General features: G+C 42.8%; 3 protein-coding genes across 3 annotated transcripts; all 3 read right to left on the bottom strand.

The window, feature by feature from the left end:
* Positions 1 to 4197: 4197 nt before the first annotated feature.
* Positions 4198 to 16836, bottom strand: QPCTL (glutaminyl-peptide cyclotransferase like). Its single transcript, XM_063431784.1, has 7 exons — positions 16613 to 16836; positions 14156 to 14296; positions 10839 to 11126; positions 6136 to 6291; positions 5417 to 5516; positions 5199 to 5315; positions 4198 to 5080 (listed from the first exon to the last, which is right to left on the bottom strand). Exons 1-7 carry the CDS (start codon positions 16805 to 16807, stop codon positions 4935 to 4937), a joined length of 1143 nt encoding a protein of 380 aa, XP_063287854.1. The 5' UTR covers positions 16808 to 16836; the 3' UTR covers positions 4198 to 4934.
* Positions 16837 to 29240: 12404 nt separating this feature from the next.
* On the bottom strand, positions 29241 to 32930 carry FBXO46 (F-box protein 46). Its single transcript, XM_063433323.1, has 2 exons — positions 32608 to 32930; positions 29241 to 30719 (listed from the first exon to the last, which is right to left on the bottom strand). The coding sequence occupies exon 2, from the start codon at positions 30655 to 30657 to the stop codon at positions 29302 to 29304; it is 1356 nt and encodes a 451-aa protein (XP_063289393.1). The 5' UTR covers positions 30658 to 30719; positions 32608 to 32930; the 3' UTR covers positions 29241 to 29301.
* A 4284-nt stretch (positions 32931 to 37214) lies between these two features.
* Positions 37215 to 75245, bottom strand: GIPR (gastric inhibitory polypeptide receptor). Its single transcript, XM_063433321.1, has 14 exons — positions 75179 to 75245; positions 72073 to 72138; positions 55477 to 55573; positions 54588 to 54695; positions 53478 to 53602; positions 51265 to 51368; positions 50028 to 50181; positions 48953 to 49112; positions 45844 to 45904; positions 45176 to 45245; positions 42215 to 42303; positions 40949 to 41087; positions 37876 to 37917; positions 37215 to 37468 (listed from the first exon to the last, which is right to left on the bottom strand). Exons 2-14 carry the CDS (start codon positions 72112 to 72114, stop codon positions 37316 to 37318), a joined length of 1344 nt encoding a protein of 447 aa, XP_063289391.1. The 5' UTR covers positions 72115 to 72138; positions 75179 to 75245; the 3' UTR covers positions 37215 to 37315.
* Between the last annotated feature and the right edge of the window lie 38480 nt (positions 75246 to 113725).

The following is a 113725-nucleotide window of genomic DNA, read 5'->3' as shown; positions in this document are numbered from 1 at the left end:
CCTTCATTGGAGAGGATAGGAGACCTTTGGGGTCCCACGCTAATAAGTTTGATAATTATTTTACTGAAAAAATAGGATAAATTAAATATTCCTATTATATTAAGAAGAAAGATAATTTTACTGCCAAAATGCATATTCCATAAATCCTTTGGTCCAGTCAAACTAATCAAATGAGGAATTGGGAGGTTAAAAACTCCCCGAGACACTCACATGGCAGGATGGATGTTGGACTCTCTGCACCACCGTGGGTAAGGATTACACCCTTCCTGGACAAAGAATTCCAAATCACGCAGTGGGGGGGCCGGGCCGGGCCGCCGAGCCGACTGGAAGCAGATCAACATGGCTCCGGGCCCGAGGCCCCAATAACGGCACTAAATCCGCACATACACGGTTCTGGAGTCAAATACTCAGATATGCTGCAATGGAGAATCACTTCAGCTCCAATCTAATACCAGACAAAGGCCAACAACATGTCGGAAGCACCGAAGCTGAGGCACCCGGCCTACTTGCCTTCACAAGCTGGGACATCGACAGCATATGACCCAGACTCAGCAGCCGGCAACAAACCCGGAGAGGGATGTATGCCAGCAACATTAGCCTCAGTAAAGGGCCACTAGGATGAGAGAAGCAGCCCCGCTCCCCCCCACTCGTGGGGGTAATCCTGGCCACATGGGGACAACGCACACCGAGTCGGAAGCCTTCGACCTGGGTCTACACCGATCCCCTACACTGGCAATGGCTGCCAAAATGAGACCCGCCCGACAACAGGACCGAGGAGACGCAGACCAGTACGCTGAGGGACACTTCGGCACATACCTTTAATCCCGAGGTGGATGGGACCACGGGCGGACTCCCTGGACTGCTCACGAGCCGACATCATTGCTGCCTGACCTCAGGATGAGGTGGGCACCCGGAGGAGATTGTCCCCACTGCTGCGAGCCCGGCGGGTTTGGGCGGCGCGTGCCTCCGGCGGACCGGTGGCTATGGGTCCGGGCGCCCACTGTCCTGAAGAAGTGGCCGGTAGTGGGTGAGACATTCAGGGCACCCCATGTACCCGCAGGGGTATCAGGGGATATGGGGAGGTGCAGGGGACGCAGGGCCGGCGAACTCTTGGGTGGGGGGCCGCAGGAGCCCATGCTGTCCCCGAGTGCCCACTGATCCATGGTGCTTACGGGGGGTGGCCTGGGCGGAACTGGGGGACCGGCCGGGGGCCGAACAGCCGGGGAGGCCTTGCAACACTGAGTGCCCCTCGGCCTATATGGAAAAACCCAATGCCTTGCAAACCTAGTGGGACTCGACCCTTCATGCGAGTTCACTGGGCTCACAGGCCTGACACTCAAGACACCACTTAAGGAATAAGAAAGGTCCGAACCTGACACTACTCTCATTTAGCCTGCCAGGATACACAGACATGCGAGGCCACGAGGCCTCTAGCTCTGGACACAATGCTGCACACTCTGCAGTAAAAGTTGCTAATTGCTGTATATATGTTCGTTATAAATTTGCAAGGTACCACTGATAGATGAGCACTCGACCTTGCAGCAATACAGCTGACGGCTCTTATTAAAATGCAAACTAAAGTTTAATATACAGTTAATGTTTTTCTATACGCTGTCATACTAAGAACATATAGATTATTGTTAGTGTTACTAATACGCGTTCGAAGATTGTTGTCAATTAACCAGTCTATATCATTTTTGCGCAGCTGGTAGCATTCACCTGCTTAGCCGTAGGGTATTCAATAAAAGGCACATAAATACAACACCCTCTGCCATAACACATGCCATATTGCCATATATAGCTTCACCGGGAGACAGGCAGCCACATGCCACTCGCACCCCCAGTGATTAGGGGTCAAGCTCCGTTCAAAGCACCTAGCGCATGCACCTGGCTCGAGAAGAGCCCGCTTAATGCTCACAGACCCGAACATAACTGCGACTCAATAAGATATATGCGCTCCCTTTTAGTCGCGCATTTAAGCAAGTACTTCTTGACCATCTTACACTTAGCACCTGCATATAACGTGCACAACTTTCTAATCATAATTAAGCTTCCCTTTTATCAGTTCTATTGATCTAGTTTTTTAGGATTTATCTAAAGCAAAAACAAATCTCGCAAAGTTTATGTACACTTAATTAACTTAAATGCATGTTTATTTTACTAAGTATAAGGCTACCCATGCAGAAAGCGCCATTGCACGCATAGTTAGACATAGGTATGGCTCAGATGACTAAACAGCCTGCATAATGCGTTAATATGCCTGTTGAATGCCCTTGATATATCTAACCTCGCAAAGTCTATGTACATCCAATTTACTTTATTGCTAGTTTCTTCTGACTGATATGCCTCTGCGCAGGCAACCATAATGTTATTTCTAGCAATTCATAAAATGTCTGCCTACGCTTTTTTTGCGACTCTAAATTTCGCAAAGTTTATGTACACTTAATTTACTTAAATGCATGTTTATTTAACTAAGTATAAGACTACCCATGCGGATGGCGCCATCGCACGCACAGTTAGACATATGTATGGCTCAGACGACTAAACAGCCTGCATAATGCGTTAATATGCCGATTGAATGCCCTTGGTGTATCAAATCTCGCAAAGTCTATAAGTACATCCAATTTTCTATATTGCTTGTTTGTTCTGACATATATGCCTCTGCGCAGGCAACCATATGTTATTTTTACCGACTCATAAAATGTCTGCCTACGCTTTATTGCGACTAATAAACATATTAAAAAAAAAAAAAAAAACTAACTCCCCAATAATGGAAGAAAAAAAATGCGCCTTCTAATAGTCCAAAATAAAATGTTTATGAGTAATTAAAATAATTATAGAACTAAATGCTGCCTTAAAATAGAAATATCCTCAGTATTCCTACAAATATAATTATATACAGGGTATGAAAAAGGGCAAGAGTCTAGAGTGCATTAAAAATAAAGGCTTTATTAAGATTACCATAACAGACTAATCTGTATATACAAAAGCTGAAAACATCAAAGTAAAAAATAGTGGGTAAATAGAATATCCGGTAAGCTCAATAAGGATGTCACTCTTTGGTATGCTCTCTGGTATAAAAACTAAAATAAAACAAATAGTCAATATATACAAAAATGTTTGTATGGATATAAAGAAAAGTAAAAGGAAAAAAACATGTGTCCAGATGCTGGAGTGCACTCCTGCTGAGTCCGGTAATGAAGGGGTTAATGGACGTGTAGCAATCTCTTGCATTGGTAAATCCTGCAAGGGGATTGCAGATTCCTTCAATAGATCGTGATAAAAAAGTATATATAACGGTGAAGTAAAAAAAATTTTTTAAAAACATTTATAACACGTGCAAAAGCCAGTACAGTGTCCTTGGTGAATAGGACGTGGTGTACTCGGCTCAAACAGCTTTGTAGGAGTCACAAGCTGGAGCCTGATAATCCGTGGGTGCTCTCGGTCTCTGAACTGGTTCGATGTTTCAGGACACTGCACTGGCTTTGTACGTGATATTTGTTTTGGTTTTTTTTACTTCAACGTTATATACACTTTTAAAGACTTTATTTTTAATGCACTCTAGACTCTTGCGCTTTTTCATACCCTGTATAAAACTAATCAAATGGACTGGATAATTTGGTAGGTTTGACGCTGCCAAATTTAACACAAAGTCCATCTGTGAGCTGCAGATCTAAACTCTCATTGAGGTTAACTATAAAGGTTAGACAAATGGTGAATCGCTTGAGTTATATCCATGCTACTGTGAAATTTGACACAGTAGTCAAAGCCGGGAGTTTAGTTTTGCAGTAATTCTTGTACACTGTCTCAAATATGTAGAGTGCACAGTAGGTATCATTTAAATGATCCTTCTGCTATTAGAAAACAAAAACATTTCAGGAAAAGTGACAAACGTTTAGTCAATCTCACTGCCTATACTTTGTATGGATACTGTACATATTTTTTTTTTTAATAAGTTTTGTTCAATAAAAAAAAAACAAAAAAAAAACACGGGTGCTATTACAATTATGTTCTATTAGAGTACTACTAATGAGCGACAAACGCTGCAAACACATTAGGCCCATCGCCATAGGAAAGCACTGCTGCAATGCTTTCCGGTTGGGATTTAGCTGACCCTGGATGTCCTCATGTAGTGTGTGAGGACGTCTCGTGTGTCAGTTAGGCAAACGAAAGTCGCCTAACAAGCAAGAAGTGCCACTAGAGGTAAAGGCAGTAAGTTCTGCACGGTAATCATTGCAGTTTCTCTAAAACAGCACTCATTTCCGTTGCAGGCCTAAGTGTGACTGGGACACTGCACCCAGACCACTTAAATAAACTGAAGTGGTCTAAGTGCCTATAGTGTCCCTTCAAGTAGCCCTTGTAAAATGTAAAACTGTATGTATTTTGTGTGTGCGCGCGCTGTTTCCTGCGGTTCTGGTTAGAACACTAGACCGCCACCTGTATATGCCTGGGTTTCTGGCTGCTAGCAATGCATAAACATCTGCATCACACTAACGGTCACCCCCCTCAGCTGGAGATATCAGGATGTTCAATTGGGGTGTCTCTGTACTCTTCAAAGGATTTGTATATACTTTTTATTTATTACCCTGTGCTCTGTGGGTATTTTCAGGTGATTAAATAAAACATTAAGGCAGCATTATCTACAATGGAATCCCATCAGACGTTTTGGTTTGGTTTTATACATGATGTGTACCATGTTTTTAATTTCATGTATTATTTTATTCACAGTGTTCTTCTGCTCCATTTAAGAACAGTTGTTAGGGGTTTCCATGATTTCAGAATATAAATTTGTATAGCTCTATGGGAGACCGGTGTCTATAAGACATGGACAGTCAACGTCAAGTAGTCTGTAAACACATCCTGTTTAATTTGCTGAAGAATACTTTGAATACCCCAGCAGTTCGTTTCCAGGACAGTTTTGTGGGCCGTCAAGGTCATAGTGAGAGTGTTTCACTGAGAAAGGCAACAAATATTCGACACAAGTTGATGACAGTCGGGCGGTGAAGATTTTCTTCTGTGTCGTCATGAGTGTGCCAAACGGCTGGGAATGGAGTGGAGATCACATGAAGTACAGGGACACCTGAGAAGAGCAGACAAGAATATACGAGCATTAGGTGAGACACCATAGGTTTACAACAGTATGTACTACACAGTTTAACTTAGCGTTATGAGGAGAGATAGACAGTGGGTGTTCAGACCTTGCTTCACAAATGGAATGTGATCATCCTCTACAGGACCATAATATATGTCATTCCTGAAGTAGGCGTTTTCAAATGGGTGGGACTTCAATAAACCAAGGCCATGTAGCCGCTTCTCTAAAAATGGAGAAACGTGAGAGAAAAAAAAATAGTGTGTGTTGTGGCAAAGAAGGGAAGACAATAAGTATTTATATTTTCACACAGAGCAAAGCACTCACCAAGAGCACGCAACCTCAGAAAGTGTCCATTTGTTTCAGAGTAGTGGCTTGTAAACACAGGGTCTGGAGCTCCAAGCAGATCCAGAAGAATGAACAGATTCTGGTGCGAAGGAGAAGAGAGAAGATGAAGTAATTGGCATATAAGAGAAGAAAGCAATTATGCTCACAGTTTTCTTATGACTAAAATCAGGAATTAGAGAGAATTCCAATACTGTCTCCTCGTTTTCTCCTATAAGAACACAAAGGAAGACATGCAAGAATAAATAGCTATGATGTATACTGTAAAATAAAAACTGAGTTAGTGCCTATATGTATATATTAATACTGTGCACCATCTATTTTTTCTCTCCTATAAATACAGATACTTATGCTCCTCTGTTTGCCAAGTCAAAAAAGCTGAATTCTTTATACATTTTACCCACAGGGAAAATGCATTGTTGTTCAATGTGGCACAAACGAAGGTCAGTTTGACAGACGTAGCATGGAATGTTCAGCACCTTTTTCATAAACATTTAATTTACCTTCTGGTACAGTCACAAGAAAAGTTTAAAAGTCTCTAAATGAAACGAAGTTTGTAAAAACACAACTTTCTATATTAGATTTCAGTTATAGCAGTTTTTGTTATTTTATTCAGAAAAGAAAATGATAAACAGCCTATATCTCATTTTTAGAACCCAAACTGACTCAAATAAAAATATGACAATGAATAATCTTCTTACAATGGCACTGAGCTGGGAGCCGCCTCCTCCTGGTATCTCAGCCTTTTTCAAGTGCTGGGCCAAATGCCGTGCCCCATACAACGAGTCTCTCGCTGTCCAATCAACAATAGCCTCTTCGCCATCCAGAAAGAAGAGCTGCAGTGTAAGTGATGAACCCTAATTGAAGAATATATATTAGGGGATCTAAACATGTTAAGGAATTACCTAAAGGATTAGGAGTGGATCTAAAACAGATTTAAAAAGCTTAATTTAGTAGTACAAATATTATATAGGTATATTCTAAATGGACCCATGGGTAAGGTAAACTGAAAAAATATTCATCAGGAGTTTGAAGACAACCAATCCTAAAATAATAATCTGGCATGAAATGTATGCACCAGACAAAAAGCAAAATACAATATTTTGTCAAATGTATGGTTAAAAAAAAAAAACAAAAAAAAAAAAAACACCCCATCAAAAAAGCACTGCTCGTACAGTCAAGAGCAATTAAAAAGGCATTCCATTTCCCAAGCCCAAAATAAATAAATATCTATCACTTTTTAGTAGATATACCTCCACTAAAAGCATACCTGTATCTAATTATACTTTTTTCATTGTGGGTATAGCTAAAAACAGCAGCAGTTCACTTGTCTGCCTCTGCAAGCCCTACCCTTCTCCCTTAGCCCAAACTTTCTGTGGCTGCCCAATCAAAGACTTTCCAATTGCAGCTCAATGAAATGCGTTTGCAAGGTAAAGGCCTGCGCCTCTTGAGTTTAGCTCCACTGAGCTAAACAAACCAGGAAGTAAACCTGTTGTCTGCTTGAAAGTTAGCGGGGGTTAACAAGGTTATTTTCGAAAAGTACCAATTTCTATTGAAATCTGAACTTTTTGAAAATGAAAACTAGAGGGCACACTGTTCACTCATAAAGCATTTTAACAAGCTAAAGTGCTTTAAGGATCCAGAATGTCCCTTTAAGCATTTAAAGGTATAATTAAAGGGATACTCCAGGACTGACTAACTAATCTCAGCAAATTCAAATAGTTCCCCCTTGGGAGGCTAGTGATCGTCATGATCGGCAAGAACGCCACGCTGCTCCCATAGAGCAGCATTTCATTGTAAACAGAGTTTGACTCGGTTCTCAAGGCAGAATCGCCTCTAGTGGCTGTCAGGAAGACAGCTGCTAGAGATTGCCTTAACCCGTCAATGTAAATATCGAAGTTTCTCTGTGTAGCGGTACTTACCCTCTCCAGGGGTCGGCCGGGGTCCTCTGTTCTCGCTGCGCGCGGTCCTGCTTCTGCACGAGCCGTGCGCGGCTCATCCGACGGCAAAATCAGGAAGGCGGGCAGTGACCGCGAGAAGCGGTCACGTGACCCGTCTGACTCTAAGAGTGCGCCGCGTGTCTCTGGCGCGCTCTTAAAGGGACAGTGGGAGCCGAAATTTGAAACGGTCTCCCATTGGCCCCTGTCATGCCACATTCCCCATACACTCACGTTTTGGGGGCGTGGATATGACAGGGGCCAATCAAAGTGAAATCTAGGGTATTTATACTCACCTGTTCCTTAGTACCTTGCCCTATCGTGGTTTCTGTTCAGTTCCCTTTAGTGCTTGTATCGTTAAGTTGTTTTTTTGGTGCTGGATCTCGGCTTTGTTCCTGACTTCACTTTCTCTTTATCCTTGCTTGTCTAGTCCGCCGGTTTGCTCTCCTGTGTACCAGTCCTTGGCTTGTTCTAGTTTACGCTGTCTCTCTGGCCCCTTGACCTCAGTTTGTTCTGGACTCTGTCTTTTCTTGAACTCGTCTAAGTCCGGCCACTCTAAGGTCCGGTAAGACGTATCTTGTTTCTTGCCTCTAGACTATCTGGACTATTCTTGCGTGTTGGGGTATATTACCGTGACACTCTGAAACTGCATTGTTGTACATTTCAAGGTTATAGGGACAGGGTGCCTAACTGTCCCTTTAAAGAGACCCTTTCTTATGTGTAATTCATAATGAAGATAGGAGTAGAGAAAAAAAAAACTAAATAAAATTAGTGATGCATGCTTTAAAATGACATGTAGTTAAAACCTCTGTGCAGTTTCTGATTTTATGAATGGAGCTACTCGGGCCTGCAATTCAGGCTCTCTCATAGAACTCTATGGGAGAGTCTTTACAAGTTACTTAGGTAGGTATTACAGAGGAGGTTTATAAGTCCTTTTAAAGAGAGAGTAAAACCAGACTGGTCAAAATGTTTGATTCATACACCAATCTGTGTGGAAGATGCAGAGGTAACAATTGGACTATTTCCTTTATATGGTGGTGCTATATCACCATACAGAAATTCTGGGCTAAGGTCCTACACACAAGGGTTCCTACAGACCCTTTAATTACACTCTTACAAATGCTACCTAATTGGCCACTAGCTCATAAAAATATACCATATCCTATCATACCTTTTAGCATATCCAAATAACGCGCCTACATTAATATTTCATACGTAACTCAACTACTAGATCGGTTATTTAATACTAGATTATAAAAGTAAATTATAGCCATAAATAAATCACACAGTGGGAATGTATAAGAACATATGGGATGTAAGAGAACAAGTCAAGTCGTATACAGGTAATGTGTTTACACTGGATCCCCTCCACCCCCTTTCCTTTTGGTGTTCCTTAAATTGGTTTACTTTTAAATGTTATGAAAACAAAACAACAAAAATTGTATATAAGAGAAAGTTAGGGGGCGGAGCCTGGGACTGAACCCGACCAGACGCCATCTCCGTCGGCTCTCGCCTATAACAAGGAAAAACGGCATAAAACTTCTCACCAATCCGCTCCACGTTTACGCCACGACCGCTAACCGACCCGGGGTGCAGAGAGGAACAGGCGGATGCCCTTCTTTCAGCCCCCAAAGACCGGGAAGGTCAAGCGCCAAACCAAGGCCTACCTCCAGCCGACCCTCCGCTCCCTGGAGACGTACCTTGAAGGCTACCGGGGATACAACGAACCGGGAGACGAGGAGGTGAGTGCTGCGGTACCCGCACACACGCCCGTGACGATGAAGCGCCGCACACAGAAGGGCCAGCAACACCCACCAGCAGAACAACCCGATATTGGGGAAATGCTGCAACGCCAGACACAACCCAAGATGGCCGCGGAGGAAGCCTCCTCCGCACTAATGCGGCCTATACAGCCAGCCCAAGCCTCAGCAACGCACAGCACTGAGCTTCCAGCCCTCAAAGCTGTAGGGGAACATAACCTGGCCACCAAACAAGACCTCCAACTCTGGAAGCATGAGATCCAAGAATTGATAGCCAAAGACATAGGCAACATAAAAACAGAGGTGCGCCAAAACACTGACAAAATAAGCGCAGTGGAGGAGACAGTAGCAACGACTAGGAGTGAGGTGACCCAGCTTAAAGAAGCAGTGTCCACATTGCAAGCAGCCCACCAAGCACTAGCGCTGCAGGTCGCCAACCAAGGTGATCGCCTGCGCCGCAACCACATAAAGCTCCGCGGAGTGCCCGCGACAATCACGCAGGCCGAACTCCCTCACTTCCTCAGGAGGCTCCTGTCCACAATCTTAACGCCAACAGCAGCCCGGAAAATCACGCTAGAAAGCTCATACCGACTACCAGCTGGACCCAACTCACCGCCTACAGAAGCACGAGACATCATCATATGCTGCACCACGACACAGGACAGAAGTGCCATAATGACGGCGGTGAAAGGCAAGACGCCCCTGGCGTTCGAGAACGCACATCTACTTTTCTTTCAAGACCTGACGAGAGCAACGCTGCAGTGGCGGAAAACAATGTATGACCTAACCAGCCGCCTGAGAACGGCAGGAATACAATACCGCTGGGGGGCACCCAGAGTTATAACGCTCACCCACAATGGCAACACATACAGAGTCACATCGGAGACTGAAATCCCTGCAATTTTAACTGCACTGGGACTCACAGACTTACCCAAGACTGGAGCCACGAACAACCCGTCTCAGATGGGAGACCCTGCCACGACGAGCTCGTTCACGCCCCGAACCCATGGAGGCACAACCACAGCGCCCTGACAGGGACTGCACAACGCAGCTGGGCACAGCTGGCACAGCACCTTGGGACTCAGAGATATACGGAGGGCGCTGACGTTATCCATGTTAGATGCCACCTATATCCTCGAGATGTTGTTTGTTTTTGTTGGGATTTTTCTTTACTGCCCATGTTGATACACGTTTTCATGCCGTAGAAAACATGGTAGGGTTCACCAGCCAACACGTAACACTCTCCACGTTAATCCCCCCCCCCACAAGCCCCCTTGGGTTAGGGGCACCCACTACCACGCAACAGAACACCTAGCTAACGCAAAATTTTACACAGCGCGGCGACCCTTAACCTCCACAAGAGCACACAGACGAAAGCTGCCTTCCCCACAACACACACCAAAAGTTATACGCAACCATGCAAGACCCCGGGAGGCACGAAACCGCCATGAGGCAACAAACCAATGCGAGCAACACCTAGAGCTAACAAAAGGGTAGCGCGCGCTAAAACCCGTACCAATAGTGTACCGCAACTTGTTAAAAAATTACAAAATGTGTGCTAACCAATGTGACGAGCTAAATAATCTGTCTTATATCATGTACCATGCTTAACCTCTGTCACTGCTTTTGAATTGTTGACAAGCACCTTTAAAATAAAGAATAAAAAAAAAAAAAAAAAAATAAGAGAAAGTTAGAGGACATGAGGACCTTATTTTTGAGTTGCGTAAGTCGAGTATCCAGTAGAGTCACTGCTTCCAGAATCAAAGAACATGGAACAGCGGAGTCTGTGGCCCCAACAAATGGACGCCCTCTTCTATCATGAGGAAACACTTTTGAATCCAAGTGACATGCTAGCACTATCCGTCGACGTGCAGAGGGATCGAGTGTTGCCATCACACTCCCAAATGACATGGATCCACGTGGGGTGAGTGCTTCAAACTGATCTACATCAACAGTCCACCCCGAAGATAAAGATTGCAAGTGACTAACAATGAACTGAGGAAAGAGAGAGTAAAATAAAATTAGAATGGCCAAATCTCCTTCTAAGGATATCACCCATTTACACTACCATTAACAGACCAGAATCCAAACTACAAAGCACAATAAGTCATCAGCAGTTTATGAAGGATATGGGTTTTCATTTGTACAATGTTCGCGCTGCACAGGACATAATGACTAAATAAATTAAATGTATCTTTTATAAACAAACTAGGGTCAGCTTATCAAGGATCTGGTCCTTCATATTGTCCTACAAAGGGGGATTCATTATTCAGTACTGTATATTGTACAAACCCATGTGAATGAAGGGGGCTGCCTGACACGCCTATCTTTAGGTCACATTGCCAGTCTGGGCGATTGAAAGACAATTATAGGACTGCAGCTTATTTCCAAGATGTACCTCCCAATATTTGAAATGTACAAAGAAGGACACTTTAAAGGGACACTATAGTCACCTGAACAACTTCAGCTTAATGAGGTTGTTCAGGTGAGTGCTACAGCTCCCTGCAGCCTTTTTCTTGTAAGCACTGTATTTTCTGAGAAAATGCAGTGTTTACATTGGAAGCTTGGAACACCTTTTGTTGCAGTCAATCAGACGGCCATCAGAGGGACTTCCGAGTTCAGAGGCCCTAAAAAAGCCTCATTCACGCATGGGTGAATACTTCAGACGGGCTATCAGCACACAAAGCACTGTGAACGCGCTTTGTGTGCTGAGGCTGTCAGCACTGCTGTGGGAGTGGCTTCAGCTGACAGACCAAACCCACAGGGACTCTTTCTGGCCACAATAGTGGTTGAAGGGGGGGGGGTGGGAGACCTACTCTCCTTCCCCCCCCCCCGGCCCTCACCCCTGTGCGGCGGGTGGGGGCCCTAAAATTAAAAATAAGGGGGGGGACCTACTGTCCCCCCCAGCCCCCACCCCTGTGCGGCGGGTGGGGGCCTGAAAAATAACAATAAGGGGGGGAAACTACTGTCCCCCCCGGCCCCCACCCCTGAGCGGCGGGTGGGAGCCCTAAAATTAACAATAAGGGGGGGGGGACCTACTGTCCCACCCCTGAACGGTGGGTGGGGGCCCTAAAATTAACAATAAGGGGGGGGACCTACTGTCCCCCCGGCCCCCACCCCTGAGCAGTGGGTGGGGGCCCTAAATACAAAGGGGGGGACCCTAGTTAACCCCACGCTGTGTAAAATGACACAGAGCACTGTGATTGGATGGCTTGAAATCCATCCAATCACAGTGCTCTGTGTCATTTTACACAGCGTGGGAAAATTCTTTGGAATTTTCCCACGCAGTGTAAAATGACAAAGAGCACTCTGATTGGCTTAAACCAGCCAATCAGAGTGTTCTTAACCTAATTGCAGGGCGTGACAAGGCTTCCCCGCGCTATAAGCCTTCCCCGCGCGGAGCCCTCCATGGGTGAACATGGATTTTTTTTTGCGCTCGGTTTTTTTTTAATTTTATTTTTTTATAATTGCGTCGGTTATTATGGCTTTTTATTTGGCCTTTTTTGGGGCTGAAGAAAGAAGATTTTAGAAGAAAGAAAACATCGAATGGTAAGTTGTTTTTATCTCATTTTTTTTGTTTACAGGTTTTTAGTTAAAGGTCCCCCCCTCATTATTTTTGGGGTGAGGGGGGTAGGTAGCGAGACAATTTTTTTTTTTTGGGGGGGGGAGGAAGGGTTAACTAGGGTCCCCCCCCTTTGTATTTAGGGCCCCCACCCACCGCTCAGGGGTGGGGGCCGGGGGGGGACAATAGGTCCCCCCCTTATTGTTAGTTTTAGGGCCCCCACCCACCGGCTCAGGGGTGGGGGCCGGGGGGGGGACAGTAGGTCCCCCCCCCTTATTTTTTGTTTTAGGCCCCCACCCACCGCTCAGGGATGCCGGGGGGGGGACAGTAGGTCCCCCCCCCTTATTGTTAGTTTTAGGGCCCCCACCCACCGGCTCAGGGGTGGGGGCGACAGTAGGTTCCCCCCCCTTATTGTTAATTTTAGGGCCCCCATCCACCGGCTCAGGGGTGGGGGCCAGGGGGGGGGGGGACAGTAGGTCCCCCCCTTATGTTTAACAATATGTGTGTTTGTATGCAAACACTATATATAGAGAAATCTCTATATATAGTGTTTGCATGCAAAGTTTGGAGTAGGAGGGGGGCGGGTATAGAAAGCGAGCTGAGCTGTCAGTCAGACAGCTCAGCTCGCGAACGCGCACATGCGCGGTAAAGCGCTGAGTTTCTTCATAGGGCGGCTGTCAATGCCGCTCTATGAAGAACGCGATTGGTGCAGCGCGAAGCCGCGCATGCGCACCACATCGCGATGACGCTTCTCTATGAGAAGCGTCCTATTGGGCCCCGCGATTTCGTCATTTTGACGAAAAAGGGGGCGCGGCATGGCTGGGAGCTCGGCGCTGGAACGGAGGTAAGTTTTTAATATAAAAAAACCTCGAAAATTATTTTTTTTTGCAGAAAGTACATATAAAAGCAAGAAGGAAGGCTGGGGGACCTGTCTTTCTTGCTTTTATATGTTGACTATAGAGTCCCTTTAATTCTTGTGGTCTGAGTTGGGGTGTGGCCAGGGGCACGGCAGTTCTGAGAAATTTTAGGGGGTTTCCTAAAACCAATTTATTCAATTAAAATGGAATGAAGAACAATGTATCTTATTTGCACAGACTAATTTCTAAACATAATTACTATAGTTTAAAGGCACCTCAGTGATCTTCATTGCTGTGGAACTCTGTTAAATAAAAAGAGACATAAGGATAGAAAAGAGAAACAGAGCGATTTGGGCCAAATAAATTGGGACTGTCCTTCCTGAAATTGGGACACTTGAAAGGTATGGTAAGAGACAGCATGCTCTGCCAGGGAAGGCAAGTACATGACAGACAGAAAAACATGTGGCACTCCAGCAACTGTGACCTACAACACCCATCATATATTTGTATGGCCAGACTAACTGGAGTGCTGGAGGGTGTTTATATCTTTCTCTGGCTCTCTGTTGCAGTATATTCTTGCAATAGGCATGAGCCAAGGTACTTACCTCTCTGACCTGCTTGTTTCCTGCACTTCCTGGCTGTCTCTCAATCAGCATTGGCTTCAAGAAGGTTGTCCACAGGCGGTCTACATTTACCTCAGAAACTAGTTGTCTAATGTATGTGGTGGAGAGTTTCTTGGTGACAATCTGTCATAAGGAAAAAAAGTCACTTAGAGAGGTCTCAAGCAATCTACCCAAGCACACAGACCTGCAGCCTAGGCTACAGGGCAACCAAGAAGACATGTAGATGGAAAGAGTGACAAACGGGCAGATAGTATGATAGCTAGGCAAGCAGACACACCAACAGAATGGGTGACAGACAGTATGATAGCTAGGCAAGCAGACAAGCCAACAGAAAGCAGGAACTCAGAACAAATCATCATCCAGGTGTTAATCACTCAGTATGTGAGTTCTCCTGTATAAGTCAGTTTCAGTCAATGTAGAATCAGCCAGTAAATCTCTTTCAGTCAGTCCTAGTATGGCTATCTCTCTTAATGTCAATCTACACAGCCAGTCAAAGTAGTGTAATAGTCTCTCAGTCAGCCTATGTGCAGTCTCTATAATAGTATAATAGTGTCTCTCAGTCAGTGTCTCTCCCAATGCAGTCAGTCAGTGCTGTTAGTCTGTCTCAGTCCGTATGTCAGTCAATTATATCAGTCAGACTTTTTCTTTTCTTTTTTTGAGATTTAAAAGATTTTATTGTAAGTAAAAGTCATAATACCAGAACAAGATTTCAATTCATACAGGCTCAATTGTGATACAGTTTAACATTAGATGAAGAGTAGACTAGTACTTCACAGAGAGGATAGTACATCTGGTAAGCAGTAAGGTAACTTCCATTCGCTATTTGGAACTAGTTTTAGATGTGTTCCATGTCATATGTGGCGCCCGGGTGAGCCGGGGACCATCCACCCTTGGGTGTGTGGTGGGGATATTGTGTAGAGTTGGGTTCAACTGGTGGTCTTAGTCCACTATTGGCAACGTGTGTTGGATCACTGATATGGTATTGTTATAATAAGACAGGTCAGTGATTGAGGGTTGGAACAGGGGAGTAATAACCAGGGAGTATATGAGTAGAAATCCAACCCTACTATCAGGGATTAGTGTAATAATAGGATTATGGTTCCTCATTTGGCTGAGTCGAAGTGGACCATTAATTCTGGTCGCCGTCAGGGTCAACACGACTACGGCAAGAGACAGCGTGGCTGTTGGTGTTTGTGAGAAGGAGCATACAGGATGGGCATTGTAAGGGGCAGTCAGACTATCTCTGTCAGTCTCTCTCTCTCCGTCTCTCTGTTAGTCAGTCAGTCTGTCTCTCTCAGTCAGTCTCTCTCTCAGTCAGTCAGTCTCTCTCTCAGTCAGTCAGTCTCTCTCAGTCAGTCTCAGTCTCACTCAGTCAGTCTCAGTCTCACTCAGTCAGTCTCAGTCTCACTCAGTCAGTCTCAGTCTCACTCAGTCAGTCTCACTCAGTCAGTCTCAGTCTCACTCAGTCAGTCTCAGTCTCACTCAGTCAGTCTCAGTCTCACTCAGTCAGTCTCTCAGTCAGTCAGTCTCTCAGTCAGTCAGTCTCTCAGTCAGTCAGTCTCTCAGTCAGTCAGTCTCTCAGTCAGTCAGTCTCTCAGTCAGTCAGTCTCTCAGTCAGTCAGTCTCTCAGTCTCTTTCTGTATCTCTCTCTCTCAGTCAGTCAGTCTCTCTCTGACTCTCAGTCAGTCAGTCAGTCTCTCTCTGTCAGTGCAGATCTCAGTCTCTGTATCTCTCACTCTCTGTCAGTCAGTCTCTGTCAGTCAGTCTCTCTCAGTCTCAGTCAGTGTAGATCTCAGCCTCTCTTTCTCTCTGTCTCTCTCTCTCTCTCTCTGTCAGTCAGTCTCTCTGTCTCTTTCTCTCTCTCTCTGTCAGTCAGTCTCTCTTTCTCTCTGTCTCTCTCTCTCTCTCTGTCTGTCAGTCAGTCTCTCTCTCAGTCTCAGTCAGTCTCTCTCTCAGTCTCAGTCAGTCTCTGTCAGTCAGTCTCTGTCAGTCAGTCAGTGTAGATCTCAGTCTCTCTCAGTCTCAGTCAGTCAGTCTCTGTCAGTCAGTCAGTGTAGATCTCAGTCTCTCTCAGTCTCAGTCAGTCAGTCTCTGTCAGTCAGTGTAGATCTCAGTCTCTCTCTCTCTCTCTCTCTCAGTCTCAGTCAGTCTCTCTCAGTCAGTCTGTCAGTCAGTCAGTGTAGATCTCAGTCTCTCTCGCTCTCAGTCTCTGTGTCAGTCAGCCTCTCTTTCTCTCTGTCTCTCTCAGTCAGTCTCTGTCAGTCAGTCAGTCTCTGTCAGTCAGTCAGTCAGTCTCTGTCTGTCAGTCAGTCAGTGTAGATCTCAGTCAGTCTCTCTCTCTGTCAGTCAGTCTCTCTCTCTCTCTGTCGCTCTCAGTCTCTCTCTCTCTCTGTCAGTCTCTCTCTGTGTCTCTGTCAGTCAGTGTAGATCTATCCCTACCTCAGTACGATCTCCGCTGCTGCCATTGTCCGGCACACTGTGACTCTCTGCCGCATTCTCCCACAGCAGGATCACAGCCCCGATCAGGGCCCCGACCCCCAGCACCAAAACGGAGCGGAGTCTGAGGCCCCGGCAGGTGGGAACCGGAGGCCCCCCAGGAGGACGGGAGCCTCGGTTACCCTTTCGGGGCGACATCGGACCAAACCGACCAATCAGCAAAGAGGAACATGAGGGCACAGCGAGCGCTCCACCAATCAGGAAGCAGGGGCAGACACGAACTCGATCAACCACCAATCAAAACGCGCTGTTCGAAACCCTGTCTGAAAAATGATCATACAATTGACGACTTGCAGCCAATCAACAGCATGTGGGCGGGGCACAACAGTAAAAGAAGGGCGTGGCAGAGCGTTCTTCCCTCAAATAACGTTGCACAGACTAAAGTAGTCAACCAATTAGTATCCAGCCCAGAACTAATGGGCGGGGTAACTGTTGGACAACTCATCGTAAAACAGACTCTCGGTAACAAGTGCCTAACAGGAAGTCCATACAGCCGAATCCGCCATCTTTAAAACTGGCACCCTTACCTTGAGATGCCCACACCCTGTCATTATATTTTAAAGGGAACGCCATTTAAAAACTTAGTAAAGTCAATAATAATAATAATTACACACATACTGTGCCACCATAAAAAAACATCAACAACCCCAAACAGGAGTTTCACAAGGCCTTGTCCTACTTAGTTCTAATTATGGCTGCTGGGTGACTGTAAACTCTTTTCACACCTTGCTGGGTGTTTATTTTGGACCTAAATTCACAATATTTTCAGTCTCTCAGTCCCAGGGACTAATTAATAGTGGGCATGAATATTAGATGCTGTGTTCACTTGTCAGGTTGTTTTCATGCACTTTAAAAAAAAAATATATATATAATATATATATATATATATATATATATATATATATATATATATATATATATATTTTATTCTTTATTTTTTGTGCAAGGTATAACAATACGCTTGTAAAGCCACAACGGCTATGACAAGCCAAACAGTAATATATATATATATATTTTTTTTAATTGCATATTTGCCGCAAAATATTTCTTACTGCACCTGTTCCATAATTTTATTTTTCGGTTTTATTTCAGTTCTATCAGGGTTATCTGCTATAGTGAGAATTCAAAAATAATTTTAAATTTAAGGCCAAAGTAACTGAACTGGAAGTATAGTTGAATTGGAGAATTTTTTCAAGTTCGGCTACTGTGACCTTAAATTTGAAATTTACTTTGAAATCTCACTTTAGTAATTAACACTGTATATTTTTTGTTCAGAATTTTGTCACCTCCAGTATTATATATATATCACACAAACATAAGTGTGCCTTTTTGTTCTGTCACTGGTAAAACGTTAACAATGTAACTCAGGTACGAGTTTTTCAATCAGAGAGCTATTTGGGCAGCGAGAGCGCTCGGTGACAACCTTTCCGGGGATATATAGTGTGTGGGTGTACAGTCCACGAAAAGGAGGTTCTGTTGGAAATTTCGTCTGCTGTGCCTCTAGGTCAATGAGGGCACAGCAGGAAGTCAATGGTGTTAGGTGGGGATAATGTAATTAAGGCCCCAGATAAAGTGACCCGTGTACTGTACATTGCTTTATATGGAAGATCAGGGAGAATCAACATTACTGTGTATTAATAGCTGTGTGCTGTGCAATAAAGAGGTTTTTCTACCCCCTGCATTAAGACTTGTCTAAAGCTATTGTAATGCTATATAGTTTCTGTGTTTACAGGAGAGAAGGTCTCCAGAACTATAGTCAATGCAGCCTGGTCCAGTGGAAGAAGTCCACTTTGGCGGCTGGATCTGAAGTGCTCCAGCATTCCTTGGTAGTAGCGTGGAAACTGACCTGGCAGAGGCATTCTGTGTGAGTACAAGAGCTCCGTCACAAGGTCCTGTTACTTCCTGGTATGTTTAGCTCAGTGGAGCTAAACTCAAGAGGCAACAATGGCCCAGAGCACCTTGCAACGACTTCTCATTGAGGTACATTGGGAATTCTGTGATCTATTAAGAAGCACTCACACTTGCAGTGGATATTTGAGAAATGCATGCCACCGCTTAGTACACCGCACTGGGCTTGAAACATGCTGTTCAGGAGCCTAACTGCAGTCCACAGTATTAGTACAAAATTCCATTATGAGTCTCCTCTACTGTTGCAGCACATGAAGTAAAAGTAGCATGATCCAAATCTATATTAAAAAGGACACTATAGGGACCCAGACAACTTCAGCTCATTGAAGGGGTCTGGGTGCAGTGTCCCTGTCCCCTTTAGTCCTGCAATGTAAAACAATGCAGTTAAGACTGCCGCTAGGGGTGGTGGTCTATCAGACAGCCTCTAGATGCACTTCCATGAGTTGACCGCACTCTCGCTCCCTTAAACAATGCTGGACGTCCTCACGCTAATAAGGACATCCACCGTCAGTGAAATCCCCATTGGAAAACATAGAGGCAATGGGTTCCTGTGGGGAGGGCCTAATGCGCTTACCTGGTCCCCCGGATAATCTCGGATGAGGCAGCGTGCAGAGGGACATCAGTGTTGAAATCAGGCAAGTAAAGTGTTTTTAGCCCTTTATGTGCCACAGGGAGTGTGGTGCAGAGGGTTTGCAGAACGCCATAGCTTCCATTTATGCCCAAATGTCTCCACCTACCTATTCCCAGACTTCAGATCAGAGCAGGGTTGTTTCTGAACGTGCTGTGTGCGCGAATGCGAACGAGCAGACGCATGCGACATAGCTTTAGAAGCTTCTCTGATAGTCTCTTCCAGGAAAAACGTGGAGGGCTTGCAGAGGCTGCAAACAAGCTCTTAAGATATACCTGCAGAGAATACATTCACAAATGTATTCTTTATGGATTTATCTGATAAATAAATAGTGAATTGTTTAGAATTTTAGTGTGAAGTGGTCCTTCAAAGTCACTTTATTTAGAAATGAAAAATATGTAAAGTCAAGAAACAGGTGGTGGAGGTTCTGTCACACTGACGTGCTGTTTCTTGACTTTGTGTTTATCTTTTCTTTGTACATTTTCTAAATAAAGTAAGTTTTTGAGCCACACTACCTTACTTCATATGAAGCAACACTAGAGGAGTCTCTTCACTGAATTCTGCAGACAAGGGATCTGTATGTTTTGTAAGGGGTTTTTAGATACGGTATATCCCCAATGAAACAAAAAATGCATAACATACATGCAAGCTTTCATTGGGCTATATCTACTAATTGAATTGATTGATATATATATATATATTTTATTTTTATTTCGCCCGTGAAGTGTCCTTTTAACTCTGTAACTCCCTGATTAAAAATAAATAAATAAGTAAAATATAATTTCTGGCTGAGCCAAACGAGAATTTTAGTTCACAATAGCCAATGGATACATAAAAATACTTAAATATGGCGCTTGGACTAATACAGCCCTAAAGTATGAAATTGTTTATATGAAGCATTTGATTGGACAATGCCCAGCACTATCAAGGAAATAGCGGCTAGGGAAAAGCAGTGGGATCTTAATTTTATCGCAAGACAGGAGGCCTTAGTGCTGTATATTTACCGCAGTTTTTTTTACCATACCATTGTTTTAATTGTATTTTTTGGTCTTAATTATTGCTATTACATCTTTATTTATACTTCATTATATAGATTCCTCCCTCAAGGCCGACCTCGTCGGTCCACAGGGTTGTTCTTTCACTCCCGCTGGCTCTTAAGTCATTTTATCCGGTTATCCTCCGCTCTAATTATTCCCCTCCCTTTCAGTTTAGTTTTTTTTTTGCAGCTTTTTTCTTATCCTCCCAACACTCTACTAGTCGGGCCCCACTGCCACAAGTATTGCGCAGCCCATCTGGACGTTTTCCCACCTTTTTTCCTGTGACCCGAATGGCTGCTGCCTCGTTCAGTGCCGGTGGCTATTTTGTTTCTTTTGGCGGTTTATTTTCGTCAGAGAAACACTTCTATTCCCTCTCAGTTTTCAAAGTTTACTTTTCTAAGTACCAAGGTAAGTTTTTCTTGTGAAATATATTTCTTTGTATTACTCTTCCATAATCATATATTTTAAAATATATTCTAGATAGTTTCTCTCATATTCTTCCTGCCAGGTTCATGGCCTCATCTATTTAAAGTGGCATTATTGTTTCATCTTCATATGAATAAATCCAAACTTTAATCTGCCTAAAGGGTGACCCCCTTTATTGTAACAGGTGACCCCTGTTTATCTATAAAAAATAATAATAATTATATATATATATTTTTTGTTTGTTTGTTTTATAAGTGGGTGACCCCCATTTACTACTGCATCTTTGGGTAACCCCCATATGCTTTACTTGGATGTCCCAAGATTTTTTTCAAAGGGTAACCCTATTTTAACATTGGTTGACCCCCAATTATAAACAAAGAGTGACCCCCTTTCATATCTGTTTTTTCTTAATTATTTTTATGGGTATTTTAATTAAAACATTAGTTTATTAGCCTGTTGTCTGCGTTTTATATCATATGATTTTTGTCAGTGTTATATTACCCTTTCATAATTTCATTACTGTCAATTTTCTGAACAACAAGAATTTACGGTTTCCGCTAACCTCAAATCGTGGCTCTTTTCTGCCATAGCGGAGTCTATGCCCAAAGCCATAGCAGCACTCCACGAACAATCCAATCTTGTTCCCAAACCACCTATGACGCAAAGTTTCTCAGACTCGTAGGATTCGCATAATGGATATGACCATGAAGGGGCTCCGTGCAAGCGTCCTTGGAAGGGTAACAGATAAAGGCAAGGCACTGGCTAAAAATCCGGGGTTATCACACACCTCCTCGAGCCAACAGATAATTGATCCCCTAGAGGGTTCCACATTCCACTATGACCTACAAGTCGTGGATGAGTACTGCGCGGGGTATTCTGATGACGAATCCCCCACTGATGCACTACACACGAATACTCCTTTGTCAAGGAGTCTTTTGTTAATCAGGCTCTGGTTTCCCAAGCCTCTAACACAATGAATCCCTCAAAGACCTATGACCTTACGAGATCCTAGTAGCCAACCCTTAGTCGATCCCAGAATCATTAAACATCCCCGCTCGGCTGAGTTAGTCCCATCAGACCATATAGCCTAATTCTGCAAAATGTGGCTCTGCAAGCCTCTTTAAAAGGAGATTATGAATAAGATAATAACATAATGTCCACATCCAACAATACCTGACAAGATGGCACTCACGCTTGAATTTGATTCTCTCCTGATCATCTTTCCAAGCAAGTCTGATAAAGACCGCCGCAAAAACCTTGAACAGGGTCTAAAAGCAGTTCAGGACAAGTTGCTTGACATCGCTGGCCCCATTATGCAAATCTTTATTCTTGCTGATGAAGCTCTAACAGACAGTACCTTGGATCCACATTTGGTACGAGTATGGGCACAGATGGCCTTATGTTTACTTGGCAATGCTAATGTAGCCATTTCAACTGAACTACGCAAAACTGTCTTATATAAGATTGATGTAAAATTGGCAGATTGGAGTTCTAAAGAACTCTGTCCAGAAGCTAATGGCCTAATGTTTGGTGATCAATTCATGAGAGACCTCAGCAGACATGTTTCTGTTTTCAACTATCTTAATAAAGCTCAGACATGCCTGCGCAGAGTGATCCGCTCTCATAGAGGCTGAGCTATCGGCCGGACTGCCTTCACAGGCTATAGGCCTCATGCCACTGAACTTTGGAACTGATTATACCTGCCCCTATCACAGACAACTCTTCACAAACAGAGGATCGATCAGAGGATGTGGGTCTGCTTTTCTCAGGGTTCGCACTGCTGCAGGTATCCAACCTACCTTATTTTCTAATACCTATTGCAGGTCGTCTAACCCAATTTTCCCATAGTGGTCTCTACTCACTCAGGATTTCTAGATCCTTCAAACTGTTTCAAGGTTTTACATAGATTTCATCTCAAGCCCACTACAAGAGTTTCCTTTTCACCATCTAAGCATGTCCCAATCAGACACAGCCAGCCATTTTACACTCAGAACTCTGCAATCTCAGCGACAAGGGTGCGATTGAACATTCTCCATTCCCACAACCAGGTTTCTTAGCAACATATTCCTTGTCCGGAAGAAATCCAACAAACTTTGCCCATCATCAATTTAAGAAATGTAAATCAGTTCATACTATATCATCATTTCAAAATGGAAGGCATACACATGCTACGAGACCTCCTCTGTGAGGGAGATTGGTTCTCCCACTTTGATTTAAGAGATGCTTACGAGTCTTTGACTTGTGACTTGGACTGTTCCAGGGTATCCTGGTATGTCTCAGGACTTTCAGACTCTGCTTGAGGACTCCTCTGGGATTCGTGGGCCTCCAGAACTCGTAGAGCATACCTTTCAGCATGATGTTTTCTGGGTTAGCTTCTGTTTGTAAAGGGATATTGATCAATTTTCAACTACTTGGTGAATATTATGAACTTCCTATCTTCTATTTTTGACAAAGGAAAGTCTTACCTCTTTGTGTTGCTCGTTGCTTACAGAGATACTTATCTCCCCTCTTCAGGCTCCATCGGGACCTCTGTCTGTATCTTATATTCGTCCTTATAACCTTGTGTCCTGTCCCACGATTGCTCGTTGGATTAGATGGTTTCTTTGTCTTGTGGGCGTTGAAGCTTCTTTTCGTGCCCATTCTGTGCGGGGCGTTGCGTGGCTGCGTCCTCTGTCACCAGGGGTCTTTATCTTCCGCTGATTTGTCTACTTTCTGTACCTTCTATTTCCTACCTGCATCTCATGCTCCCCCCCCCCCCCCATTTACTCTCCAGGCGTTAAAATAGAAAATATGCCATAAAATTAGGGATTATTCTAGCTTCAGTGACCAAATATTCTAAATTTTATTAAAGACAGGAGGCGAAAATGTTCCCACCCATTGGCTTCTTTAATTCGTTCAATGTCCCACCCCTTTATTTCATCCATTTAGGGAAATTCAGGTAAGGTCTAACATGTCTTTTACTTGCCTCGTATATCATTGGATAATGTTTAGATTACTTTAGTTTTCATAATATATATATATATATATATATGTATAGTATTGCATAATGTGTTTTACACCCACCTCCTATAGAATGTAAGCTCAATCGAGCAGGGTCCTCTTCAACCTATTGTTCCTGTAAGTTTATTTGTAATTGTCCTATCTATAGTTAAATCCCTTCTCATAATATTGTAAAGCGCTACGGAATCTGTTGGCGCTATATAAATTGCAATAATAATAATAATAAATTATTTACACATGACTTGTCACATTGTTTGTTTCTCTATTACTGCAAGTCTACCAATCACACCATACTTTCACAAACACACACACACACACACACACACACTATATCCAGCCAAAAACACACACACTAAAAGGGAGAACATAGGACAAGACATCCCAAATGGAAAAAAAAAGCCTGTTTTGAATATAGCAGAGTTGGAGTACTTTCTGACAAGGTCTAAGCAGAATTACCAAACATTCAAATTTGAAATTTTGTGTCAAGACAAGTACATTAGTCCCTTGGACAAGTAGATTTGTTTTTAAATATACACACACACGGCCGCCATTAGGGGGTGACAACCATGACGGTTGTCACGGGCCCGGGGGACCCAGACTGCTCTGGCAGTCCTGGGCCCCACTTTCCCTCTCTGCACACATAGATAGCAAATATTGCGATCTATGTGTGCAGCCGCGGGCCCCCGGCTCCCTGTTACCGCAGAGGGTCCCAGGCAGCACACAGCCTCTTCTCTTCTCTGCTAATAACTCTCGCGAGACCCGGTTGCCATGGCAACGCTCCGCGGGTCTCGCAAGTTATTGGAGGAGAGAAGAGGAGAAGCAGTGTGCTCCCTGGGCCCCCTCTGTGGTAACTGGGAGCCGGGGGGCCCCCCACCGGACCACCAGGGATGGAATCTCCCCCCTCCCTGGACAAAGGTAAGCAGGGAGGGGGAGAAACTATTTAATTAAATTTACATTTAAAAAAAAAAAAATGTTATGTGAAAATGCCCCTTCCTCCCCCTCCCCCCCAGATTGCACATTTTACACACACACCATACACTGACACAACACACACACACACACTACATACACTGACACCACAAACACTACATACACTGACACAACACACACACACACACACTGCATACACTAATACAACACACACACACTGCATACACTAATACAACACGCACACTGCATACACTAATACAACACGCACACTGCATTCACTAATACAATACGCACACTGCATTCACTAATACAATACGCACACTGCATTCACTAATACAATACGCACACTGCATTCACTAATACAATACGCACACTGCATTCACTAATACAATACGCACACTGCATTCACTAATACAATACGCACACTGCATTCACTAATACAATACGCACACTGCATTCACTAATACAATACGCACACTGCATCCGCTACACACTTGCACACCCTCTGCATCCGCTACACACTTGCACACCCTCTGCATCCGCTACACACTTGCACACCCTCTGCATCCGCTACACACTTGCACACCCTCTGCATCCGCTACACACTTGCACACCCTCTGCATCCGCTACACACTTGCACACCCTCTGCATCCGCTACACACTTGCACACCCTCTGCATCCGCTACACACTTGCACACCCTCTGCATCCGCTACACACTTGCACACCCTCTGCATCCGCTACACACTTGCACACCCTCTGCATCCGCTACACACTTGCACACCCTCTGCATCCGCTACACACTTGCACACCCTCTGCATCCGCTACACACTTGCACACCCTCTGCATCCGCTACACACTTGCACACCCTCTGCATCCGCTACACACTTGCACACCCTCTGCATCCGCTACACACTTGCACACCCTCTGCATCCGCTACACACTTGCACACCCTCTGCATCCGCTACACACTTGCACACCCTCTGCATCCGCTACACATTAACACACCCTCTGCATTCGCTACACATTAACACACCCTCTGCATTCACTACACTAACACACCCTCTGCATCCGCTACACACTAACACACTCTCTGCATTCACTACACATTTACACACACAGCATTCATTACACACTAACACAAACTCTGCATTCACTATACTGACACACACTCTGCATTAACTGTACATATAGCATCCACTACACAAACATCCTGTATTCACAGTACACACACTACATCCACCACAAATTGAAACACTCTGCATTCACTATACACAGACACTGTGTCTAATACACACACTACATCCACTACAGACACTGCATCCACTAAACACATTTCATCTAGTACATACAAACACTACATCCACTACATCACTGTACACACACTACATCCACTACTCAAACACACTCTGCGTTCACTATACACACTGCATCCGCTACACAAACACACAATCTGCATTCACTGCACAAACAGTATCTAATACACAAACACTACATCCATTACCAGTGGTGTATCCTGGTTTTGTGCTGCCCTAGGCAGGACAAAACTCAGGAGGCCCCCCTCCCCCCGCGCCACCCCCACCCAACCTTTCCCCCCGCCCCGCATTCTAAATACACACACACACATTCACTGACAGATACGCATACACTAGCTAACAGAAATACACACTCGCTAACAGACACACACTAACATACACACACACACACTAACAGACACACACACACACACACAGACACACTAACAGACACAGACAGAAACACTAACAGACACAGACAGAAACACTGACACACACACACACTCGCCCACCCACATTAACACATTTTTTTTAAATTTATTTTTAAGACATGACTTTTTTTTTTTTTTTTTTTTTTTTTTTTTAATTTAACACCCCCCCAGCCTCCTTACCTTTGGGAATGCTGGGGAGGGGTGGTCTCTTCCTCCCTGGTGGTCCAGTGGCTGCTGGGCGATCGGGCGGTACTGCCTGGCGGGCGGCCGGCCGGCGAGGGAGCACTTCCCCTGAGCTGTCTGCTCAGCTCCCTCGCCAGCCGCAGAGTGAGGCTGGGAGCCGGAATATGACGTCATATTCCGGCTCCAGCTCCCAGCCTCACTCTGCGGCTGGCGAGGGAGCTGAGCAGACAGCTCAGGGGAAGTGCTCCCTCGCCGCCCGGCCGCCCACCAGGCAGCGCCGCCCGATCGCCCAGCAGCCCGCCGGCATGTCTGTTAGCCGCAAGGCTAACAAGACATTTGCCTTGGGCATTTGGGGGCGGCTTTTTTTGCCGCCCCCTGGAAAATGCCGCCCAAGGCAAATGCCTTGTTTGCCTCGCGGCTAATACGCCCCTGTCCATTACACACATTCTAATTCACTTCCACTATACACACCACATTCAGTCCTGCATCATTGTCAGCGGACTAGGTAGGGCGTGGGCGGGCCCGGGAGGGAGAGGGCGGGGTGGGGGGCCCAGACCTTGTGCTTTGTCAGGGGCTCCAAAACTTCTGATGGCAGCCCTGCACACAGACACACACACACACACACACACACACACCTTTTGAAACAAGGAGTGACATGAGGAGAAAAGCACAGCACAAGGTGCAAAGGGCAAAAAGAGGGAGAGCGAGACACACACACACATGACATAGCCGGGAATGAATGCAGATTGAGGCAAGATACTGAAGGATGATAATATAATGCCTCATGATGATGAGAGGGGTAAATGACAAAGGGAAGGAGATGGCAAGTGATTTGGGGATAGCAGGAAACAGCATGTGAATGAAAGTGAGCATATAAGAACTGATACAGGGAATAAAAGTCAAAGAAGCCACAGTAGTAGTCTGAATTTACAGGATTAAATGGACACTCCACTATTATAAAGTTATATTAAAATATATACAAATTAATAAATCACTATCTAGTATACCCTAAATGAAAACATGCATGCATTTGTGTTTGCATTTCCCCCCCCCATTGCCACTATGTCTAAAACCGGCTTGAAGGGTCTGCAGCCTTTGCAAGCTCCCCTTCTAACTCCGCCCAGACTCTGTGTCTGTCCAATCACAGACTTCCCAATGAGAAGTCTTTGCAGGGCAGGTGCTCTGGGCAGTTGAGTTAAACCGGCCATGATATAACAGGACTGGATTTCTGAATGGCAGCCAGGTAATAGTAACAAGGTTCATTTCTAAAAAAAGAGCTAATTTCTATTGAAATCTGCACTTTCTGTACAATGAAGAAAAAATAAAAATCAACGTGCTTTAGTTGTTTGGAGTGTTTCTTTAAAGGGACACTCCCGGCACAAAAACATCTTTATCAAAATTAACTCTTACCACTCTTACCCCAAAGATGCCTCCAGCGGTGACGTCCACCTCCCTCCAGACAGCATTCGGCTTCTGAATTTTTAGATTCAGGAAGCGTGGAGTGCTGCCGGAGAGGTGCGCTGCTGATTGGCTGAGAGCGGTCAGCTGAGCACATCGCCACTGGAGGCAACTTTAGGGTTAAACCATTTAAGAATGGTTTATCCCCTTGAGGTAAGAGTGCCTACATTTTAGATGAAGCAGTTTCGGTGCCTGGAGTGTCCCTATAAGAAGAGGTACAGAGCAGAAGCACACTGATAACAGTTTAACCCCTTAAGGACACATGACGTGTTACATGTCATGATTCCCTTTTATTCCAGAAGTTTGGTCCTTAAGGGGTTAAGAAGAGCCAAGGACAGATTTACAGAACAAGACTGGAGAGAGCCTCACATACCTATGACATGATTGAGGGGACATGGTGGCAAAGAGGGTAGGTAAAAGACAATACTAAGTAATTGAGAAGGAAGTAGATCAGTCTACACCTTGTACATATCTCAAAAAATATTTATAGGGTGACTCAAAGCTTTGTTATAACTTTTCGTGTCTGAAAAACTTATGGTCACGAAGTGTCATGCATTTTCTCTTTCATTGGGGAGGGGCATATAACTGCGATTTGTAAACATTGCTACAACCATATGCCAGCACCCCTGACACTTGCACAGCAAAGGAAGAATGTTTTACCTTCTTTGCGTTGCCAGTTTTGTGAATCTGCCACCTCCGGGATAAAGTACTTCTCCCATAAACTTCAGGTGGGCAAAAAAGATCAAACCCCTAAAGACCAGAATGAAAGACTCTTGATCGGCAAGGCTGCATGTCTTAACTCTTAGCTTTACAGATGAAGAGGAATGTGCATTCGTTCCCAATACGGTCTCAAATCATGGCACCATAACCACTACAGACAATGGTTTCAGATAAGTAATTTTCTTAAAGTGTCGGTTAAAGTTAATTTAAATTAAGACTTTTTTTTTTTAGAGCCATTTGTAATGAGGGAGCAGACTGTGGACCCTGTGATGGTGTGAAATTTTCCAAAATTCTGTGGTACATAATAGTGGAAGAGAGTCTACTGGCTATACAACCAATACAGCAGGCTTTAGTAGTTGGTGGTGCCCCTTTGATCACCGCATTTTAAAGCACAAGACAAAATCGGTTATATGGAAAATTTGTTTTTCAATTCACTATATTTACTGCTTAGTGAATAAACCCAAGCAGCTCAAGTAATTTTCAAGAACATGTTAAAAAAAACCAAAATGCTGTCCCACCAACATTCACCCCATCAAGGTGATACACTGACATCAATGCACTTATAAATAATCCCTTTTATTCAAACTTTCACACAGCAGAGTCCCCATTCTTCTCATTTCACCTGCCTTCATCACCCTCCCCATGCCCTCTTCCTCTTCCCCGGGTACACTCTCCTGGTAGCACCCAGTTATTGTCATGTAGTCCCAGTTGGCAACCTAGTGCTGCCCTGTCCGGTTTGCGGCAGCACATCCAGTAGGAACGGCCATAAGGCAGGTCGTGGTGGTATGGCTTTGGGTGCCATCTGCACATGGAAACATCCCCCCTCCGGTATAGACGCTTACATTGTTTACATGGATCATCTCGGTATAGGGGGTCCCTGCTCCATCGTGAATCGCATGGTCGTACCCCATAGTCCTCAATTAGAGCCCGAAAACGCCGGCACGTACACTTAACAGCAGCTAGTGCCCGTGTGGACAAGTAGCCAAAAACAGCCAGAAGGACATGGTCCGGCAAAACTGAGAGACAAAGGCGTGGCTGAAGAAGCCGCTGTACCTGGAAGCGGATCTCTAGGAAATCATGGGAAACATGACGGTAAAGACGACAGAGGGGTGGCACTGGTGGGGGTGGGGGAGGTGGAGGCGGAGGGGCAGTAGAAAGACGTGGGAAGAAAAGCTGGCCAGGTAGTGGTTCTGTTTCTCCTGCTTCACCGCCATAGAAGACACAGCGGTCAACAGCACCGGTTAGCACCAAGTCCACATGAAAGCCAGCAGCAGAAGCAGTGGCCTGTGCTTCATCGGCTCGGTCAGCTTGAGGTGTCTCCATCTTTTCCAGTAAGACACGGACACGGTGTGGTTCAGGGCTTAACAACTGATAAAGGTCACAAGTGATGGGATCCCCTGGTCGTTCAGCCACTCTGAAGGCAATGCGCACCTCACGTTCTGCATGTTCTGCCTCATACTGGGCAACTGCCTCTGCCACACTCCGACACTGGCCTTCTTCCTGATCATCTGAGGAGGTCACTAGAACCAGAGGGGGTCTAGGCTCCACTACCTCAGCAGTGCGACTTTCCGCCAATGCCACCATCTCAGCCACTGATGGAGAAGCTTCTGGATCAATTGCATGGCGTCGTCTCTTAGCCCTAGAGCTGCCTCCTGCACTCCATCGACCTTTAACCTTTGCACCGCCCGGACGTGATGAGGCTCCATTTTCCGAACACTGGTAGGCCACAAAGAATGCCACTTTCTCCTTTGTGTTCCCTGGCTTGATGACATACCAAGTATCCAAGAGTACACGATCATCTCCACTTTGACAATGGGGAATATCCGAAGGAGGAATTTCTTCCTCTGGTGGCTTCACATCTTCCACGTTTGCCTCAGCGCTACTTCCTTTACCACCTGAAGGGAGACTTGTAGAATATGACCCAAACGGACGTGGGCTCCACAGGTGAATGGGGGATGGGACCCTGGATTCCATGACTTCTGGAGATGGAGAACGAACGTCAGTTACAGCGTTGAGATTGGTGATCGCAAGGAAATCTATAAAGGGAAGAATAAAAAAAAGAGAGAGAGATTTACCTATAGAACATTGTTGGTTACAGTGACAGAACCAGAAAGGGGCACACATGTATTCACACTACCTTCCTGTTGATAGGAAATTCAGTAATACCAGTATGCAAGCAGACAAATGACAGCGTGATAGGCTGCAGTACTGAATGACAAAGGCAGCATGGTGGAAAATACAGGGAGAGGTGGATGCAAGATGAATAACACAAAGAAATGTAAGTGCAGTGTTTCTACGTGGGGCACAAGGCAAGTATTAGAAAGAACAATGTATTATCATATGAAAACAGACACCAGGCAATCATCACAATAAGACAGAGGAATGACAACTGGTATAATGAGATACAGTATCACAGTGTCATTGTCACCAGTGTAAGGTTACATATCGGGTATAATCCATTAAGACTTCTTTGTGCAATACAGAATATGATAACTTACTTTACCAGTTATTACACCCAATCTAAATATTTGCCCTCTACTCCCATTTACCTAGCCTCTTAACCTATTCCAAACCCACGCCTATAACCAGCAAGTGTAAAAATTAAAAAAAAAAAAAAACACACAAAAAAAAAAAAAAAAACCAGCACAGCTCTCTGTGGACTTGCACACTTTATCCAATCATAAAAAGAACCATTTTCCAATCTTCCATTCTATCCCCCCCACCACAGTAATACAAACAGAATTCCTTCTGTAATGTGTGGCTATTGTGTCATGTGACAGAGCATGGATCATGTTAATGGCTTCTGCACTCTGATACTGTAACACTCAGATAATGGAACTAGAAGCAGACTGGAATTCCCTCATCTATTTAAAGTATTGAACTCTGGATGCAGGAAGGCAGGGTGGGATGTTTACTCTAAAGCTAGCCTCTGACCTTATTAAAAAAATAAATCATAAAAAGGCAAAGTGTTACAAATTATTTTAAAAGGCCACACTTTAATATATTATTCCTGTACATGGTTTACCAGATCACCAATCTTTTATTAAACAGTTTGATGTATTTATCCATTTTGATTTTCTTTAATACACAGACCCATATCTAGGCTTTTGTTTTGATCAACATTGCTGCAAATGCACTTCCTCTTTTATTGTTGTATTTTTTTTTTTCTCCACTTATTTGCGATCTGGATTTAAACAAGCATTTGGTAAACACTCTCCCCTGGCTCCTATAGTACTACAGACCCTACTCACCCAGCACCTCTCCACTGCTTCTAGAACCAGAACCTCTCCACTGCTTCTAGAACCAGAACCTCTCCACTGCAACCAGACCCAGCACCTCTCCCTCTCCACTGCAACCAGACCCAGCACCTCTCCCTCGCCACTGTCTCTAGACCCAGAACCTCCCCCACTGTTTCTAGACCCAGAACCTCCCCCACTGTTTCTAGACCCAGAACCTCCCCCACTGTTTCTAGACCCAGAACCTCCCCCACTGTTTCTAGACCCAGAACCTCCCCCACTGTTTCTAGACCCAGAACCTCCCCCACTGTTTCTAGACCCAGAACCTCCCCCACTGTTTCTAGACCCAGAACCTCCCCCACTGTTTCTAGACCCAGAACCTCCCCCACTGTTTCTAGACCCAGAACCTCCCCCACTGTTTCTAGACCCAGAACCTCCCCCGCTGCATCTAGAGCCGGATCCAGAACTTCTCCATCTAGACCAAGAACCTCCCCAGTGCTCCGAGATCCCCTCCAGAACAGCTCCACTGTTTCTACCCCAGAACCCCCCTTGATTCTAGATTCCGAACTCCAGATCCCCTCCCCTCCAGTGGCTCCAGCTTCCCCCCCAGTGGCTCCAGCTCCCCCCATCCCCTCACCTAGTGGCTCCAGCACTCCCCCCCTCCTCCAGTGGTTCCAGATCCCCTCACCTCTGTGGTTTGGATCCTGATCCAGATTAAGTTGCTCTCCCAGCCTGAGCAGTCTAACTCTCCCCCTCCTCCAGTTTAAATCCAGATCCTGATCCGGAGTTAATCCATGGCTCGCAGTGCTGCCCGCTGCATGCCACAGGTCCCGCGGCCGGTGCTCCCTGGGCCGGGCAGTGACCCGGCTAACACCCGCTGGGCTCCCCGTGCTACCCGGGAGATGTCATCCAGGGAGGGGTGACGCTTGGTGTTTGTCACCTGATCCCTTAAAGGGCCAGGCTCCCCAGCACCCACGCTCGCCGAGCTCGGCTGACAGACAGGAGCAGGAGGGGCCATCGGCCAATCAGAAGCCTCAGATCCGGCCATGTCCTTATATGGAAGAGCCCGGACACCTTAAGGGAGTGTGGGACAAGTACAGCTCTCGGGGAGAAACGAATAACAATACACAGAGCAGTCTGTACAAGCTGTACAGGAGGTGACAGTGACACAGGAGGTGACATGTCATCTATGGGATTAATAAGTGACACAGGAGGTGACATGTCATGTATGTCATTAGTTAGTGACATGTCATGTATATGTCATTAGTTAGTGACATGTCATCTATGGGATTAATTAGTGACACAGGAGGTGACATGTCATGTATGTCATTAGTTAGTGACATGTCATGTATGGGATTAATTAGTGACATGTCATGTATGGGATTAGTGACACAGGAGGTGACATGTCATGTATGGCATTAATTAGTGACATTTTATAGCTTGTGTTACTAGTGTTAAACAGTTTAGTAATTAAAACCACCAACAGGTTATCATGGTGATATAATAAGTGTGATATAGCATGGAATTATGTCTGATACTTTCGCTGAGCATTCCATTTACACATTTATTTATTTATTTATTTATTATCAGGTTAGGCACAAACACTGGGAATGAGTGTAATCCAATTTATATCTAATATAGATTAGTGAGCAATCTAGATCCACTACAATGTATCATGGGTATATATATATATATATATATATATATATATATAACTTCTTTCTCATTACCAGCATTTATAAATAGCTCTAAGCACATTCCACAGCATTTTAAATCGATAGAGTTGGGGTACAGACAAATAATGTTGGCAGACAGAAGTGTTGAAGACAATACATGTTGCCCTGCAGTATGTAGCATTCATAGGTTGCATTAGCGAAGTTGGTTAATGATGCACTGTCACTTGTGATGCTTTGCACAATTTGTGAAGGTACACCCCCATGGTGGCACGTCCACTTCCATTGGTAATCCATTCTGGACACCTACAATTTCAGTCAATCTTCAACTCCTGGCAACGTTGTCTGATATTTATGCTAGAAAATGTATAAATACGGGAACGGAGGCACAGAAGGTGCTGAAGGAAGTGATAGATGAAGTTAATGACTCCTACCTTTAATTAACACATAGCACCTTCACAAGGTTGGATAAAAGAGGGGCATCTTGGCCAGCCCCGCATACAATACACAGGAGCCAGCACTTAGTTTTTTCCTTACAAACAAGGGTGCCGTATAGAAGGGCCTTTAACGCAGCCCTTCTAAAAGCAGAGGCGTCAAATCTATTGACATTTCCTTTTTATTTTCAATTTATTTGTATTTGACACAATTATGACTGGCTGCTACCAAAATTGCCAAAGAACAAATAAATCGCATCTCTATTTCAGCGTAAAATTAGCGATTTCCTTTCCATTTCTTTACAGTTCGGTTTAGTAAATACAAGGCAATGCCAACATCCTAGTTTTGATTTTGCACTTAATATTGTGTGTGCATGATTCTCTACAGGTCAGAGCGTATGACTCCTATGATGTTAGGCCAGACTGAGAATCCATGACACTGGCTTTCATGCATCCTTGACCTTGATTAGTGTTCTCTCGACATGTATTTTATTTTTTTCTGCATTAAACATTTGCAGATCCTCCCTCGTCCTTCCCTTATGTTAAGATTCTGGGCATGCGCCTCTTACTGGCTTTAGCGTAGTCTGCTGCTGAGCTTGCATTATCCAATCAAATCTTTAGCTGCATGCTCCAATGTGAGTCCAGGCATGCAAACCCAATGCTTGCAGACTGCATCTTTCTTTCTGGCAACGTGGATTATTATTTTTTTTTTTCACCAGCTGCAATATTTCGTCCAATAGTTGGGTTTAGTCTGCTGTAAGATTTTCAACCTTGAAACAAATTGTGCTGTAGGTAGAAGCAGTAAAATCAATATTCTAGCCAATACGCCCAAATTTAATTTTCAAGGCATCAGTGATTTATCCAACACGATGAGAAGTGTTTCGTGTAGCTGATCTAACTATAGATAAACCATAGCCCGCAGTCACTTAACAATGTGTAGAATTCATATGATTCATGCAAAAAATATATTTATTAATGACGATGGAATCCTATAGGAAATAGCTTTATTAGTTCATTGATTTCCCTCCTGCAACTGCCAGGTATTGCAGGGTAGAACTTTATATGTTGCACATCAGCACGTACAAAAGATATGTCTCTAGACTAGAGCAACATGATTGATCTAGCAATTCTAGCTGTTGTATACATTGCTGATGGTATTATCAAAAGCGAAGCAGGTCTCACACCTAATTGCAGCCCATGCAAGTGTTATTCCATCTAATTTCTGTTTTCATTAATTAAGCTTTATTACTGTGTAACCTAGCAATATCCTACAGATGCAGCTCATAGAATGCTCAATGTGTTTTTTGGTTTATTGCCAAATTACAATATTTACAGCTGTTTTTATTGTCACTTTAAAAACACAACGAGTGAATGGTGTTGAATTAATAACTGAATGAGGCCAATGTTTTTTTTTAAAAAATTAAAAATAAAATCCAACTCAGCTATAGTCATTGTTTGGCATCGTGGCCTTTATTCAGCAATTCGTTTTTAATACATCACAATTGAATAAACTATTATCATTTCAGGATTTGTTCTATACACAATACAAGACCTTTTTACTTCCTTTAAGCCTATACTCTACCCATCTTTACAGATGTTATGTCAAATACTAGCTACTGATCACAAAGCCAAGCAAATAGTACGGCTTTAACGCTGATCCTATATCTCTGATCCCAATATAAACTGAACTTTGCTTGTGCACAGCGAGGGTCTTTGTAGGATTACAACACTGGAGTGTTAGCCTCATGGGGGAAATTCTATTAATCCATTGCAAAATGTTATAAGGCCTGATTCCGAGAAAAATACAGGTGGACAGATTCAACCCAAGGCCAATGATTTAAAAAAAAAACTATCCAAAGTTCCAATTATCACTGAGTTCTGTGACTTTCCCATTTCAAAATTAGAGAAAATTAGACCTTTAGCTTCCCCGTTATTTATTATAAAATAATCTCCCAGGATGTAAACATTTACAACCTTATTCACTAAATCTTGAATTTTTACCAATTAAATCTGAATGGGAAGACTGAGGCAAAAATAGCCAAGTTTTATCCAATTTAATTGAATTTGCAAAAATGTAGTGTGATCAGTCCATCACTGCGAGAGTTAAAGCGTCAGTGTCATAGCATACTGGATTTGCTGCACACTGCAAGGGATTTTATTACTTTGTGTAAATCCCATCCATATATTCGAAGTAAAGCCACTGGTGTTTGCATTATTCGTATGGCTGTTTGAAGTCAGGCATTCCCCAATCCTCTGTGGACATGTTGAAGGCATATTACAAATAAGGAATGTATAACAAAAATAGCTGTAATAATATCTGCAGGCAAGAAAGAAAAGAGGATATATTGCCCAACAGCAAAGGTTTGAGACTTAAAGAGATAAAGGAATTAAGGCCTCGATTTAATATTCTTGGATAAGCTTTTGAAATTATTTAATATTTTTGGATGAGTTTTTTAAATATTTTTTTTTAAAATATTAAAATATTAAAAAAAAATATGTATAATTTATTTAATATTTTAATACAGACACTCCTTACTTACCGACCAGGTTCCGTTCTTACATAAAACAAATTGGACGGTAAGTGAGGATGCGCTATAGAGCATGCGCACTGGGCAGGTCTATGTTCGGGGAAATTTCCCAGAACATAGAGAAGGTGCTGCAGAGCAGGGAATCCCTCAAATCTATGTTCGGGGAATGTTCCCCAAACATAGATTCGAGGGATTCCCTGCTCTGGTGCGCTTTTCTATGTTCGGGAAAATTTCCCCGAGCGTAGACATACGCACCAGAGCATGGAATCCCTTCAATCTATGTTCGGGGAACATTCCCCAAACATAGACCAGCTAAAGTGGAGTATCCCTTGAATCCCCACGCTAGAGAGCTGGTCGTAAGTGCGAGCCGTCGTAAAACAGGTAGGTCGTAAAGTGAGGAGCACCTGTATTCTGAAAAAAATATATTTTAAAAGTTCATCTAAAAATATGAAATCATTTGAAAAGCTATTACAAAATTTAAATATTTTTCCTAATATAAGTTTTTTAAGTTTATCCAAAAATATTAAATTATTGGAAACGCTTATCAAATCAAGGACTAAAAGTGAAGAAAGAAATTGATAAGATGGGAATGTGAATGGTTTATCTGATCTCAGAGCTATGTATTAAGGAAAGTTATTAATAATCACTTCAACTGCACTGTGCTCACAAACAAGATTTTAATTAACAATGACTTGACAGTAAACAATAAATAAATAAATAGCTGAGAGGAGGGGAGTGGGTCGCAGGATGAGATGAGTAATTCAGTATTGGCTGGTCCGTGCCACCGAGCTGTTAGACATCAAGTCCTCAGCTACGTTAGGTCTCCTAGGTGAGGGGTGCAAGGAGCGCGGAGCGCAGGTGGACCTCCCTCCATTTAAAGAATTCTGCCTTTTGCGGTAAAGCTCAGACTGAACCTGTAAGAAGAAAAAGGAGGCCATGAGAAGAGGCTTTGAGAGAGATGAGATGAAAGGAGGGTAAGGCAACTTCAAATTAAATCAGCACAAATATGCAAAGAACCCCAGTGGTGACATTGCTGCTGAGAGTCCGATGGCCAGGGGCAAGTAAAGGTGAGTTGTACTTATTTGAACCTGTTCCTCGTGGGCGTGGCTTTCTTGATCTGGCGGGTCCGCTTTGGAGCCCTCTAGTCCCTACTTTGTGTCAGTATATCTCTTGACTGGGTTGGAATTTTAGTGAAAAAAAGGTTCTATCTTTATGAAATACTCATTTTTAAGGGTTGGGAGGTGGGGGGAACAGTGCCGTTTTAATAACAGTTATGGAAATAGTCAGAATGAAGGAGGAAAAAACTGGGAGCATTACTTACCTCTTTGTTACAGAAACAGTAGATAATAGCGACCAGCAGCCCCTGAGTACAAGAGAGAGAGAAGGTATGAACATTTTGCAAGATTTACCCCTGGTATAGTGTCATTAAGTATCCAACGTTACCTTTAAATGTTACCGCACCCATCTAACAGTGCAGCAAGTGGTTAGATCCACTTACAAAGTGTTCTTAGAAAAGACACCTAACTAGATATATACCGTATCCGTTTTTTGAGAAGTTTCCCCATACCCAATGTATTTCTATTATATTTTGGATTTGCACTTAGCAATAATATAAAGGATATATGCAGCGACCATAAGTAACCATACCTACAGATCCTAATTGTTATTTACATGCATTATATCTCTGTGCCAAAGTCACGTGATCATTTCACATTATTTAGTTTTTTGTAAATCTTGTGGAATTGCTTTACAGCAGTGGAGATCCTGGGCTTAGTATTAATATTTTTATTTATATAGTACCAGCATATTATTCAGTGCTGTACAACAGAATGCTGGAGTCCAAGATGGAACAAGGCAGTGGAATATGTAGATATTCACTAATCCTGGGTTTGAGTTTGAAACTACATCATTCATTTTTACCGCTGTTAGCAGAATGGACAGTAAGTGGAGCTCTAGAATGTGAATACAGCAGTGGTTCTCAAACTTTGTAGGTTCAAGGCGCCCTTAATATTTAATATTTTTCCAAGGCGCCCCAAGTCCAAAAAATGTCTAGTTTGTATATATGTACAGCGCAGAGGCATATACTGGGCCCCAGTTGCTGTTCAAGTGCAGATCCAGAGCCTAATCTTGGGAGTTGCACTGGTAGATTATGTAAAGAAACAATCCAGGGACAATAACCACTACGTCACTTTGTAGTGGTTATGGTGACAGTAATGCCATAGTGGCCTCCCAGAGTAAGTAGTCAAACTGTTTAAGAACAGTTTGACAACTTACCTGGGATTTGCCGGGATAGGGGCTGTAGTAGGGGATAGGGGCAGTAGTGTGTGTGAGGGGTGCAATGTGTGTGTGTGTGTGTGAGTGGTGGAGTCTGTGTGTGAGGGGTGCAGTGTGCGTGTGTGTGTGAGAGGGGAGCAGTGTACGTGTGTTTGTCTGTGTGAGGGGTGCAGTGTGTGTGTGTGTGAGGGTAGCAGTGTGTGTGTGGGGGTGCCGTGAGTGTACGGGGGTGCATTGTGTTTGTGAAGACTGTAGTGTGTGTGAAGGATGTAGTGTGTGTGTGAGGGGTGCAGTGTACTTATATGTGGGGTAATGTGTGTGTATGGGGAGCAGTGTGTGTATGGGGAGGTAATTGTGTGTATGGGGGAGCAGTGTGTGTTTATGGGGGATTATTGTGTCTCTGTGTGTGTCTCAAATTCATAAATATATATACATTTATTTATTTTTTAAATAAAAAATAATTTTTATATCCCCCCTCCCTGCTTACCTTTGCCTGGGAGGGGGGACAGTATTAATCCCTGGTGGTCCGGTGGAGAAGCCCTAGTGGTGAGAGTGAACTCCAGCCTGCAGCTCAGGCTAGAGTTCACTCTCGCGAGATTCGGAGCTTTGCCGTGGTAACAGCGTCAAAGCTCCGATCTTGCGAAAGCAGAACCCGGCAGGCTGCAGGTTAGAGCTCCCCGGGTTTTCCCTTCATCCCTCTCCCTGACGGCTGCCAGCATTACAGTGCTAGCGGGCCGGTGAGGGAGAACTCTGATCTCCCCTCCAGTCCTGCAGAGCCGGCAGGGGAGAGGGAAGCACAGTTCACCGGTGCTATCATCATCATATTATTATTATTATTATTGCCATTTATATAGCGCCAACAGATTCCGTAGCGCTTTACAATATTTTGAGAGGGGGGGATGTAACAATAAATAAGACAATTACAAGAAAACTTACAGGAATAATAGGTTGAAGAGGACCCTGCTCAAATGAGCTTACAGTCTATAGGAGGTGGGGTATTAGAAACATTAGGATAGGAAATATCAAGTAGGAGTGAAGCAGAGCTGGAGGAGAGAGCAAAGCACTATCCCATAGGAGAGCAAGAGACAGGTATGTAAGGGAGAGATTACTCTGGGAGGCCATACGCTTTCCTGAAGAGATGGGATTTAAGGCCCTTCTTAAATGATTGAAGACTAGGGGAGAGTCTGATGGCAGTAGGCAAGTTATTCCATAGGAGAGGAGCCGCCCGTGAGAGGTCCTGCAAGCGTGAGTTGGCCGTACGGGTGCGAGCAGCGGTCAGGAGGTGGTCGCGGGCAGAGCGGAGGGTACGAGGAGGGGCATACCTCTGGATCAGTGAAGAGATATAAGAGGGGCTGGAATTGTTCAGTGCTTTAAATGTATGGGTTAGCACTTTGAATTGACTCCTATAGGATACAGGGAGCCAATGTAAGGACTGGCAGAGGGGCGAGGTGTGAGAGGACCGACTGGATAGGAGCATAGTACCGGAAAATATCTTGTGGCGCTCCTGTGTGCACACAGTGTTATTAATTGTGTCTCCAAGTGACCGTTTCCTGTTCCTTTTTACATTTTATTTCTGTTTTCACTATTATTACTGGCATTTACTTGTAATGTATAATCCATTTGATTTATATTAATTCTGCAGTTGTATTCTATTAACAAGTAAAGCTAATAGCGTTAAGTCTCTTTTACCTGTACTCTGCCAGTTAAGCTGTTTTACAACCGGTGCATTTAGTAAGGCAGAGGAAGGCATCCTTCAGCAGTCCAGATGTTTTGGACTACATCTCCCATAATACTTTTACAGACATAATCCCATTGTACAGCGCTACGGAATCTGATAGCGCTATATAAATAATAAAATAATAATAATAATGCTGGCAAAGCATCAATAGTCCAAACCATCTGGAGTGTCAACAGGTGCCTACCCCAGCACTATGGCAAGGTAAGGTTCCAAAAATCAGGGAAGCTATTGGAAATCCAGTTGCATGCGGTATAATATGTTTCATACAGTGGTTTTAGTGCTGCCCATGTATGTCCTATATATATTGGTAGCTAGGCCATGCTGGGCATGTGGTGTAGAATGCATGTACAGTTAAGCAGTGAGGCGGGCTGAAGTTGCTCACCTGGAATGAACTGAGCAGTAATTCTGCCGCTAGTTTGCTGTAGCGGAATCCCCCCTTTGCGCTTTCCTCAGGTATCAGGTTAAATACGGCCTCGTGAATCCCCAGTAAGGGGATCAGCGTCAATGTCGATTTGGCCAGTCTGTGGAATAAGGAGACAGTGATATCCCGTACCCACTAATAAATGAATAATGATTACACCACATGACTTTGTATGAAGATAATTTTCATATTATTCAGGTGCCTGTCAAACCGCCTTTCGGTAAAACAAACGTAAGCTTTACGACACACCAAGAAACATTAACTGATGACATTTATTAACTTTAAAAAAGCAACACTTTCTGTTTTACTTTTAATACTGTTGGCACCATAACCACATCAACGGATTGAATTAGTTATGGTGCCTTGAGTTCCGTGAGCTCTCACATCGCTGCTAAACAGTTTACTCACCATTTAGCAGAGATGCTCAGTTTACAGCAGAGGTCGAGCTAATTTTCCACCTCAATCAAACCATACCAATTTATAAAAGCGATTGGGGCAGTGATGAGCTGAAAGCTACCGTTGGTATGGCCTAAATATAGCACAGCTCCTTCTCCCATTTTGTCATTGGAGTCCAGACTGCAGGCTGCTGTTGACAGAGAATCTCGTAAACCATTTAGCAGTGATGCAGGACACGGAGTCCATGGACTCCAGGCACCATAAACACTCCAATCTCTTGCCTTCAGTATCTGTTTAAACAAGCGTAAACTTAGTATAATCACCAAAACGTGTGCACAGGCACTTCAAACCAGTGAAAATATATAATTTTAAAAATAAACAAGGAGCAAGCGCCATAAAATGTGTAAAGTCAATTTAAACAAAGCAATAAAAAGAAACAAAGCTACAGAAATCTCTTAATTCAGAATAAATATACTTAAACATATATGTGTCGACTTACTCTCATGCATGCGCGAGAGTACAACACTGGGATTCTGGGAACTCTGGAAAATCCCATAGATTGATGCCTAAATCCCACAGCCATCACTTATGATGGCTGCTGAGATTGGACAAAAGTTGACAGTAGAGCTCTGTCTTTTGTAAACATTTGACAAGCCCAGTCTTGTCTATTTGACATCTTATGATTACATTGCAATTTCTGTGAAATATATCTTCATTAAATATTGAAAATTACAGATTCTCTTTAACTGAACATATTTAGTTTTTAAGACTCCCACTGATCAGAGAAAACAAAAATCTGTGCCATCTCACTCAGGTAGAACATGGACGTACCTGTATTTACGATCACTTATTCTCATCTGATTGGCTCTCAGCTTCAGGACTAAAATCCGCAGTATACGCAGGAAGATCACAAAGTTTATCTGGTGTGAAATATAGAGAAATATAAAAAAAGAATAAATAAAGAATATTTCATCAGAATAAATGTACTTAACGGACAGAGAGAGACATGTCAGTATGTCACAATGTCGTTTGGAGGTCTGTTGTATCTGCAAACTTTAGTTTCAGTTTAGTTTTAGTTTAGTTTATGTTAGTAAAAAAAAAAAAAACAGTCAGAAATAAGTTTGTATAGTGAATGTAACCCTCGTCTCTTTCCTAGTCCAGCATCTCATTATGTAGAATATTTTAATTCTTCATACAGTACAGGTATTGCCATAAAGTGATATAAACAAAACAAAAATATGAATGTGTCTGTTATACATATAACTGGATACTAATATTCCATTTGTTGCACCAGTTGAAGCACCACTATAGGCACCCAGACCACTTCAGCTCAATGAAGTGGTCTGGGTGCCAGGCAGGGGCGTATTTGCCGCGAGGCAAACAAGGCATTTGCCTTGGGCGGCATTTTCCAGGGGGCGGCAAAAAAAGCCGCCCCCAAACGCCCAGGGCAAATGCCTTGTTAGCCTTGCGGCTAACAGACATCCTGGGCTGGTGGCTGCTGGGCTGGTTGCTGGGCGGGCGGGCGGGCGGGCGGCTGGCGAGGGAGCACTTCCTCTGAGCTGTCTGCTCAGCTCCCTCGCGCGCCGCAGAGTGAGGCTGGGAGCCGGAATATGACGTCATATTCCGGCTCCGCCTCCCAGCCTCACTCTGCGGCGCGCGAGGGAGCTGAGCAGACAGCTCAGAGGAAGTGCTCCCTCGCCAGCCGCCCGCCCAGCAACCAGCCCAGCAGCCCGACCGGCAGCCCCACTAGACCCCAGGGAGAGGGAGAACCCCCCCAGCATTCCCAAAGGTAAGGAGGCTGGGGGGGTAAATTAAAAAAAAAATGAGTTAATGTGAGTGAGTGTGTCTGTTAGTGTGTGTCTGTTAGTGTGTGTGAGTGTGTCTGTTAGTGTGTGTGAGTGTGTCTGTTAGTGTGTGTGTGTGTGTGTGTCTGTTAGTGAGTGTGAGAGTGTGTGTGAGTGTGTCTGACTGTGTGTGTCTGTTAGTGTGTGTGAGTGTGTCTGTTAGTGTGTGTGAGTGTGTCTGTTAGTGTGTGTCTGTTAGTGTGTCTGTTAGTGTGTGTCTGTTAGTGAGTGTGAGTGTGTCTGTTTGTCTGTTAGAGTGTGTGTGTGTGAGAGTGTGTCTGTTAGAGTGTGTGTGTGTGTCTGACTGTGTGTGTCTGTTAGTGTGTGTATGTCAGTGTGTGTGAGTGTGTCTGTTAGTGAGTGTGTGAGTGTGTCTGTTAGCAGCTAACAGACACACTCACACACTCACTAACAGACACTCACACACACTGACATACACACACTAACAGACACACACACTAACAGACACACTCACTAACAGACACACTCACTAACAGACACACTCACTAACAGACACACTCACTAACAGACACACTCACACACAGACACACTCATACACTCACACACACACTGACAGATACGCATCCATTAGCTAACAGTTAGCTAATGGATGCGTATCTGTCAGTGTGTGTGTATTTAGAAGGCGGGGGAAGGGTTGGGTGGGGGTGGCGGGGGGGGGGTGGGGGTGAGGGGGGCGCCTGAGTTTTGTCCTGCCTAGGGCAGCACAAAACCAGGATACACCCCTGGTGCCAGGTCCCTCTAGTTTTAACACTGCAGCTGAAAACATAGCAGTTTCACAGAAACTGCTATGTTTACATTGAGGGTTAATCCAGCCTCTAGTGTCTGTCTCCCTGACAGCCGCTAGAGGCGATTCCGCGATTCTCACTGTGAAAATCACAGTGAGAAGATGCCAGCGTCCATAGGAAAGCATTGAGAAAGTGTGTCTGTGTGTGTCTGTTAGTGTGTGTCTGCGTGTCTGTTAGTGTGTGTGTGTATCTGACTGTGTGTGTGTCTGTTAGTGTGTGTGTGTTTCTGTTAGCTAGTGTATGCGTATCTGTCAGTGAATGTGTGTGTGTGTATTTAGAAGGCGGGGCAGGGGAAGGGTTGGATGGGGGTGGCGCGGGCGGGCGGGAGGGGGGCGCCTGAGTTTTGTCCTGCCTAGGGCAGCACAAAACCAGGATACACCACTGGCTGTGGGTCCAGGTCCCCATCTCAAAATATGGCTAGACTATTGCCCTTCTTTGTAAATTTATATTGTGATAAAAATACTTGAACAGCATCACGTTCTCTATTTAGAATCTGCGATCGCACCATTTTTTAGAGCTGCGATCCGATGTTTCACATGGAAAAACTTTAATGTCACATGTTATGTTTATTGCCAGGAAATTGTAGCAGCCAGTCAACTATGCCAAAATCAAAACAATTGAAGACATCTAACTATTCGCTAAGAATCATATGTCAGACAGTATATTCATATTTGCACAATTATTTTTAGGAATGATATCACACAAGCAATATCAAGCACGGTGTGTGACATTTTCTGGACTGAATGACAAGTTGTGTTGTAAGAATAAACCCCAAATTAAAGAAGTTACGATAGCGTTCTTTTTGTTTGCATTTGTAAAGTCCAATCAAATGTCTTAATACGTTCCTTACGAATGCAAAAGTAACAATTCTGTATAACAGGCTGGACCACATTTACTCCTGGAGCTATGGTATTAGTAGTACGTGTCACGTTATCTCTTTCCCCACCTCCAACATGGCATTGTAGGGGTACAGCAATGTCGTTTGGGGGTCTGTGGATTCCAAATTGTAGTATTTTCTGGTTACATTCGGGTAACATCACAAAGAGGGTGGCATCTTTGGTCGGTGAAGCGTTATGGCATTTGTAGCTGAAGGACAATTTTGAACATTCTAGAATAGTGTTAAAAATAACTACTGTACTCACCAGAATAGCTAATAAGAGGGGAGATCGAATGATCCAAAAATAAGAAGAATTATCATTCCTTTCCCAGCACCTACAATAGAATAGATAAACACCTCTTAAAATATGCAAACACCAGGATGCGGCTTTTCCATGAGATTCAAACTTTCCTTAACACTCTGCGTGGAAAGCTGTCGTGGGTCTTGCCAACTTGACAAAACACTCTATAAACGGACACAAGTTTATATCATATTTTGTTTTACCCTGAAAAATGTATATGTTCTTATACGACCTGAGTATATCGTAATAACATACCACATCCTACAGTAATATTATCTTGTGTTGCGTTTGTGCATGATATATGATAAATGTTACTCTTCACCTTCATTCGTTAAAACTTCGTAAATATGGAATGTTAAGAAAAATTAATAAATGAACAAAGGAATTTCACTAAGGTAGCAATGTAAATGAAATACATAAGTTCCCTTTAATGGAAAGCTTTGTCTCTACTAAGAAGGCAAAAAGCAATAAGCACTGCAGATACATAGAAGCAAGATGTCATAAACATACATGCGCTATTGGTTTGAGTGGGAGGGATTCTGGGGTTGTATCTTTTTATATTGGTGTGTGCATGGAAACGCGCTTATTATTGAGTATCACAGTACCATTTTATGTGACAGTCTTGCACTCACTGTGTGTTTTCATAGAGTTGTCGAACTACCACCCAGGGGACTACAAACAGAACCGGTACTCCTAGAATAAGCAAAATATGTTTCAACTCAATAGCTGGTTAGGTTAATAACAATGTGAAACAATGGAATGTCTGCTAGCAACATAACGTAAAAAATAAACTCTCAATTCTCTGTGGCTTTTTAATTAACAGCCAAAATAGCACATTGCGGCATTTTTTCCCCAGTTTATTAACTCTTGCCTTCATTTTGAAAATATCAGGGTTTTTCCATTAAAGTGGCAAAAAATCTAAGTGAATGTAGAATTTTGGTGTGCAATAACCAAATACAGCTATGTTTTCGGTTTGTTTATTTGGGCAAATTATGAGATTCGCACTGAATTCTTCACAAATAACCCTGGCAGCTGTAAATTTATCACACAGTTTACTGTTTAGTGAATAATCTCCTGTGAGGTTTGGATCCCTGGGGACAAATTGTACCTAATCCACTTATCATTTATAAAGAACTTCATTAAGAGTTGTATGCATAATGCTATTTACTCTTATCTGATATATTATTCAAATATTATCCTATGTAGTGAGGTTTAATTAACTAAATGGCCAAATACTAAAAATAAAAATTTGTTTCCCACAATCATTCACGATGGATAATAATTTGTTATAATGCTTATTTGATATATTGACTTATTTGATAGCTGACTGTACATCATGTGATATAGTTCCATTTCTTTAATCCTCAAAAAACCAATGCCCTGTCAATATAAATAATATAATTATACTAAAAACTAACACAAGTCAGATTTGAGATCTTGTCAAATCCATCTTTTTAGGGGCGGGGCCGGACCGCCAAGCTGGACAGTCGCAAGTCAAAGCGGCTCCTGCAAAAAAGCTACTGAAAACCCTCTAAAATTATACATTGCCAGCTAAAACCGAACCGACAGCACAGATGCCCAGTGCCAGGGGACTGTTGGACCCGGGGAGAGGCTGGATCGCTGAGTTTCAGTCCCCCGGGGGAGAAAATCTTGATGACCCAACTCAGGCCTTCTTCTGCGGTGAGTGGGGCAGACGGACGCTGACACACTATCCTGTACCACAGAGCCCAGCCAAAGGTGCAGACTGATGCAGATCCGGCTCCGTGTCCCCCCCCCCATGGACCGGGGGGGGGGTGATCCCGGTCCTCACCCGGTGGCCATGAGCGTGGCTCCACGGTCGGGGAAGGGGGGCCTGACAGCTACCTCCAAAATGGCGGGCGCCATGTGCACGGACAGCAATGAGAAGGCTCCCTCCCTCCTGGCGTTCACTGCTGTTCTAACAGTCCCTGACAACCGAACCCGCCAAACAGGGAAGCGGCAAAAACCGCGCCAACCCTCCCAACTGCTCCAGCCGACAACAGGAAAAACAAGCAGCGTGAGAGGGTGAATGTCAGCGGCAGCGCCGAGGGGACAGAACACGGCGCATCGACCATTCCCACCCGGGGGGACCGCGCCAACCGCCCAGCGAGACAAACCCACCAACGGACTGATCCTGTGTTCGCCTTACACTCAGCCTGCAACAGACCAGCCTGGAAAGCGGTGGATCTCAGGGAATAACGTCCAGCTCCTAAACAAAGAGGACACACACCCGCGGAAGACCGAAGGTATCAAGCCTAACACACCAAGCCAGCAATCCAGAGGAACCCTACGAAAACTGCAGAACAAAACATGGACAAAACAAGCCCTGATACCTGCTCTGAAGGACGCTTGCACCTTACCACACAGACACAACAGAGCAGGTATCGGATAAAATCAGGACTGCCCCCATATGAAAAGGCCTTGGTCCCCTAGAACGCCGACCCCTTCCCACGGAGGAGGCACAGAGAACCCCGGCGCACCAGAGTGTCAGCTTTGCTAATTGTCCCAATCTATCTAGCCTCTCTAAAACGACACGCAAAGATCTCGCCTAGTGGTTAACTTATAGCTTGTACTAGGCGGTGACAGCAGGTTAAATGCTAAATATATGACACTCATAACCAACGTTATATTCCTGCACCACAAGTGTCATCACAAGCATAGACCCATACTACTCAAACCTATTAATCTAGCTATGTCAATATTTACTATATCTTAGATAGGCATTAAGTTTAAGCTTGTATTTGAATTGTCACTGACACCATCACTGATTAGTACTAGCCTGTTTATGTAGCTACCGTTGAATATATCTGTATTACTCTTGACCCATACAATTTATAAAATGTGCAGCTATCTCAAATGTCACACATGTTTAACACTGTTTTATTAAGCCTGCTAATGCTGTCGTGGCATTGCATGGATGTATGTTAATTATCGCACAATAAAATATAGAATTTAAAAAAAAAAAAAATCCATCTTTTTAGTTTAAGGAACACTATAGGGTCAGGAACATAAATTATGTATTCCTGACTCTATAGCATTAAAAACACCATCTAGCCATCCTGGCCTCCTCGGATGTAGTAAAATCTTACTTTTATTAAAGCCTGCTGGTGCTGGCTCTACCCCTGATCTGCCTCATTGGCTGACATCATCAGAAGTGATGATCTCATCCAATCACAATACTTTCCCATAGGAAAGTGGCCAGTGGAAGTATCCCTAGGCTGTAATGTAAACACTACATTTTCTCTGAAAACTGCAAAAAGCCTAAAGGAAATACCTATACTCACCAGAACAGATATAAGAAGCTGTAGTTGTTACGGTGACTATAGTGTCCCTTTAAGTAATTTTAATCCTCTTATTCAAACTACTCAATACTTTGACTATCCCAGAATATTTTAATAGCACACAAGTATATTCTTCATTAGCTACTTCATTTTTTATAATTCTGGATTGAATGATACTTGCAATATTTACTGCAGAGGGCATCGGAATTAGCATACAGCCAGCTGTGCAACCCACTTAGATTATTATTAATTTAATTTAGCGTAACATATTATTATTATTATTATTATTATTAAAAATATGCTATAATAGCTTAGGTGGTAGATAAAACTAGAAATGGAGCACCTTTATTTCTTATGGGTCCAAAACTTTTTGGTACATATTCACCAATTAAAGGGACATATACAATGACATGGAGTAATACGCACACATCATTGCACTTACCCCAGCCTAGTAGCATATATCGAGGAAGTGCCCCTTCTTCGGAGAATGACAACACAATCAGCAGGTTGTGCAGATACAAACCTTCTACCAAAAGCCAATAATAATTGGCAGCCAGGAAATATAGCGAAGTTATGTGAGCTAAACGACACCCCACCATGGTCTGAAAGGGAAGTGAGAGAGTGGTTTATTGCACACCCACACATATGGAACATGTCAACACAGAGTGAAAAATTGTGATCGTTCATAAATCATGGTACGCCCCCAGCCTTCCTATGGACCCACGAAAACCCCATAGCCAATTCAGGCACAGGGACCGGTGCAACTTACCTTTCCCCACATTGTGTTGATCCCGCATTTGTGTTCCTAAGATGGTGGCACCAGGAATTCCAATCTCTGTCCTACCTTGGGTGTGCCCATCAAATGATACGGACGTTAAAGTCCTCCAATAAACCTGTGCTGCCTCTTGCAATCGTGCAAAAGTAAACACAGAGCGCCTGTGACGGGCAGCTCCCAGAAGTGACACAACCCAGCCAATGGCAAAGGCCATGGAGCTTCCACCATTTGCCAACTTTTGTCAACCTTCAGGTCACACATAAGAAAAAGTAGTCCCTACTTTTCCTTATATATAACATTTAAAAAAAAACAACATAATTTGGAAAAAATAACAACAACAACAAAAAAAAAAGTGGGGGAACTAAGGTGGGCCAGGGTTGGAGCATACCAATAATTAAATAAAAGTGACATAGTGTGTAACATACTGTACAGGGAAAGCTTAGGCTGACGACCAGCATTAAAGAAAGTGAAGATTGTGAACCACTTTTATTTGTCAGAATGAGAGACATTTTGCACTAAAGGAATTTATAGTTAAAACAGGGAGTAAGCAATGGCATTAAAATGAATACATCTAGAGGTGCACCCACAAAACTTATATATATATCATGTCATATGACGGCAACTGTGTAGCGGAACATTCTAACTGATACCCCTCTAAGCATAATGTGTAAAATGTACTTTTACCGGAGAGAAGCTCGCTAGCCCAGGACACAGCTCTACAGTGTTGATTCCACCCACTTACTTTTTCTCTGGATAAATTTGTGAAGTCTTTCTCTGCCTGGAGCATGCTCTTCTCTCTAAATAAAAGTGCGTCTCTTGTCAGCACTGACACTCCGCGTAGTATGAACGAGACAAACAGGTTGCAGTGGATCAGATTCCGAGTGCAGCGCAGGCGCCTGTCACACAAAACAATACATTTGGTAAGCAATCTTATTTTTCTAAAGCATTACCTAGCAGCGTGTTAGCATTCTGGAAAAGTTTGGGGCTACTCATTAGAATGAGAATTATAGAAAATAAAAAATGGAAGTGCACATTCAAAGCCAAATAACTGAGATTGTAAAATAAGACATTTAAAGAAACAGTGTGGACCCCTATGGCACTTTATCTTACTGAAAGTGTTTTATGTGTGAAGAGTATGTCCTCTTTTTTATTTAACAAATAGAGCAGATTTCAATAGAAATTTACACTTTTATAAATTAAACTTGTTACTTCCTGGTTTGGTTAGCTCAGTGGAGCTAAACTCAAGAGGCAGCAATTGCCCAGAGCACCTGCCTTGCAAAGACTCATTGAGCTGCATTGGGAATTCTGTGACTGGACAGTCATAAAAAGTGGGCGGAGTTAGAAGGGGATGGCTTGCAAATGTTGCAGACAAGAGATCTGCAGCTTTTGCAAACGGTTTTTAAATATATTCCCATTGAAAACATGCACAATTTAATGTATGCATGATTGTTGATTTTTTTTTTTATTTGGGCAGTTGGAGAATTTCTGAGTTTTTTAACCCCTTAAGGACCAAACTTCTGGAATAAAAGGGAATCATGACATGTCACACATGTCATGTGTCCTTAAGGGGTTAAACCTGCAATTCACTTCACTTCTATCATTCCTATGTTTGTGAAAGGCCCTCAAAGTTTGTGCTGTCTGTAGCCACAAGTAAGAATTGGAAAACCTTTGAAAATCTATCCATCCATCCATCCATCCATCCATCTATCTATCCACCATAGCCCTTTTTCTATATTATTTCTTCCATGCTAGTCTTCATTATGCCACTGTAGCTGTTCTTATTCTTTTTCATGTCATGATTATTTCCTTTTTATCCTGTTTACTATTTTTTAATGCATGCTCTCATAATCGTTTATGTTTTCTCCTACCAATGTCATCTTGTCACTGCCATTACCCATTTTTTAATATCCCTTTTATTTTATTTCCTGTATTTTAGAACTTTAAATTGAATAGGGGTGCTTTCCTGCAAAGATACGAACCTCAGCTGGGTGAGTATGCATACGGCGACAATGAGTGCAGTGACGGACACACTGTATCCCACGTTGTACATGACACGTATTGTCAAAAGGAACCAAGACTGATGCTGAAACGGAAACAGAATTCATTGCAAAGTAACTTCTACAAAAATATGGAACAATTCGTCCAAATAAAATTCTTGTTAATTTTTCCCAGAAACGATTCGATACCAAATCGATCCCATCTACAGATTCCACAGCAGACCTGCAGAAATTGTATTAGTTTATTCCAAATTAGCCAAATAAACATTTTTTTTAATCCACCCTCAAGCTAATTGATTACTCTGCAAAATAAGTAAACATTCACTAATTCAGTTGCAGATAGAAAGGATTTTGATTGGGCTATTCTTTTCATCTGTAAACAAACCACAGTTTTGCACATATCTGCTTCAGAAGTAAAATCATTCGGACTGAATTTATTTGCCGATTTACTCAAATCTTCTTCAGACGAATCGCTTAAAATTAAATTCTGCCCATTTGTGTTACAAAGTAGAGAACATTTCAATGCTGTTTAATCGCTAATTCACAGATTGCAGTTCTGTGCTAATTATTACAATATAAGAACAATCAAAACAAAGTAAAACAGTAGAACAAAAAAAGTAAAACAGTAGAGCAAAAAAAAAAAAAACAATACAGTATCATTGATTTATTTTTTAAATGTATTTACTGAACCTAAAATTGCGGAGAACTGAAAAGGTCATTGCGAATTTGAGGCCAAATAGCTGAACTGGAGAATTTTTCAATTTGACTACTTTGGCCTACAATCTCCAATTACCTTGCAGGGCCAGAATAACATAGCGGCCGAGGAAGCTGCAGTTCCAGAAGCATGTCCCTTAAATAGGCCTATGGAGACTGACAGAAAAACGATAAGTATTTTTAATATCGCTACTTTCCACAATACACTTGCTCTTTAATGTTGTGCAGAAGGAGGGCACTGTGAGGACTCAAGAATACCCCACTGAAATACTATGGATTGCAGGACACTGGCCTAGTATTGAGAATGTATCATCAGATCAAGGACTCTTGGTAGTTTTTTTTTTTTTTTAAGATTGGCGCTGTGAATTACCAGCAATGCTCTGTAATTAGGTCCATCATTATTGTTACCGCCAGGCCCATTAGGCTCTTAATCCAGCACTGTTGCCTTGTCAGTTCTCAAAATAGAACCCTATAATCTGTCGTTATATCATAAGCAATTCTACAATACCAATATTAGTTATCAAACATTTATAACTTGATTTCCTAAGAGTGAATCAAATCACATCCAATCATGACTATTGTTTTTTGTAAATAAAGGAAGTAAAGTGATTCAAGACTTTGCGAGCCCTGCAGAGGTCAAACGATGTGTCGGAGCTGTTTTTTTTTTCATGGTTATTTCATGAATAGAATGATTTCATCAGATTAACAGCACACACGATTATTCAATAAACTCCAAGTGTGCTTCTAAAAATGCAGAATATTTAAGGTACACTGTAGGCATCTCATTGAAGTGGGATGGGTGCAGTGTCCGGTTTTCGAGAAACTGCAATGTTTATATAGCAGAGTTAACACTGTCTCTAGTGGCTGTCTACCAGACAACCACTAGAGGCGCTTCCTGCTCTTTCACAGAGTTTAACGTGAAATTATGCTAGATGTCCTCTCACTCTGCATGAGAACGTCCAGCGTCTTGATAATCCCCATAGGAAAGCATTGAGTCAATGCTTTCCTATGGGGGGAGGGGTCTAAAGCGTGCCTGCGGTGTATGCACTTTGATTCCCCCTCGTGATGATGTCGGAGGAGGTTGAGATGGAGCCAGGAGGACACCATAGTTTTAGGAATACAGCTTTGTATTTGTTTGATTTAGAATTAGCATTTGGTTATTCACCGTGGTCAATCTGGGTTATTCACTAATGTAAGAATTCAAAGTGAATTTCCAAATTAAGGTCAATATAGCAGAGCTGGAAGATTCTGTAAGTCAGGTATACTGTCAGTTTGAATGTAAATGTAAAATTCACTTTGAATTCTCACTTAAGCAAATAACCCTGTTAGACTCAATATGTTGACATTCCATTAAGGATACAGGAATACCGTCATTAATTAAACACTAAGTTGTTCTATAGTTCATAACAATTTAATTAATGGACTCTGCCCAGGTCATGGGTTTGGCAGTTGGCTCTTGTCATGCCAGGAGCATCTCTTACTTCTGAGTTCTCTTGCTCTGGGTCAACATTCTCACACTGAGTGTTGTCTCTCCATGGCTTGCCTGTGTCATCCAGGACCCACTGGCCGTCAAAGCCACAGCGCTGAAAGACGAAGCCCACTTTTACTAAATTGGGGAGGAAGAGATAAGAAAGGAGAAGAATTAAATGTAAAAAAAAATGTTTTCAAAAGATTTTACACCCCACATCCTCTCAGATTTTACACCCCACATATAGGACTGCAAAGCTACGAAGTAAAAACTTTGCTGGGGTCCTGTCTAGTTGTACAAATAAAGGAATATAAATAATAATAATAATAAAAATGGAAATGTAGAGTTGTGATGATTTAGAATTCTTGCCATGAATGTTACACATAGACCAGAGTCACCAGAAGATAGACTGGCTGGCCACCTAAGAACTTTGTATAGACATTCCAAACCATGTGGAGGAAAGGTAAACCTTTAATGAGAAATGTTTGTCCCCTTGGAGGGCATACATCAAACCACATGGCTTAGTAAGGCTTCAACTATCACTGGGGTGGATTAAAGTGAAATTCTAAGTGTCTAAGTCTTTGGATATTTCTTGTAGATTTTCCACCCAAAAAAACAAACACAAAGAAAATACTTAATTTTTTTTTTTTTTTTAATTCTTTATTTTTGTTGTGCGGGTGATTACAGAGCATTGTCATGCGCCACAACGAAAATACTTAATTTTTAAGTATTAATATATATATATTTTATATAACTATTTCAGTTAATCCATGTGGCACAGAAATTATCACATTGTTGAAATGTCATCTTCTTATAAAAGTAATGTGAAGACAATACCCTCTATTCCTTTAAAACGGTTTGTCTTTATTTTATCTTGCTCAAACAGTAGGACATATGGTCTTAACAGCTAAACCGTCATGACAGTGGGGATATCAACCCCCCCTCGCCCCCCCAATTATGTGAGGTGGATTTATACTACACCCACGCAATGCTTACATGGTAGCACAACCTGTCCTTTAACCCCTTAAGGACACATGACATGTCTGACACGTCATAATTCTCTTTTATTCCAGAAGTTTGGTCCTTAAGGGGTTAAATCTCTTGTGTCTCTCCTGTGTCTTACCTTTGGAGTACCACGGTAAGTACGATGGACAGGGTTCCGCATGCGTTGTGTTAGCTGCAGCATCTCCCCAACACACGTACCAGTCAAACGTTCGATTACAGAATACGCCTGTAACAGGTTACATGTCATATGTACAAGCATGTAAGGGGGATTCAACATGTGCTTGGGAAGACGTACAGTAACTGATCATATTTCTGCCATGTGTACAACCTAATTAAAGGGTAACTGTCACTTCCCTGAATTTATAATATTGTGTTTGCATATCTCTAGGTTTAACAAATATGTATTTGTGAGGAGTGCAAAACTAAATTAAATACAGAAATTCACACCTTTTTATCCTGCTACTGGATGCCTCCATGTCAGTGATTGATATAATCTCTGCCCTTTGAACTGTCCGAAGTGGATAATAATTCAATGGTGTAAATTCTAGAGAAGTGATATGTCTCTTATAAAATGTTGCAAAAAGTAAAAACAAAGTTCTAACAGTAGAAAGTAGCATAATGTCAATGAAAAACAGTGAACGCATCAGGAACATCCCCTTCGCTGTACACAGAGACTGCTTTACTTTTAGCAATTTACCGCAAAAAACGAGTGTCACTAAATGTTACAAATACGACCCCGTCTGCAACGTCTAAGAACCTTTTGTTTATGAAGACATGGTGGAAGAGTTTTTTTTTTTTTTTTTTCTATTTACTCATCTGCGGTAAATCCAGCTTCAAAGAGCTGCTAAAGAAAATATGTCAAGTAAACAAATGTAACTTTATCATCTGACATGCTAAAGATATTATATCAGCCAACAGCTTTTGGCTTGAATTTTTTATTCTATGTATTGGTTGTTTGGTGTGTTTTGTCTGTGCTGTTTGTGTGTTTGTGCATTGTGGAGTCTCACCACTCATGGCAGGCTCTGTCTGCATCCTATGTTCACAATCCGCTTGGTATTTTTCCCACGCTTGCACTGTGTCATGTACAGTGAGTGTCTGGACACCCTGTGACAACACAACACAATGAATCACAGGATTCAATAACACAAATAAACTGCATTAGGAATTCAGAACACAATGTTAGCTTATCTGAGTGCCTAGGGTCACCACCCATCACCCCCAGCCAGTTTGTTTTTGTTATATTAAAGTCATACATGTATTGCATTCAGGGCCAGTGCAATGAATTTTGGCTACACAGGCAAAGATGCATTGTGCCGCCGCCACCCCCCCCCACCCCCCACCCCCAATGAAAATAGAATGAGTCCTCACCTGTGTGTCTTGTAATTTCCGTTTTGAATTTCTTACTATCTTTAGCGTACTTTATCCCCCCTTTACTATGTCTTACACCCTCTTGTGTGTCTCTTACAACTCCCCTTGTGTATCTTACTTTCCCCAGCCCCTTTGTGTGTCTCTTTCTCCTCCCCAGCCCCTTTGTGTGTCTCTTTCTTTCCTCCAGACCCTTTCTGTTGCTTTCTCCCCTCAGTCTGTTTTGTGTGTCCCTTCCCCCAGGGCCCTTTGTGTGTCTTTTTTCCCCATGCCTAATAGACATAGATATATAGCAACACACAGCGATACAGACACACAGTCACAGAGATATGCAAGTACACAGTCATACCAATCTACACATACAAGTACGTCATGCAAACACAGACATACAGACACACACACACAGAGATATTTAGACACTGTCATACAGATACATTCAGATACTGTCATACAGAGACATACAAACACAGACAAACAGAGACATACAGGCACATACATATATAGTCTTATAGTCATACAGATACAGGGATACAAAGCAGGGGTCTGTGAAAATTTTGGGGGTGTAGTGGGGTGATAGATGTTGTAGTTTGAGGGATGTGTAATAGGGGAGTTAGGGGATGTGATGGAGGGGACAGGGGCTGTAGGGGGGGAGACAGGGCATGTAGAGGGGGGAGGCAGGGGCTGTAGTGAGAGGTGCAAGCCTGGATGGCTGTTAGAGCTGCTTCCTTTCTCAGTCTTACCTAGTGTGCATCACAACATATTAGTGTCTCCTCCCTCTGCATGCAGACACTGAACTTTCCTCATAGAGATGCATTGATTCAATTCATCTCTGTGAGGAGATGCTGATTGGCCAGGGCTGTTTGACTTGTGATGGCTCTGCCCCTGATCTGCCTCCTTCACAGTCTCAGCCAATCCTATGGGGAAGCATTGTAATTGGCTCAGAACAACACTTCTGATGATGTCAGCAGACAGCTTGCTATTCTAAGGCAGACAGGGGCAGAGCCAGCAGCTTCAGGCTTGAATACAAGTAAGATTTTACTATATTTAGGGAGGCAAGAGAGGGCCAGGGGGACTAGATGGTGGTTTTAACACTATAGGGTCAGATATATATGTTTGTGTTCCTGACCCTATAGTGCTCCTTTAAGCATAATAATATAACTATTACTATTTTAACGCTGCCACCACCAAGACAATTTATAAATGGGGTTACTTAGTCCCCCAGGTAACTTAATAATAAGAAAGCACCAAATGTAACTTAGCACAAAATCTATGTAATTGCAAAATACTAATTACTCTCTTCAGGTAACGTGATTCTTTAACAAACAAAGGCAGAACTTAATAAAGGAATATTTATTATGAGCAAAAAATAGTCACAGTGCATACTAAAATATAGCTGACAATAAAATTAGGTACACCAACAACAGATAAAACCAAAAGGGATAAAATAACAGAAGTCCTAATCACTTACTCAAGTTTTCAAAGTAAAACTTTTGTCCCAGGGGGTCTCTGGTAAGAAATATGGTGACTCACTTACAATTAGATTCTGGCCCCTCAAGCAAGTACAATGCACATTTCAGTATTAGAGAATAGAGATATACCCTGTGGATTATCAAGCCTCACCCGGAGGTGGAGACAAGTGACCATCCCCTTGTGTGCCAGACCAACATCAATCCAAATGGAAACATTTGGTTCTATCTCCTCTTTTGTGCCTGCCACAGAAATAATAATCGCATCTATGAATTGGTTACAATTTCTCTATTCCATAGATATGTCACACTTCTTACTTGTGACCCAATAGAGCGGACATTCCAATCCCTTCCCATATGGTTAAGTTATGCAAATCATGTTTGGGCTTGATTAGTAGATTGTGCTGGTCAGATTCCAAATATAACAAAAATGAGGCTTAATTATTATTCTGTGGGTAAATATTAACGTTTATTACTTTAGGATATGATACTGGAACACAAGGCTTGTTTTTCATCTTTTCTTGAAAGCTAATGATTATTAACATATCAAAGAAATCCCCTCATCAATTAAAATGCAGAGGCCCTATGGCTGAAGTCATCTAGTTTACATTGGAGCTAGACTTCCAGGCCACTTATGTGTGACTTCTCACACCTTACAGAGCTTTTGATTAATCACAGGATCAATGCATATTGGTGAACCATCTGCTCCCTTTCACATTCCTATGCAATTCCCACTACCCCTTCTGTCATCTGATCTTTACCAAGTGGTCAATTCATATATGCACTAAACAAATTGCATTAATATTTTATTAAACAACAATGAATTATGCAGCCTTGGCGTGACACTGTCTATTTCCCCTTGCAGAGCATTGCTACCTATCTCCCTTTGCAGAGCATTGGCTCCAGTTCCCCTTGTAGAATTTTGCCTTCATTGACAATTTATATGACGTGTTTGAACATACTGACTTGAAAGTTTTTTAGATTCTTGAAACAGAAATATAGAGTACAAATCTTTCCTTGAACATTTATGTTTCCTAATTACCTTCTGTAAAGAAAATTAAATTTTGTAAGCCCCCAGGTGACAGGTAGTGGGTTAATCCATTTTATGAAGTATTTAAAACTATATCAAAAACAGGGAACAGCAACTAAATAACAAACTGCTAACTTCAGATCAAATGAACCTGGTTGAAGAGGATTTTTTTTTTATTTATAAAATATTTTACCAGGAAAGATACATTGAGATTTCCCTCGTTTTCAAGTATGTCCTGGGTCCACAAAACATTGCATTGATACAACAGAGTACAATAAAATACAAAACCAATATTAATACACAATATATACAAAAATTACCATAGAACAGGTAGAAAATATATAATCAACCATGACAGGTGCATTCTGTTTTGAGGTATGTAGAGAGGGATCTCTTAAAGGACTTCAGGCTTGGGAAAGATTTTAAAGTGTTCGGGAGGTCATTGCATAATTGCGGAGCTCTGTAGAAAAAGGAGGATCGGGCTGCTTTCTTTTTGTATTGAGGTAGACTAGAGTAAAGTGCTGGTACTGGATCGGAGGTTATAGGCGGTGGGAACAGCCAGAGAGAGCATTCTGCTCAGGTAGGGTGGGAGCTTCCCAGAAAAGCTCTTAAACACAAGGCTGGAAAGATGAAGGGTGCGTCTGGATTCCAGCGACAGCCAGTTTAGTTCTTTTAGCATGTCACAATGGTGGGTCCTGTAATTACAATGTAGCACAAATCGGCAGAACGAGTGATACAATGTGTTGAGTTTATTAATGTGGGATTGCGATGCAGATGCATATACTACATCCCCATAATCAACGATTGGCATCAGCATTTGCTGTACAATCTTTTCCTTTACTGTAGGGCTTAGGCAGGATTTGTTTCTGTACAGGGCACTTAGTTTTGGATAAAGTTTAGGTGCAAGTTTTTCTATGTGGAGATGGAGAAAGTTTTAACTGTGGCTATATTGCCTAAAATTTTCAATTCGCTACAATTCATTATTTAGTGAACATACTATTGTGTTAATAGATTGTTATTGTTCAAGGGTCAAAGTGAATAGGCATAGGGTAATGCTAACCGAACTATGAATCTGTACCTAGATTGCAAAATTCACACAAAAAAATACCAAATTGTTACATAGTTACATAGGCTGAAAAGAGACTTGCGTCCATCAAGTTCAGCCTTTCTCACACCTGTTTTTGCTGTTGATCCTAAAGAACCTAGTATAAACCACTTTCCAATTAAACAACAAACTAGGGAAAATATTCCTTATTGACCCCAGATTGGCAGTCAGATCTCTCCTTGAATCAAGAAGATGTGAATTTATCAATTTGTGCACGTAGGCCTCAATTCAATAAGCTTTGCAAATGATTAAATACTGTTAGAAAACTTTCCAAACCCCATGGAGATGGACCCATAGTCCTTTCTTCTGTTTAGACCAGCGGAGGGACCGACCAGATATGAGCAGAAATGTTACAATATAATCACCTTGGCTGCAAGAAGGGCACTTGCTGCCAACTCTATGAAGTAAGAAGTCCCATCTCTTAGAGAGGTCAAATCCATGAAAGAACGTAATAAACTAATTGGCCAACTCACAGCAGAGGTGAGGGGTGGTGAGGCCACGTATCGGAAAATTTGGGCCAGGTGGGAGGAGATGTGACCCTATTACGGGATAAGTCATGAGGGAGAGTTTTCGGTTTGGATGCTTGCGGCACTCCTGCCCCCCCCCCACCCTTCTCCTATACTTATAAATATTTAGTCTGGGATCTCCTGCTTTCAACTGCAAGACGGGCTCTGTATCTTACCAAAGTCTAGCGATATTGACATTTACATACAATGTGACAAAGATTTCAGCTCACAAATTCTGGTGCATGCATTAAGGCCTGTCTAGATGTTAATGTGTAATGATCCTGAGACAACGTTGTACCAGGCAGCTGCTGTCATTTTGGATTGCTTTATTTCAGTGTTATCATTTCTTCAAAACACGGGAATTTGTATAAGCGTTTTTATGTGTCATGGCACTTTGTATTGCAAATTTCCCTGCCTTTTAAATAAAGAATATAAAAAATAAATAAAAGAAAACTTTGTAAACAATTTATCTACAAAAAATCCCATTAATTGTTATTGTGACTTCTCTACATGAATCATTTGGCAAGTGTTTTTAAAAAGTATGAAATCATTTAGAAATCTTATTAAAGGCACTCTATAGGCACTCAGACCATCTCCTATCAATGAAGTGGACTGGGTTCTATGTTCCCATAGCTGATCCTTGTGAGTAAAACAATACCGTTCTGCAGGAACTAAAAACTTTACATTGCAGGGTTTAAAGGACTTTAGTGGCTGTCAGTAGAGTCGATTACGACAGTATAGTTAAGTAAAACTTGGCACGCATGCGCACTAGCCTCCTAACTCTTTCATATGAAGATCATCGAGTTAATCAGTTAACTAGAAACTATAGTGTTAGGAGAACATATTTGTAGTGTTCCTTTAAATCAAGGCCATAGTTGGCTCCTTAAAGATTCAAAAACTTACACCCCACTCACTGCTCACTCTATTATGTGGCTCAAAACATTCACTGAAAAAAAATCCACTGGAAAAAGGACAATTTATAGAGCACACACTTCAATTGCTGTCCTCTTCAATAAGGAAGTTCAAACCCAGAGTAGACAAACAATAAATTCAAACAGACGCGCCCACCTTCATAAAATCCAATCTTTTATTCGCCCCTTAGGTCTTTAAAAAACACAAAGAAGGGGGCGGGGCCAAGCCAGCAAGCGGAGCAGTCGCACGAAGGCTGAGCTCCTGCTGGATTCACCGACAAGCACCGTTAACTCGCCAAAAAACGAGACATACACCTACCGGGATACTCTACCTGCATAAAGGAGGTCCCGGTGATACGCCTGATACTTTCCACAAGTGATTTGGTGATCGGGAACCCAAGATGGCTGGCTAGGGCCTACACGCGACGGAGACAGGGAGAGACGGTCGCTCTCCCAGTCAACGAACCGGAGAAACGGACCTGCCAGCAACCTGCCCCCCTCCCCCAACCGGTGGGGGTTATCCCGGTCCAAAAGGACACAAACGGGCACAGAACAGAAAGGAAGAGGCAAACGAGCGGAGAGACGAGGCGCGGCCCTGCAAAATGGCCGCCGCCACGTGGAATCAAACCGCAGAGAGACCCGACCTCATGGCCAGGCTAGATGCCATAATAACTTAGTTCTGGGAGAAGATGGCAGCTAAAGAGTGAAAAGCAGAGGCTCACAGTCAGGCCACACGCTCACCCAAGGTATTGCCGACACACTCCCTAAGCAGGCGCAAACTCCCTCCCCCAGTTAAAGCAAGCAATGGGCGCCAAAACGGACGGAGCTCCCGGCGGGCCCGTAAACCCAAACGACTGACCTTGCCACAGACAGGGCACCGCTGAGGTAGCCATCCTGAACGCTCCAGCTCACAATCCCGTCAAGCAAAGGGACTCAGCCCAGCGACGGAAACCCACACCATTGAAGGGACCCAGGCAGCACCCTACAAGCCTCCCCTGCTTACCACGCAAGGACACCACTCCTCAACTAGACACGCTGGACTCGCTCAGCAGGGGCACAGGGACTGTACCCACAATGGGCTCACACCCCCTGGCCAGAACAGCACCCACACGGCTCCGACGGCCCCACAGAGTGGGCGTCGGCTGATAACAGACCACCCTGGGGACTAAGACCTGCTGTTCTAATATGTTTTAAATCGTTTAACCCCTGGTTCCTGTATTACAACATTACATTAATCTTTCAGCTAAGATACCTAACAGAATTTAATACGCTAAGTGTACGCCTCAATTATCTTTACCTTGTACAGCAAATCTGTCGCCGTGCAAACGCACAGTAAACGAGGTCTCTACCATTACCTGTAATGTACCTGTCTCTACAGCATGAGCCCAGTTTGCTAACGTACACACTACAATCGTACCTCCTATATGGAAATAAGCTATCCAGTTCTAGCATGTTACTTATACCCATGTAAAGCGATAACTTAATTATATGTTTATTAAGCCTGATAAATTAAAATTTGTGCCAGTTAAGAATACACACCGCATGCTCACGTGGGAAAAGCCTGAGGATTGCCTTCGGGGTACCTCGAGCCTGCCTGTAATATATGCGAGCACTACAAAAATAAAGAATAAAAAAAACAAAAAAAAAACACAAAGTATCCACATCACACTGATAAAGTAAGTGACTCAGTACTTCAGACCACAAAAACATAGCAAAAAAAATCTTCCCATTTATTGAACTAATTTTGTCAATCTATAGTTAACTCCTTACGCAATATAATGGAAACAAGTTACTACATAAGTTGTAGTGACTGGCTCACAGTGTACCCCTTTAATCTGGTTTATTTTTGATCATTTGGATTATAAACAGCCAGACTGCAACTGTATTGCCCCCGATCTTATTAAAAAAGGGACAGAATATGTTTTTTTAGTTCAAAACCTCTTGATGGTTTTTTAGAGGAAATTAACAAAGTAAACAGAGCAACAGTTTATCATTCCATTGGTCAACAGCACGTTTGTACAATATAATCATACCTCTTAATGTTTTGAACTGAACTTCCAAAAAGTAAATAATTTGGCCCACCGGCTACGAAAGTTGGAAGCAGACACTGGGTTGTAGGACCAGCTCTCTCATCCCTCACCACATGTGCAGGAGGTGAGGGTTTAAAAGAATAAAGGTGATAGCGGATCATTTTCATTTTCCAAACTTATTTCGTAGATTGTAAAGGAGAAAAATAAAAAACAGGGCCCTTTATTGCCTTGGGATATTTACAGAGTGATTCCCATTCCCACACCCCATAGGCTGCTGTTCCCGTCATTCAAGGTGTGACATGTAGCAACCCTAACTCTTCAGAGATTCAACCTGTTTACCTGGATACAGTTATTAAACTATCCCGTTTCATGTTACAAGGTACAAGTTGGGTGCGGGGACATAATAGAGTACGGTAGAGAGATAGGGAGGAATAGATAGAGATGGCGGTGTGAGTTACTGCCTAAATATATCTTTAATTGTCTGTTAATCCCCGCCCAGTCCTGTACCTTCCCAACTCCCCCCTCTATTTTCTTTTTTAAAAAATGTAAGGTTAAGCATTTTTGACAAACCAAGTGCAATATATCCAATCTTGAAGGATTAATCATAATACAGAGTTCTTCTGTTTAACTGACGATACAATTTAACCGGACGAAAATAACAATCTTAGCCTGATGTCTGATTACATTCTATGGCTACACTTGTATTCAACTTTGATATTTATTGACCGACTACAAATAAAAATAAAGATTGTAAAAAAAAATATAGAACAATAAATAATAAAATAATAGAGGAATTCACTTAATTTCAAGCTGTTTTGGTATTTGTACCAACAATGAGAAACTAGCGCTCTGTATGCATTTTTAAAAGAATTGAATTCTATGAAAGCTTCACACATGTAAAACCGTAACATTCTAACTTGTCACTTTTCAGTAGACATTATGTGAGCGGGATGTAAATATTTAAATCCAGTTCTTTGATCCATGTGCTCATCTATTTTTCCTCCTGTAAAGTCATAATAACCATTCAGCTCAGCAATGTCACACATTATTTACAAAACAGTACATTTTGGAGACAATTAATGAGGAGGATGTCACATTTTAACGTGTTAGGCTTAAATATATATATATATTGTTTTTAAAATCAGTTCAGCTATTTTCTGTGATCAGCTGTCATGGGTTAAAACGTTAAAGTATTTTGTAATTTACTCATAATTACTGGTTTAGTAAATAAACACAAATTAAAAATAAAGCTGTTGAATATTTATGACATTAAATGTATGACAAAAAATGGTGTACTTCTAAATAGAGAAGTATCGTGAATTAAAAAATTAGCTGTAAAATGTATCCCTAAAAACCCTGGTCTAGTCACAGCCCTGCTATTTTAGCCTGAATTTTGCAATCTTGTTTTTAATTCACCGTTATTAGTTTAGCCTTTATGAACTGCCGTTTCTGTACTACGGGCAAAGAAGAAAAATGAAGGTGATGAGTTTATTTAAACTAAAAAGTTCTGGCACGAAATATAGATTTATATTGTGTTAAATATTTAGAAACTACTGTTCTAGATCACAAGGGAAGATAATGTAAATATATATTATAGCAGTCAACCTTAGACATTCATTCTGTGTTACAGAGGACCTGTCATTTCAAAAGAAAATCGCTTTCTGATTCTGTCTCACATGTTGCCTGTGACTGTCATTCAAAATAGTTTTTATCTAAAAGTGTTCTAAATTGATTTTATGGGTCTAAATTAAATCACGATGAATGATTTTTTATCAATTAATTAAATTTTGTCAGGCAACATTTATGTTGCAACAAATCACCATTTTAATCTTTGAAAACTAATTGCAAATATTAAAGGGACACTATAGTAACCTGAACAACTTTAGCTTAATGAAGCAGTTTTGGTGTATAGAACATGCCCCTGCAGCCTCACTGCTCAATCCTCTGCCATTTAGGAGTTAAATCCCTTTGTTTATGAACCCTAGTCACACCTCCCTGCATGTGACTTGCACAGCCTTCCTAGAACTCTTCCTGTAAAGAGAGCCCTATTTAGGCTTTCTTTATTGCAAGTTCTGTTTAATTAAGATTTTCTTATCCTCTGCTATGTTAATAGCTTGCTAGACCTTGCAAGAGCCTCCTGTATGTGATTAAAGTTCAATTTACAGATTGAGATACAATTATTTAAGGTAAATGACATCTGTTTGAAAGTGAAACCAATTTTTCTTGCATGCAGGCTCTGTCAATCATAGCCAGGGGAGGTGTGGCTAGGGCTGCATAAACAGAAACAAAGTGATTTAACTCATAAATGACAGTGAATTGAGCAGTGAAATTGCAGGGGAATGATCTTTACACTAAAACTGCTTTATTTAGCTAAAGTAATTTAGGTGACTATAGTGTTCCTTTAAGATAAAATAGTCTAAATCTATCACTGACTTGGAGACAATTAGTAAATCGTACTTTTTGTTAAACTTTTACAATTAGTTTTTCAATTTGATGCAATTCGCTGTCTCGTACCCTAAAATCTGTCTTACAAATTGAATAATAACATCAATCGCAAAACGTTTTGGAGCAATTTAACAAAACCTGGACTCTCCCAGCACCCGTAGGGCACTCCCTCTACTGCCTCTCTGATAATGTAAAAATTACATTTCCTCATTGTCAAGTGCTAGACGTAGATGACAACGAGGCAGCAGTGCTCACCTAACCCGAGCTAACCCACACACACACACAGCCTAACAAGGGTTCAAGGCTGGACAGATTTGCCATAAATAAAGCAGATGTGTAATTTCTGGATTGTTATTGTGGCTACAGAGAGGGAGTGCTAAGCTCTAGTGGTTAACTGTGTCCCTTTAAGCACACAATTTAGAAGTCTGCCATTTTACAAGCGCACGCTCAACAGAGAACGTGGTTCGGCACCCACGATGTCAGACCCTGCAGTCTGATGTCATATTCTGGGATTCTGACACAGAGTGGGAGCTCAAATTTTTTTTTTTGAACTACGTACACGGCAATGAAAAACCAAACTGTGAGATATGCAGAGAAACTGGATCTGGCCTGTGATGCCTCTTACTGCCTTAAGCAGCGAGTAGAGAAAGTGCATAGTTACAAACTATTTTATGTGTCGCAACAATAAAGCAAAAAAAACACAATTTGTTACACTTGCAACTACCAGATGTTCCACGTCTAGCGCTGTGAACAAGCTGTTTTTTTTTTTTTTTAAACAACAACAAAGCAAAAAAAACATTTTTTTTTTTTCATTCATGTTGAATTGCTTCCTCCCTCGTTACCCAATTTTTATTTTTCGGGAAGGCGTGTTTTGGACTGTTTGTTAAAATAGAAGATTGATATGTTGCGGTCGCAAAATTGCTCTAAAATGTATTGACCAAAGATAAAATAGGTTTACTTATCATGGCCAGTGTCTCTCTGTGACATAAGCGCTGTGTGTGTAAGGAATGGTGACTTCCTGAAAGAGATCGGAGCATCATGTAATGTCATCTCATCGATTTTTGAGCATCTGATTTTGTTTGTATAACATTTGCTGCTGGCAAAGCATGATTAACATTGCTTTGTTGCTATACTCGCTAACCCGAATTTGCAAAATTCAGGCCACAGTGTGACTGTTGAAAATAAATCTTGGTTGGGAAATCCTTTCAGTTTATCAATTTTTTTAGGAATTCTGAAAATTCACTCCAAATTTCAATACCTCACAGTTTACTGAGTGTTGTTTAAAGAACCACCAAACTCACCCTGACCACCTCACATGTAGTGGTCTGGGTGCAGGGGTCCTGTCATTTCAACCCTTTAATGTCAAACAGTGGAAGCGTGGCGTTTTCACCAATCCAGTGCTTCCCCTATGAGCAGGCAGGCACATGTCTTTGGAGGCAGCGCAGACTACTACAGCAGAGGAGTCTCAGACTTGCACATGAGGTGAGTAATCTTTATTTAATTATTATTATTATTATTATTATTATTATTTTTTCAGCAAAGAGTAGTGGACAGTGGTCACAATGATAAAAAGGAATCTATAGTCCCCAAAAAACTAAAGATGAGGAACTGGATTAGGATGTGTAAATTTAACTCGAATTGAATTTGGATATTTACATTTGCTAGAAAGTAAGTTGTGTAGCTTTTTTTCACTAAATGGTGAGATATTACTTTCTGCCTACTTTGGTGTAAATGTCACATCCTAGCTGTGATAACACCACAGTGCTCCTTAGGAGCACTATATTCTCCCAGACCCCTTTATCTCAATGAAGTGGTCTGGGTGCAGCAGCACCGTCGTTTTGGTCCTGCAATATAAAAACATTGCAGTTTTGAAGGTATGGCAATGTTTACATTGCAGGGTTAAAAGAACCTCTAGTGGTTGTCTTCTTGACAGCCACTAGATGGTGCTTCTGCACCCACAACTGAGTCAGGTTGATGTTCAATGTCCTTGCGCATTGCATGGGGATGTCAAATGTCCTCTGATGCTTCCCATAGAGAAACATTGGAGACGGAGTCAATGCCTCTCTATGAGAAGCATTTGATTGGAGGGGTGCGGCTCTTGGAACCCATGTGCTCTTTATCCCAATGCTTCTATATGAGAAGCATTGGTTAATGCTTCTATATGAGAAGCATTGGTTTGTTTTAGAAGCCAAAGAGGAGAGAAGAGGAAACAGGAGGTGGACGAAGTCTCTGTGCTGGAAACATGGTAAGTAAATGCTTATTTAGGTTAAATTTTAAAACTTAAAAGGGGGTGTGGTGGTCATAGATATGCCAATAATCTAATTAATTTTTTTAAACAAATAAACTAATAAGTAGGCCATGCTTTAGTAAATAAGGAATTAATTGTTAGGTCAAAAGATGGGGAAAAGAAATAACAGAATTGGACAATTGTTTCAAAAATATTGTAGTGAAAAAAAAAAATCACAAATAATCTAGTCCATTGCGTGTATTTGTTCTGCTTCCAGATACAGACCCCATGTAAACTTTTATCATATTTTGGACATTTTAGTCATTAAACTTTTATAAATGATTCAATCCAAAATCTTCAAAAAATATTTCCTTTTTTTAAGAAGCAATTATTTATTATTATTATTTTTTATTTTTTTTTTATGCCGCCTAATGCATTTTTAGAAAACACACCATCGTTTTAAGAAGCTAATATTTTTTCTCCAGATGACAGGGACAGCCTGCTTAAAATGTAAACGGAAAAATAAATTTGGACTGTGAAAGCTTCCCACGCTGGTACGGGAATTTTTCTCGATTTATTATGCAGCGGGACGTGATAACGCTCCTCATCCCACCAGAGCACCAAAAAGAAATCTCTTTGGGGTTAAATTAAAATAAAACATTTTGATCTGCGACATTTACAACCATTTTATAAAAAATGTAGGCCTCAATATTCCAGTTGGAAGTATTCCTTAATTTTGCCCTGTAATCCACGTGGATATTTTGCATGAAATTTACAATTCTGCAGGTAATGCGACACATGATCAGACTCTTTCCCTTTACCTAAGACAAGTGAATTTGTGCTGCTAGACTATGTACATGTTTTTTTTGGCTAGCTGACCCCTGGTGTAGTTTTTTTTTTTTTTATAGTTTGTATTTTGCCTTATTTTTAATATTTAATCATTTTCTTTTATCTTTAACACGAACTATTAAAGTTACACTTTAAAGTATTTATATCTTCTGGAAGCTGGCTAGCTAAATACAGAGAGCGTTTATTGAAACTATACTACAGTGTGTCCGAAAATAATATACTCTCCTTGTTGCATGTTATGATAGAAACTTCTCAATTTAACTAATAAGCTGGGAATTGTAGATAACTGACAAATTAATTTCCTCTTTTAGACAAAATTAGCTAAACTGGTGACGATTATCCACCTCAATCATAGAAAACATTAAAGGACATTATAATAGGCACTAAAACAACTTCATCTTATTAAAATTGTTATGGTGCTATAAATATCCCCCTTTGTCCTAACCTCAAATTATTTTTAATTCTCTGTTTCTATGGCTCGAAAGTGTGACTTAGAGCCACACCCACAAGTCTTCTGAATTAGAGAGCATTAATTACACTTCCCTGAATATGCTAATTTGAAAAATGTTTTCACATTCTATCACTTAGTTGGTGCATTGGACATAAATTGCGGGGCAGCAGCAAAGGCTCCCTGTTTAATTTTAAATATGAATATGACATTTTATCAAGCGCATCCGCAGAGTGCTCTGTATCAGCATGTGTGGCAGTGTTTGTAGCTGTATCTGTGTTTCTGCATGTGAGTCACTGTTTGTATGTGTGTATCTGCATGTGTGTCAGGGTTTGCTTCTGTGTGTCTGTACATCTGGATATGTGGTTGTGTTTGTATGTATGTGTCTGTGCATCTGGATATGTGGTTGTGTTTGTATGCATGTGTCTGTGCATCTGGATATGTGGCAATGTTTGTATCTATGTGTCTGTGTATCTGGATATGTGGCAGTGTTTGTATCTGTTTCTGTGTATCTGCATGTGTGTCAGGGTTTGCTTCTGTGTGTCTGTACATCTGAATATGTGGCAGTGTTTGTAGCTGTGTCTGTGCATCTAGATATGTGGCAGTGTTTGTATCTGTGTCTGTGTATCTGCATGTGTCACTACAATTATACCCCCAGGAACAATTTCTCTGGATGCCCCGTGGATTCTATATTAATTTTTATAATGCGCCAACATTTTCTGCAGCGCTGTACAACGGATTCACAAGAAATACAAGCAAGTTAACCTTGCAAGGACAAAAGCTAGTGAGGGTGCTGCTTAAACCAGTTTATAATCTATTGATCATGTAGATTGTTTATTTTTTTTTACATTATATGAAAGGATGTCAGCATAGAATATATATATATATATATATATATATATATATATATATATATTTATCCCCATGGCATTGTGAATGCACGTGTGTGTACAGTACTATGAAAGGGATGCCTAAGTGTGCATACATTTGTGTGAAACTTTCCGTACAGATGTCTGAGCGTGCATGATTGTGTCGGAAGAATTACAAGACAATGACATCATGATGAAATCATTCACACCCAGACATGCTGCAGAGTTAAGTGTATTTTACAGTGTGAACCAGTCACCCACAAATCATGTGGATGGCAAACCCTATTTGCATTTTATTTTATTTATTTATTTTTTAATGATGTGCTAAAATTGTGTGTTCATTCATCTCCTTATAATCGAGGACCTGTTGCAATGAAGAGCATTTGTTTCCTCTTCGATACTGATAACGAATGCATGCAAAGTCATATGACAATCTTTATTGAGTATCATTTTTACACAGGAAGGTAATGATAATAAAAAGAGAAGAGATAAAATAGCATGTAATAAACAATGAAAATACAAAGACTCCATTGAGAGTCTAATATTAGACCGTAAGTGAAAGCCCAAAAAATACATGGCATTAAATTAAGAGACAAAATAAAACAAATCAAGAAATACGAGCAAATACATAAAATTGTAATATTGGAAATAGAATTATAAATGATGGCACTCTTGCATGTTGCGGAGCAAAATACACTATTTTAAAACCCTGTAGAATTTTACCAGGTGGGTCAATCTCTTAAACCCAGTTAAGACCTAAAGACGTTCTGCAATGCATAGACCTGATATTTAGCCATAGGCCTCTGGTCTCGCGGGATTAATTGAGTGTCTGTCTACGTGGATCTTGAAACTAGTAGGCCTATCCTAAGTGATATACAGTGGTGGTTGAAGTGTGTAAGGAAAGTTATGGAAGAATTTAGAAGCTAGAGTAGTGACGATGAAAGAGGTTGAAAAGGGTACGTTGATTTAGCGTAAATGAAGTTGAGAATGCTCCCATGCCAACCCAGGAGTGGAGAGAGTAAAGTGAAGAAAAGAATGTTCTCATGCCGCCCGGGCAGCCCCGCACTGTGTGTGATTCTTGCATATCCCGTTCGGGACCGCTCCTGTCCCCCTTCTGGTTCAGTCTGTTCGGAACCCAGTCTGTTCCCATGATGTAAATACAAGGGTACCATCTCTGGACATATTTATCACTAGCATTTCTAGATGTAGCAATCTTTAATTTATTTGTTTCGATCTCAGCTACATTAGCTAGCCAGAGATGTATTGGTGGGATTTCTGTGGCCTTCCATTTAAGAGGAATGAGAGAATAAGCTGCAGTTAGGAGGAACTGGAGAATTCATTTTTTTTATACTTGGATACTGGAAGACTAGAATGATGTAGGAGGACATTCCCAGGCCGGAAAGGCGGTGCTTCTACCAGAATTCTTTCTATTGTAACCCTAACCCCCTCCCCAAAACATAGATAAAGCAGAGCATGACCACCATATGTGGAGAAGGGTACCAGGCCACTCACCACAATGCCAACATTGAGGAGAATAATGTATGCAAGTTCAGACATCTTCTTGAAATATTAAAATATAAAAGAATTCGGTTTTATCTCACAATGTAATACTTCTCTAACTTCTGGTCTTTTTCTTGTTTGTTGGTGGAATAAAGCTTGGTAGCTTTAAATCTCATCTTCCTACTATTAGAATAAAGGCAAAGGTCAACCAACTTCATGGTCCCTAACTAACAGCTCTGCGTATGAGAAAAATATATTAGAATATTTAAAATAATAAAGTGCTTATTTTAATTTGAAGGTTTAATAGAAACTCAGTCTTATGTTATAGTAAAATTTCATACGTAACCAGATTTTAGAACAATTGACAAGCAAGTAATTTTATCCAGCAAAAAAAACACCACTAATTTCACCAATAAACTGTTAAACAGTACAATAACATCAAAGTGTTCCAAAACATTTTCCGACAGGGTCGGTTTTCCGGATACCACTCTTGAAAATCATTCTATATAAGTGTTCTTACATTTTCTTCTCCTCTTAAAGGCCCGCATCATCCCTGTCTTCTATCATTGGCCATATTTTCGGCCCATCACTGACCCTTCCATTGCTTGTTTTGTCCCCTTTGAAATTTGATGAGAGAATAGAAGAGAACTATTTCAAACAGAAAACCGGGTCAACATTCTAAAAGTGGAATTATCCGCACGAACATGCCATCGGTTTCCATAGTAATTGTGCCACCTTTATAACTTTGCCCTTTTCCTGTTAGCAACATTAAAATAACCATCTCCAATGTGTTAAACTCATTTACACACCATATTGTATTCAATAATAGTCTTTCATTAGTCAAGGTCTCACCTTCAGGAGCAACAGGACAAAAGCTGACAGGTGACCCCACATCCCAAGGTGACCAGTTTATGAGATCTGGATCATAAGACAGAAAAGATCATGAGTGCATCAGTCCATATAATGCGTATGTTGAAATAGTTGCTGTGGTTGAAGTTTACACCGTGTCTGTATATTGAAGCCTTTCTGAACTATTGTGCATGTCAGCGTTAGCTGGGGCTGTGGGAGGCTGTGATGGTTAGGCTCTCTTAAATGTGAGTTGAATTCAGGATGTGGTTGTGTCACTAAATGTAGCATATTTGCTGGTAACTGTGTGTAGTGTACTGTGATAGGGTTAATGCATTAATCTCGCAGGACAGAGTTTTGCAAACCACTTTTCATGGACCACTAGAGATCCAGGATTTACAAGTTACCTACCTCTGTTCCAATGGGATATTAATACAAATCTGGATCATTGGACTGGTTTAAGAACTATGTCTGTGAAAGCCAGGGGTGGTCAATAGGTAGACCCCCAGCTGCAGAAGCTCCCAGGAATCTTTCCCAATTTTTAGGATTTAATAAATATATACCACTTCTTGTCAGTGTAGGGTGTTATTTGATATAGATATGTAGGAGCGGCTGTAAATGGGATTATATACAGTGTGGATACATTACAGGGTGAGATTGGGATGTAATTCAGAGATTCTGAGAATGATGTAGTGCATATATGTAGCTATTTGTCTGACTCAGTTTGTTCTAAGTATGTTTGTTCTGACTCAGTTTGTTCTAAGTTCTCAGTCTCGAAGACCCCACAACTTAAACACAATAATGAAATATCTAAATTCTGGACTAATAAGTTTTGATTCTAAGCCCTGGGGTTTTCCTGGGTTTTCTTGGACAGAAATTAAGGCTTGGTTGGTATAGCAATGTTTTGTACAGGGTTATTCATAACGTTTATTAATATTGGGTGTGAAGGGTGTACTGTAAGGCTACAGTGTTTGCAGTGAATGGAGTGTAGTATAACAATGTGACACATTGCACACCTTAAAATGTAGTGCTGGGAGTGGGTGGATTGTAGGGGTCTCTCAGGTTACAATCAAGGCATGATGAAAATTGTAATTCATAGCAAACCGAGCAAAGGTGTGCAAAGCTTATTAGAGTACAATATGGACTCAGAGAAAATGACCAGCTCAACTTTACTGAAAAAATACTAATTAAATGCGAGATGTACCAAATGCACATTTTTGCTTTAGCGATAATTAAGTATTTAGAAAGTCATGATTTTTTTCAAAAATATAACCAGCCCACCCCGACTCACACAAACATCCCACAGATAACTATTCAGGGGGAATGGAGGGATATTTGACCCTGCATTAGAGTGTACCTTAGCACACCATTGTTCACTGCTTTGCGATTGAGTTAAAGTGGTCATTTATCCCTGTTAGGTGCAAAGTAAGTGTACATTGTATTTTCTTAGTACAGTATGTAGGGGTGTTGTGATTTAGTATCACACAATGTCAGGCCACTCCTGGAATGTGAGTTGGGTTATTCTTAATGTAATAATCTTACTGTGAAAATGTATTCACTCGGAAACACTAATTTTCACAATTCACAATATTAACCACAATATAAGACAATATACTTCCTGAAACACAAAACTCTAATATCGCCAATATTACAGCTACATCATATAATAAAAAATACAGTTTTTGTATACATGCACAACCAACCAAATTATCCCATTTCTATATTTTATCTTCACATTCACACTAATTATATCTATTTTAAAATACAGTAATTACGTTATATCGGAACTAACAGTTCATTTAGAACAATGAGCATTTGGGAATTTCTACCTTCATCAAGGCAAAGTGTTTATACCCCAGAAAAGGAAATGCAAAGTCTAATATCAACCCATGTGTGAATATATATTTATAGCGAGCTCATAGAAAAGAGGACTACCACAACCACAAAGGATTACAGGAATCCTGAATGTGTTTTGATGTAAACAGGTACGAATACAGCATAGGCAAAGACCTAGGGGTGCATTCACTAAACTGTGAATTATGAAAAAAAGGGAAATGCTAATTATTTAAACATTCTTCAAATTCAATCATTTTGCCACTCAGCTGCTTGAGCCTAAAAATATAATTCCAATTCTCCGCAATACACGGTTTATTACACAAACACCATAGGTAAATATGAGAAAAAAACAAAAATGACACCCTGTTTGAACTGGACAAATCAACAAACTGGAAGGTAAGTCATGAGAAAAATAAAGGTGTATCCACAATTAAAGAAGCCACTCTCAGAGATGTATACAATGAGGCTAAATATGAAGTTATACAACATTAACAGTAAACATATTTTAAAGGCTATATCCAACAATAAGATTCGAAATAGTCAGAGATCGCACTTGATAAAAATCACAAGAATGGTAAACGATAAATGGCAACTAGTGGAACACATTCTAGGTGATGAAAGCCATATACCATCACAGGTTGTACGTGTTAAAAAAAAGCTAGGATGTATTTTAAAATATATTTTAGCCTATGTTTTAAAGCTCCAATGTGGTACAAACAATTTATATTGTATATAATGATGTAAAAATTATTTGACAGGCAGAGGAGATCCTTACACACATGCACACACACATTTATAAAAACAAGCACGCACATGCTAACTAAAATATAAATGCTAGGAGAAATGAACAATCTTGATTAAAACCTAAGAAGAGAGATATGCACGTTTGATAAGGTTCCAGTAAAATTAAGAAGATGATTCCTCTCATTAATGATGGAAAATGTGATTATTTTGGCTTTCCCTCCTAAGTTACTTTGATATTTCTCCTTCGTATTTTGATTTTAGGGTCCTTGATTGGGTGGCCATTCTGAGTAAAGGTGTATCTAATTGGGTTGCAATAGATGTGCTTATTGTGTTGTTTAAAGGAATGTCTGTGCATATAACACACAGTCATACATAGATATATAATGCATTCGTAATATACGGCAATGTCGACACAACTATAGACAAACACAATCGTTAGATAGTTAGAGTAAATATGCATAATCCTATCATACAAACATATGTCCATTTTAGGCACATCAAACAATGGAAACATAAACTTTTACCGACTTACAGCGAATGTGCAGAATGTGTATGTGTAGCTGTAGACACTGTCAGTCCGATCTCTCTGCTTCTCTGTATCTGAATGAGGGATCCCAGGAACGAGGGAGGGAGGAGATGAGTGGAGGAAGGGATAGAGGGGGGAACACAGAGATATGTATACAAATATAGACCAAAGAGGGAAGATACACGGAATAGTGAGAGCTGCGATATCAACGTACCTATAGTGTTTGTATTTTTATACATTCAATCAACTTCACACATAAAACCTTATCCTCGTGCTGGCTAGGCTGTAACAAGTTAAACATTCTAACAGATAAGAAACAGTTATGGATTCTGTACTTATACATTGCAGAGATTAGTAAATATCGCACTTCTGACTAGCACTATTTCATTTCAAACTGGTTATAAAGTGCATTCAGAAAGTATTCAGGCCCCTTCGTTGTTTTCACATGGTTAATGTCGCAGCCTTATGCTACAGTTGCTACGTTTTTTTTTTCCATCAATCTACACTCAATACCTCACAAGGACAAATCAAAGGGCAATTTTTTAAACCTGTGCAAATGTATTAAAAAGAAAAAATAAATATTACATTGCCGTATGTATTCAGACCCTTTGCTTTGACAACTGAAACTGAGCTCAGATGCATCCCATTTCTCTGGGTCATCTTTGAGATGTTTCCACAGTTTCATTGGAGTCCACATGTGGCAAATTCAATTGACTGAACATGATTTGGAAAGGCACACACCTGTCGATATATGGTATCACAGCTGCAAATGAATATCACTGGAAAACTAAACCAAGAGGTCGAAGTACCCGCCTGCAGAGCTCGGAGACCAGCTAAGCGGACAAGGGCACATGTAGGAGTGTGGAGATAGATGCATGGGATTGGTTGGGAAAGAGTCTGTGGGTGGGATTATGTTCTGTGTAAGTTAGTGTGGGGGAGGTCTTACCTCAGTGCCACTTGGGATTTGGGCCAGCAAACAGCTTCCCTCCCGCCCGCCCTATTGGTATGTTTAGTCACAGCTAGCCGGGGGTATGTCCTTGCCAATTGAGTTTGAGGTTACGTTTAAGTATATGGAATGAGATGAGCAAGTTTTAAGGTCTCAAACCTCCCCTGCTTCAAACGGTTAACATTAGGTTACCTGAGGTGTCGTGCCCATCGAGCGAGGATAAGGTTGGCTGATGGCGGGCATTGGAAAGATATGATTTTTATGACGAGGGGGGAGGTGAGAGGTAGTGGTGATTAGGAACCACTCTATGTTTATTGGCAAGGACGGTTGGGTCACTGTATAACACTATGGGTGGAGTTATATATGTATATATGTTAATTTATGCTTATTTATGTCTAACGTTTTTGGTTACAGAAAAAGAAGAGATTTAATAAATAAAGTTATGGATGTGTTATGCAGTAATTTAGTTTGTGATAATAAATGCTGTGGCCTTTTTCATCCATACTAAGTGGTCTGTCGTTATTGGGGGGTTGAATGGGGTTGGTTTATGTTCTAGGCTGCATCGCGATTCCCCACTACGTACATACATGTGTTGAGGCGCAGATCTGGGGGAAGACTACAGACAAATGCAGCTGCATTGAAGATTCCCAGGGCATAGTGACCTCCATAATCTTTAAATGGAACGTGTTTGGAACAAAGACTTTTCCTAGAGCTAGCTAGACGGAGCAATCAGGAGATGATGGCCTTGGTAAGCTAGGTGACCAAGAATCCAATGGGAGAGCTCCAGGCATCATATGCAAGATCACATTGTAAGAAACATGTAAGTCCACTTGGAATCTACAGAAAAACACCTAAAGGACTCTGAGTGTGAGAGACAAGATTTTCTGGTCTGATTATTTGCAGATTAACCTGTTTGGTTTTAATTCAAAGCATCTTGTCTGAAAGAAAGCAGGAACCACTCATCACCTGTGTAATACCATCCCGATGGCGAAGCATGTTGGTGATAGCATCATGCATTGGGGTTGTTTTTAAGTGGCAGTGACTGGGAGACTGGTCATTTTTGAGGGAAAGCTGAATGCAGCAATATATGGAGATACCCTAAATGAAAACCTGATCCAGAAAGTGCAGGACTTCAGGCAGGGCCGAAGGTTTAAATTTCAACAGAACAATGACTTTATGCACACAGCCAAGACAATGCAAAAGTGGCTCAGGGACACATCTGTGTATGTCTTTGAGTCGCCCAGCCAGAGTCATGACTTGACTTAAACCTGAACGAACGTCTCTCGAGACATCTGGAAATGACTGTCCAGTAGTGGTTCCCATCCAACCTAACAGAGTTTGATAGAATTTGCAGAGATTATTGGCAGAAACTACTCAAACCCAGGTGTCGCTTCATTACCAAAAAGACTTGAGCCTGTAATCACTGCCAAAGGTGCTTCGACTACCAGTAAGTAGTCAGTTAAGATTCTGAATACTTATGTCAATGTGATATTGTCATTGGTAGCCATCCAGCCAAAATTGTGAGTCGTTATTTGTGTGGCCTAGCTGGAGCTGTGGAGGGGGCCGATCTCCGTGCCCAACACAGACAGGACATCGATAGTATTGAGACGGCGACCCGTTACCTCCCCCCAGCATTGTATAGGCGGAGGGAGATCCTGGTCCCCACATACCTCCTTCACAAGCTGTCTGGACACCTGCGAGTCCACCTTGCCGCACCCTACACTCACCGTCTATAGAAAATTGCCCCAACTGTGGCAGAGGCCACATCAGCATCACCTGGATGAGGAAAGGGAACAATTTAACACAGGCGCTGAGCATACCTGAGGCAAACTTGGGGACTCTGCAGCAGAAAGGGATGAGGAGGTGAAGCCCTCTGCAAATATGGGGCCTCTTCCCAGCAACTATGAAGCTAGGCCAAAGACCTGTGCCATTATAGAGGACAGTGTCATGCCTACAAAGGGCGTGGGCTGATCGGAGCGATGGACTTCTCGTCATATCACACACTTGCCTGGTTTTCTGCAGTTTTCTTTTCATTTTTTCCTACTACTGTTAATTTTACTGTTTTTGCAGCAATCTCTGTCCTTACACGTTCTGCATCAATGTACCCATGGTGCTGCCTGGGATGGAACACTCATCTGTTTATTAGTTACTAAGCATGTTTACTTATACAACAAATTATGTAGATTCATTGCCCTGTCTCTCATGCAACTTCTGTCGATTTTCTTTGCCGCACTATTTTGCAAACAGTTGTGTTGTTATGCCATTGCACAACAAAAGAAAAAAAAAAGATAAAATCATAATCTAGTATTTATATACACCTGCCTTTATGTGTGTGCCTCCCTGTGAGGTATGTGAGGTCACAATAACGTCACTGATACATCTTTTGCTTTGATAAAATAATCAATGAGTCTACAGAAGACAATACGAGTCAATATTTCTGCCCTGTACAGAGTGTCCCTGAGTGTTTACTGCTTTTCCCGTCCTGCCCTTCGCATCCACCCATTCGTCCATCCCCAGTTCTGTCTATGTTTGTCTGTCCGTTCATCCGTCCATCTCCCTCTATCTGAAATTCATTGTCCACTCACTTTGTCTTTTCATTTAATAAATTCTCTCTGAGTGTTTTTTGTGATAAATAGTCCTGAGGGCCTCTTATCTACTGTTGTCGCAAGCACTCGGTTCTAATGCCTCCACTCACCCACCATTAAACTCTTAACTACAAGTTCACATCCTATTGTCCTATCACTTTGTCCTGAAAGTGTCACTTCTCCACATTCCACAGCTTCCATTATTCTCTCTTAGCTAAATCCCTCTCACTGCCACCTGTATACACTTCACATCCATAACCCTTCCTGCTACTATGTATACCTTCAGGTACCTCCTATTAACTCCTCCTGTGATATACTGTATATATCTCAGTCATTATCTCGTCTTCCATCTTTCACTGTTATTTGTCCCTGTCTGTCAATTTACGCTTTAATCTTCTTAGTTATTTCACCCCTTCCCACTCATTTTAACTAACCCCATCTTTTTGTCATATTTTTTCTCCTCCGTCCTCTGTAATTCTGCTTCTCTATTCTGTAATGTTACACATTCCCCTTATCTCCCCATAACTCTCATACAGGATCCCTGGCTGATCTCCCCCATTTTACCCTCTTTTTTTATTGTACTCATCTATGTACTTAACTGTCGAATATTCCATTTCCCATCCACTGCTGTCCATTTCCCCCTCTCTGTCTTTGTGTTTTAGTTCCCCTGGCAGCTGTCGCGTTATCATTCCATCCCATGTTATCATCCTGGCTCTATCTCTCTTCTTAATGGGACCAGCAAGATGTGGAATTTTCTTTTCAGTTGAAGGATGTGGTAATCTTAATCAGATTACACGAAGGAAGCTCCGAGGCTCATTCTATATATTTATATATATATTTATCATTTTTAAATCACAATGTATCCAGTGTTTGAATTCACTGGTTAACAAACTGACACACAAAGAGGAGATAGCACATTGTAACTGCCCTCTATGGGGTAATAAACAGATAGGGGCGACTTGGGGACCTGTCAGTCCTCTAACTAAGGAAATGGTGGGATGGTGACAAGGACCCAGGAGGACACAAGGCGACCATTTAAAATCATCATCTACAGTGTGATACAGAAATATGGCTAAGGAGCGTATTCATGAAAACAGTGGTATGATCAAAGAGTAGCTTGTTAGATAGCTCAGGGGTTAATGCTCCCACTATCATGTCTTCATTGCAGGGTCAATTCCTTAAGGGCATTTCAACTTTTTATCTTTCAGAGTTTCATAAAAAGTACCATTAATCGAGAGCGGACGCCATACTCTAGAGCTCCGGCACTAACTACAGAAATCGTCTAAAATTACTAGGCAGAAATGCAATACCTCAATGCCATCTCCGCTGATACTGCTCCCCAGCACAGTGTGGAGCCGCCAGATGCCTTTCCTGTGCCCTCCAGCAGGCAAGTCACAATGCCGATGGATAAAGGCCTTTTTCGCCCATCAGCAGCCTGCAACCTCCACGCTGCCGATATCACTGGAGGACCTGCTCTATTACTCGGCTGGAAGACCGACCCAGGACCAGAACACACACAACATGGGTCGCCGATCCAAAAAACAACCCCCGGCGGGAGCAAATTACACCCGAGATATTGGCACAATGTTCCAGCGTCCGGGCCTTCCAAGATGGCCACCCAGGCGGAAGGTGAGGCCTGCACACCACCGCCCAGACAAACAGCAGAGGAGCCAAACCCTGTACCGCTAGAACGGCCCCAAGCACCCGTAGAAACTCCTGAGGAGGACCCTAATACACCCTCCACAAAACATGACATAGCAAACCTGAACATCAAGCAGCTGTTTGCAGTAGATCTCGACCTGGTGAAGGTAGAAGTACAGGCAGTGACAGCCAGAACCCAGGCCTCAGAGGAGGATATAACTGACATGCGCCAAGAAGTCTCCACCATCAAAGAAGCAATGCAACAAATGCAGAAAACCCAAACCTCCTTCACCCTGAGAGCTGACACTCTTGATGACCGCACCCGCAGAGACAATATAAAGATAAGAGGCATCCCAGACGCAGTCCTACCTGACGAGCTGCCGCACTATCTGCGACGCCTGGTAGCAACACTGATACCGGCAACACATGCCAAGAAGATAGTCTTTGACGGCTGCTTCTGTATCACCAAATCTCCAAAAGCTCCTGCAACGGCCCCACAAGACGTTATAACCAGATCCCAAACACTCCTCGATAAAGGCCGCATCTGGCCGGCATGAAGGGGGAAAACACCCTATACCTTCGAATCATCCACACTCTCCTTCTACCAGGACCTGCCCTGTCCACCCTTCAATGACGACGTTCCATGAGCCCCTTAACCGGCCAACTACGTGCCGCAGGGATCTCTTACAGATGGTCGACGCCGAGATCCCTATGTGTGGAGAAGAACGGAGCGACATACCAGCTATCCTCGCCAGCAGAGGCCCTTGCATTGTTCCAAGCTCTGGACATTCCAAACACGCAAACCAATCTGCCAGCTTCCCGCAGACAACAGGACTGGGACCCAGACCACATAACTCCATTTGTGCCAAGTAATGGTGATAGACCGAACCCAGTAATCTGAACTTTGACAAAGAGCAGATGAACAACACCCTACGTTTATCTGTATTTTTATTTTTAATATTATTTCTCTCTTTGGTTCCCTATACGGAATATCTCATATGAAAGAGCTATGTTTAATTCAATTGTTTTCTTTAACTGTTGTTTCACCTACAGCTAACCAGCTGGCAACCACACATCACACTCAAGTAATAGTAGGGTGCTCCCCATTCCCACAGAGAGCACTAAGCGAAGAAAAGTGCCACCACCCCTACCCAGAATCCCCTAGATTGGGAGTCACCCATACAGGAAAAGCAGACCTCACACCAACACATAGCTACAAGAGGCTAACCCGATACACCGAGCGAGAGCACACACTCCAAACACCCACACCCTCGACTGACAAGGGTCCCCAGGACCAACACACATATCAGGACCCCAACAAAAGAAACCAGAAGCTAGACGCCTCAACACTAGACTCCACATCGCCACACCGAAGCGCCTCCCAACACCTGCCCATCAATACAAATATAGACACACTCTGAAACACCTCAGCTTAGGACACACGGTCCACTAGCAAGGAAATACTATAATCTTTGTTTACCATATATGCAACACCACATGCCTTGTTATACATTAGACTGTTATATAAGCAACCCGCATGTATAACTTTAAAAAAAAAAGTGACACGTTTCTGACACGTTTGAAGAAAAATACTTGCATTCTTGATGTTATAATGTGATACAACGACATGTTCTTGCTACCATGAGATCGAATAACAATGCACAACAAAATAAAGATTAAAAAAAAAGTACCATTAATCTGATTAAAAATTACATCTTAATATTTTAATACTTTCATATTATCATTAAAATAGCGGAGATAGAAAATATCTGATGTCCATGAGGATCTGTAGAATTTTACCAGCTTGACATTTTGGCATTAGTTTGGTGCCCTTGTTATGAGCTTGCAATGCCTCTCCCTTTAATTAATATCCCCGCAGTATATCTGGGAGTGTGTATCTACAAGATGCAGAGAGACTCATAGCAGGCCTGGGAATATCTCCCTAGACATGGGGGTGTTTGGGATCATAGCAAATCTGGGCGATTGTTGATCCCCAGAAGGGTGCGTGTGTGTGAAGCGCAGGCTTGGTGTTGGTGGGAGTCTGTTCTTTTGCCCACGAGGTGACACAGAAACACAAACTTTTATCTGGGAGCCCGTCCTTCCCCCGCCAAGCGGGATTGTGAAGTGCTCTACACAGACCTGATTTCCATAAGTGGATAATTTATATAAAGTGCACTGTGGGTAGAAGCCAGATTTAGTTATAGAGTTTGTAAACAATTCTATTATATGATAAGTGTGTGGGGGAGGTTAAACCCGTGGCATTACACAGTGTTATAGGATGATATTGATGATTCCTACTTCCTTGTAAAGTTGCGTACCTATACTTGGCCTCAAGATCCAACCACAAGCCAAGATCTGAGGATGTTCATAACGCAGAACATGTCACCTGCTAGTTTGCGTTACTTATTTATGTAAAGCTGCTAACTACTTGTGTTGAGTTTTTTATTTTATTTTTTTTTTTTTTTTGTAATTCGAGTGTGATTAATATTTACACTGAAAACCGTAAAAATAGGAGCTATTCTGTATCTTTATAACAAGCATAACAAACTTTTTTCTGCTGGTAAGTTCCTCTGATTAATATGATGTTGATCGCTAGCAGCTGGCATTACTGTATAGGGAATTTCAGCCTAGGTACTGATCGATTTCCATGCACGATCTTGAGAGATGTCAAATGTCTGCAGGTATCTCCCAATATTTCACATATTCATAAATGAAGACAGAACACCTTCAAAACTAACCTGTTGCAAAGCACCGTGGTAGTTGTAGTTCTGCCACAGCATTGGTGGCCTAGCTTTTTGACACAGTGATTTGAAACAATCAATTTTTATTACCGAAATGTTTTTTTTAATTTGTAGCACAGGTGCCATCTATAAGTGTTTTGCAGGATCTGCCACGAATATGCATGTGTCCGGTTAGATTTAAACGAGCATTAATTTAGAAAAAAGCCAGCTTCCCAAAGTGGCGCTAGCCTATAATAATAATAAAGATATGTTTAAAAACACAAATTTCAAGAAAAAGCAATACCTGATTCGTTGTTTAGTAGATTAATCGGGCGTATCGTGATTGCTGGTTCCCATGGAAATCCATAGTATATTAGTAGTACACACGGATAGCAAGCACCTTCAAGCCACGTTTGATGAAGATTAAGTTAATATTTAAGCTTTATTCCAATCATTAACAAGGAGTAATATGCTTGGAACAAAAAATCCACAATGGGACATGAAATAAAAAACTTTTGTTATTTTTGTGAAATTAAAAAAAGTTTTGTTTTATTAATGTCACATTTTGTTAATGGTTTTTTGAAAAAAAATAATTTTTTAATTCTTTATTTTTCTTGTGCTTGTGGTTGCAACATGCTTGCAGCGCCACGACATCATATTCAAAATCATACAGTGTCATGGCAGAGTAAACAGCACATTTATATTTTTGAGATATAACCGGTTTGGTACAAGTGGATAGAACTTTTATAGCTAGTCTATGCATGCTTAGTTGAGCAGTGTTGATATGGTTCTTAAGTTACAGGCTATGCAAGTTAACGACAGGTATAGATTTTTCTACACTGCTTGGATTTAAATTTAAATTTAACCACCAGGGGGCAGCGAGCCTCTGAGTTTGCTGGATAAACTGACATGTAGGCTTAATTATTTTTAAATGAGTTACATGTGGGTCTGCTGAATAGGGTCAGCTGCAATAATTCTAGACATAACAGTATGAATAAAAACTAAAATCGAGGACAGAAAGCGCTCTGCTGGACTTTTGATTATGATTATACCGCTGTGCGGGGTCGGCTGGCGTCCTGGCTGTAATCAAGTCCCTGGTGTTTCCCGCTGGTTGCTTGAGTGCCCAGGCACTTGTTGGCCAGGAGTACGTTTGGTCTCCTGTGTCTGCTAGCTTCAGCCTCAGGTATGAAAAAGAGGCTTGTGTCTCATGTCCGTTGCACTTCTGTGCTCATTCAGGGTTATAGTCCCAAGTGAGTCCCCACAGATCTGCCGGTAAGCTTGTGAGATGTTGCCTCAGATAATGCATAAGCTGTGCTTACATGCTGAATGTGCCCTCCTTAGAGTCCGCATCGGTTTCCAAACAGTGCCCAGCAATTGCTCTATTGCTGCCGCCTCCATTCGCCAGCTAGTGAGGGACGCAGCGGCCATCTTGGGTTTCGCCATGCGGTCCCTAGTCGATCCAGTTCACCGCTCAAGCGTCATGGGTGGTCACTGCCCACAGGGGGGGAGAACGGGGCCCTCAGTGGGCGTGCGAGAGGTCCTGCCGGACTAAGCACGGGAGACCGGCCGCATCTCCCGCCAGAGCCTCACGACGGGCCGCAATCCCAGCTGCCCAGTAATCAGTATCGCCGGTAGGACGGGGGTCGTTAGTGGGTACTGAGGAAAAGTTTAAAGGACACTCTAACCTCCAGAACTACTACAGACTTCAGACACTCTGCTGGTTTGGTGACGTACACTCAGCTTCTGTATTTATTGGCTGAAAATATCAGCTGGCCACTCTCAGCCAATGAATGACATTCTGGGAAATTTGCACAGAATTGACATCAGCCAGTCAGGAACACTGGTTCCGGGTGGACTGGTCACACCCAAATTACGCTTTGGAGGTGGAGTTACAACACCGGCAGTAAAGGACAGATTTACCCTCTTTGCTGCCTCAAGACCACTATCCTCAGTGCAACCCCGCCCTATATATATATAAGTTTGGAGTATTTAGTTGCATGCATTTATACGACTAGTTTGGGGTACGATTGATTGGTGAATGTGACTAGGTTGGTGATTGGATGATAAGTGGGACAGAGCTGTGTGTGTGTCCGTGTATGTGTGTCTGGGTGCATGTTGTGTGTGGAGGCTGCTTGTGGTTTTGTACATTTGTGGGAATGCTGTTTGTGCTGCTGCATGTCTGGGTGTCGCTGCTTAGTGTATTGCATTAGGTGGGATATGGGCTTTTGTGTGGGGTAGTGGTTATAATAGGGCTATAGAGGGTGTAGTGTGGAAATAGAGGCTGTAATGGGAGAATTAGGGCTGTAATGAGGGATAGGGGCTATGGTGAGTGGATAGTGACTATGGTGGGGTTATAGTTGCCATAGTGGGGAGGAGAGAAGTGGGAAGGATAGTGGCTAAAGTTGGTGGATAGGGGTTGTTATGGAGGAATAAGGCTAATAGCTGGTGTCGGTGCAATGTATCAGAGAGTGTTGACATGGTAACCCGTGGCAACGCTCCAATATAATAAAGGCAAGGACGAGCCTCCCTCCCTCTAGTCGAGTGCCGGAATAGTGCAATATCATTTATTTTATTATGTATATCTTTCACCTTTACTATTTTAACTTGTATCTGTGTATTCACCTATCATCCTGTGTGTCTGCTCTCACCCAGATCCTGCCTTTCTCTCCATTCAGAGAAATATCAGTTTTGTCCCTGAGTCTTGCATGATATTGACCCCTACTGAGCAACAGATTGCTTGCGAGTTGCGAGAGGATGCATCCCCAGGCTTCAATGAGACCCAGACAGAACCACTTTCGGAGGCCATTTCCCAATCACAGAAAGTACAGCGTATCAACACAAATCACCGGTTTTCTAAGTATCGTAACTCATTCACTACCTCGATGGTATTCAATACACTCACAGGGTTTTTAAAATCATATAAAAAGTATTTCTGGGGAAAGAGAGTGAATGGGTAAATATAATGTTGATACCGGAGAAACTGACGGAAGCGAAGCACAGAGAGATGGACACAGGTTTCTTCAGGAAGGAAGAGATTCTTTATTGGATCACCGATCGGGACTCAGAGGGACTAGCGTCACCAAAATACAGCAAGTTCTGAGCCCCGGACAATAGTGCAGGCTCCTTATATAGGCACATAACTCCTCCCATATTAAGCTCCACCCGCACATTCTCTTAACCAATCAACACAAATAAGAATTAACTTCCTGTTTGACCGCATGGCTTGTCCAGCACAATGGAGGAGGGGGAATACTACATCCTGTATTCTTGCACATGCTCCGTACACTACTGATCGTATCTTGCCTCGTGCAACCAACTGATCGATACGTCAGCATATGCACGTACACATGCCACGTGGTAATCTCGGCCTACTAAATTTATTTTTACCGAGATTCCACCACATTCCCCCCTTTGATGCCTCTTGATATTTCACAATTACTTGAGGCATCACTTAACCTTGGTTTGCATACACCGCAAGTTACCTTGAACCAGACCAGACTTATCTTATGATGTGAATCTTCAACACTCATCTTCTTGCATTGGTTCTCCCTGATTTAGAGCCTTATACTTATAAATCGCCATTATCTGTGCAGCAGCCTTCCTCTCTGCTATATTTTCTATCAGGCTTTGCACAGACCTAACTACTAAGGGTATAAGACACGGCAGGAGTAGACACAACATTAAAATCAGTAGGACTCCACCTACCACTGCCTTAAGCCCTCCAAACCACTCATACCAGCTACCAAACCAACTACTTGGATTATACCCTTTCCATACCTGAGTAGGCACATGCGCTAGTTTAACCATATGGCTAGTAAGCTCAGCTATTGCTTGCCCTTCGTCATCTATTTGAAGACAGCAATTGCTCAGGTTAAACTTCCCACATACACCTCCCTCTACTGCCAAAAGGTAATCCAAGGCTAATCTATTTTGGTAGACTGCCGTCCTCATCCTGGTGTTATGCTTCGCTAGAAGATTGAGCGCTTGTGACGTCTCGTTGGTGATAATCTCAACCACCGCCTGTAATCTTATAATACGGTTGAGCATATAAATAGGGGTTCTGTAACCAAAGGTACCATCCTCAGCCCACGTGGCTGGCCCATAATAATCTATGATACGCTGGGGAGGCCATTCATCATCTTCCCAGGCGCCTATCTCTATGGGTCCCCTTTTCTTCCTATGATTCACATCATACACTTTAACACCTAAAGTCTCACCTGTTTCAATCGGTAACAAGAAGAAGGATGGTTTGAGCATACCCAACACACATGCCCCTTCCCAGTCCTGTGGCAACTCCGAATAGGCTTTCTTACCACAGATCCAGTACAAATTTGCTGGGGCTCTCCAAGTAGATGTGATGGATAAATCAAACCACACATCCTTTAAATTGGCGTATCTAGCAAACGGGTTAGATGGTTCTGAGACATTTGAAGCCGACCACCAAGTTGTATTCTTTGTATCATCATCATAAGCTTTTTGCCCTAGACAAGTTAATTCTCCTACAGAAGTATTATACATTATTCCTTTCCTTGCTATGCAAACATAACCTATGATGGAGGTCTTTAATCTCCACTCAGATTTACCTCTAACACTCATATGATAATCGGCTTGTGTAGATATCAGTTGGTCAACTGCCTCAGAACCGGACATTACCTCCTTTGCTTCCCAAGGCCATTGGTCTCCCATGTTAGTACCTCCACACACATAGCAGTTGGTAACATTAAGACTACCGGCAATACTTTCGGCTAAATCGATGAACAGGTTTTTAGCATTATGGGGGATCTTATTATCTATACTCATCTCTTCATAAAAGGAATGGTATACTTGATGAGTTTGGGAGGATACCGTATCAGTCTCTATCCCTATAAACAATAATGTCCCAGGATCTAAACCCGTCCCGTATATCTGAAACCCAAATAAATTGCCATATTTGTCTAAGAACTTATCGGGGTTATTTATAAGTATATGGATGGGATTACATTCCATAGACTTACAATATGGGCTAGTCGGCAACTTAGTCACTATCATGTCTTTGTCTACTGTCTGTCCCCAAGTCGCCCACCCCACACAAGACCAATATGGGCAAAAGTTATAGTCTTTATTTGGGCATCTAGGACTCACATATTTATTTTTACTACTGGGACAAATATATTTATCATTAGACCCATACGTCCTCTCCCATCTAAGATCCCCACATACATTCCACGGCTTTCTACCACTCGATATCGCTTTACACGCATCAAATAGCAGAACACCCGAAGAATGTACGGATTCTAACACCGTCTTATTAATTAGGGTCCCCTGAGGATCTCCATTCCTGAGAGTCAACCAAATTGTACGAGGTTGATACTCCGGACTGAAGCACTTAGGTTCTCCTACTCCTAAATGGCACACACTATAGTCTATATTTAAGTATCTACATCTCGATACATCTCCTTTACACTCGTATTGTGAATGCCAAATTAGGGTTTGGGAAATATGGTTACCTGTTCTCGTAGTCTTAATGCATACCTCACAGCTAGGAGTGTCGGTACCTCTACCTTCCTGAATATAAAAACACATATAAATAAACACTATCAAAAGCACATCTTTCGCCGTCATCCTCAGTCTTCGTCCGTGCGAAGGCACCTCAGCTTCCAGGATGTGAGGGCTGCAGGGAATGGAGTTCTGCTCGTCTTCACAGGTGTCCCTTCGAGACTTTCCTGGCTTATATACTATGTGTTGGTAAGCGGACAGGCTTTATTATGGCCTTCTCACTCACGCACCAAATCCCTGTAACAATAAAATTTTGTAATCCACACGATTCCTCGTTACTCCGACTGAGTAGTGCGTTTTAACCGGATCTTGCAGGGATTCTCTGGATCTGCTGTAACTTGCCAAGAATCGACTGCTGCTGGTTTAACCCTGGAGTGATGTATCCACGGAGTCACTTCGGCTACTTTTATCGCTGTAGGGGTAGACAAAAGAACAACATAAGGACCTCTCCACTTGGGCCCTAACGGTACATTATTCCACTCTTTAATCCACACTTGATCTCCTGGATGATAACTATGAACAGGGGGATAAATATTCATAGGTAATCTATCTTGTACCCATTTCTGTACCTCCTCCATAGTCTTACCCAACTCTACAACCTGCTGCCGGGTAATTCCTTCTCCCAACTGACTCAAATCCCTCCTTAAGTTACCAAGTACGGGAGGTGGTCGCCCATACATAATTTCAAAAGGAGAGAGGCCCATCCTTCTGGTAGGGGTACTGCGGATTCGCAATAGAGCTATGGGTAAGAGAACGTTCCACTTAAGTTGGGTTTCCTGACACATTTTAGCCAACTGGTTCTTAATAGTTCTATTCATTCTCTCTACCTTACCAGAACTCTGGGGTCTATATGCAGTATGAAGCCTCCACTTTATACCAAGCATATGAGTCAGTTGTTGTAGGCACTGATGAACAAAAGCTGGACCATTGTCCGATCCTATAGAACAGGGTAGTCCATATCGGGGTATTATTTCTCGTAGCAGGAATCTTACAACTTCTCCTGCTTTCTCTGTACGAGTAGGACATGCTTCTACCCAGCCTGAATAGGTGCACACAATTACCAACAGGTAACGATGTCCACCCGATTTAGGCATCACTGTAAAGTCTATTTGTAGATCGGACATGGGGAGTCCCCCCATAAACTGGACTCCTGGTGGCTTTGCTGGTCCTTGTCTTGCATTATTTTTAGCACACGTTACACATCTTCGTACAATGGCCTGAGTCAAGTTGGACAATCTTGGTATGTAGAAATGCTTTCTGAGAGATTCTTCAGTACTGTCTCTCCCAGAATGTGTCCCGTTAATTTTGGACAATTTCTACCGCTAGTGATGCTGGTATGACTATTCTTCCATCTTCTAGCTGATACCACTTGTTCTCCAAATACTTTCCTGGTTCAGTCTTTAACCACTCCTCTTCTTGAGCTGTATAAACTGGAGTCCATTGGGACAGTGGAGTTGGTATAAGAGCAGCTATATGCCCCACATACTCCTGTCTTCCTGATTCAGCAGCACGCTTAGCTGCACTATCTGCCATCCGATTTCCCTTGGTTACATCACCATCTCCTCTCAGATGCGCTCGACAATGTATGATACCGACTTCTTTCGGCTCCCACACTGCTTCCAATAGTTGTAGGATTTCAGCTGCGTATTTGATTTCTTTGCCTTCTGAATTCAGTAGTCCTCTTTCTTTATACAAAGCTCCGTGGGCATGAGTGGTTAAAAACGCATACTTAGAGTCCGTATAGATATTCACTCTTAAACCTTCAGCCAATTGTAACGCTCGTGTTAGTGCTATTAATTCTGCCTTTTGTGCTGATGTTCCTTTCGCCAGTGGCCGAGCTTCTATCACCTTGTCTATTGTTGTTACTGCATATCCTGCATAGCGGATCCCTTCTTTCACATAACTACTGCCGTCGGTATAATATTGAACATCGGGTGTCAGGATCGGGACAGGGATCCAACACGCAGGGTACAAAGAGTGGAAAGGTACGTATACCGGGCCTTAGAATGGCCGGACTAACGTACCGAGAGTAATAGAGAATAGTCAGAGACAAGCCGAGGTCGAGGGAACGAGAAGACAGATAAGCGAGAGACAAGCCGGGTCAAGGGATAACAGAGAAGCAGGGTAGTACAACAAGCCGAGTCAAAACCAAATAGAGCAAACTAGAATACCAGAGCACTGAGTGACTAGACAAGCTAGAACCACGACAGGGCAATGAGCTGAAGAGAGAAGTAAGCTTAAATACCCTGGCTCCGGATGGTAAGCACGCCTCTGACAAGTGCCGATTGGATATCGGACACTTGAGTGACAGGTCGCTCGTGATAGCGTCATGACGTCACGTATTGAGCGTCCTGCTAGAAAAGGATGTGGATTCCTCGCGGCCGGTGTTTAAGTGGCTGGATGAACCGCGAGGAACGGAGGAAACAGCTCGCCTGGACGGATAAACCACCAAGTCTCTCCCTCCCTTAGAGGTAGAGACCTCAGGTACCCTGACAGTACCCCCCCTCTCAGATACGCCCACCGGGCGGAAGGAACCGGGGCGAGATGGGAAGCGGAGGTGAAATGCTCTGCGAAGGCGAGAAGCATGAACGTCCTCCTGAGGTACCCAACTCCTCTCCTCAGGACCATATCCCCTCCAGTTGACCAGATATTGCAATTTTCCCCTTGAAATTCTGGAATCAACGATGGAGCTTACCTCGTACTCCTCCCGACCCTCCACCTGAACAGGACGAGGCGAGGAGACCTTAGAGGAGAATTTGTTGCAAATAAGAGGTTTCAACAAGGAGACATGAAAAGAGTTAGGAATGCGTAAGGCAGGTGGCAGAGCAAGGCGATACGCAACCGGATTGATACGAGTGAGAACCCTGTAAGGGCCTATGTAGCGAGGAGCAAATTTCATAGATGGAACTTTTAGTCGAATATTCTTAGTACTTAACCATACCCTATCCCCAGGAACAAAAACAGGAGCCGCTTTTCTATGCTTGTCAGCGTGTTTCTTGAACAACGAGGAACTATGTAACAGAATTTGCCGAGTCTGATCCCATAATTTCTTCAGGTTGGCGACATGATCATCAACCGACGGTATCCCCTGAGAAGAGGAAACCGAAGGAAAAATCGAAGGATGAAAGCCATAGTTCATGAAGAAAGGGCTAGAGCGAGTTGAATCGCAAACAAGGTTATTGTGTGCGAACTCCGCCCAAGGAATCAGACCGACCCAATCGTCCTGGTGTTCGGAAACAAAGCAACGCAGATACTGTTCGATCTTTTGATTGGTACGTTCAGCAGCTCCGTTAGACTGAGGGTGATAGGCCGAGGAGAAGTTCAATTTGATGCCCATTTGAGAACAAAAGGATCTCCAGAAACGTGAGACAAATTGAGAGCCTCTATCAGAAACAATCTCCGAAGGAATCCCATGTAGGCGAAAAACCTCTCTTGCAAAAATCTCCGCCAATTCAGGAGAAGTCGGAAGTTTAGGTAATGGCACGAAATGGGCCATCTTAGTAAATCTATCCACTACCGTGAGAATAACAGTCTGTCTCTTGGAAGCAGGCAAATCAACGATAAAGTCAATGGACAAACAGGACCAAGGTTTCTCAGGAATGTCCAAGGGGTGTAACAGGCCACATGGAGATGCATGAGGTAGTTTAGTCTTGGCACACGTTTCACAAGCTGCGACGAACTCCTCAATATCTTTTCGAAGTGAAGGCCACCAGAAATCCTTGGATATCAAAGAGTATGTCTTGCGAATACCAGGATGACCAGCTATTTTACTTTCGTGAAAACACTGTAAGAGCTCCAGTTGAAGTTCAGGAGGAACAAAGTTTCTTCCCTCAGGAGTGTTTCCGGGAGCTAGATGTTGTGACTTCAAGATCTGGTCAAGTAGCGGAGAATGGATTTTGAGACTGGTATTAGCAATAATATTGCATTTGGGTACAATGGAGGACATAAGTGGTTCAACTGAAGCAGAGGGCTCATATTGGCGAGATAGCGCATCGGCTTTAGAATTCTTTGACCCAGGTCTGTAAGTCAGAACGTAATTGAAATGGGTAAGAAACAACGACCAACGAGCCTGCCTGGAGGACAACCGCTTAGCCTCTCCGATATAAGACAAATTTTTGTGGTCAGTTAGAATGGTAACAGGATGTAATGTACCTTCCAATAAATGTCTCCACTCTTTCAAAGCCTTGATAACCGCTAGTAATTCTCTGTCACCAATGTCATATCTGCTTTCAGTACCGGTCAATTTTTTAGAGAAAAATCCACATGGATGTAATGGTTTATCAACCCCCAACCTTTGAGATAGGACAGCACCTAAACCAGTCTCTGATGCGTCTACCTCAAGTAGAAAAGGCAGAGAAGTGTCGGGGTGAACTAAAATTGGAGCGGAAGCGAAAAGCTCCTTGAGAGTTTTGAACGCATGGAGAGCTTCAGTAGTCCAATTCTTAGTATCAGCCCCCTGTTTGGTCATATTAGTGATAGGTGCGATAATGGAAGAATAGCCCTTAATAAAGCGCCTGTAATAATTAGAAAAACCAATAAATCTCTGTATGGCTTTAAGACCTTTGGGTAAAGGCCACTCTAGAATGGATTGGAGCTTATCCGGATCCATCTTAAATCCCTCCCCAGAGATCACATAGCCGAGAAAGGTTACCTGGGTTTGATCAAAGCTACATTTCTCCAACTTGCAGTACAAGCCATGCTGGAGAAGCTTGTGCAAAACCCTCCTGACTTGCTTGTGATGAGTCTCAATCTCACTAGAATGAATGAGTATATCATCTAGGTATACAATGACGCAATCTTGCTGAAATTCCCTAAGAACCTCATTTATCAGATCCTGGAATACAGCTGGCGCATTGCATAACCCAAAAGGCATAACAGTATATTCATAGTGACCATATCGAGTATTGAATGCCGTCATCCACTCATGTCCCTGCTGGATTCTCACCAAGTTATATGCCCCTCTGAGGTCTAACTTGGTGAAAATTGTAGATCCCTTCAAACGATCGAAGAGTTCGGTGATCAAGGGAATCGGGTAGGCATTTTTAATGGTTATCTTATTCAAGCCTCGATAATCAATACAAGGTCTCAAAGAACCATCTTTCTTTTTAACAAAAAAAAATCCAGCCCCGGCAGGGGAGGAGGACCTCCTGATGAATCCCTTGTCTAAATTCTCGTGAATATACTCCTCTAGAACTGAGTTCTCTTTAGTAGATAATGGGTATACATGACCTCTGGGAGGCATGGTACCAGGGAGTAGATTAATTTTGCAATCAAAGGACCTGTGTGGGGGTAAGGTATCGGCTTTCTTTTTGTCAAATACTGCCTTTAAATCTAGATACTGAGGCGGAATTTGTGTCTCTGTAGGATTGTCAGAGGTAGTCGATGTATTAGTTAATCCGAGAGGTAAGACCTTCCGCAAGCATTCTTCTTGACAATTCTCTCCCCACGAAACTATCTCCCCTGACTCCCAATTAATAATAGGGTTGTGTCTCCTCAACCAGGAGTACCCCAGGACTATGGGAATAGACGGAGAAGAAATGAGCATTAAGGATATATCCTCTTTATGTAGGATGCCAACAGTCAAGTTAATCGGTATGGTCTCATGGAAAATAACAGGCTCAAGTAACGGTCTACCATCGATGGCCTCAACAGCCAGTGGTGTCTCTTTTAACTGGGATGGGATAGCATGCTTGGCAACAAAACCCTGATCTATAAAGCTCTCAGCAGCTCCAGAATCGATTAGTGCCATAGTCTTTACTACTCCCTTCTCCCACCTCAAAGAAACGGGTAACAGAAGCCTGAACTCTTTGTAATTGTGAATAGAGGACAAAGTAGAAACACCCAAGGCCTGTCCTCTAGAGAAACTTAGGTGCGAGCGTTTCCCGAACGATTAGGACAATTTAGGCGTAAATGTCCTCTGACTCCACAATACATACATAAACCCTCCCTTCTTCTGTACTGTCTCTCTCTCTCTGTGAGATGAGTACTACCTATCTGCATAGGTTCGGAAATACGTAAGTCCTCGAACTCAGAATTTTGAAAGGTAGGCGCTAGTTTAAAGGAGGGTCTACGGGTCCTATCTCGAGTGTTCTGCCTCTCTCTTATGCGTTCATCAATACGAGATATAAAAGAAATTAAATCCTCCAAATTCTCAGGGAGTTCTCTAGTAGCGACTTCGTCAAGAATTACATCTGATAACCCATTCAGAAACACATCTATATAAGCCTGTTCGTTCCACTTAACTTCTGCCGCCAAGGACCTGAACTCTAGTGCATAGTCCACAAGTGTTCGATTGTCCTGTCTAAGGCGCAACAGTAATCTAGCTGCATTGACCTTTCTACCAGGAGGGTCAAAAGTTCTTCTAAACGCAGCTACAAAGGCATTATAATTATAGACTAGTGGATTATCATTCTCCCATAAAGGATTGGCCCATCTCAGAGCTTTCTCAATGAGTAAAGTAATAACAAATCCAACCTTCGCTCTATCTGTAGGATAAGAGCGGGGTTGTAATTCGAAATGGATGCTAATCTGGTTCAGAAAACCACGGCACTTCTCCGGTGACCCGCCATAACGTACTGGTGGGGTAATACGGGAAGAAGCACCTACAGTGGCTAACTCTAGACCTGAGACTGCAGGAGAAATAGAAGGAGTACGTGTCTCCTCAGGTGGGTTACTAGCACGAGACAAAAGTGCCTGTAGTGCTAGAGCCATCTGATCCATCCTATGCTCCATGGCGTCAAACCTGGGATCAGAAGAACCAAGCTGACTGTTTGTACCTGCAGGATCCATTGGCCCTGTCGTAATGTCAGGATCGGGACAGGGATCCAACACGCAGGGTACAAAGAGTGGAAAGGTACGTATACCGGGCCTTAGAATGGCCGGACTAACGTACCGAGAGTAATAGAGAATAGTCAGAGACAAGCCGAGGTCGAGGGAACGAGAAGACAGATAAGCGAGAGACAAGCCGGGTCAAGGGATAACAGAGAAGCAGGGTAGTACAACAAGCCGAGTCAAAACCAAATAGAGCAAACTAGAATACCAGAGCACTGAGTGACTAGACAAGCTAGAACCACGACAGGGCAATGAGCTGAAGAGAGAAGTAAGCTTAAATACCCTGGCTCCGGATGGTAAGCACGCCTCTGACAAGTGCCGATTGGATATCGGACACTTGAGTGACAGGTCGCTCGTGATAGCGTCATGACGTCACGTATTGAGCGTCCTGCTAGAAAAGGATGTGGATTCCTCGCGGCCGGTGTTTAAGTGGCTGGATGAACCGCGAGGAACGGAGGAAACAGCTCGCCTGGACGGATAAACCACCAAGTCTCTCCCTCCCTTAGAGGTAGAGACCTCAGGTACCCTGACATCGGGGTTCTGGATGGGAAAATCACGAAGATCTGGTCTACTTGAGAATACTTCATCCATTACTTCCAAACAATCATGTTGACTCTCAGTAGGTTGTGGCAAAAGGGTAGCTGGATTTAAGGTGTTTACAGTCTCTAAATGCACTCTTGGGTTTTCACACAACATTGCTTGATACTTGGTCATACGGCTGTTACTAAACCAATGATTTCCTTTGTAATCCAACAACGTCTGTACTGCATGTGGGACTCGTACATAAAGTTCTTGACCCAGAGTGAGTTTATCGGCTTCAGCTACTAGCAGGGCGGCTGCAGCTACGGCTCTTAGACAAGGTGGAAGTCCGCTGGCCACTGCATCCAATTGCTTAGACATGTAGGCAACAGGTCTTTGCCATGATCCCAAGTACTGTGTCAATACTCCCACAGCCATTCTTCTTTGCTCGTGTACATATAAGTAGAATGGTCGTGTGTGATCAGGTAGACCTAATGCTGGGGCACTCATCAAAGCCTTCTTCACATCTTCAAATGCCGTTTGCTGTTCTTGGGTCCATAAGAAGGGGTCGTGCTCTGTACCTTTGATAGCTGCGTACAGAGGTTTTGCCAGTATCGCATAGCTGGGAATCCATATCCTACAGAAGCCTGCTGCCCCCAAGAATTCTCGCACTTGTCTTCTATTCTTGGGTATTGGTATTTGGCAGACAGCTTCTTTTCTCTCTGGCCCCATAATTCTTTGACCTTCAGAGATATGGAATCCCAGATATTTGACAGTTGGCAAACACAACTGAGCCTTCTTTCTAGACACCTTGTATCCCGCCTTCCAGAGAATGTGTAGTAGATCGTGCGTTGCTTGCTGACAGATTTCTTTTGTAACTGCTGCTATCAACAAGTCATCTACATATTGTAACAATACACACTCTCCTGGGATGGACTCGAAATCCAGTAGATCTTGACTTAGGGCTGAACCAAATAGGGTAGGTGAATTTTTAAACCCTTGGGGCAGTCTTGTCCAAGTCATCTGGCGTTTTGAGCCCGTTACAGCGTTCTCCCATTGGAAAGCGAAAATACATTGACTTTCTGCGGCAATTCGGAGGCAAAAGAAGGCATCTTTGAGATCTAAGACTGTGAAGTAAGTAGCCCCGCCCGGAATTAAAGCAAGCAGGTTATATGGATTGGGTACAACTGGATGTATACTAACAACCGCATCATTGACTGCTCTCAAGTCCTGCACAGGTCGATACTCATCTGTACCGGGCTTTTGAACAGGCAGCAATGGGGTGTTCCAGGGGGAAGTACAGAATTTTAGGATACCATACCGTATGAACTTATCCAGATAGGATTGGATGTTCTTCTTAGCCTTCTGCGGGATGTGGTATTGTCTTAGGCTCACTGGATAAACCCCAAGTTTTAGTTCAATTTTTATAGGTGGAATATTGCGGGCCAGTCCTGGTGGGTTGTTCTCTGCCCAAACTCCTGGTATGTTAAATAATGTCTCATCACTCCTAGGGTTTTGGCTAGTCAACACTGTATAAAGTCGCCACTCTTCTTCCTTTGGTACGGATAATGTCATGATACCTGAAGGTCCATTAAACTTTAAGGATGTTGTTCCATTTGGTAGGAACGTAATCTGTGCTTGTAATTTTGATAGCATATCACGTCCCAGCAATTGGACTGGACATTCAGGCATATAAAGGAATTGATGTTTTACTACGTGGCCTCCCAATGTACAGAGTCGACTTTTAAGAACCGGTTTTTCAGCACTTCTTCCAGTTGCTCCTATCACAGTAATAGTCCTTCCAGATGGAGGAGCAACTAGATTAGTCACCACTGAATGTTCAGCACCAGTGTCGATCATGAACGCACTCCTTTTTCCCCCTATTGATACCTCGACCATAGGCTCCGCTCGACCAAGGGGGATGGAGCCCGGTCGGTATCAATAGTCCTCCATGACCGTGTCAGCCAATCCTACAAAGTCCCTACCTTCTCTATCGCGGGACCTTTGCGCTGCTGGAATATACCTGTCTTCCCTAACACTTCCTCTGTTCCCATTACTCCCTCTATTACCATTACTCCCTCCGGGGCCTCCTCTACCTCTCGCTCTGCCTCTAAAGTTTCCGTAGCCTGCCCTGGGTAGGTCTCTCTCGTACTGCTCTCTTTGCGGACATTCGTTCCTCCAATGCCCTTCTTCCTTGCAATACGCGCACTGATTCCTACTCAAAGGCTCCCTACTCCATCTACTATCGCCTCTATCTGGGCCCCGTCTATCTACGCCTGCGATCGCTACCGCTAGCATATCAGCCTTTTTACGCATCTTGCGCTCTTCCTCTTTCTTACTTTCTGTTTCCCTATTCATATAAACCTTATTCGCTACCTCCATTAGTTGGGTGATTGACATACCTGCAAACCCTTCTAACTTTTGTAGCTTGCGCTTAATATCTCCGTAAGCTTGGCTGACAAAGGCGGAGTTCACCATTCGGGAATTGTCTGCGTCTTCCGGATTAAAGGGGGTATACAAGCGGTATGCCTCCAATAATCGGTCATAAAAGACACTGGGCGCTTCATCGCTTTTCTGAATCACCTCAACTGTCTTCGACATGTTAATAGCTTTCTTTCCTCCGGCTTTCATGCCAGCAATTATAGCGTCTCTATAGGCTCTGAGTTGAACCATATCAGCACCATTTACGTTCCAATCGGGATCGGTGTTGGGATAATGTGTTGCGGCCCATGCTGCTGGATTAGCTTGGTTCAAAGTACGGGCTTTATCCTCTAGTGCCTTAATGGCTGCTTGATTAATCCTTGTCCTTTCCTCATTGTTAAATAAAGTCATTAATAACTGCTGGCAATCAGCCCATGTCGGGTTATGTGTCTGTACTATTGAGGTGAACAGATCAGTCATAGCTTGTGGTTTCTCAGTATACGAGGAATTGTGGGTCTTCCAATTTAAAAGATCGGTTGTCGTGAATGGGACATATACAAAGACTGGGTCAGCATGTGCCATTTGGCCTGCGGCATCGATATAGGCTGACCCAGGATTCAGACGAAGAGGCATCTGATAGTGTCTTAATTGTTGGGCACCGGTCAACTGTCGGGTCTGTATGGGGCTACGTGGAGGGGCGTCAGTCATAGTTTCCAGTCGGGGAGAAATAGGGTATGGGGATATGGGAGCTTGGTTTTGGGAAAAGGTTGTAAATAAAACACTTCGAGCCGAGCTAGATGAAGCTTGACCGGAAGTCTGAAGTGGCGCCAAATCAGGATATTCGTTTTTAATGGGGGTTGGTTCTGATTCCGGAAGGGGAGATTTAGTACGAGGGGGGGTGGATCCTGTACTGGAGGAGGAAGCGGAAGTGGATGGGGGTAATGAGGGGAGGGTTGCAGGACTTCCTGCATTCACGTCACTTCCTCTTAACGGAAAGTAAGGGGGCGGCAAAGGGATCTCGGACTCAGGGGGCGTGTCCAAAATGGGCCTAACACCAGTCCTAGTGGACGAACAAGTCCTAGCTACCATGAGGCGACACTGCTCCTCGTGGCATGTCCGGAGCCATTTTGGCGAGTCATTTACGGCCTGTCTCCAACAATCAATATAAGGAAACTGGCCGTAAAGTTCAGGCCTACCCGATACAGCCACGTGTAAGCGCTGTACCAGAGTTGGATCCAAACTGCCACGTGGCGGCCATGCCGCAACCAAAGTAGGCCACTCCCTAGTACACAAAGTGACCAAACGTACAGGAGACATTTTAACCCCAAAATCACAAGTTTTAAATCCCTTTTTAAAATTCTTCACCATACAACCTAAGGGATCCGGAATCGTTGACTGCGACGCACCCATACTTAACAATGGAACGTCGTCGACAACGAATACTATACACGCGTACTATTCAACAGTCACACCCGTTTCCTCTGGCAACAGCACCACGTGGTACGGTTACCAAGTGAAACGTACACAATAACAATAAACACTCAGGGAATTCCCGTACACACACAGCTGTTACACCAGTCACTATATAATCAATATTATGCCCTTTGGCGTAACTATACAGTCACCCACGCTATAATTCTCTATATACGAATTACCCGTCTATAACACACCCCAGTAACATCGTCTTTTACAAATAGCGGTTACAGTACGGTTAGCATAGGTCAAAGCACAAGTTAAGGTCACAATACAATTATTAGTGGTTATGGTGTTAAACATGCAATGGACGACAATGATTAGTACTTATATACAGTGTCAGTAAATATACAGGGTTATGGTACCGTGCACTATAATACAGCAACACACTATTAACACTCTCGCTAGACGGCTGAGCTCGCGCTATCTAACAAGATATACACTTTACTAAACAATCGTTAACACATTTACAATTCCCAACTAAACTATTGGCCAGTACCTTGAATGGACTACCTAAAACTATATACACCCGTTTTGGTTAGCCACACTGCCCAATCACCACATATAGCGAGCTAGAGAACCGAATTTACACAGGCGCCTCTTAGTCGCACTATCAAAAGTCTAGTGGGTTCCAAATTTACACGCCTTCCCACTTAGCCCAGATAGGTTGAGAGCTAGCGAACCGAATTTACACAGGCGCCGCTTAGTCTCCCGGTCCCTCCGACCTAGCGAACGTAATATACACCCTAGAACGCTAGTCTAGACAAGACACCGGTGTCCGGCTAGGGCTATTTACACCAGGACCCCGCCTGACTAACAAAATCAAACGGTCTGACTAAAGAGCGTTCGATCGAGCGGTGCGCCTTCGCTCCTTCCCTCCGACAGAGGGGGCAGATACACAGATTCAAACCCCTTTGGGCCTACCGCACAATCGGTATACCCCTAGTGGGTCCTGCCGTCTAAAACAGCAGTTGTCTTACCTCCTCGTTCCTGAACCTGAGTTCACACTCATCGACGGGGACACCCCAGCACTTCTCACGTAGAGGCCGATGATCTCCTGGACAACAGACCAGTGGCGCCGAGACGAAGGGAGGTCCACGCAGAAGTTCAGGGGTGCAGCCGTAGAGAACGTGGGCAAAGATAGACCGTCTCACGCCTCTGCCTCTCAGCTACCGTTGAACGATGAGCTTCCCGGCCAATGCACCAAATGATACCGGAGAAACTGACGGAAGCGAAGCACAGAGAGATGGACACAGGTTTCTTCAGGAAGGAAGAGATTCTTTATTGGATCACCGATCGGGACTCAGAGGGACTAGCGTCACCAAAATACAGCAAGTTCTGAGCCCCGGACAATAGTGCAGGCTCCTTATATAGGCACATAACTCCTCCCATATTAAGCTCCACCCGCACATTCTCTTAACCAATCAACACAAATAAGAATTAACTTCCTGTTTGACCGCATGGCTTGTCCAGCACAATGGAGGAGGGGGAATACTACATCCTGTATTCTTGCACATGCTCCGTACACTACTGATCGTATCTTGCCTCGTGCAACCAACTGATCGATACGTCAGCATATGCACGTACACATGCCACGTGGTAATCTCGGCCTACTAAATTTATTTTTACCGAGATTCCACCACAATGTATTTCATATCTCTTTGCTCCCAACAGTGGAGCATTTAGCACATCAGCAGGGGGGTTTATTTGACTTTATTTGTAGCATTCTCTTTGCTCCGAAAAGGGAGGGTGTAAAAAGGTTAATTTATAAAAGTGCCAATTTCAAAATGAAACAAATGAGAACATAAGCTTTACACATAAAGCACTACAGTAAGTTAAAGTGCTCTAGGGGTCTGGAGTTTTGTTTTAAAGAACTAAGCACAGATTTTCTGGGATGAGCTAAACATTGCCATAAAAGGGCAACATCACAACTTTTCCTGATTTGGTCAGAACTCAATGAGGTGTTACAACAAAAGTAGACATTTCAAATGTGATTAATTTTGTAATAATTGTTTATTATTTTTTAACATATTTTAATAAATTCTGTTTACAACGTATTAAACATTATGGGTCAGCCCCAGTCCAGATCCTTTATCAGATGCAGAGAGTCAGGTTTTGAAAACACCTGTAGCTATTAGGATGCATTTCCTCATATGAACACAAGGGGGCAGCAGACAACAAATGTTGGATAGGGGGGCATTCAGTAGCTACATGCCGGGGGGGGGGGGCCGGCCGTTGAGCTGGACGGTCGCAAGACAGACCAGCTCCAGCAAAACTAAGCTATTTCACCCACAAAACTACGACTTTTTTACAGAAATACCGGCCAGCAGCGGTGGCCCTCGACGGGCAGAACACACTGAACCCAGGGTGAGGCTTGCTCGATGAGTATTAGTCCCCTGGGGGAGAAATCTTCAACGCTGAAGCTGAGGCCTACTCCGGCAGTGAGTGGGGCGGACGGCCGCCGCCCCACTATCCTGCTAAGCAGTGTACAACCTGGGGCTTACACCCTCGAGGAACCGGCTCCGTTCCCCCCCCCTCTGGACCGGCGGGGGTGATCCCGGTCCCCCCCCTGGGGCCCCGACCGCTACAGCTGAGACCAAGGCCTAGCAGCACTGCCAGATGCAGGACCTAAGATGGCGGAGACCGCGCGCCTACACCAAGAGCTGACCCACTAACGCCGCAACCAAGTGGTTCAGCAGCACCAAAGAAGCGGACACCCACAAAGCCCAGCCGCACACACGCATCCTGGCACCCTAATGGGACACTCACTAATGTGCCAATCTGGGCCTCAAAGAGCCACCCTGCCATGACATGCCCACCGAGCAGCAACCCACAAGATGACCGCTGCGCACAAGCCACGTGCGCGACCGGCCAGCACAATGGAGCTGATCGAGGAAGAGACCATCTGACCGCCAGCACAGCCTCCCCAGGGTTGACCACACTGAGACAAGCAACAGCGAAACCGAAGAGAACGGGAACAAAGCGGAGGAGCAAGCAACCATGGGCGTAGGAACCCCAAAAAATCTGGGGGGGGGATAGCATTTTTACTCGCCGGGTATATTCTCATTCCGTAAACTAGGAGTTTAACCCACATGGCATCAGTAAAAATTAACCGGTATAGCAGCAGTAAAAATAAACTGGTATAGCAGCAGTAAAAATAAACTGGTATAGCAGCAGTAAAAATAAACCCACATGGCATCAGTAAAAATTAACCGGTATAGCAGTAGTAAAAATTAACCGGTATAGCAGCAGTAAAAATAAACTGGTATAGCAGTAGTAAAAATAAACCGACATATAGCAGCAGTAAAAATAAACCCACATGGCATCAGTAAACATTAACCGGTATAGCAGCAGTAAAAATAAACTGGTATAGCAGCAGTAAAAATAAACCCACACGGCATCAGTAAAAATTAACCGGTATAGCAGCAGTAAAAATAAACTGGTATAGCAGTAGTAAAAATTAACCGGTAAAGCAGTAGTAAAAATAAACCGACATATAGCAGCAGTAAAAATAAACCCACATGGCATCAGTAAAAATTAACCGGTATAGCAGTAGTAAAAATTAACCGGTATAGCAGCAGTAAAAATAAACTGGTATAGCAGCAGTAAAAATAAACCCACACGGCATCAGTAAAAATTAACCGGTATAGCAGTAGTAAAAATTAACCGGTATAGCAGTAGTAAAAATTAACCGGTATAGCAGTAGTAAAAATAAACCGACATATAGCAGCAGTAAAAATAAACCCACATGGCATCAGTCAAAATTAACCGGTATAGCAGTAGTAAAAATAAACTGGTATAGCATTACTAAAAAAACTAAATATGGGCTAAACTGCATTGTGTTTTACAGTCACAGGGGAGAAAAATGCTATATAATATAATGTTTTTTTTTTTATATTGTTAGAATAGGGGCCACCAGTCTTGAGAAGCAACAGGAATTCCCATGCTACATAAAACAGTATATTATTGCTAATGCTACATAAAACAGTATATTATTGCTATTATTTACACATTATTAATTAACACAATTATTGCTAATATTTACACATCATTTAACACAATTATTGCTAATATTTACACATTATTAATTAACACAATTATTGCTCATATTTACACATTATTTAACACAATTATTGCTAATATTTACACATTATTTAATTAACACAATTATTGCTAATATTTACACATTATTTAACACAATTATTGCTAATATTTACACATTATTTAATTAACACAATTATTGCTAATATTTACACATTTAATTAACACAATTATTGCTAATATTTACACATTATTTAAATAACACAATTATTGCTAATATTTACACATTATTTAAATAATAATAACAACATTATAAACATTACTTATCCATGCTGTGTCTCTGTGGTCCCAGCAGTGCACACACCAGTCAGCAGCTTTGCTTGAAGTTGGAGGTTCCTCCCTGACAGGCTGCCACTGGAGGTCAGACATGTGCTGTGCGTCTGCAGCACATTCCGCCCGTGCCACACTGAAACCGGAAGGAGACCCCGGAGTGCCGATCACGCTGTTCCGCCTGTTCGTGTAACAGGTACACTGACTGGTGCATTCGGAAGCCGAATCCGAATGCACCGAAATGTTACCAGCGGTGTCAGCACTCCGACCGTCTCCTAGACTCCTCGGACTCCTCTCCTCCTAGTCCTAACCTGGGGGGGATTTCACCATACCTGTCCCCCCCACATTATTTCCTGGGGGGGATCTGTCCCCCCCGTCCCCCCCGCTTCCTACGCCCATGCAAGCAACCTCACCCACCTGCACAAGCCAGTCCAGATGAAGAGAAAGGCAGTTAGACCCAAACGCAGCCGTGCTGCAGGTCCTGTAACCGGCTTCCAGCATCACCAGAGATTGCAAAGGGAACAGGGAGGCTCGCAGAAAGAACCCTCCTACTGGACACTCTCCCTGGTTATAGGATCATCAACTGCCGGGTATAAGCTGAACAGACAGCACGCTGCAACCTGCCAACCACATGGACTAAGGCTATGCAAGCTCTTCAGCTCTTCTTAACAAGCAGTATCTTTCTAATACTCTCTTACTTCAGTTAACCATCGAGAGCTAGCTTACATGAGAGCCTTAAGAATCACCCATAATGTTGTCAATATGAGATGTTTAGACGTGTTAAATAATGCTATCAGAAATTTTCACATGTCTAGCTGATCAGGCAAGCTTTAAACTTGAACGTATACCTTGTTAGTTAAACCTTTTTAGACAGCTTCTGTTCCGATAGACAGGTATTACGACTTATGTAACTATCTATTAAGCTTATGTAATTATCTATTTAGCTTATGTAACTATCTAGTTAACCAAGCATGACTAAAAAAAAAAATAATTGTGCCTGTTATCCCCATGCCCCGCATGTTCAGCGAGGAAATGCCTGAAGACTGCTTTCGGTGCCCCTCAGACCTGCATGTACCACTCTTATGCACTGAAAAATAAAGAATTTAAAAAAAAAAAAAAGTTTGGGTAACCAACAATCATCTAATCGTCACTCTTCAAAAATATTCCCCCGGCTCCGTATACAGTAATAATGACATGTATTAATGCCCTTCATGCTCGAAGATTCTCCACCTCTTATCTGATATAGTTACATAGTTACATAGCTGAAAAGAGACTTGCGTCCATCAAGTTCAGCCTTCCTCATATATGTTTTTGCTGTTGATCCAAAAGAAGGCAAAAACCTAGTCTGAAGCACTTCCAATTTTGCAACAAACTAGGAACAAATTCCTTCTTGACCCCAAAATAGCAGTCAGATCTCTCCTTGGATCAAGCAGCTATTACCCCACTGATTAGAAATTATATCCCTGTATGTTATGTTTTTGCAAGTATTTATCCAATTTCTGTTTAACCCCTTAAGGACTGGACTTTTTTTGCGATGTTGTACATTTGCGACCAGGCATCTTTTTGACACTTTTGTGGTGTTTGTGTTTAGCTGTAATTTTCCGCTCTCTCATTTACTGTTCCCATACAAATTATATATTGTTTTTTTCAGGACAAAAGGGGCTTTCTTTACATACCATTATTTATATAATCTCATCTAATTTAATTTAAAAAAAATGAAAAAATATGATGAAAAATTGAAAAAAATACACGTTTTTTGAATTTTATGTGAAAAATCTTTTACTCATCTACAAAAGCGAATGAAAAAAACTGCTAAATAGATTCAAAATGTTGTCCTGAGTTCAAAAATACCCAGTGTTTACATGCTTTTTGCTTTTTTTTTGCATGTTATAGGGCTATAAGTACAAGTAGGATGTTGCGGTTTCAAAACATACATTTTTAAAATGTATCAATAGTGACATTGTAACACTGTTATCTGTCATAAATTGCTAAATAACACCCCACATGTACATATTTTTTTAAAAGTAGACAACCCAGGGTATTCAATATGGGGTATGTCCAGACTTTTTTAGTAGCCACTTAGTCGCAAACACTGGCCAAAGTTAGCGTTCATATTTGTTTGTGTGTGAAAAAAGTAAAAAACTAAATTGAACGCTAATTTTGGCCAGTGTTTGTGACTAAGTGGTTACTAAAAACGACTGGACTTACCCCATTTGCAATACCTTGGGTTGTCTTCTTTTGCAAATGGTATGCCATCATGGGGGTAATTCTCATTCCTGGGCTACCATATGCTCTCAAAGGCAACGTAACCAACCTGGCCATTTTCAATGTAAAAATATTTGACCTATATATTTGACCCTGTAACTTTCAAAAACGCTATAAAACCTGTACATGGGGGGTCCTGTTCTACTCAGGAGACTTTGCTGAACACAAATATTAGTGTTTCAAAACTGGAAAATGTATCACAACAATTATATCATCAGTAAAAGTGCTGTTTGTGTGTGAAAAATGCAAAAAAAGTCACTTTCACTGACAATATCATCGCTGTGATATGTTTTACTGTTTTGAATCACTAATATTTGTGTTCAGCGAAGTCTCCCGAGTAAAACAGTACCCCCCATGTACATGTTTTAGGGTGTCGTAGAACGTTACAGGGTAAAATACAGTGATATCAAATTAAATTCTCTGGTCTTTCGGCCTGGGTTGGCAGGCAGGTCCCTTAAATTGCAATCAATAAAATAACTTAATTATGTAAAAATATTACCTAAATACGCACGTAGAATTTAAATATATATGCATATTTATATATTTGAAGTCTACGTGTATATTTATATAATTATTTATGTAATTTTGTATATCGACATATGAATAGTTCGCATTCTTTTTATTTATTTAAATATACATAGATATATATACAATTTCATTCTAAGTGTATTTTGATATAAATATATATATATTAATATCAAAATACAGTTAGAATAAAATTTCGTATAGATATATAATTTTTTTTCAATTTTTTATTATTATTTTTAATTTTTTTAATTTAATTTAAATTATTTATTATTCGTATTTTATAATAATATATATATACAATATATATAGTTATTATATATATTATATATATACGTGTGCAAATTAATTATAAGTGTATTTTTATATTAATATATGTACATATTAATATAAAAATACACTTAGCATGACATTATATATATGATATATAGACATATATTATATAGGTATAATATATGTCTATATATCATATATATACACATATATAATAATATATTTTTTTTTATTAACTATAACTTTAATTTTTTTTTTTGATTTTACAGTTGCAGGGAGACTGCCTGTCAGCACAGACAGTCCCCCTGCAGGCAGAGTCTAGGACACCTATTGTGACCATGTGGTCGCCCTGTTGGGCGATCACATGGCCCCAGGGGTCCTAAACCGCCATGGGGAGACTGTCTGGGCTGCAGGCAGTCTCCCCACAACGGGAGCACCGCCGATCGCCGCCGGGGGAACGACGGCGATCGGGTAAGTACATTTTAAATTTAGGACGGTTCAGGACCGTCGTCGGTCGGCAATGCAAAAATGCCGATGACGGTCCTGAACCGTCCTGCGTCGTTAAGGGGTTAAACATCTGTATAGACTCTGACAAAACCACCTCTTCAGGCAGAGAATTCCATATCCTTATTGCTCTTACTGTAAAAAAAACCCCAACCTTTTCTTTGCCTTAGATGAAATCTCCTTTTTTCCAGCCTAAATGTGTGACCCCGTGTCCTATGTATAGCCCTGTTTATGAATAGATTTCCAGATAATGGTTTGTACTGGCCCCGAATATATTTGTATAATGTTATCATATCCCCTCTCAGGCACCGTTTTTCCAAACTAAACAGATTAAAAAAATTTAACCTTTCTTCTTAACTAAAACGCTCCATTCCTTTTATCGATTTTGTACCTCGTCTCTGCACTTTTTCTAGTGCCATGATATCCTTCTTTAGAACAGGTGCCCAAAATTAGACATGTATATTCAAAGTGTGGTCTTACCAGCGATTTCTAAAGAGGCAAAATAATATTTTTATCCAGAGAATTTATGCCCCTGTTTATACATGACAAAACCTTACTGGCCTTAACAACTGCAGATTGACATTGCATATTGCTGCCTAATTTGTTGTCTATAACAATTCCCAAATCCTTCTAGTGTGTGGGTATCCCTAATTCACTACCATTTAGGGTATAAGTTGCTTGTGCATGCTTAACCCGGAAGTGCATAACTTTGCATTTCTCTACATTAAATTTCATCTGCCATTCTAGTGCCCAGTCCCCCAATCTATCTAAATCCCTCTGCAGCAAGGCAATATCCTGGTCACATTTTATTACTTTACAAAGTTTTGTGTCATCTGCAAACACTGAAATATGACTTTCAATGCCTATTTCAAGATCATTTATAAATATGTTAAATAGAAGCGGTCCCAAAACAGAACCCTGAGGGACACCACTTACCACTTTTGTCCAGCTTGAAAATTTACCATTAATGACTCGTTGTACTCTATCCTTAAGCCAATGTTCTACCCAAGAACAAGAATATTCATCTAGACCAATTTATTTTAGTTTGAAGACTGACCTATTGTGAGAAACTGTATCAAATGCCTTTGGTAAAATCCAAGTAGATCACATCCACTTCAACACCCTGATTTATACTTCTACTTACTTCTTCGTAGAATGCAATTAGGTTAGTTTGACATGCCCTATGTTTCATAAAACTAAGCGGATTATTGCTAATAACAAAGTTCTTCCCAATGAATTCCTGAATATTATCCCTTAATAGCCGTTCAAATAATTTCCCAGTCACAGAAGTTAAGCTCACAGGTCTATAATTTCCAAGCAAGGCTTTTGAACTCTTTTTAAATATAGGAACAACATCTGCTTTCCTCCAATCCTCTGGTACAATACCTGAAACAATAGAATCTTGAAAGATTAAATACAGAGGTTCACTTATTTCCCCACTTAGCTCCTTAAGTACTCGTGGGTGAATACCGTCAGGCCCCGGAGCTTTATTTACTTTAATTTTCTTTAACTGCTGTGGCACCTTGTCTCGAGTCATCCAATCACAAGTTATCTGCAAGTTTTTTGCAGCAATCATTTGCATATCTCTTGCCATAGAATCCTCATTAATATATACTGAAGAAAAACTGTTATTTAATACGTCCATTCCCTTTTATATGACTTTTCTCAAGCTGTCCCATATTCCTGGCAGTAATTTCCATTCTTCTCAATTCGTCAAAAGCATCCACGAAACTTGACATTCTTTAAAAATCAGTGTTAATCATTTCACTAATCTTCGCACACATAGTCCTCTAATATCCCTTTTCTAGTCAACGAATTGCGTAGATCCTTTGCCTGCAGTTCATCCTACACAGGCCTTGTGTCTTCCTGTCCCTTTCATTTTACAAAAAAATAGACAGACTGCATTATTATGGTTATGGTGCTTGGAGTGTCACTTTAAAACTATTTTACTGTGCAGGTTTGTGAAGTGCAGCTTTCAAAATCAACTTGTAAGCTCGCCACCCTCTAGTGGTCATTTCATAGATTGCACTATCCAATTTAGCCACTCTTGTCTTTGATACCTGCTCCCCGGGGTACTCATAACACTGTTGCAGTAGTGGTGCACAGTGCCATCTTAACATCATTATAGGCCCTCGGGCAAAGTAGTGTACTGGGGCCCTGCTTACACAACAACTAACAGGAATAAAAATTTAAATTATCGATAAAATTAAGCTTATTTTTATTGTTACCTCCAAGAAATGCAATAGACTGCTGAATACAGTCACAGACTGCTGAATACATGCACACAGACTGCTGAATACATGCACACAGACTGCTGAATACATGCACACAGACTGCTGAGTACACACAGACAGACTGCTAAATACATACACAGTCCGCTCAATACACACACACAGAAACTGCTGAATACACACACAGACACTGTTGCATACACACAAAGACTGCTGAATACACACATGCTGCTGAATACACACAGACAGACTGCTGAATACATACAGACTGCTGAATACAGACACACAAACACACAGACTGCTCAATACACACAGACTGCACTGAGGGGTGCAGTATATGTGTTTGTGTGTGAGGGGTGCTGTGTGTGAGAGAGGTGCTGTGTGTGAGAGGTGCTGTGTGTGTGAGGGGTGCTGTGTGTGAGAGGTGATGTGTGCGTGTGTGTGTGTGTGAGAGAGGTGCTGTGTGTGTGAAGGATTCTGTGTGTGTGAAGGGTTCTGTGCGTCTGAAAGGTGCTGTGTGTGTATTTGACAGGTGCCATGGCAATGTGCGGCAACGCTCCACACAGCCTGCTCGCGGGAGGAGTGATCTCCTCCCAGATCCCTCCCTCCACTTTCGGGTCCTCCTGCCGTCTCTCTCCTCTAATGAAGGGTCTTTGGGCCGGTAAGGGCGATCTTTGATCTCCCCACCTGCCAGACAGGGCCCACAGAAAAAAAGCAGGGGCCGGCAGGGGAGACCAAATGATCTCCCCTATCGACCTGGGAACATGGGCAGCGCGGTGGGGCACCCTTGCCTGTGGGGCTTCCGGGCAACTGCCCAGCGTGCCCATGGGGAAATACGCCCTGGTGATGGATAGCTCCAAAGTGTCCCTTTTTTAAGATGTACAGTCCCTAATTTGTACCCAAATCTCTCTGTCCCTCTTTTCTATCCTAATGTCCCTCTTTTCTGGCAGCTCCATATTGTTAGTGTGTCTGAGTGTATAACAGAGCTCCACAGTAATGTATCTAAATTACAATAGATGTACAATAGGTGTCTGAGGGTGCTGTGCATCTCAGGGTGCTGCACGTCTGAGGGTGACGTCTGTGTCTGAGGGTGCTGTCTGTGTCTAAGGGTGCTGTGAGGGTGCTGTGTGAGTGAGGGTGCTGTGTGTGTCTGAGGGTGCTGTGTGAGTGACAGTGCTGCGTGTGTCTGAGGGTCCTGTGTGGTGTGAGGGTGCTGTCTGTGTCTAAGGGTGCTCTGTGTGTCTGAGGGTGCTGTGTGTGTCTGAGGGTGACGTCTGCGTCTGAGGGTGCTGTGTGTGTCTGAGGGTGCTGTGTGTGTGAGGGTGCTGTGTGTGTCTGAGGGTGCTGTGTGTGTGAGGGTGCTGTGTGAGTGTGAGGGGGCTGTTAGTGTGAGTATTTTTATCTAAATTTATATATATTTTTTATTAATAAAAAAATGATACCCCCCCTCCCTTACCTTTAGCCTGGGAGGGGGAAGCCGTGCTGCCATCCCTGGTGGTCTCAGTGGTGGGAGCCTGCAGGGATAGAGTTCATTCTCATGAGATCTAAACGTTGCCGTTGCTCCGACCTCACGAGAGGAACCCGGCGGAGCTGCTGGCTAGAGCTCCACCGGGTCCCCCCTCCCTTCCCGGCCGCATATCAGTGCCTGTGGGCCGGTGAGGGAGTTCTTTGATCTCCTCACCGGCCCACGAAGGCACACAGCAGGACCGGCGCACTGATAGTGCTGGCTCTGCATGGGCAGACAGGGCAGATCCTGTGATCACCCCTGCTGGCCTCGGCCCATGACCATCGCGGCCCACCGGGCATTTGCCCGGTGTGCCCGATGGCCAGTCCAGGCCTGTTCCCTATAGACAGACAGTGCACCCCTCACACATTCTGCACCCCTCACACACACTGCACCCCTCACACACACACACAACATGCCTTATACACACTACACCACTTACAAAACACTACATCCCTTGTAAACACTCTGGATCCCCAACGCACACTTGGGATCCTCTACACACACAAAAGAGATCCCCTATAGACACACACTGCACCACCCAGTGGCGTACATACCAGGGTCGCAGGGGTCGCGGCTGCGACCGGGCCCGGCCCACCAGGGGGCCCGGCCGCCCCTGCGACCCTGTATGTACCCACAGGGCCAGCCTCTTCTCCTGGGGGCCCCAGGAGCCGGCCACCTCAGGGCCCCCCGAGGCTGGCCCTGCTGTCACCCCACGGCCGGTCAGTCTGGCGCGCGAGGGAGCACTCTCCCCTGAGTGCTTCCTCTTCAGCTCCCTCGCGCACCGCACTGATACCGGAGCCGGAAGATGACGTCATCTTCCGGCGCCGGCATCCCTACGCGGCGCGCGAGGGAGCTGAAGAGGAAGCACTCAGGGGAGAGTGCTCCCTCGCGCGCCGGCCAGCCTGCCTGCCCGCCGGGTGACCGGCCACCCAGGAGCCCAGCAGCACCACTGGACCCCAGGGAATCCCCTTAGCACTCCAAAAGGTAAGGAGGCTGGGGGGATTAATAAAAAACAAAAAAAAACTATTGTGTGTGTAAGTGTGTGTTAGTGTGTGTGAGTGTTAGTGTGTGTGTGAGTGAGTGTTAGTGGGTGTGTGAGTGAGTGTTAGTGTGTGTGTGTGTGTGAGTGTTAGAGTGTGTGTGAGTGTTAGAGTGTGTGTGTGAGTGTTAGAGTGTGTGTGTGTTAGAGTGTGTGTGTGTGTGTGTGTGAGTGTTAGAGTGTGTGAGTGTTAGTGTGTGTGTGAGTGTAAGTGTGTGTGTGTGAGTGTAAGTGTGTGTGTGTGAGTGAGTGTAAGTGTGTGTGTGTGAGTGAGTGTAAGTGTGTGTGTGTCTGCTAGTGAGTGTCAGTGAGTGTGTTACTGTGTGTGTCTGTTACTGAGTGTGTTTGTGTGTGTGTTAGTAAGTCTGTTTGATGTCTGTTAGTGAATGTGTGTTTGTCAGTGAGAGTGTATGTTTTGTAAGTGAGTGTGTATGTATGTCTGCCGCTGAATGTGTCTCTGTCAGTAAATGTGTGTGTCTGTTAGCTAGTGCGTATGCGTTTGTTCGTGAGAGTGTGTGTGTCTTCAGCACAGTGGCGTACATACCAGGGTCGCAGGGGTCGCGGCTGCGACCGGGCCCGGCCCACCAGGGGGCCCGGCCGCCCCTGCGACCCGGTATGTACGCTCTGGGCCAGCCTCTTCTCCTGGGGGGCCCAGGAGCCGGCCACCTCCGGGCCCCCCGAGGCTGGCCCTGCTTACACCCGGCGGCCGGCTGGTGCGCGAGGGAGCACTCTCCCCTGAGTGCTTCCTCTTCAGCTCCCTCGCGCACCGCACTGATACCGGAGCCGGAAGATGATGTCATCTTCCGGCGCCGGTATCAGTACGCGGCGCGCGAGGGAGCTGAAGAGGAAGCACTCAGGGGAGAGTGCTCCCTCGCGCGCCCGCAGGACCAGCCAGCCCGCCGGGTGACCGGCCCCCCCAGGAGCCCAGCAGCACCACTGGACCCCAGGGAATCCCCTCAGCACTCCAAAAGGTAAGGAGGCTGGGGGGATTAAATAAAAAAAAAACGTGTAAGTGTAAGTGTAAGTGTGTGTGAGTGTTAGTGTGTGTGTGTGTGTGAGTGTTAGTGAGTGTGAGTGTGTTAGTGTGTGTGTGTTAGTGTGTGAGTGTGTGTGAGTGTGAGTGTGTGTGAGTGTTAGTGTGTGTGAGTGTTAGTGTGTGTGTGTGTG

The sequence above is a fragment of the Pelobates fuscus genome, chromosome 9 (genome assembly GCF_036172605.1).
Source record: "Pelobates fuscus isolate aPelFus1 chromosome 9, aPelFus1.pri, whole genome shotgun sequence".
Taxonomy (NCBI): Eukaryota; Metazoa; Chordata; class Amphibia; order Anura; family Pelobatidae; genus Pelobates; species Pelobates fuscus.
The sequence above is the reverse complement of the archived record's forward strand: the minus strand, read 5'-3'. Positions and strand labels throughout refer to the sequence as shown.

Bases quoted from the DNA above. Each gene is read 5' to 3' on its own strand.
- QPCTL (XM_063431784.1), bottom strand. From the start codon at position 16,807: ATGTCGCCCCGAAAGGGTAACCGAGGCTCCCGTCCTCCTGGGGGGCCT. The intron at 14,297-16,612 runs GTAGGGATAGAT...TCCTTATGACAG, and splicing joins GCAGCGGAGATCGTACTGAG to ATTGTCACCAAGAAACTCTC. The intron at 5,081-5,198 runs GTCTGAACACCC...TGCTCTTCTCAG, and splicing joins CATTCCATTTGTGAAGCAAG to GTGTCCCTGTACTTCATGTG.
- FBXO46 (XM_063433323.1), bottom strand. From the start codon at position 30,657: ATGGAATCCAGGGTCCCATCCCCCATTCACCTGTGGAGCCCACGTCCG.
- GIPR (XM_063433321.1), bottom strand. From the start codon at position 72,114: ATGTGGGGTCACCTGTCAGCTTTTGTCCTGTTGCTCCTGAAG. The intron at 55,574-72,072 runs GTGAGACCTTGA...GTGTTGTCACAG, and splicing joins TTGTCCTGTTGCTCCTGAAG to GGTGTCCAGACACTCACTGT. The intron at 53,603-54,587 runs GTAAGACACAGG...TCCCCAATTTAG, and splicing joins CTTACCGTGGTACTCCAAAG to TAAAAGTGGGCTTCGTCTTT.